This window comes from Trachypithecus francoisi, unplaced genomic scaffold (genome assembly GCF_009764315.1).
Source record: "Trachypithecus francoisi isolate TF-2019V2 unplaced genomic scaffold, Tfra_2.0 Lachesis_group5, whole genome shotgun sequence".
Lineage (NCBI taxonomy): Eukaryota > Metazoa > Chordata > Mammalia > Primates > Cercopithecidae > Trachypithecus > Trachypithecus francoisi.
In genome coordinates this window covers 109,462,770-109,606,948 of record NW_022681470.1, presented here as the reverse complement: position 1 = coordinate 109,606,948, position 144,179 = coordinate 109,462,770, and the positions used below count along the sequence as shown (strand labels likewise).

General features: G+C 41.8%; 1 protein-coding gene, 1 long non-coding RNA gene, 1 other non-coding gene and 2 pseudogenes across 5 annotated transcripts; all 5 read left to right on the top strand.

Annotated features, from left to right (window-relative positions):
- The first annotated feature begins 5,804 nt into the window (after positions 1-5,804).
- On the top strand, positions 5,805-24,732 carry LOC117074883. 2 transcript variants are annotated; one of them, XR_004433750.1, is made up of 3 exons: positions 5,805-7,286; positions 7,434-8,075; positions 24,377-24,732. It is a non-coding gene; the product is annotated as an uncharacterized LOC117074883 (long non-coding RNA). The 2 variants fall into 2 exon arrangements; XR_004433749.1 differs by lacking the exon at positions 24,377-24,732 and adding an exon at positions 20,748-20,949.
- Positions 24,733-33,552: 8,820 nt separating this feature from the next.
- On the top strand, positions 33,553-33,872 carry LOC117076656 (annotated as a pseudogene).
- Positions 33,873-41,373: 7,501 nt separating this feature from the next.
- Positions 41,374-41,477, top strand: LOC117077083. The gene has a single exon (XR_004434669.1). It is a non-coding gene; the product is annotated as a small nucleolar RNA U13 (small nucleolar RNA).
- A 12,783-nt stretch (positions 41,478-54,260) lies between these two features.
- Positions 54,261-54,932, top strand: LOC117074648 (annotated as a pseudogene). Its single transcript, XR_004433652.1, has one exon. The product of XR_004433652.1 is annotated as a destrin-like (transcript).
- A 13,342-nt stretch (positions 54,933-68,274) lies between these two features.
- On the top strand, positions 68,275-134,221 carry CTTNBP2NL (CTTNBP2 N-terminal like). Its single transcript, XM_033196304.1, has 6 exons — positions 68,275-68,510; positions 84,293-84,418; positions 88,187-88,294; positions 122,514-122,744; positions 128,461-128,568; positions 129,930-134,221. The coding sequence occupies exons 3-6, from the start codon at positions 88,196-88,198 to the stop codon at positions 131,409-131,411; spliced, it is 1,920 nt and encodes a 639-aa protein (XP_033052195.1). The 5' UTR covers positions 68,275-68,510; positions 84,293-84,418; positions 88,187-88,195; the 3' UTR covers positions 131,412-134,221.
- Positions 134,222-144,179: the final 9,958 nt, after the last annotated feature.

Sequence of the window (144,179 nt, the reverse complement as noted above, 5' to 3'; positions counted from 1 at the left end):
CTCCTGGGCATCCACACCACCCCTTTCCCTCTAGAAATAGATTCCACTGCCCCACAATCTTCAGCTCTGGGCTCCCTCCCTCCCCTCCCCTCTCCCCATCTGTCAGCTGCCTGAGGCTTCTCCAGTCTCCCCAGGCCCAGGAAATACCAGCCCACCAGAGGAGGGGCAGAGCCCACCCACCCGCCTTCTGCCCCAACCCTGTGGCTGCGGTGGCTGAGGATAGGGGAGGAAGTGTTGTAGAACAGACAGGAACTGAGAATGGCAGGGGAAGGGATCTGATATCAACAGCTACTCAGGTGTGAAGCTGGTGAGCCCTGGAAAGTTAAATGGGGTGTGAAATTCATCCTTCCACGTCTTTCAGAAGTGGGAGTCTACACTTGCTGGGGGGCCCCAGCCCAGATGGCCAAGGAGGCAGAACAGGTGAGGCCGGCAAATCCTCACGTAGAGGGAGACTCCCCTTCCTCTACCACGCACCTCTTTGTTCTCCTCACCTTCGCCCCATTAAGCAAACTTCATCCCAGTCCCCGTCACTGCTGTTATGTCAGGTCTTGGAAAAGACTGATGCTGAGGCCACTGGAGGAGGTGGGGGAGCACACATGTGCCCCCCGACACACACACACACACACACACACACACACACGAGTAACCTGGAACTTGAAGGGCTTTTTCCTAAACCCCATCCCTTAAGGAAGGCGGTTTTTAGGATTTTCAGAATTTTCAGGGATGGGAGAGTGAAGGCAATGAACCTACACAAAAGTTGTCCTAAAATGATGAGACTATAAATAATTTAAAGTCTTCCTAACAAGGACTTGTTGTGTCATGGAAGACTTGAGGAAGACAGGAGATGAGTCCTGAAGTCAGCCATGTGACTTCATGATTCTCTGCCGCTCCTCACTCGGAGACATCTAATGGCATGTCTTGCCTTCCTGGACCTCTGGTTCATGACATAAATATTTATTGAGCATCTTCATTGTGACAGGAACTGTGCTAAGTATTGGAGATCAAACTAATAACAGCTACATGCTTTTTATGTATGGGCATAAAAGTTCCACGTGTTCTAAGCACTTTGCTTATGTTATCTCACTTAATCCTCACAATAACCCTAGGAGGTAGACACTTCACAGATGAGGACCCTGAGGCACAGAGAAATTAAGCAAGATGCCCATAGCCACCCAGCTAGAAAGTGGTGGAACAGGGTTTGGACCCAAGTTGCCTGATCTCAGACCCTGCTCTTTACCACTATTGTATACTCCCTCTCAGACAAAAACAGACACAATCCCTGTTTCATGGACCTCACAGTCTAGTGCAAAATATGCCCCGTGGTCCAAATTGAGTCCACTGCCTGTTTTTATAAAGAAAGTTTTATTGGAACACAGCCACGCTCGTTTGTTTACCTATTATCTATGTCTGCTTTCATACCACAATGGCAGAATTCAGTGGTTATTACAAAAACTGTATGGTCCACAAATCTTAAAATATTTGCAATATGGCCTTTTGTAGAAAAACTTTGCAACTCCTGATCTAGTGGAATAGAATCATCTTGCCCTTCCCTGGGACATCAGGGGGACATGTGAGGTGATGATAGAGACAACACCTTGAGCTCATTGGGCTAAGGAGTCCCAGTGAAGCACAGCCAGAGTATGCCCAGCCTATTCATCCTCCAGGATGGCCAGCCAGGATGTGCTGGGAGCAGCCTGCTCCTAACTGTTCCCACTATCACTCAGTGCCTAAGCCCAGGGGAGAAACACCGGGCACTGGCTGGTAAAAGTCATAGCTACAGTCAGAGGATCCACCTAAAAGAGGGAATCAATACATTCTCTGGGACCCAGACACTGCAGGCAGCTTGGGAGATGGTGAGCTCTGCCTCCACCCAGTGGGTTGCTCATTGATCTACCTAATCATTCAACATTCAATAAGTATTCACTATGGGCCAGGCCTAGAGTGAGTGCTGTGCTCATAGGAAGTCATGCTACGGATATGGTTCAGACAAAATCACACACTGGACAAGGATTAGACAAAAAACACCATACTGTTCCTCCTAATTCTCGATGCTATGCTTTGATGTTCTCCCAGGGTTTACGCCTTTGCAAGGAAGGCCTCCAAATTTAGGTCACAGGTGGTACGCAGGAGAGGACCAAATTTGAATAAAGCTGCCCCACTACTTTTCTCGCTTCCAAGGCAAGCTTCCAGCTCTTTCCAAACCTACCCCATTAGATTGCAGAGCAGCTCTCTCAGCAAATATTACAAATCGATATGGAAATATATATTTCCATATATATTTTTCCACATGTATATTCCAAATATGTAGTATACAATAAGCCCCAGATTATTTTATTCAACCATGATTAAATGGCAGCTAATGAAAAACACATTCAGAACAAACATGAAATAAAGAAGCTGTTGACATAAGTGCTTTGAAGATGTCAAACCTCAGGCTAGCATGGGACTTTGCTTAGATGAAAAAGGTGAGAACATATTTACATATCTGATACAAAATTTAGGTTAAATCCATACTTTTTCTGTATCCTGTCATTGTTGAGTTTCCATCTAGGTCTATTTCTTTAAAAATGCAAACAACTTTTCTACAGTATTGAATGGTTTAAGAGCTCTAAGAACTGTTGGCTTGTTAACTAGTAGACCACTGAAGTTTGCTATAGGAGACAACGTGTGCTAAAATATTTGCTGTAGAAAATTGTTCACTTAAGGTAGCTAAGTTGTGTTTATCAAAACAGGTTGAATTTTCTCACCAGCCTTGCCATGATTAATCCACTGAATATGACCTCCCTGGTCTTGTTATAATTCAACCAGTGAAAACAACTCGGCAGAGCCTCTTAAAATTAGGAGCATGACTAAAGGCATTCCTTCCCTAAAAACGGGTTATTTTGAAAGTAAAATAAACAAGTGTTTCTAACAGATTAACTTTAAAACACCATGTAGAATCTCGATTTTCCACGACAGGGGAATTCTCATGTAAGGAGGTTTAATGAGACTCTGCCTAAAGAATTTTCCCTTTCTAGCACCAACACATTGGCACATCTTTAGGTCACCAGGGTGTATTTCTAGAGGTCCAGCTGCTGCTCATTCCTCCTACTTCATTCCAATTCTGAGAAAAATACACAAAGTGCATCTTTTCCACAAGCCACGAGCCAGAATCCTCATTACCTTCCCTGAAGCTCATCGCCACAGAAGACTCTGGGAAAACTGGCAGGGAGGCTGGAGCATGGGGAAGCTCCCGGGAGGACTCCTGCTGTTCTCTGACCTAGCCCGGAGCCTCCCTGAGCCAGAGACCTGGGACTGGAGAAGTAATTTGCTTTTTAATATATTTCTCCCCTCTAACAGGATCAGAGAAGTGGTGATGGCTATTGCTGAAAGCTTTATGGCTTAGACACAAACATTAATGGAATGACAGCTGGAGAAAGACAAATATAACGTTATTATTCCAGGCGTCTCTCGGGGGAGCTGGCTAGATGGCCATAGCAGGTGTACCAGAAAACCATGTGGTGGCATCCATCAGTGGCCTCCCAGGCCAGGCATGTCCAAACTGGAGTAAATGACTTCTTCCGGATACATCCTGCACACATTCCAAGAAAAAGCAGGGGCATGCTGAAGGTGTGGCTTGCATGGCCCAAGAAAAGACTCAGAGCAGGGCTAGGTTTTGAATAATCAATTGCTCAGGTGAAAACAGATGAAACTGTTCTCAGTTTCTGGGTGAGGCTAAAGTGGGAAGCAGCTATGTACCAGAGAGACATCAAATCCTCATCTATTCTCAGGCGCTAAAAGACACCCAAGCATCCTAGGGGCAGCCCACCACCTCCCTTCCCACAGAGAAAACACCCAACTCAAGATAAAAACCTCAAGGGGGGAAGTGTCTTCCTCCCTCCCCTTGCTTTTCCCTTCCTTTCTGTGTTTTGCGCCATCTCAGCTGCTGCCTCTCTCCTTTTCTTCCTCTTCTCTTCACTCCTTCCACTTTCCTTCTCCTAAATACCCCCCGTGACCCCCTCTCTATTCCCATTGTCTGGTGACCTCTGCCTGTTCACCTGAGGCTTCAAATGCTCACAGACAGGAGTTTCTCCCAAACTCAGGAGAAAAAGGTGTTTCTCAGTAGACAGACTTACTAGCGAAAACAGCCAACACCATGAGGAAGCCCAGGACTGAATCAGGGGGTCGCTTTCTCAGGCTTGACCTCTTCTTTATACCTCTACCTTGGGAAGGCTGCAAGATACAGTGTCAGGACACGGGCTTTTAAGACAGAGATACTGAGGCTTGAATCCTGGCTCTAATATTTACAAACTATGTGGTCCTGGGCAAGTGACTCTACCTCCCTGACCTCAGTTTCTTTATCTGCAAGAGTGAAAATAATACCTATCTCAGAGTTGTTATAAGGATTAAAAGAGTTAATGTAGATAAAGTGTTATGGCCCATGACTGGTGATCAATAAGTGAGCCCAGCTCTTTCCCTTCCCTCTTCTTTCTGTGATTCAAAAGTGTGGTCCCCTAATGATTCGTGACTTCCTTGGAGGAATGTCCCAGAAGACTGGTGTTTGGATCCATCCATATCACACCCTACTCCTTGCCCACATCACAGGACAAGTCAATATCTCCAGGGTGTTCTGTGCCTTCTACCAGGCTTCTGTTAGGCCAGGCCAGAAGGTTATGGTTAAAAGTCAAGTGTGATCAAACACTGGGAGCAGCCGCTTATGATGAGAACAGAGCTCTGGGTGGCTTACAGGATCAACAAGGCTTCCCAGGTTCCGTTAACAATTGATCCAATTTCACCTCCCTTTTTGAGTCCCGGTGTAGCTCAGCCCTCAAGCAGTCACTTTTAAGACAACCAGCCCCGGGCTCTTCTGATGGACCCAGGTGCTGGATATTGCCACCCAGTGTCTATTTTGAGATAGGCCTACTCCTTCACAAATGGGCTCTTCTTCCTGGAAGGAGTCTTACCCCGACACCCACTCATGCACACCTCTGTGCAGTCAGACCACTGCATATTTTCCAGTGGCCTCTCCTCTCCATCCTTGAGAAAATGCAGGGAGTATATGGAGCCCTCCCAAAAAAACTCCCTAGCTGTGCACACAAAAAGTTTTCTAGAATGAAAGCCATAAATGGTGCAGTGGCCATTTATGGCTGTAATCCCAACACTTTGGGAGGCCATGGTGGGAGGATCATTTGTGCCTAGGAGTCTGAGAACAACCTGAGCAAGATAGTGAGACTCCATTTCTATTAAAAAAAAAAAAAATTAGGCTAGGGTTGGTGCTTCACACCTGCAATCCCAGCTCTTTGGGAGGCCAAGGCCAGTGGATTACTTCAGCCCAGGAGTTCGAGACCAGCCTGGGCAACATGGTAAAACCCCATCACTATAAAAAATAGGGAAATTGGGCCAGGCATGGTGGTACACACCTGTAGACCCAGCTACTTGAGAGGCTGAGGCAGGAGGAACCCTTGAGCCTGAGAGGAAGAGGTTGCAATGAGCCATGATCATGCCACAGTACTCCAGCCTGGGTGACAGAGTGAGACCCTGTCTCAAAATTTAAAAATAAATAAAAATAAAATAAAATAAAAATTAGCTGGCCATGGTAGTACATGCCTGTAGTCCCAGCTACTCAGGAAGCTGAGGCAAGAGGATCACTTGAGCTTAGGTGTTTGAGGCTGCAATGAGCTATAATTACACCACTGTATTTCAACCTGGGCAACAGAGAAAGACTCCATCTCAAAAAAAAAAAACCAAAAACAAAAAACAGCCATAATAACAACCAGTATCATTTTGAATAACCAGTAGCATTTTGAAATTTGAAACATTTTATCCATTTAAACTCTGTCAGTGTAGGCCAACTGCCACAAAGAATGACCTCCAGATTTCGGTGGCTTAACATAGTGAAAGTGTTTCTGGTTCTCATCACAATTCAATATAGGTAGGTAGAAAGGAGAGGAAACTCTGTCCCTCATAGACTCATAGACAGCAGGGACCCAGGCTCCTTCATCTGCGGCATTGCCATCCCACTAAGTCTTCCTTAAAGCCAGAGCCTCTAAGTCTTTTTCTCACAGTGCACAGACCAGGAAAGAGAGAGCAGAAGATCCCGGGGGAAGTTTCCATGAGCCAGGCCTGGAAATGGGGAACATCAATTCCACCCACATTCATTTGCCAGAACTTAGTCACACGCTTACCTAATCGTAAGGGAGACTGGGTGCTTGGAACAAAGGAGACCACATTTGGTAAACAGATAGTACTGCACTGTCTCTGCTATGAAACCATTAGACAAGTATTTTTCCACAGAGAAGGAAACTATGGCTTGACACACCCAAGAAGCCACTGTTAGTAAATGGGCTTGAACCCAAGTCTTGAACCCAAATCTTCTAGCTCTAGTCCATTCTTTAATTCATGCAGAATTTCTTCCTTCTGTGGGTACATGTTGCTGAGCAAGTTACGGAGTCTTAAGAATGACCAGGCCCTGCCCATGTCATCTCCTTTTCTCTTTACCTCCAGGCATTTGAATAGCCAAAGAGAAACATCACTAAATACCTCCCTTCCACTCACTCCCAAGCAACCCTTCCTTCTCCTGCATTATAGGAGTAGGATCCAGCCCTCTCCTACTGGCATAGCCATGAAAATAAAAATGCTTGAGCACATCTACATCTTTGATCCTGCATTCATCCTTGGCTTAGAAGAGCTCACAGTCTAATGAGATAGACAGAAATGTTAGAAAAGCTGTAACTAGTCTTGATTAGACAATAACAGAGGCCTCTACAATGTTGTACAGGAACATGATGAGCAAGAAATTGATTTTCTTAGAGAGTCAGAGGAAGTTACAGAGAACAGGTAATGTTCGTCCTGGGCCATGAGTCAGGAATAGCCTAACCGACAAGACAGGTGAGGCACCACAGCCCAGGGAAGAGCATTTGCACAGAAACAAACAAGGGAAAGGAGATGTTCAGGTAAGTCCTTGACAAGGAGAATCCCAGAAGGCTCCAGAAGGCCCCCTTCTTACCTCCTGGTTCTTCTGGAAGCCTGGGAAGATGGGAGACCTTGAAGAAGGTCATAGTCTGGACAGAGTCCCAAGGTATTATGATACAAAACCAAAGGATGGTATCTCCACGTGGGGCCCAACACCTGCAGTAAAGTTAGCCTGTCACTTACACAACACTAATATTTAGAGGCACTTTTATACATTATCTCATTTCATTCCTCTTTTTGCAGATAAGGAAAGCAAATCTTAGAGAAGTTAAGTTACTTGGCTAGCAGGACACAGGACTAGAGCTCAACCCCAGATCCTGGACTCTAAAACCCAGGTATTTTCCACTGGGACTTTTGTCCGTAGAACAGGAAGGGGTAGTATAAGGAGAGGAACCACAGGGGACTTTTCAGGGTCCCCGTCAGGGTCCTTCCTAAAATGGATAGCTTATTTCAATTCTTTTTCCTTCCCTCCTCACACATAGAGTTGAGAGCTGATCCTGAGAATCTGCTCCTAGAGAGATTTCCTCGTCTATGTCCCCAGCCTAAGGAATGAACAGATCTCCTCCGATCCTGGAGAGCCCTAGCTTTCCCATTCCCAGGACATCTACAGTTCCTCTGCCTTATCCTGATCATCCTTCCAGAAAGCCACCAGAAGACAGAAGACGAAGAACAGAAGCAGAACCCAGCACAGAAGACAGCGTCATCTTCCCCATGCTCTGTGAACCTCACAGGCCCCCTTGTAACCTTCACAGAAGAGCACCGGAGCAGAAACAACTTTCTCTGCAGTGTCAACCTCACCTTCTGCCACCGCAGTGCCGAGGACCCCTCCATTTCTGTTTCTCCTAATCCTGCTGTTCTTTATTTTCTTTCAAATCAGAATTGGATCAAGAGAGTAAAGACTGATGATGCTGTTTTTGATGAGGTTCTCCAACCTCTCTGGAAGGTGACCCGAAGGGAAATATCCCATCTGAAATTGATCAGGGCTCCTGTCTTCCTCTGCCAAAGAACAGCCGCTTGAGGGAAACATTGGTGGCCACGAGAACCTGGTACTCCTCCCAAGGAATCTGAGGACTGAGCACGGTGGGGACTGCTGGATACAGCTAGAGGCACAGATTCTCCCAGGAGTAAGTAAATGTTCCATGGTAGAGGCTACTTTCTTTTTTTCTTTCTTTTTTGTTTTTTTTTGAGACAGAATCTCGCTCTGTCGCCCAGGCTGGAGAGCAGTGGTGCAATTTCGGCTCACTGCAACTTCCACCTCCCAAGTTCAAGCGATTCTCCTGCCTCAGCTTCCCAAGTAGCTGGGATTACAGGCATGCACCACCACGCCCGGCTAATTTTTGTATTTTTAGTAGAGACAGGGTTTCACCATGTTGGCCAGGCTGGTCTCGAACTCCTGACCTCAGGTGATCCACCTGCCTCAGACTCCCAAAGTGCTGGGATTACAGGTGTGAGCCACCACGCCCAGCTGAGGCTACTTTCTGTCTTTGCTCACTTATAGGAGCAACCAGATGTTCCAAATCAAAAAAGGGGGATAGAGTCTACTCAAGGGAATTTTTTTCTCACTTATTGTATTGGTTTATATGCAAATCCCTATAAAGCTGTACAAATTAGAACACATGAAGTTATCTGTTAATTGAATCACATTTACTCAAAAGAATAATGCTATACATAGATGTAGGACTCCCCCCCAAATCCAGTGTTTAGTGCTGCCAGGGGTACTAAAGAACATAATCCTTTCTGTAATCTTTTCCTCCCTGCAATGGTTCACAAAGAAAAAAACAGGAAAAATGTGGTGTTCAAAACTGAATAAGGAGATTTTGGAGCAGGGCTCCTCAGATAGCACCTAGGAGAGGAAGGAATCTAGAACCTTCTTAACTGTATTGAAAAAAATCCCACCATTACATGCCTCCCTGATTGTATTTATCACACTATATCGTAAAACTTTTCCTACTTGTTTTTTGTATACACTAGGAGTGCTCTGAGGCCAAAGTCTTCACTGTGTTCATCTTTGAATCCCCTGTGCCTAGTGCAGTGCCTCACAAGGAACCCAGTAAACACTTGTTAAGCGATTCATGTATGAACTGGTAGACTGTAAGCTATGCCAACCAGGAGCTAATGCTCTCTAAACTCTTTCAGATCTCAACTTTTCAATTTGTTTTGTTTCCTTGATTTCAAAGTAAAATTTCTTTTTTAAAAAACCCAGGCCAGGCACAGCAGAGTGGCTGACATCTGTAATCCCAGCACTTTGGGGCTTGGTTGCATCACAGAGGGATTTTGTCCATGCCTACGTACAGTGCCTATGTGTAATGAAAGTGAGATCAAGGTTCCTTTTAAGGATGGATGAAGACTCCACAAGAAAAAAACTGTTAAGTCTCATGCAAAAATTCTTAATAGAAACAGAATAAGGAGTGTGCAACTAAGCCCCAGGCTATAGAAAATTTAAGGGTCATTCAACACTGAGGAGCCAGAAAACCAGTCTGAGAGTGGAGATACGTCAAAAAAAAAAAAAAAAAGAACAGAGAGCGTGAAACAGTTGGGCCAGGAATATCTGCCATCAACCTGCTAAGATGAATTTCCATCAAAAGAGCCCCTAGAAATTCATCACAGGAATCTTTTACCAATTGTGCTGTAGCATCTATCTCCAGGGTGTCTTAGGGGCAACACAGATCAAGTGGAAGACCATCATGGCTGCCTTTTGCTGACCATAGGGATCTCTCACAGAGTCTTCTTTGCTTGTGCCTTGAAAGTTCAACCCCTGATAAATCCAGAAGAGGGACTCACACACAGTGAGTTTGATGACCTTAGGGAGTTAAGGAGGACATGAGTGCTATCTGGGCAAATAAGGGAAAGCAGCTGGTTCCCTTTAGTTATTTAATACAATTCTGTTCCATTTGCAGGAATAGACAGATCTTCCTCACCAGGGAACTCAACAAAGCATTTATAGAGCACTTTCTATATACTAGACACAGTGAATACAACCATGTATTAATTAGTGCAGGCTTAACTTTGGTAACAAACACCAAAAGTTTGGTGACCGAAAACACAAGAAGTTGGTTTATTTTTCATGTGACAGCCTGGGGAGAATGCTTAAATCCTCCACAATCCTCCACAGCAACCTCCAAGGTCACTGTGGCTATCACCAGCCCTTTGGGCCTTGTCATCATCTGCAGCAAGCCACAGAAGGGGAAAGGGAATGCGGAGGGGCTCATTCATTGGAGTCACTGCACTGCAGCCTGGGCGACAGCAAGATCCTGTCTTGAAAAGAAAAAAAAGTCATTAAACAAATAATTTCTAAGAGCAATAAGATTTTTTTTAACCCTTCCGAGTTCAAGTGATTCTCATGTCTCAGCCTACCAAGTAGCTGGAATTACAGGCGTGTGCCACCACACCCAGCTAATTTTAGTATTTTTGGCAGAGATGGGGTTTCACTGTGTCGGCCAAGCTAGTCTCAAACTCTTGACTTCAAGTGATCCGCCCACCTTGGCCTCCCAAAGTGCGGGGATTACAGGCATGACCCACTGCACCAGGTCAGCAATAAGGTATTTAAGGGAAATAAAACTGTCATGTGAATGAAAGGTCCAGGGTCAGAGGACTCATGTCAGCAGAGAGGCTGGAAAAGCCCTCTCTGAGACCCAGAAGAAAAGGAGCAGCCATTCAAACACAGGGGGAGGTTTGTGCCAGGCAGCAAGTCCCGAGTCCTAGAAGCAGGAATGGGCTTGGCACGTCTGAGAGTCAGCTGGATGGCCAGCATAGCTCATGCCCTATGGGAAGGGGAGTGGCCTGAGATGAGATCAGAGAGATCAAGGGATCCACATTACAAAAGGAGAGCCGGGATAAGGTCATTCAGTCACTCTTCAAACATTTATTGAGTACCAACAATTCCGGAGACTGAAGATACTACAGTGAAGATAAATCCCTAGAGTTCACAATTGCCAAGGTGACAACAAATAAATGAATAAATAAACCATATTACATCAGGTAGTGGTAAGAACTCTAAAGGAGAAAAAGCAGGATAAGAGAGGCGATTGCTATTGTAGATGGGATGGAATGCAAGTCCTCTGGTGAGGTGAGCAGAGACTTGGAGGGGGAGAGGGAACAAGCCACATGCATACCCAAAGGAGCAGCATTCCAGAGAGCCCTCAAGGTCACCAGACAAAGCACAAGTTACATACAAAATTCAGGTGAACAAATATTGCATGGAGCATACTTATACTAAGAATTCTTCATTGTTTCTCTGAAATTCTATTTTGACTGGGCATTCTGTGTTTTTATTTGCTAAATCTGGCAACCACTGGAGAGAGGGAACAGAAAGTGTGAAGACTCTGAGGCAGGAACATGCGTGGCACATTCAAAGCACAGCATGGAGGCTACTGTGGGGCATGTGGTAGGAGGGGAGGCTGGAGAGAGAGGCAGAGGCCAGAGCACACAGGGTCACATGGGCCATGGTGAGCACTTTGGATTTCATTCTCAGTGGGATGGGGAGCCTGGAAGAGTTTGAGCAGCTCTGTGAAGGACAGCAACAGAAGACACAGGGTTGCTACTTTAATCATCCCCCTCCAGAAGGGCCATATGGAGGAGCTGGAAGTGCAAGCTTATTCCACGTCCAAGCATCCCACTGCACTACACCTGCCATCATGTAGCATAGAGATGGGAACTGAGGATTTCCAACTCGAATAGGTACATCATTCCATGAGCAGTGATCAGTGGCACTCTCTCTCAACTTGCCCTTCTCTCATTCTGCTTGAGGTATCCTTGAATCAGTGGGGGTCAGAGAGTTAATCAGAGTATCCAAAGCTCCAGGCACCACTATTTCATCATCCTCTAGGGAAAATGCCATTAATGCTGCTTCCCACCGGCCTCTGGCCACAGCCGTGGAGTCCACTGGCACCAGCCTCCATGGAAATCTATGCCACTGCTTCTTTCCATTCAAAATGGGGCAGAGAAAGTTTCCATCCTAGGAGAAAGTTGCCTTAGATGACAGTCCTCCTCTTCCCTTGACCTGACTCCTCTTCTATCAAGTCTAGGGTTGTAATCATGGGAAAGAAGGGACTGGGTTTCCTTTGGTCTAGCCAGTGCCATTGACTCTTTCCCCTCTCATCAGCAGTCGTGTGCCTACAGCCTCGGCTCCTGGTGCTCCAGCTGTCAGCTTTAATCAACAACAAGAGTAAATACAGGCAGATGCTGCCTGTTCCCAGGATACTCTGTAAAGCTTCTCACACACAGCTTGAAAAGGAACATTTTCTGGGATTGATTTAGGAGATGTGACTCTATAAGCATCCAGATACCTGCTGAGAGGGGACAAGGAAAGAGCTGGGGCAAGGAGGTGCTTCTCTTAAAGAAATGAAGGAAGCAGATTTCTCTGTAACTTCTTAACACACTCTAGACCTCAATTTCCAATAGCAGCAACTGATTCCAATTCCAGTGGTTGAATGATCCCCTACAAAAATATTGATTTAGGGACAGACATAAGAGCCATAGATCTACCTAGAAGGGGTTCTCCAGTGGTTTGTCTCTGTGCTTGGCTTTGTCCTGTGAAATACCTACTTCAGCAGCTTAAATTCAACCATGACAGTTAGATTTACGGAAAATCCAAAACCTGGAGGTAGTGTAACGTAGGGGGAAAGTGCTGAGCCATCTAAGCAACCTTGGGTGATTTGCCAAACCACTCTGAGCTGCAGTTTCTGCATATGTAAAATGGAAATAATAAATCTTGCTTCTTTAGCTTGCTCTGAGGATTAACCAAGAGGCCCTCAGCAAAATCTGGCACAAAAGACTCACTTGAGAGGTCATAGTTTCCTTCCCTCAGTTTTGTCATCTGCAGAACGGGGGCAATAAAATTACAAATGTTGTTAGAACCTGAAACCCAGCTGACTCTCAAAAGGAAGACTAAGTTGTTGGATAACTACCACAGGCTAGAATACTAGATCAGAATCAAAGCAATGAACATTAATAAGCCATGCAGTTAAAAACTAGTAATAGCACCGAGAATGCGAGCTTGATAACAATTCCAATGAAAAAGACCCAAGAGTTTCAATTAGTCACAAGCTCAGTTTGAACAAGAATGGGACACATTTACCATGAGAAGCTATGCAACGTATATTACATCATCATAATAATTAACATATATTGAACACATACTATGTCCCAAATGATACTCTAAGTACTGTACTTGACTCATTTAATACCTCCAACAATCCTATGAGATGCTACCTTTATCACCAGTTTATAGATGCCAAACTGAAGCAAAGAGAAGTGAATTGCCTATATTCACAGAGTTCGTGAATAGCAGAGCTAGGACTGAATAACTTCACTCTGTGCATAGTTCACCTGGAGCTACTGGGTTAGTTCTGAGTACCATGCCAGGTACAGCCATACTTTCCCTACCCTGGTGTCACCCCTGCCTTCAATCGTTCTATGCCAACAGGCTGAGGAGGATGTTAGGGATGGCACTGCTTGTAATTCAGCCACCCACCCAGGCCCAGGTTCTAAAGGCCAAGCCAAGACTTCAAGATGCCCACATTGCTCTCCATATCATCTCCCTGCAAGGGACTCTGTGCCTCAAGGAAGGACTCTGGGTGCCCTTATTGTCTCTAAATTGTCACTTAACTCTTCCCACCTCCCCTTACACACCATCTATTCAAATGATCCCCATAAGCTAATGGCTACATGCCATAAAAAATGATGATACAAAAGAATGAGTCAAAGGATATTTCTTTGAAGTCTCATGTTGTCTCCTAAAAATTCATGTAAATTTTGTACTCTGCTCCATACCATAGCTGGGTTGGTTTAAATATTAAAATAATATTTTAAGCAACTTCGCACTGAATAAAATTGATGCTGTAGTGTGATGAACCACAATTTTCCTGCAGCTGATAGAAACCCTAGCACACTGCTACATGTCCCCATTTGAAAAGCTCAGAACTACAGATGCATATTTCATAACATGGAAAGATGTCCAAGGCATATCATTAAGCAATAAAAGCAGGTTACAAAACAGTACGGTTCTGTTTTTGTATATATTTTGGAAGGCTATATATATATATATCAAAATATTAACAGAGGATATCTCTGGGCTGTAGGAATCTGGAAGATTTTTATTTTTCTCTTTTTCCTTCTCATAGTATTTAATCTTTCTACAATGAGCATATGTATTTTTTGTGGAGGTAGAATATAGGGTTCTGTGATGATAGATTTCTTTGCAGAAGATGTGGTTAGTTTGGGTTTGTAAGATTTAACGGCTCATGGCTGCCTGAATTGTGCAGACACCTACTTCAGCAAACTACACCTTTCACATCCTGAGACCCTCTGAAGCAGGAAACCAAACCACAAGAAAACGTCACACAGAATAATGTAATCAGGCATCCTCCCTGGCTCCTCACCTTGTTGCTTTGTTAACTCTGCCAGCTGTGACCTCAGATTCCTGAGATATTCACACAAACCCCTCTCACTTCCAGAGTTTTCTGTGGCGCACCCCAGTGGCCAAGTCCCCAACACTGCTTAATCTTTCGGCAATAGGTTTCCTGTGTGCTGCCCACACTCTCCCAGCAGCCAGCTCCAGGATTTACCAGGTTTTGCCTTTCATCTCGTCTTAACACTGACAGTTTGCATGCTTTATGCAGACGAAGAAGCAGAAGATTCCCCAGATTGGACTGGTCTTCCTCACACTGGATGCTGCCTGAATCTTGTCGCAGCTCACTGCACATTTGGCACCTGTGGCTTGACTCTCAGCTTATTTCCCCAGAGGCTGTCCCACTGCAAGTTCAGTTCCCCATCCTTCTGTCACTACCTAGATCTGAGGTCTCAATCCAGATCACCCTTCCTATCTCACTCGTGATGTCATTAATCATAGTTAATAATTTATTGCCTAATTATTGTGTGGCAAGCACGTGCTAAGTACTTTTTACGCGTTGTCTTTTAATTTTCACAGTGATCCTCTAAGGTAGACTTCATAGTCCTCATTTCAGAGGTAAGGAAACTGAGGCTCAGGAGCTCCAGCAAAGCCTAAGATCACTGTTCTGATGATCTATTGCTACATAATAAATCACTCCTCAACTTAATGACTTAAAATGATTATTTTATTCTGGGACTGACTGGGCTTAGCTGGGTGATTCTCGCCTGAGGTCACTCACGATGTTGCAGTCAGATGGCAGCTAGGGCTGGAGCCATCTCAGTGACTTCCTCACAACACGTCCGGTGCTTGACACTAGCTATAGATGAGGAGTGCAGCTTGGCGATTAGCCAAAACACCCACATGTGGCTCTCCATTGGTTCCTCCCACCTGGGTCAGCTTAGGCTTCCTCGCAGCATAGTGACTGAGTGCCAAGGATACACAACCAAAGAGGACGAGGTGGAAGTGCATGGCACTTCTGTGACCTAGCCTCACAGCAGCACTTCTGCCATCACTTACTGGCCACGTAGTCACAAAGGTCAGCCCAGGTTCAAGTGGAAGGGACAGAGACTCCACCACTTGATGGGATGCGTGTTGCCACACTTTAAGAAGAATATGCAGGATAGGATGTCTTGTGATAGCCATCTTTGGAAAATGCAGTCTGCCACGATCACAACAGCTATTAAATTGGGCAGGGCCAGGATTTAAACCCAGGTCAGCCCAACCGCAAAACCTGTGCTCTTAAATCATGGCAGTACACCGCCAAAAGAGATTCACAACATCCCAAGCACTGAGCCTGAGATACAGAATGCAACACATCAGGAAGATATTAACCAACAGTTTGCCCGCAAAAGAGAGGCCTACATGTTGAGATGCCTGGAAACAATGTCATATGATTTAACAAACAGTTGAGGATATTTAGCTGGAAGATGACAAAACTAAAAAGGGACATGACAGCTTACTTCAAATATATTAAGGGCAAGTGTAGAAAAGGGAAGGCATTGTATATTGCAGCCTCCAGCAAACGAAAGAGGCAGGGAGGCAGACAGGGCTATCAGCTCTTCCCACTACATCGAGTCCTCTGTTACACAGGCATAAGGACTCAGGATCCACCAAGTGTTGGGTACCAGCTCAGAACTTTAGGATCCATTGATTTATTTAGCTGCGGGGGGGTGGGGGGGCTGTGGGGGGTTATGAGTCAAAAGTATTCTGGCCTGCCTTGGGCAGAATGGGCCCAAGGGAAGGATGGGTCAGTCAAATCTCAGGGTCACCACAGGGTCTCAGTGCCCTGCCAGGGACAGCGTCCCCAGGGCAGGACAGCAGTTTCCTCCCCCTAACCTGCCATTTCTCCCCTACAAATGCTGTCATGCCTGGAGTAGGTGTCACAGTGATAAATTTCAGTCTCTGATGGTAAAACTCCAGGGCCCCATCCCTGTCTGCCTGTTAAGCTGCAAGACCTTTCCCTGGGTGACCAGGGAAAACCTCGGAGAAAAGGGAAAAAGACTGGGTTTCCAGAACATTAAACTTCCATTGCCACTACTGCCTGCCAATCTCCCTGCTAATCACTTGGTGAAAAGAAAGCCAATGTACCTCTGAGGAAGTCAGGAATGGGGGCCTGCTCTCCACAGCAGTGCCTGCTGATAAATCCTTGTCTTTTCAGCAGGAAGAGACCTTGGAAGGTCAATTCATCTCTTCTTCTGCCCTGGACTAGACTCACTTCATGCAGCGAAAGAAGCCTGGCCGAGCCAAAGGGACAGTTTTCCCTCCATATTTGGTGACAAAAATATCAACCAGAGTTTACTCAACAGCCAGCAAATATTTAGTACTTGCCACGTGCCAGACACCAGGCTGATTAAATAGGCCTCCAACATTCTGTCTCCAAAGTGTATAATCAGGGGCTTAAGCAACAAAGGCCAAGGAAGGGAATGGTCCTCAGATTTGAGGATATAAATGTTGAAAACCTTTCTTCCCCAGGCCACTCTACCACCTCCAGCAACCCACAGTGTGCACATTCTTCTTGCCTTCTTTTCTGACATGGCTAGACTAGGAAAGATTTTTATGTGCAGCAGCAGACTGTGGCAACACACAGGTTCAATGGAGTTTGGCCAGCAGTGGGATATAGCAAAAAGACCATGCACTGAACATAGAGGCAAGAGCCTGGACCACAATGTGAGCCTGGACCACAGTGTGAGCCTGGATAAGTTACTCAACCTCAGTGATTTTCAGTTTCCTTATAGGTAAAGTGGGATTAATTATAACTCCTGTTTCATAAATTGTTCATCCCATTCCAGTCTCTTCAAACAAGCCTAGCTCACCATGCTGGCATACATGACTGGAGGACATTTTAGAAAACATGCACAGAAAGGGTGTAGGTAAATGGGCCTTGTTAGGCATTGTCAGTGGAAGTGGAAGTTGGTGCACGCTTTGGGAAGATAGGTGACAAAGTTTCAAAGTAAACTTACTATACTCACCCTTTTCCTCAAAATCTTTCTAGGAATTTACTTTGTGTGTGACATAATACAAGCTGCAACAATGGTCATCGCAACATTATTTGTAATTTGTCTGTTTTTATTATACCATAGAAAAAGTACATATAATCGATATTTACATTTTAAAGAATAGCCATAGGCCAAGCGTGGTGGCTCATGCCTGTAATCCCAACACTTTGGCAGAGGTGGGTGGATCACAAGGTCAGGAGTTCGAGACCAGCCTGACCAACATAGCGAAACCCCATCTCTACTAAAAATACAAAAAGTAGCTGGGCGTAGTGGTGTGCCTGTAATCCCAGCTACTTGGGAGGCTGAGACAGGAGAATCGCTTGAACCCGGGAGGCAGAGGTTGCAGTGTGCCGAGATCACGCCACTGCACTCCAGCCTGGGTGACAGAGCGAGAGTCCATCTCAAAAAAAAAAAAAAAAAAGAATAGCTGTAATGGGCTGGGCGCATTGGCTCACACCTGTAACCCCACCACTTTGGGAGGCGGAAGCGAGTAGATCACCTGAAGTCAGGAGTTCGAGACCAGCCTGGCCAACATGATGAAACCCATCTCTACTAAAAATACAAAAATTAGCTGGGCATGGTGGTGGATGCATGTAATCCCAGCTATTTGGGAGGCTAAGGCAGGAGAATCTCTTGAACCCAGGAGGAAGAGGTAGCAGTGAGCCAAGACCATGCCATTGCACTCCAGCCTGAGCAACAAGAGCAAAACTCCATCTCAAAAAAAAAAGAATACCCATAATGAAAAAAATAAGCAGCCAGTACCCAGCACCCACCTTAAGAAACAGAATGTTTAAGATACCTCAAAGCTAAGCCCTCTGCATGTCCCTATTCTATTCCCTCCTCCTCCCTCCCCAACTCTAGTCACCCACTACCCCAAATTTATTTATTTTATTTATTTATTTATTTTGAGACGGAGTCTTGCCCTGTCACCAGGCTGGAGTGCAGTGGCGCTATCTCAGCTCACTGCCACCTCCACCTCCTGGGTTCAAGAAACTCCTCTCCCTCAGCCTCCCAAGTAGCTGGGACTACAGGCACACACCACCACACCCGGCTAATTCTTTGTACTTTAGTAGAGGCAGGGTTTCACCATGTTGGCCAGAATGGTCTTGAACTCCTGACTTCGTGATCCACCTTCCTCGGCCTCCCAAAGTGCTGGGATTACAGACATGAGCCACCGCGTTTGGCCCACTACCCCAAATTTTATACTAATCATTCCCTTTCTTTCCTCTATAGTTTAATCACACATCTATGTATATCTAAAAAAGAAGTTTTATTTTTCCTGTTTTGATCTCTATTCAAATATGGTCAATTTGTGTACTTTTGTCCATGATTTTAGTTCTAACTTGATTTTTACCTTTATAATTTCAGTTTAATAATAATAAATTAGGTTTTATTATTTTATATAATCAATATTTATTTATACATATAAACATTTACTATTTTCTTCACCATTTCTTCTTGCATTTCAAACCTCCTTCTGGGAACACGTTTCTTCTACCTGGTGTGTATCCTTATACATTTCTTTAGTAAGTGTCTCTTAGTGTATATTGTACCAATTGTGTTTGTAAAAACATTTTTAAACTGTCCTTGTTTTGCCCTCATGTTTGAGAGATAATTTTGGTGGGAGTACAATTCCAACGTAATAGGTATTTTCACTTAACATTTCAAAGCTACCATTCCGTAGTCTTCTGGCTTCCATTGCTGCTGTTGAGAAATAAGCAGTGGATAGAATTTTTACAGCTTTGTAGATAATCTATCTTTTCTCTCTGACTCCTTTTAGGACCCCCTCTTTATCTTTAGTGTTTTCAGTTTGTCTTTTTCTTTAATTATACTTTAAGTTCTGGGATACATGTGCAGAATGTGCAAGTTTGTCACATAGGTATACACTTGTCATGGTGGTTTGCTGCACCCATCAACCCATCATCTACATTAGATACTTCTCCTAATGCTATCCCTCCCCTTGCCCCCCACCCCACAACAGGCCCCAGTGTGTGATGTTCCCCTCCCTGTGCCCATATGTTTTCATTGTTCAACTCCCACTTATGAGTGAGGACATGTGGTGTTTGGTTTTCTGTTTCTGTGTTAGTTTACTGAGAATGATGATTTCCAGCTTCATCCATGTCCCTGCAAAGGACAGGAACTCATCCTTTTTTATGGCTGCCTAGTATTCTATGGTGTATATGTGCCACATTTTCTTTATCCAGTCTATCATTGATGGGCATTTGTGTTGGTTCCAAGTCTTTGCTATTGTGAATAGTGCTGCAATAAACATACATGTGCATGTGTCTTTATAGTGGAATGATTTATAATGCATGTTTTCAGCTTTTCTATAAAATGTGGGTTTCTTTTCCTTTATCCCACTTAGGATTCACTGAGCTTGTTAGAGCTGAGAACTGTTCTTTCATTGGGACTGGACATTTTTCAGTCATTATCTTTTCAAACACTTCTCTCCCACTCTCATCGTCATTCTTTGAAATTCCAATTATATGTATATTGTATCTCCCCACTCTGTCTTTTATATCTCCTAAATCTTTCATATCTCTGTCTTTCTGTTGTATTCTAGGTCATTCTTCAGAAAAGCTTCCAGATCGCCAATTCTCTTTTCAGCCGTGCCTAAGTGATTATCATATTTATTTAGTTGCTAATTTCAATGATTTTTTTTCTAAAAGCTCTATTTATTTCTTTATTATATCTAACTAGGTTATTCTCAGTCTTTTGTTTCCTCATTATACTTCCAGTACTCTCTTTTATTTCCTAAACCAATTAAATATATTTCTTTTTTATTTGATATTAAATAAGTAAATCAAGGTCATTACAATTTTCCAGAAACATGCTGTTCTCACTCAGGGTAATTTATTTTCTTATGTGTTTGCTGAATTTTGATTGTGAAGTCCATGTCCTCTGGAACTTCATCTGTGAGAATTCTCTGAGACCAGTGCTTAAAGAATGTTCTATCCAGAAAAATGTGTTGCTGCTGTTATTTGAGCCCTAGGGATAGCGCCAATCTAGAAAACTTCAAATTTTTGAGAGATGTCTAAGTTTAAGATTAGAAATTCTCCAAGAAAGATTTTTCTTTGTTTTTTTCTTCTATTCCACCAAGAGTCAAGGATGACAACCAAATATCTTCACCAACTCTCTTTCTCCCTCTGGGTGTGTTTTTTCTAGTTCATCTACTGAGAATTTCACCCCTCAGGGATCCCAGTTTTGTATATAGATTCAATCTGCTTGATCCTTGGACTATATCTCTCATCTCTCATGTATATGACCCACATTACCTACTGAAACCCAGTTAGACCCCAAGACAAAGACTAGCTCAACAACTCACTTATTCTTTTCATTTAATGTTTTTTTGTTGTTTCTTATTCCCTTTGCCTGGGTGCGGTGACTCACACCTGTAATCCCAACACCAGAAAGAAGGAACGCTTGAGCCCAGGAGTTCAAGATCAGCCCAGGAAACATTGCAAGAGCTCAACTCTACAAAAATAATAACATTAGCCAGACATGAGAGTATGCTGCTCTTTGTTATGCACCTGTAGTCCTAGCTACTCAGGAGGCTGAGGTGGGAGGCTCACTTGAATCCAGGAGTTTGAGGCTGCAGTGAGCTATGATCGCACTCCAGCCTGGGTGACAGAGCTAGACCCTGTCTCTAAAAAAAAAAATAAGCCTGGGTGACAGAGCAAGATCCTGTCTCTAAAATAAATAAAAAAATAAAATATTGTGCCAACTCAATCATGCATTCATGTATTTTTAAAGGTGGGGCAGGAATATATATATGTGTGTGTGTGTATGTGCATGTATTAGTCTCTCTATATAGACATACATGTATGTGTACATAAACATACCATCATTTGGAGGCACACTGTCCCTGGAGGAGTTTCATAGAACATCTAGTCTACTATATTTCATGGAAAGATATATTTAATTATATTTATTGACAAGGGAAGATGTCAATATAAGGAGCGAATGTAAAAAAATCAAATATAACAGTGTTTTCTTTGCATTATGGGTTAGGTGATGCTTGCTTTGTCTTTGTATTTTTCCATATTGTTTTACTTTTTTGTAATGGGAATTTATTATTTTAACAAATCCCATTGTCTCAATTCTATTCATGTTTTATGCAAATATACAAAACATTTATGGCCTGTTTCTCTGTAACGTGCTTACTTGTGCTTCTGGAGTCTCCATCCTAGTGGAAAGCACAGGACTGTGGAATAGGAGTCTACTGTACCAGACACAGTGTATGGGTCTCACCAGATTTGCTCCACTTGCCTCTCCCCGCAACCACATGGATAGTCCCAGCAACTACTACCACAGCCGCATCTACTGACATAGTATCTATCTCAGCCTTCTCTGTGGTGAGGGCTTCAGCAGGTACTCTCGTGTCTCCCATGGCAGAAGACAAGGCTCTATTGCTCAGGTCTGACTCAACAGGACTTATGAAGGTTCAAGTTCCTCTCATCACTCCCAGACTCAGAAAAAGGGTATATTATTACCTATTGTTTTTAACAAATTACGTCAAAACTTGTGGCTTAAGCAATAAACATTATCTCACAGATTGAGTGGGTCAAGAATCTGGGAGTGGCTTAACAGGATGGTTCTGGCTGAGGGTCTCTCATGAAATGACTGTCAGGATGTTGACAAGAACTGCAATCATCTGAAGGTTTGACAGAGCCTGAAAGATCCACTGCCAAAATGCCTCACTCTCATGGCTGTTGGCAGGAGGCTTTAGGTCCTCACCATGCAGGCCTCTCTACGGACTGCTTTAGTATCATCACAATGGAAGCTGGCTTGTCCCAAAGCAAGGACAGTTGACCCTTAAATAGCATGGGTTTGAACCAAGAGGATAAACTTACATATGGACTTTCTTCTATGTCTGCCACCCCTCAGACAGCAAGACCAACCCCTCTTCTTCCTCCTCCTCCTCAGTCCACTCAAGGTGAAGACTACAAGGATGAAGACCTTTATAATGATATACTTCCACTTAATTAATAGTAAATATATTTTCTCTTTCTTGCAATTTTCTTATATATAACATATAAAATATGTGTTAACTGTTTATATTAGCTATAAGGCTTCTGATTAATAATAGGCTATTAGTAGTCAAGTTTTGGAGGGATTCAAAATTATACATGCATTTTTGACTACGCAGGGGTTGGCACCCCTAACCCCCATGTTGTTCAAGGGTCAGCTGTTGTTTAAGAGTAAGGAAGAAGACACAGTGCCTTTTATGACCTAATCTCTGCAATCACACAATGTCACATTCATTTTATTCTATTTGTTAGAAGCAAGTCCCTAAGACCAGCCCACACTCAAGTAGAGGGGAATTAAGCTCCACCTTTTAAAGAGAGAATTATGAAAGCATTTGTGGACATATTTTAAAACTACCATAAAGGACTATGGCTTGAGCATTGAAACTCTAACTTCTTCAGCATCCTACCATAGGGAACAGGTAATATAACCTCATAGTGTGGTAGAGTTAATATACCATGGGGCAAATGGTGATCACTGAAAGACAAGAAAGAAGAGAATGCAACAGATATATTCAAATCAGCCCTCCCCACACAGACTATTTTGAGGTATGATGGTCCTCATAGCCCATCTGGAGGAAGTCCCATATGTCTGAAACCAAATGGGCTTTTTGTGAGACTATGGCTTACTTCTCTCCTTCCCTGCCTCGCTTTTGTTTTTTCCCTTATTTTTGCTGCCCTAGGCCTGCACCATTCAGTAAAACTTTAGCATATAATCTTTATCTCAAATTCTGTGTTCTTAAAACATGATTTAAGACAATAAGCTAAACTTGAAAATTACTAGCACTGACATAAACATATTTTCAGATGGTTCAGTTTCTCCAGGGTAAATGTTCAGACTTCTAAATTTCCTCCCTAGACACTCCACCACTACCCTGACTCTTCCTTATTGGTAGCAGGCACATCATGGATCCTACTTCACCTTGTGGTAATGGGAGAGAACTAACCTCTGGTCTAAGCTGACCTCTGCCTGGGTTATTTGTTTAATTTGTTTCCTAGACTCTTTCTTTTTTTTTTTTTTTTATTATACTTTAAGTTCTAGGGTACATGTGCATGACGTTTATATCATGTATAACTCCCCAATGCAATCCCTCCCTCCTCCCCCCTCCCCATGATAGGCCCCAGTGTGTGATGTTCCCCTTCCCGAGTCCAAGTGATCTCATTGTTCAGTTCCCACCTATGAGTGAGAACATGCGGTGTTTGGTTTTCTCTTCTTGTGATAGTTTGCTAAGAATGATGGTTTCCAGCTGCATCCATGTCCCTACAAAGGACGCAAACTCATCCTTTTTGATGGCTGCATAGTATTCCATGGTGTATATGTGCCACATTTTCTTAATCCAGTCTGTCACAGATGGACATTTGGGTTGATTCCAAGTCTTTGCTATTGTGAATAGTGCCGCAATAAACATACGTGTGCATGTGTCTTTGTAGTAGAGTAATTTATAATCCTTTGGGTATATACCCAGTAGTGGGATGGCTGGGTCATATGGTACATCTAGTTCTAGATCCTTGAGGAATCGCCATACTGTTTTCCATAATGGTTGAACTAGTTTACAATCCCACCAACAGTGTAAAAGTGTTCCTATTTCTCCACATCCTCTCCAACACCTGTTGTTTCCTGACTTCTTAATGATTGCCATTCTAACTGGCTAAAGAAACTACCATCAGAGTGAACAGGCAACCTACAGAATGGGAAAAAATTTTTGCAACCTACTCATCTGACAAAGGGCTAATATCCAGAATCTACAAAGAACTCAAACAAATATACAAGAAAAAAACAACCCCATCAAAAAGTGGGGAAAGGATATGAACAGACATTTCTCAAAAGAAGACATCCATACAGCCAACAGACACATGAAAAAATGCTCATCATCACTCGCCATCAGAGAAATGCAAATCAAAACCACAATGAGATACCATCTCCTAGACTCTTTCATAACTGATCATGACTTGTCAGAATGATGCATGAGCTCCCACCACTAAAAGTCACAGTTTTGGTTCTTTCTCTCCAGTTGCAAAGTCCCCTGTTCAGTGAACACTGTGTTGCATCCCCAAGCCTCTGCTGGACTACAAGATCTCTCAGCACCTCAACCAGAGCACATTAGGATTCCTAAGTTCCAGTGTACAACATTTCCAGGCCATGGAGAACAGGAGCACTGCCTCAGTCTCATCTAATTACGCACCTCCTTTCACTTTAGCTCCTGTGCCATGTTGAGGGGAATGTAAGGCTGGAGACAGCAACTCCATGTTCTTAGCTTCCTTCATATCTATCTGAGTGTTTCTTTTTTTTTTTTTTTTTTTTTGAGACGAAGTTTTACTCTTGTTGCCCACACTGGAGTGTGATGGCACGATCTCGGCTCACCGCAACCTCTGCCTTGCGGATTCAAGCGATTCTCCTGCCTCAGCCTCCCGAGTAGCTGGGATTACAGGCATGCACCACCACGCCTGGCTAATTTTGTATTTTTAGTAGACATGGAATTTCTCCATGTTGGTCAGGCTGGTCTCGAACTCTTGACCTCAGGTGATCTGCCCACCTCAGCCTCCCAAAGTTCTGGGATTACAGGTGTGAGCCACTGGGCCCGGCCTCTATCTGAAAGTTTCTGCTATGTTCAGTGATTTGACCTACAGGAATAAAAATGAGGACCCAGCACTCTGACTCCATCGTCCTTCCTCCACCTCTCCCTTCTTTCTCCACGCCCCTCAGGTGAGAAGGGGTGAGCTTCCCAAGTGACTTCCATCATACCATAATCTGAATTATCTCTACCCTATTGTTTACAGGGAAATTCTATGATCATATTATTGGGAGGTTGCTGAATTTAGAAATTTATTTGCTTTCTACACAAAATCTTACTTTCAAGATTGTTTTGTCTTGATGGACTGAAAAACAAGAACTTGGCTCTGAGATTTAAACTGAACAATAACCTCTGTGTTGAGGTGGTTCCTGCCCTTCCTAAAGCACTAAAACCTATTGCTTTCATAGGTGGAGAACCTCAGGAAAACAAAATGTACAGGATACGGATACACACCCAAAATACATTTTAAACATGCCATCTCTGTCTATTGCCTTAAGCAATTGGAGTATTTTCTCCAAAAGTACCATTATTGTCATCAATTCTTCATTGAGGTCACCTCCAACTTGCCTGTTAAGGATACCCTCCCTCTTTCTCCAGACCCTAGTCCCAGCTGCTAAATCTCTCTTTATACACAGCTCAGTTTGGACCCATTGTCCCGGCTTTGAACTTAGCCATTCTTCAAGCGTGTGAGTTCCAGTACTAACCCTTCTTGACCCAGGGTAAGAAAGAACTTACCCAGCCCTATTTCCTCACCTCACAGTCAGGAAAGAAAGATCAAACACAATGATGTTTTAAAACATGGAAAGAAAACATATATGTGAAGTCACTTTGCAAACTGTAACATACTGTACAAATACTAAGTATTATCTCATGAAAGAAGCCTTCTCAAGCAACTGAGAATGGTTCTTTTCATCTTTTGAACCATAACAGTTGTCTCCAGAGTCCAGGAAAGATAAAGTTAGTGTCAGAAGGGAGGCTTAAGTCATTGAAGAAAAAGGATGAAGGAAAAGGGGCCACCTGTGGAAAGTCAGTTTCAGATGCATCTTATCTGCCCAGACAACCACGGCTTCAGACTTCTGCTCATAGAGCAGTATTAGAAAACACAGCTTAGGGATGGCACCGACGGAGGTCCAAGTCACAATGTTGAGATGGTGGCAAACAAGAACATCAAAAACTTCAGGCTGGCATCTTCTGTGGCCATGGGCAGAGATCTACTCAGGCTGCTGTCCAAATTCACTCTGTTGGGCAGAAAGAAGCTGATTTATGTCTCCAGCAGGTATGCCAGAGAAAATTCATATTGATCAAAAATTAAATATTCATAGGACATTATTCATTAAGATTCATCTCACCGAGTGGATGAAATGAGGCAAGGGAAGAAATTAGCTTGCTTGAGAGTGTCAAAGTGATTATGTGATTAAATTGCAATTTATAATTTCTCCTTCAAAAAAAGCATCACTTCTTGATTTGTGTTTCTCCTCTTGCTGTACCCTCTTTGTTGCCTAGGCCTGAGCCAAGGACATTCGGGGTTAATAGGAGACAGGAAGGCTCTTAACACAGTGCCTGGTCTTCCTCCCCTGTCCTTCCCCATCCACCACTGACTCCAAGAGAGGGGCCTTTCCACCCAGCCTCAGGGCTCTGCTCTGGAGGCTGAGAACAGAGCTTCCAGAAGCAGAGGCCAGACAAATCCCCACAGTGCCACTCAGCTGGAGGATTTCCCAGCCTCAGGCCACTGCCCCTCCTTCCTCTGCAAGAAAAAATATACAAAGTACAATTTCCCGGTAGCTCGCCAGTCATCCCTGTAGAGCACAGCTGAATGGTCTATAGGGAAGTCCTCCCTGGCCACTTGCCACACTTAAAGAGAAGGGAGATGTTCTTCCTGTACTCTTGGCCTCCCCTCCTGAACTTGATGTGGAGCTATGACAAGCCTCCTCCAGGCAAAGTCTGGGTCAGGTGGTTGGCTCTTGAAGCTCACCAGCTGAGATGCCATCCTTACCTCAAGGTCAACAAATCAGTTCCTCAGTTCCTGCCAACAAAGATCTCCAGGGAAAGTGAATATCAAAGTTCAAGAACCAAACATGTTCAGAGCAAGAGAGTAGGCATTCCCTTGGGTAACCCACCTCTTTTACCAACTGGCGTATCCACTCTACCACACCCCCTTTCTGGGGGACTCTCAAACTGGGCTAAGCCTAAATCCAGAGAAGAACCAGGAACACTCCCAAAGGCTTGCCACCCAGAGGCCAAGCAGCTCTAATTTTCCAGCTGTGCTCTCCAGAGCCCTGAAGACCCAGAAGACACAGGGCCTGCCCTGTGGCGGAAGAGGGGAGGGGCTTGGAGGAGCAGCAAGCTCCAAATGGGGCAGGTGCACTTTCATCTGCTTTATACATGGCCCTTCTGTGTATGATTTCTTTCAGGAAAAGGTTTTGCTGCTAAAAATAATTCTTAAACCACTGAATTAGATGACCTCTCATAAGCCCCTTCCAGTCCAGGAGCCTCTGATTCTCTGACTTCAAAGATATGAAAGCAAAATGTATTCTGAACTTGACAAAGGCTCTATTTTCTCCTATCTCTCGCTCTTAGGAAACACGGTCTATCTGTCTCTCTGTCTGTCTGTCTAGGATTCAGAGTGTAGCTAAGGTGATACGGATGGGTAGGGAGGCAGATGGCTAGCTGCGTTTATCTTCCTCTGTCACTCTATCTCCTTCCATCTTGGCCTCTTACTGTCTCTATAACTCTTTGTATCTCTCTCTTGCTACTACCCAATAAAGATTTAGAGGCTGGTTCCAGCAGCTGAGAATGGCAATATGAATTCCAAGCTTGTTTCCAAACACCACGGAGGTCTATCCGGGTTAATTAGTTGTGCAGGCTTTTCTACAAGTGAGCGAGCCAGCAGGGTTTTTTACAGCTCTGTCACTGTGTTTATTTGTTCGTTTTCTGTTTTATTTAGAAATACATTTATCTGACAATAAATAACATCCGCCATGACTAGAGCCGATAAAGGCAATGAACAGCCCCTTCAGGGCCTTGGGGGCCATGGTGAGAAGGCTTCAAGATCGGGTCCCCCTATTCCAAGGGGTACTACCAGCCCTTGAGAAAGATGAAGAGGATGTGGGTCAAACCAGTGTGGGGAGGCTAGAAGAGACAGGATCAAGGGCCATGGACATGGCTAAAAGTGAAGGAAATGCCCACGGAGAAACAGAGCCCACAGAAAGGAGTCAGGAGCCTGAGGCTCTTGGCAAATGGCAGTAAGGACACCCATTTGACATGATAGGGTGGAGGCAGAAGATTTGGCTCTGGATCCCAGTTTCAGCACATACAAGCTATGTAACCTCAGACAAGTTACTAACCTCCATGTCTCCATTTCCTCACCCATGAAACAAGAGTGATATTAACACCTTCTGCTCAGAGTGGTTGCAAATATATCTAGGAGACGATGAAAGTAAATGCACTATGCAAACAATAGAGATTCTCATTTTTCAAATGAAAAGTATTTCTCAGGAGTATATAGTCAGGATTCTAGGCCTCCCTGGGAAAAAAATAAGCTAAGATATTAGAGCAGGATTTGTCCTTGTGTCCAAAGGCCCTGTGCTAACGACTTCAACATGACCACACAGTTTGGCCCATTTATTTGTTGACCACAATCTCACCAGGGCTAGTTTAGCTCTTGCACAAGCCCCAACTGGGAAGATTCCATTAGTCTAAACAAAAAAAATCTTATGGGGAGTACTTCACTGTGATCCACATATACTTATTTAAGGCTTTCGGGGTAAGGGATGAGGAGAGGCGAGGAGGCAGAGGGATCACAGTATGAAACCAAGTAGGCAGAACAGAATGTCGGTAGACAGTAGAAGCTCCGAGTTCAGCGTGCCTCTTTACATCACTTTCTGACTGTAAACCTAAGAGATGCTATTTAACATTTCTATCTCAGTTTTCTCATTTGTAAAATGGGGACAGTGACAGTACCTAGCTCATTGGATTGTGGTGTGAGGAGATGAGATGAAGTATGTGACATGCTTGGGACAGTAGATGGCACATGGAAGTGCTCAATAAACACTAGCTATCCTCAAAACACATGAAAACTACTCAAGAGACATTTCGTTTGTGGGCACATGAACTTACTACCAATTGAGAGTCAGAGTGCTGAGGTGAGCAGTGAAGGAGCATGTCAAACGGTAGGAATTAATCAAGAAATCCTTCCAGGAGGAATGACAACTTCAACACAGGTTAAAAGAGAAGAGACAGGATAGCACTGCCTGCAGCTGGGCATGTCCTAGCGTGTTTCCCCATTATGCTAGACCCGCAGCCAAGAGGAGCCAAGTAACCCCACAGAATTACCACCAAGCCACCAGCAGATGGAGCCAGCCACCTCCACACACCGCTGCTCAAGGCACCAGCAACCTCTAAATGGACGGGCACCCAGCCCATCTCCAGTCAAGAGCAGAACTGAGAGAGAAAAAGGGAGAGTCACCCTCCTCACCCCTGTAGAGATGATAGGGGTGCTTTCCTGCCCCAGTGTGAAGGGAGAGGGAATCCAGACTCTCCCTGATGCCTCAGAGGCACAGATCACTGTCAGAGTCTTTGTCATCCTGGGAGCCTAGAACTGCAGCCCGTGCCCTTGTTGTTCCTCTCCCCAGCTGTGGGAAGGAAAAGCGGGATGCCTGATGAACTTACTTTGAGGGCTGGGACTGCACTTGAATGTAGAGACTGGTACCCATCAGAGTCCGGGAGATTCTGAAAGCAAGAGGCCCACTACAGTAGCCCCTCTAGCAGGGCTCGAAGGATCCTGGGGCAGCATGACTGGGAAGAAGATGGGGGCAGCTCTTCCTTCCCAGGGCTGTGGGGTCCTTGAAGGATTATGGGAAAGGATCCCTACAGGCCCTGCAGCTCTACATGGAGATGCACGGAAGTCAGTAGAAGGGCAGGAGCTGAGGGTTTGCCCAGGTACCCATGGCCAAGTCAACAAAGGGTCATTGGGCGCCTGTATCATTGTTGAGGCTAAAGGGAGGTGCATCTGTGTAAGGGAAAGGGGGGAAAGGGTGGTTTTCAGTGATGGAGGAGGGTGGTGTGAGATCTTCAGCATCTAACAGAGCCACACAGAACAGGAAGGGGTAAAGGACACTCCTGTAAAGAGGTCTCTTACTCTCCATCCCTCCCCTCTGCTCAAATAAAGATGCTGAGGCCCAAGGAGGGAGGAGGTGAGGCACCTTCCAGCCAGGACCTACTTCCCCTCCACTGCTCCAAACAGCCAGGACCCAACTCTCACTTGTCGTGGAGGGAATGGGAGAGAAGAGCTCTGAATCGAGTTTGCGATGAAAGTTTTAAAAATATAAGAGGCTGAGTCTTAATTACTGGAATGAGACTGTTATAGTAACCGAAAGTGGCTGAAAAGTTATGGAACCAGACCAAGACATCGTTAAGGGAGCAGCTCCTCAGCAGGAAAGAGAGATCTGGCACAGCCCAGCCAGGGCAGTTACTGGAAGAAATAAAATCATTTCATGTTTATACCCCAACGAGGTGAGACTCCCCAGTGAATCAGGCACAGAGGAAGTACCCAGGCCTTGGACACCAGTGTCCCTGTGGTCAGAATACCCCAAGAAGGATGACATCACGCGGAGCACATCCTCCTCTTCCTATTCAGGTGCTATCTCACCTCCCAGGGCAAGTGAAGCAGGAGGAATTTGTCCTCCAGCTTTAATGAGGCACTTACAAAGAGGAACAGGATGGTTTCTTCTTACAGGAATCTTCGCTGGAATGCAGGCGCAGGCAGCTGAAAGAGATGGTGCAATTTGCATACTTCTGGTGGATTCCAGGAAGCATCAGCCCCATTTCACCCTAACAGCCAGTGGACTCTGCCTGGGAGGGCCAACAGTCAAAGAGAGCTTTCAGTCTCCCGGCTGAGAAAGTCAGGAAAGGAACAAGTCAGGGTACACCACCAGCCTTGGGACAGCATGGCAGCATATCCAGAAGATCAGGAAACTGCCACAGAGACTTGGTCTCCTCCTGGAAATTGAAAGAAAATGAAGTTTAGAAAGAGCAGGGTGGGAACTGGTTTGCAGAACAGAATGTTCCCTTGGCTTATTTTCATCTGGGGGAAAGGGAAGAACTAATACTTATCGAATGCCTGTGCTGAATCAGACACTATGTTCATTCTTGCCTTATTTAATCCTCCCACAACCCTGTAAGGAAAGCATTGTCTCCATTTTACAGATGGAAAAACTGAGGAAGAGTGGTTGCCTAAGGTCACATGTTGCATGTTTGTCTGTATGGCAGACATGGAGATTCCATGCTTACATTGCCCCTTCAATAAAGGACTCACTCCCCTGCTACCAAGAATGTTGGTTTATTTGCCCCCAGCAATTAGTTCCTTCAAGGACCACCTCAGTTTTTAAGCCACAGTCACTCTCTTCTTAAGGCAGCTCCCAGCCAATGGCTGAGCAAGGTGGTAGCACAATGGCCCATCCCTCTTCTACCAATGTGGAACTCCTCTAACAAGCGATTTTTGCTTAGAGTACCCCATTAGACTGGCAGAGGCTTTGTCAAGTCTACATCAGAGGCCAAGAGCTCTTCCTGGCCAAACTGCTTCCTCCCTTTTCCATTCACAGATGTCCTCCCCTTTGCACTTCTACCTCTGTTGCAGCACCTAGTTCCAGAAAACCCAATGGAGACTCCCAACAGCCTAACTGCAAAGTTCTCCCTTTTTCTGACACTTTATCTTCATTTTCACTTGTCCTTAGGTAACACTGCTGCAGTGCAGGGAGTGAGCTCCCTCTGGGTAGCAGGGGCTTCTCCCCTTCCAGAAGAAAGCTACTAAAGGTTTAATGATTAGGGCAGTTCCCAAAGAGTTAGTTATCCTTGATGATTATGTGCTCAATGCTCAAAGGCAGTTGGTAACATTCATACTTTGAGGTCTAAAGTCCAAGTAAAGAGTCTACCCCCATCTTCTCACTTTCCCTGATATCAATTCTACTCCCTTAAGTTGCTACAACATGGAATTAAGATATGTAGTTTTATTATTTGTTGTGCTTAATGGAAAAGCTTTAGGATTTCTGAGTTTAATTTAAAAAGCAGATGGTCATAAGCAACAAAAGAAAAAAATAAATAAATTGGACTTCATCAAAACTAAAAATTTTGTGCTTCAAAGTACACTATTAAGAAAGTACAAAAATAAGCCAGCACCCATAATCCCAGCTACTCAGGAGGCTGAGGGAGAAGGATCACTTGAGCTAAGGAGCTCAAGGCCAGCCTGGGCAACACAGAAAGACCCCATCTCTAAAATAATAATAATAACAAAGAAAGTAAAAAGACAGCCCAATTAAAAATGGGCAAAGAATTTGAATAAACATTTTTTCAAATAAAGTATACAATAGCCAACATGCACATGAAAAGATGTTCAACATCATTCGTCATTAGGGTAATGCAAATCAAAACCAGAATGACATATCACTTCATATCCACAAGCATGGCTATAATTTTTAAAATGGATAATAACAATTGTTGAAAAGAATGTGCAGAAATTGGAACTCTCATGCATTGTTGGTAAAACTGTAAAATAATATGGCTGCCTTGGGAAACAGTTTGGCAATTCCTCAAAAAGTTAAATAAAGAGTTACCATATGACCCAACAATTCAACTCCTAGCTATATATCCAAGAGAATTGAAAACATGTGTCCACATAAAAACTCATACTCAAATGTTCACAGAAGCATCATTTGTAATTTCCAAAAAGTAGAAAGAACCCAAATATCCATCAAGTGATGAATGGATAAGCCAAATGAAGTATATCCACACAATGGATTATTATTCAGCCACAAAGAATGAAGTACTGGTACATGCCACAACATGGATGAACCTTGAAAACATTATGCTATATAAAGAAGTCAGATATTAAAGCCCGCATATTGTATGATGCCACTTATGTTAAACATCCAGAATAGGCAAATTCATAGAGACAGAAAGTAGATTAATGGTTGCCTGGGGCTGGGAGGAGGGAAAAATGAAAAGTGACTGCTTAATGGGTATAAGATTTATTTTAGGGTAGAGTTAGATAGTGATGATGGTTCACAACTTTGTGAATATAATAAAAACCACTGAAATGTGCAACTTTAAAGGGTAAATTTTATGATATGTGAGTTATATCTCAATAAAAACATTTTTAAGCTGCTGAGTTGAATATTTTACATTTCCCTAAGGAGACCAAACCACTTCAATTAAGCTGGTTTATTAAGTGACCTTTGACTGATTTCCTCCCCCCAGGCTCATGGTCTTTGATAAAATTAAACTGCCTATCTTTGGTCTAAGAGGCTCATATTTCAGATACCTGAGGGCAGAGACTGACTAGATTAAGTAAAGTCATTAAAGTTTTCATTTAGGGGAGAAAAGAAGAGAGCTAGCTGGGACCCAGTGAAAACCCAGATGTGGCATTAAGGACAATCAGGAAAACCGATCAGTCAACCAGAAAACAGAAATACTAGTCTGTCCTTCCTGTTAGAAAATGAGTTCAACATCAGGGTTTAGAGGACAATTCAAAAGACAAAGGTCCTCTGGCCAAAGCTCGGTCCAGCACTTTGAATCCATTTCCATCGGTTCTTACAGTCAGTCATCAGACCCCAACAGTCAAAATGGTGAAGCAGAAGAGCAAGTTTGCTTTTCAGGAAGGCTCAGATGCTGCAGGGGATAAACTTGTAGTTGACTTCTCAGCCACGTGATGTGGGCCTTGCAAAATGATCAAGCCCTTCTTTCATTCCCTTGCTGAAAAGTATTCCAGCGTGGGGTTCCTCAAAGCAGATGTGGATAACTGTCAGGATGGGATGTTCGCTTCAGAGTATGAAGAAATGTATGCCATCTTCCAGTTTTTTTAAAAGGAATGAAAGATGTGTGGGCTCCAGTTTTTGGAGCTAATAAGGGAAAACTTGAAGCCACCATTAATAAATTAGTCTAATCATGTTTTCTGACAACATAATGAGCCATTAACTATTTAAAACTTGTAGTCTTTTATTTACCAAAAATAATGAAGTATGGAGACTATATACCCAACTGCCATCTGATTATAAATGACAAACAAATATTAATTCTACCCTTTAAAACAAACAAAAAAAAAGTTATCTGGCCTCATAGGAATAATTCTATCCTAATCTGAGGCCAGTGCCTAGAGCAAGTTGTGAAACTAGATTCAACCACAAACCTCAAGAAAGGATCCAAGGCTATGAAGCATCACGTCTTCATAATGAACAACTGATATGGCTCATTAAGTTTATGAAATGGTCACGTCTTCTTTTTAAAAAAAAAGAACTAATGACGCACACATATATGGACAACTGATTTTTGACAAAAGTGCAAAGGCAACTCAGTGGAGAAACGATAACTTCTCAACAAATGGTGCTGAAGTTATTGGATATCTTATCAAAAATAAAAAATAAGAAGTCTCTCTGAGCATGCCCTGGCTGGAAAGGCTGCCCAAAGATAAAAAGATTAAATTAAATTAAAAATAAATAAAAATAAACTTCAATCCACACATTTTACTACACACAAAAATTAATTCAAAATAGATCATGGATCTAAATGTAAAACCTAAAACTATAAGACTTCTTAAAAAATAGAAGAAAAATGTGTGTTAACTTGAGTCTCAGGTAAAAATTTCTCAGCTATGGCACCAAAAATACAATCCATAAAAGAAAAAAAAAGAAATTGGACTTCATCAAAACTAAAAATTTTACTCATTGAAAGACACTGCTAAGAAAATGAAAAGACAAGCCACACATTTGAAGAGACTCTTTGCAGAAGACGTTTCTGATAAAGGTCTTATGTCCAGAAAAATACAACAAACTCTAAAAATCCAACAAAAGAAAGCAACCAATTTTTCAAATGAGCTAAAGATTTGAACCGACACTTCAACAAAGAAGATAGATGGAAAGTAAGAACATGAAAAGATGCTCAATATAATTAGTCATTGAGAAAATGCAAATTCAAACCATAAGGAGGCACCCTACACACCTATTGGAATGGTTAAAATTTTTTAAATGGCCATACAAATATTGGCAAAAATGTGGAACAGGTGGAACTTTCATGGTACAACCACTTTGGAAGACAGTTTGGTAGTTTCTTTAAAAGTTAAATACATACCAAACATATTCCAGGATAGTTACCTGAAAGAAAAGATAGCATAATTTCAGAAAAGACTAGTACAAGATTCATCATAGCAACTTTGTTTGTAATAGCCAAAAAATAGAAACAACCCAGTTGCCCATTCATGGTAAAATGGAGAAACAAATTGTGGTATATCTATACAGTGGAGTATTATTCAGCAATTAAAAAAAAAATGAACTATTGCTACGCAGAACAATGTGAATGAGTCTCAAAGTAATTATGCTAAGTGAAAGACTCTTGAGAAAAGGAGTACATATTATATAATTCCATTTATGTACAATTTTTAGAAATGCAAACAAATGTATAGTGACTGAAAGCATATCAGTGGTTGCCCGAGGCTGGGGGAAAGGGGCCAAAGTGGGTGGGAAAGACAGACAGCAAAGGGATACAAAGAAACTCCAGAGGATGATGGGTATGTTCACTGTCTTGATTTTGGAGACAATTCTGTGGATGTATTTAAAACTCATGAAATTGTAAACTTTATATGTAGTTTATCGCATGTCAGTTGTACCTCAATAAAGCTAGAGAGACAAAAAAAGAGAGAGAGAAAAAAAAGAAAGAGACAGAGAGAGAGAATTCATGAGCAAATGTACAATGTATCATTAGGCCGGGCACAGTGGTTCACACCTGTAATCCCAGCACTTTGGGAAGCCGAGGTGGGCAGATCACCTGAGGTCAGGAGTTCAAGACCATCGTGGCCAACATGGTGAAACCCCATCTCTACTAACACACACACACAAAAATTAGCAGGGCATGATGGCAGCTGCCTGTAATTCCAGCTACTCGAGAGGCCGAGACAGGAGAATCGCTTGAACCCCAGGAGGTGGAGGCTGTAGTGAGCCGAGATTGAGACACTGCACTTCAGCTTGGGCTAAAGAGCGAAATGCCATCTCAAAAAAAAAAAAAGTATCATGATAATATCCTACAAAATGGAAAAAATGTGACAGAGACTGCAGCTCAGATCCTGTCCCACCCAAAGGACTTGGGGTTTCAGGATGGAATAATCCCAGAAAGCCCAGTTGGCTGACGCTTCCCCAGGTCTTTTACACAAACTTTTCCTTTATCAGAACACCTTTCTCTCACCTTATTGCTGTTGAATATCAATGTATCTTTCAAGCCCAGCTCAAATCTAAACTATTCCCTGAAGCTTTCATTGTCTTCTCCAGGCAGAGTTAGTTGTGGCTCAGTCTGTGCTCTCTCAGCAACTGGGAATCCAGTAATATATCCCCCTTGATATTCTAGGATGTAAGATTTGTGGTTTCAGCTGTTCCCAAAAGACCATAAACATCCCCCAACTTGTACTGATTTGTCATTTTACTGAGGCATAAATTTGATTCCAGCCAGCTATGAAGTCCCTACAGAGAAGGAGTAGATGAAATAGTGAGTAAGACAAGCCCCAATCCACCCCCAAGACTTCATAACCCAAACCAACTTGGTTGGCATCTACTTAACAAAAAACAAATTTTATTTTTTCTTTTATGAAGAATGGACTGCCCCCCCCCCCGCCTCTCCACCACCAACAACAAAAAACTATCATCTGGCGATGGAAATGATGAGTGAGTGAAACAGCCCAAAAATGGAATGGTCCTTAGCCAGAAAATAGCTTTATAAATTACTTTAATCTTTTATTAAGAATCTGGAAGGATCACTTAAAAATCTTAGTTGTACTTCACAGCATTTTATGGGGAGAAGTTATATATATACTACAGTGGAATTAACAGGATTGGAAATTTGAAAAGGCTTTGGGCCTTGCCCCTCAATAATGTTAAAATTTCCCAGTAGCTCTAGTGAGTACTCATCACATTGTGTTATAATCATGTGTTTAGCTATCCCTCCAGCCTAAGAAGCAGTCATCAACACCCGAGAGCCACATCATCTGGGCTCAGATCTCAGTTCACCTAATAACCAACTTGAACAGGTTGCTTCACCTCTGGGTGCCTTGATTTCCTCATCTTTAAAGTAGTAAAATAGGCCAAGCACAGTGGCTCACGCCTGTAATCTCAGCACTTTGGGAGGCCAAGGCAGCCGGATCACCAGGTCAGGAGATCAAGAACATCCTGGCTAACACAATGAAACCCGGTCTCTACTAAAAATACAAAACCTTAGCTGGGCGTGGTGGTGGGCACCTGTAGTCCCAGCTACTCGGGAGGCTGAGGTAGGAGAATGGTGTGAACCCGGGAGGCAGAGCTTGCAGTGAGCCGAGATTGCGCCACTGCACTCCAGCCTGGGCAACAGAGCAAGACTCTGTCTCAAAAAAAAAAAAAATACTAAAATAGTACCTAACTAATCACGTTAATTTTGAGGGTTAAATATGGCGATACATAAAAAGCACTTAAACCAGTGTCTGACCCGTCAAAAGTAATTGATAAATGCTAGTAACTAGTTTAAGAGTTTGCTCAAGGGCAGAGTTTATGTCTTAGGGAGCTTTTTTAAAATGTCTAGTTCTCCAGTGGCTTAATGCAGTGACTTGTGCACATGGTACCTGCTCAATGAGAGCTGAAAGAATGAGTGAAGGAGTCAGTGAGTAAATGAGTTATGGCTCTGCCACTTTGTCCGTAAAGCAGAAATTGCTTTATTCTAGTATAATGGCGGCATTTTGGCTTGGCTGGTCTGGTATTCAGGCATAACTAATTCTGGCCAACATTCTCACAATTATCAAATCCACTACTGCAACCAATTTGCAACTTTTGAGAAACATGGTGCTATGATTGAGAGTGAATGAAAGGAGCAGAGAGGACTGATGGAGGGACAATGCTTGACCTTTGACATGGTTTGGATGTGTGCCCCCTCCAAATCTCATGTAGAAATGTGGTCCCCGATGTTGGAGGTGGTGCACGGTGGAGATGTCTGGGTCATGGGGATGGATCCCTTGCCAGTGGCTTAATGCTGTCCTCATGGTAATAAGTGAGTTCTCACTTTATTAGTTCACATGAGAGCTGGTTGTTTAAAAGAGCATGGCGTCTCTCTCTTGCTCCCTCTCTCACCATGTGACATGCCTTCTGCCGCAAGTAAAAGCTTCCTGAGGCCTCACCAGAAGCCGAGCAGATGCCAGCACCATGCTTGCACAGCCTGCAGAATCATGAGCCACATAAACCTGTTTTCTTTATAAATTACCTGGTCTCAGGTATTCCTTTATAGCAATGCAAAATAGACTAATGTCTGTTGACCATGGTGGAGAGATGAGGAATAGAATCTGCCAAAACTGTTCAAGAGATGCAGAAGACAGAGCTGCCTTGTTATTCAGGTAGCACGCACTCTTGCTCCCTCAAGTCTATGTTCAACCCAGCACCTGGTGTCATCCTTTTAAAATGTAAATTGGATCATGTCACTTTCCTACAGAAAACCCTCCAGTGGCTCCTTGTCTCACTTGGAACAAAACCCAAAATCCTCCCAATGGCCTGGAAGGTCATGATACAACCAGTGGTGCCTCTCCCCTCCCACCTCCCACCTTGTTCCTCCTTGCACACTCCACTCTTGCCTTTCTGCTAGACCTTAGCCTTCTTGCTGTTCCTCAGACACGCTCAGGAGACTCCTACTTGGAGTCTTTACACTTGCTATTCCCTCTGCCAGGTATGCTTCTCCCCAGAAGTTCATGGTTTGCTTTGCCACTTCATTTGAATCTCTGCACGAATACCCACTCTACCTACCTAAAACTCCATGACTGTAGGGACTTTATTGTATGCATTGCTCCAGCACCAATACCTGGCCTAGTGTCTGGCGCAGAGTATTCAATAAATACTTGTTGATTGATCTAGGTGAAAAAACCCCCAGGAATCCTCTTGGTTTCTGCTCCCATCTCCCTTCCAGGGCTAAGTCCTCCCCAAGTAGAAGCTTCTCCCTAGTAGTGAACTATCTGTGTCCAAACATAACTCCTGCACCCCGAGCAAAATAAGGGAGATAAAAATGTGTTATTGAAACAAAAAGGAGTTGCTGATTGTATAATCCTCTGGTGGAGAAACTCAGGGATCCTTGGCTTGACAAAATGAGTTTGCATTTGCCATTGTTTTCAAGGAAAGGCGTAAGGTATAAGGCGTTCAAAAAACGGAAGTCCTGATTACTGTGACTGTTCAACAACTAAAGTAATGGAAGGGAATATGGCATGAAAAGAGAGAAAGAAAAGGAAAAATCTGAATCATTCATGAGGCTCCCCCAGGGTGGGATTCAAGAATATGCATTTTAACAAGTTTCTTGAGCGATTTTTAAGCAATCAGCTTAAGACAGGTCCTTGGAAATGGCCTAGAGATTTAATAAAGGATGAGTTCACACGTTATGGTGGGAAGGACATGAGCCATTACAGCCAAAAAGGCCTGGGTTCAAATCCTGCCATCACTGCTTATTATCTGTGTAACCCTCTGCTGTTCATACCTCTCAGATGCTGATGTTCAATTTCTAGTTACAATAGATAAATACATCTATCCTATTGTACTGTTATGATGGCTAAATTGAATAACATATGTAATGTGCCTGGTATATAGTAGTAATATAGATGGTAGTTTATTACTATTAGTTTTACGAATTCTGTTTTCTGAGTGCTTTCAACCTCCCTAGAATGTTCTGTGGCAAATTGGCATTCTTACCCCTCACCCCACTATGTGACCTTACAGAAGGGAAAACATATAGTCAAAAGGACCGATTCTTCTGCGAATAGGAAAATCTTCAGCCCATAGCTTCCTCAGAGTTCGTCTTCTCTAGAATAGATCAAGGAACATATTTTTGCTCTTAACTACCCATTAAGCATTAATAATAAATCCTTATATTTTTCGAGTCTTCACTCTACCAAGGCTTTCACATATATTTCCATTATCACTCACTTTCAGAGGTCCAACAAGTGGCCTGTGTGCCCACAGCTAAAATGTAAGTGCTCTGGGACTTAAAACTCATAAACCCTGTGAACGTTCCATTAGATGACATTCCCCATCATCAAGACCTCCTCCCCCGAGGCAATAGGGCTCTGTAGTAATGGTGGAGAATGAGAAGGTAGCAAAGTCAGTCTCCCAAGCTTGGCTCTCCATGAGAAGGTAGCAGTCTCCCCAGCTTGACTCCACATACCGCAAGGATGATTCCATCCAAATCAGACGGTGGCAGCAGCGCCGCGTTCCGCTCAAGGCGGCCAGCCTTCTGCGACTCCACAGCCCCACCTGCTGGAGGCTGCCTTGCACACAGCCTGACTGTCCACAGCCAGCCCTGGACTACCGCTCTCCCTGAGTCCCACACGCCGCCCCGCTGGGGCTGGTTTGGGGGCCACCGTACAGACTGGTAGCCTCAAACTTTGACTGAGGGAAGCATCTTTATTTCTTTCACAGTCTATGGTAAATCTTAATCTATGCTGTTGAACGAACTCTGCTTTTTCTGAACTTCAGCTTCTCCCAAGTTGTAAACAGAGAGAGATTTCACCTCAGGCTTTCCAGGCCCTCCTAGGGTGTTACACCATGGAATAATAAGGCATCGACTCTGCCAGATGGAAAGAATTGGGACTTTGGAGAGAAAACTGCTATAAATTTCAGAACTAGGGAGATAAAAGCAGCAGCATTCCCCAGGAAACATGGAAAAATGAAGTCTCAGAGAATCAAAGTAAGAAGCCACAAGAAATGGACTGTATTCAGCCCTCCACTTGGCTGTATTAAATGAGCACCTACTATGTGGCTGATACTGTGATACATGGATAAAACAGTCTCCACACTTTAAGTCTTTTCACGGGGACTTTCACTTTCCCTGGGACATCACCTTTCTCCTAGCCATCTTCCTGTCAGTTTTCCTTCTGTGTTCTTGGTAACCTCATTCCACTAAAAACAAATTCTGCTATATCCATAACAACCTGCAGGAACTTTCACTATACCTTTCTCCTCCTTACCGTAATGGAAGCCTGGCCTTGCCCCAAGAACACTGGTTCACTTGCAGCCCTCTTAAGGGAAAGCTGCTCTTCCTCCCACGAGTTCTATTTTCCAGCCAAGAAGGGGGCACTTGGGGTCAGCAGTCTCCCAGCTTCCCCTGCCAGTTCTACATGATTACTTTTCTACCTTCGTCAAAGTCCCCCTTATACCAAATGGTTCATTGCCCTCTACTTCTGGCTGTCACTGACCCTGGCTCACAGCAGCTGAGGGCTCCCCCATTTACCTTACACATTAACCTCCACCATCATCCTGAGACAAACTGCCGAACCCAATCCATCCCACACCCTAACCTTCCCCGAACTTCCCTAATCATTTCAAATAACCTTCTGCTCTACTTATACTTTTCAAGGCCACAATTAGACCATTACTACCATAGCTCCACTGCCTCTCAAAAAAAAACTTTGGATCCTTTGGTAGTTCATAAGCGTGATGACTGGGTTTTCACTTTCATGCGTAAGATGTGCCTCCCTCAAACCTTGTTACAACATTGGCACATTACCCTTGTGATGTGGAAAAGCATGAAACTTCAACATCCCACTTGAACCACAATCCTCCCAACTCTATTCTGTTCCTCCCACTTCACCACTCCTCGGCCTCACTGAGTCCAGCCCTTTAACCCCTTTGTGGCCTCACAGTTTATCTTTCCCTTCCCCTCAATCCCCAGGCTTCAGTCTTTTAAAACCCAAGCTAGAACTCTGGCCAACAACTTGAATTATTTCCCACCAGCTCCCTCAATACCCATGCTCCCCTTTCCCTCCACTCATAAGTCCTGGAAAACCCTACAGAACCCAGTTCTACAGCTGCCCACCCTGGTCCTAAACCTGGAGCTCCGAGTCCTGGTACAGAAAACTGTACACTCTGCCATAGATTTGTCTTTTGAGAAGTTTGTGAAGGACTATTAGAAATCCACCTCATTCTCCCCATCCCCTCATCAGATAGCCTGGCCTCCTGCTTCACTGGGAAAATTAAGTCCAAGAACTCTCAACTTATCCCCTTCTTTCAAAAATATACTTGCATTACCCACCACATGGTCTTCTTGAACCCAGTAAAGATATCTACAGGCTGGGCACAGTGGCTCATGCCTGTAATCCCTGCACTTCGGCAGGCTGCTTGAGCCTAGGAGTTCGAGACCAGCCTGGGCAACATAGTGAGACTCCGTCTCTATAAAAATAAATAAATAAATAAATCACATCTACAGTGCTTTGCCTGGGCAACATAATGACACCCCAGCCCTACAAAAAATAAAAAATTAGCTGGGCCTGGTGATGCACTCCTATAGGCCCAGCTACTCAGGAAGCTGAGACAAGAGGATCCCTTGAGCCCAGAAAGTTGAGGCTGCAGTGAGCCACGTTCACGCCACTGCACTCCAGCCTGGGTAACAGAGCAAGGCTCTGTCTCAGAAAAAGGTAAAAAAAAGCAACTTAGTGCTTACATCATACTTTATGGTGGAAGAATGAATGCTTTCCCTCCCAAGATCAAGAAGAAGGCAAGAAGATAGCTGCTCTTTCAGCTTCTATTCAACAATATATAGCATTTCCAGTACAGAAGAGAGAGTGAAGAGGATAATACAAGTTGTAAAAGAAGAAGCAAAATGTTCTGTAGTCACAGATAGCATGATTGTGCCCATGGACACTCCTAAGGAATCTACCACAAAAAATTGTGAAAATGCCAGGCATGGTGGCTCACACCTGTAATCCCAGCACGTTAGGAGGCTGAGGTGGGAGGATCACATTAGCCCAAAAGCTCAAGTCTCACCTGAGCAACATAGTGAGACCCTGTCTCTACAAAAAATAAAAAATTAGTCCGGGCACGGTGGCTCACGCCTGTAATCCCAGCACTTTGGGAGGCCGAGGCAGGTGGATCACGAGGTCAGGAGATTGAGACCATCCTGGCTAACACAGTGAAACCCCATCTCTACCAAAAATACAAAAAATTAGCCGGGCACGGTGGTGGGCACCTGTAGTCCCAGCTACGCGGGAGGCTGAGGCAGGGGAATGGCGTGAACCCGGGAGGCAGAGCTTGCAGTGAGCCGAGATCGCACCACTGCACTCCAGCCTGGGCGACAGAGCGAGACTCCGTCTCAAAAAAAGATAATAATAAAAATTAAAATTAAAAATTAAAAATTAGCTGGTCATGATAGTGCACATCTGTATTCCTAGCTACTTGAGAGGCTGAGGTAGGATGATTGTTTGAGCCCAGGAGGTTAAGGCTGCAGCGAGCCACGATCACGCCACTGCACTCCAGCCTGGGTGACAGAGCAAGGCTCCATCTCAAAAAATAATAATAATAATTAAATACAAATTTTAAAAATATATATTTTTGGTCAGGCACAGTGGCTCATGCCTGTAACTCCAGCACTTTGGGAAGTCAAGGCAGGCAGATTGCCTGAGCCCATGAATTCAAGACCAGCCTGGACAACATGGTGAAACCCCGTCTTTACAAAAAAACACAAAAAAATTAGCTGGGCATGGGGTCACGCACCTGTTGTCCCAGCTACTTGGGAGCCCAAGGTGGGAGGATCATCTGAGCCTGGAGGTCAGAGGCTGCAGTGAGCCAAAATTGTGCCACTGTACTCCAGCCTAGGCAACAGAGTGAGACCCTGTCCCAAAAAAAAAAAAATTTAAGTGAAAACTAATATGTGAATGTAACAATGTTACCAAATACAAGGTCAAATTTCAAAAATAAAATATTTCTCCAAAGACTATGAATAAATAATTGGAATTTTTAAAAAAACTGTAATACCATTTAAAATAGCATCAAGTAAGGAAAATGTTATACATACACACACACACGCACCATGGAATACTACTCAACCATAAAAAAAGAAGGAAATCATGTCTTTTGCAGCTACATGGATGGAATTGGAGGTCGTTATCCTAAGCGAAATAACTCAGAAACAAGAAGTCAAATACCACATGTTCTCACTTGTAAGTGGGACCTAAACAATGAGTACACATGGACATACAGAGTAGAAGAGCAGACATTGGAGACTACAAAAGGTGGGAGGGTGGGAGGTGGGTGTATTAGTTCATTTTCACACTTCTATAAAGAATTTCCTGAGACTGAGTAATTTATAAAGGAAAGAGATTTAACTGACTTACAGTTCCACATGACCGAGGAGGCCTCAGGATACTTACAATCATGACAGAAGGGGAAGTAGGCATGACTTACGTGGTGGCAGGTGAGAGGGAGAGCATGTGAGTGAAGGAGGAACCTGCCAAACACTTATAAAACTATCAGATCTCATGAGGACTCACTCACCACTATGAGAACAGCATGGGGGAAACTGCCCCCATGATCCAATCACCTCCCACCAGGTTCCTCCCTGAATACGTGGGGATAACAATTCAAGATGAGATTTGGGTGGGGACACAGAGCCAAACCAGATCAGAGGGTGAGGTCTGAAAAATTCCTTATTAGGTACAATGTGATAGGTACACTAAAAGCCCAGACTTTTTTACTACGTAATATATGTATGTAATAAAGCTGCACTTCTACCCCCTAAATATATAAAAATAAAAAATTAAATAAAATAGCATCAGGACTTCTAATTCTGATCGACATGGAGTCACAGGGACCAATTAAAACTCCAGGCACAATATATGAAACAACAGCTTTCAGACATTAGGCATCAGGCAGCACAGGCAGTGAATTCAGGAAACAAACAAGGTGTGTTCTAGGATTTTCTCAGTCTGTGATAGGAAAGGGTTTCCAGGCTTCACCACAGGAAGGAGGAATGCAGGCAGAGCCCAAAAGTCTCCCTCAGTTCAGGAGATCATGCTGGGAATCTGAGGAGGCCAAGCCAGCTAGAGTTCATCCGGGAGAGCAACAGAGCTGAGAAAGCAGCACAGAGAAAGAGCTCCAGGGATCTGCGGAAGGTCTGCAGCTGAAGGCTGATCTGCACATGCGTGTGAGGAAACTACCAAAGGCTAAGAAAAATTACACCTGAAAAAAGTACAGGGAAAAATCTTCAGCGTTCACCTACTAGCCACAGTAGAAAACCTCATCCTTAACAGGTCATCAGGTAGAATATTCAGAAAGGCGTTGCTGTAGTAGTGGGCAATATCAACCATACACCAAAGAATTCTGGTCATGCCGAACAAAGTAAGCCTCAGAAGGACCAAACAGTTTTCAAGTAACTTAACTACATCACAGAACAACACTCAAGAATATTAATAAGAATACAGAAGTATTCAGCACCCAACAAGGTAAAATACATAGTATTCGGAACTCAATAAAACATTATAAGACACACAAATAAGCAAGAAAATACAATTCATAATGAAGAGAAAAATCAATGAGAACTAATCTAGAAATGACATGGATTATAGAATTAGTAGACAAAAACATTTAAGTGGTTATTAAAGCTATATTCATATGTTCAAGAAGGTAAAGGAAAGATTGAGCATGTGAAGTAAAAACATCGAAGATATTTTTAAATTACCAAATGGACTGACTGTTGTGGCTCATGCTTCTAATCCCAGCACTTTGGGAGGCTGAGGTGGGTAGATCACTTGAGTCTAGGAGTTCAAGACCAGCCTGGGAAACATCGGAAGATCCCATCTGTACAAAAAACATTTTTTCAGAAAAAATCCCATAAGAAAAGATCCCATCTGTACAAAAAAATTTTTTTACAGAAAATGTGGCACATATACACCATGGAATACTATGCAGCCATTAAAAAGGATGAGTTTGTGTCCTTTGTAGGGACATGGATGCAGCTGGAAACCATCATTCTCAGCAAACTATCGCAAGAACAGAAAACCAAACACCACATGTTTTCACTCATAGATGGGAACTGAACAATGAGATCACTTGGACACAGGAAGGGGAACATCACACACCAGGGCCTGTTGGGGGTGGGAGAAGGGGGGAGGGATAGCATTAGGAGATATACCTAATGTAAATGACGAGTTAATGGGTGCAGCACACCAACATGGCACATGTATACGTATGTAACAAACCTGCACATTGTGCACATGTATGCTAGAACATAAAGCATAATAAAAAACTAAATAAATAAGAAATTAGTTGGGCATGGTGGTATGCACCTGTAGTCCCAGCTATTTGGGGTAAGGTGGGAGAATCGCTTGAGCCTGGGAAGTCAAGGCTGCAGTGAGCCAAGACTGAGCTACTGCACTCCAGCCTGGGTGACAAAGTTAGACCCTGTCTCAAAAATAAATATATAAAAATAAGAAGCCCAAATTGAACTTGTAAAGATAAAAATTGCAATATTTGAGATTAATAACAACACATTAGACATTGAAAAAATTTAGTGAAGTCTAAGACAGAGCAATAGAAACTATCCAAAATGAAACATGGAAAGAAAAAAGACTGAAAAAAAATGGCCAGAGCATTAGTGAGCTACGAGGCAATCAGACTCCGAAGGGGGAAAAAGAAAGAGACAGAGGGAGTGAGAAGAGAGGTCAGAAAAAAGATATTAAGAAATAATAACTGAAATTTTCCAATTGTTATGAAAATTAGATGTCCAGAAACCTAAGAAACTTAATAAACCCCAGGCACAAGAAACATGAAAAACGAAGCACATCATAAAATTGCATCAAAAACATAATATGCTTAGGAATAAATTTAACAAAATATGTGCAAAATCCATACGTGAAAAACTAGAAAACATTGCTGAGAGAAATTAAAGAATACCTAAATAAATTGACAGATATATTTTGTCCATGGATTGGAAGACACAATATTGTTGTCCACTCTTACCAAAATGATTGATAGATTCAATAATTCCAGTGAAAAACTCTACAGACTTTATTTCACATAAATTGACAAACTGATTTTAAAATTTATATGGAAGTTCAAATGACCTAGAATACCCAACACAGTTTTGAAATAAAGAGTAACAAAGTTGTAGGACTTGTATAACCTCACTTCAAGGCTAATGATAGAGCACCCTAAATAATACAATGTAATATTAGGGTAAGGAAAGACAAATACACAAATACAACTAACTAGACCAGAAATAGACCTGATGCATGGCCAATAAGCACATGCTAAGATGTTTAATCATTAGTCATCAGGTAAACAGAAATTAAAATCACAATGAAGTACTACCACACACACCTACCAAAATGACTACAAATTAAAAATTGCAATGATACCAAGTTTGGTGAGAAAATAGAGCATCTAGAAATCTCATATATTACTGAAGACAGTATAAAACAGTTGAATCCTTATCTTGATTATTATAAATAGTGCTGTAATAAACATGGCAATGCAGATATCCCTTTGCTATACTAATTTCCTTTCTTATACCCAGCAGTGGGATCACTGAGTCATATGGTAGTTGTATTTTTAGTTTTAGTTTTTTGAAGAATTTCCATACTGTTTATCATAATGGCTGTACTAATTTACATTCTCACCAATTGTGTGCAAACGTTCCCTTTTCTCCTCTTCACCAGCATGTTAGTTTTTATCTTTTTGATAATACCATTTTAATTGGGGTGAGATAATATCTCATTGTGGTTTGGACTTGTATTTCCCTGATGGTTAGTGATGTCAAGCATTTTTTCATATACCTGTTGGCCATTTGTATTTCTTCTTTTGGGAAGTGTCTATTCAGAACATTTGCTCAGTTTTTACCTGGATTCTAATTTCGTTCTTCTGCATATGGATCTTCAGTTTTCCCAGCACCATTTTTTTTTTTATAGTTTTCTGACAGAGAGGTCTCTCTTTGTCACCCAGGCTGGAATGCAGTGGTGCAACCACAGCTCACAGCAGCCTCGACCTCCCAGGCTCAAATGATCTTCCCATCTCAGCCTTCTGGGTAGCTAGGACCGTGGGAACGCACCACCACATGTGGATAATATTTTTTATTTTGTAGAGTCTTTCTTGCCAAGGCTGGTCTCAAACTCCTGGGCTCAGGCATTCCTCCTGCCTTGGCCTCCCAAAGTGCTGGGATTACAGGTTTGAGCCACTACACCTGGTCCCCAGGATTATTTATCGAAGAGATTGTCCTTTCCCCAGTGTGTGTTCCTGGTGTCTTTGTCAAAAATGAGTTGGCTGTAAATGTATGGATTTATTTCTGGGTTCTCTACTCTGTTGCACTGGTGTATGTATCTGTTTTTATGGCAGTACCATGCTGTTTTGGTTACTATTGCTTTACGATGTAATTTGAAGTCAGGTTATGTGATGCCTCCAGCTTTGTTATTTTTGTTCAGGATTGCTTTGGCTATTCAATGTCTTTTGTGAGTCCATCCAAATTTTAGGATTGTTTTTCTATTTCTGTAAAGAATGTCATTGGCATTTTGGTAGGAACTGCATATAATCTATAGGTTGCTTTGGGTGGTATGGGCATTTTAACAATACTAATTCTTCCAATCCATGAACATGGGATATCTTTCCATTGTGTGTGTTTCCTCTTCAATGTCTTTCATCAGTGTTTTATAGTTTTAATTGTAGAGATCTTTCTTTTTTTTTTTTTTTTGAGACGGAGTCTTGCTCTGCCACCCAGGCTGGAGTGCAGTGGCCGGATCTCAGCTCACTGCAAGCCCCGCCTCCGGGTTACGCCATTCTTCTGCCTCAGCCTCCCGAGTAGCTGGGACTACAGGCCCCGCCTCGTCGTCCGGCTAGTTTTTTGTATTTTTAAGTAGAGACAGGGTTTCACCATATTAGCCAGGATGGTCTCGATCTCCTGACCTCGTGATCCGCCCGTCTCGGCCTCCCAAAGTGCTGGGATTACAGGCTTGAGCCACCGCACCTGGCCTTGTAGAGATCTTTCACTTCTTTGGTTAAATTTATTCCTAGGTATTTTATTATTAATTTTTTAGCTATTGTAAATGAGATTGCTTTCTTGAAGTATCCTTTTTTAGATTGTTTGCTGTTGGCATATAGAAATGCTGCTGATTTTTGTGTGTTGATTTTGTATCCTGCAACTTTACTGAATTCATGTATTCTAACAGTTTTTTTGTGGAGTCTTTAGGCTTTTCTAAATATAAGATCATGTCATCTGTAAACAGGGACAATTTTACTTCTTCCTTTCCAGTTTGAGCTCCCCTTATTTCTTTTTTTTTTTTTTTTTTTTTTTTTTTTTTTTTTTTTTTTGAGGCGGAGTCTCGCTCTGTCGCCGGGACTGGAGTGCAGTGGCCGGATCTCAGCTCACTGCAAGCTCCGCCTGCCGGGTTCACACCATTCTCCTCCCTCAGCCTCCCGAGTAGCTGGGACTACAGGCGCCCGCCACCTCGCCCGGCTAGATTTTGTATTTTTAGTAGAGACGGGGTTTCACCGTGTTAGCCAGGATGGTCTCGATCTCCTGACCTCGTGATCCGCCCGTCTCGGCCTCCCAAAGTGCTGGGATTACAGGCTTGAGCCACCGCGCCCGGCCTAGCTCCCCTTATTTCTTTCTCCTGCCTAATTGTTCTGGCTAAGAATTCCAGTGCTGTGTTGAATAAAAGTGGTGAAAGTGGGCATCTTTGTCTTGTTTCAGATCTCAGAGGAGCAGCTTTTAATTCAGCATGATGTTAACTTTGGGTTTGTCATATATGGCCTTTATTGTTTTGAAGTATGTTTCTTCTATACCTAGTTTGTTGTAAGTTTTTATTATAAAGAGATGGTGAATTTTATCAAATGCTGTTTCCTGCATCTATTGAGATGATCATATAGTTTTGTTCTTTATTCTTTTGTACAATGCGGTACATCACATTTATTGATTTGTGTATGTTGAACCATCCTTGCATCCCTGGAATAAATCCCACTTGATTCTGGTGTGTTGTCTTTTTAATGCATTGTTGGATTATGTTTGCTAGTATTTTGTTGAGAATTTTTGCATCCATGTTCATCAGGAATATTGGCCTGTAGTTTTATTTTTGTTGTTGTTGTATCCTTATCTGGTTTTGGTATTAGAGTAATGCTTATCTTATGGAATGAGTTAGAAGTAATTCTCTCCTATTCGTCCTTTTGGAATAGTCTGAAAATAATTGGTGTTACTTTGGAGGGAGATTTTAATACAATGGAAATGTTCTACATCTTGAGTGGGGGCAACATGAGTGTATATACTTGTCAAAACTGCACCAGAACTGCCTGTCAGCTGCTCAGGCAGTAGCATCTGATGGTGGCATCTCTCTGGGAACTGTACATTCAAAATAGGTGCATTGGTTGTATGTAAATTACATCTCAATAAAGTTGATTTTTAAAAAGGAAATAGAGGCCGGGCGCGGTGGCTCAAGCCTGTAATCCCAGCACTTTGGGAGGCCGAGACGGGTGGATCACGAGGTCAGGAGATCGAGACCATCCTGGCTAACACAGTGAAACCCTGTCTCTACTAAAAAATACAAAAAACTAGCTGGGCGAGGTGGCGGGCGCCTGTAGTCCCAGCTACTCGGGAGGCTGAGGCAGAAGAATGGCGTAAACCCAGGAGGCGGAGCTTGCAGTGAGCTGAGATCCGGCCACTGCACTCCAGCCTGGGCGACAGAGCGAAACTCCATCTCAAAAAAAAATAAATAAATAAAATAAATAAAAATTAAAAAATAAAAAAAATAAAAAGGAAATAGAAAAAATCTAATTAAATTAATCCCTCTCTCCTGATTCTCCACCAACATCTCTGGAGAGTCCTCCTTAATCTTCTTTATAAATTCTTCATTTTTCCCTTTGAAACTCAGGGGTTACTTGATGTTCCATTCTTGATGCTCTTCTCCCTCATATAACCATAATTATTTCACTCAGTATTTGTGTTATAACTACCACCTATTTGAGGATCGTTTCAAATCTATATTTCTTGCACAGACTTTTCCCTTGCACAGACTAGCCCCAGAGAGCTATATCCAAATGCTTAATGGAAAATCTGTATCTCAAGCTCAACATATCCAAAACTAAGATAATCACCATACATAGGCCAGAAGCAGTGGCTTACGCCTGTCATCCCAACACTTTGGGAGGCCAAGGCAAGAGAAAAACCTGAGCCCAGGAGTTCAAGACCAGCCTGGGAAACATAGCAAGACCCCATCTCTACAAAAAAAAAAAAAAAAAAAAGTTAATTAGCCAGGTATGGTGGCATGTGCCTGTAGTCTTAGTTACTCAGGAGGCTGAGGTGGGAGGATTACTTGAGCCCAGGAGTTCGAGGCTGCAGTGCACTATGACTGTGCCACTCTACTCCAGCCTGGGTTACAGAGCAAGAGTCTATCTATCTCTAAAAAAAAAAATTACCACACACAACTTTAAGCCTACCTTTTATACAATATTCTTTATTTTTCTTTTCTTTTTTATTTTTCTTTTGAGACAGAGTCATGCTCTGTTGCATGCACCACCATGCCTGGCTAATTTTTGCATTTTTAGTAGAGACAGGGTTTTGCCATATTGGCCAGGCTGGTCTCAAACTCCTGGCCTCAAGTGATCTACCTGCCTCATCCTCCCGAAGTGCTGGGATTACAGGCATGAGCCATCACTCCTGGCCCTATACAATATTCTTCATATGCATTGATGTGCTATGGCTGACACATAGTAAACACTTTATATATTATTTGTTGAATGAATGAAATGTGAAATAACTAACAGTCAAATATGTCTTCAATTCTCTCTGGTGAGCACCTATATTATTAAGCTCATGACCAACACGCTTTGTGGAAATTATTTCCACAAATGTTAGTTCATTCTCTTGTTTCTTTCTCTCCCCACCACTACCTCCACTCCCACCCCAGATGGAGAGAGGGTGAGAATGGAGTTGGTACACATCTCTGAATAGCACCTCCTCAGATTGACAGGCTTCAGTATTTCAAGATAAGAAAAGCTGCTCTCCTCTTCCCCTTCTTTCCCCCTTCCAACATCGTGGTCACCGCCAGAACTGCCTGTAATTGGTATTCTGGGCAGATGTAGCCAGCTGCAAGGTGTGTTATCTGATAGTGCATCTGTCTGGAAAACCAGAAAAGGGAAAACTGTGTTTAGAAGGTATATTTTTCTCCTCCCCAGGTAAGCAGGAGAAATAATAGAATTCAAATAGGAATGACTGTGCAGCAAAACTTCTGCGCACTAGGTGTTTATCCCAGTTCATAAAAACAACTGTTTTGAAGTAATGAAAAGAACTCCCTGTTGGGGAAGCAAATGGAACGACATGTTTCTGAAACAGTTTGAAAGAAAACATCACACTCAATGACCAGACAGCAAAAACATGTCAAGCAGATTGGAACAGTTTGCTTCGCTCACAAATCTTCCCCAGATGAGGCTCCAGGAAAGGCTGGACCCCTTGAAATCATACTACCAACAGGAAACCATGTGGCCTTCTATTGTCAAACCCATACAGCCTACTCAGCTTCAGTGGGATGTAAAGGCTCCCCTTTTTTTCTATACTCAGAGCCTAAAAATTCAACTTCATATCTGTTTCTTTAATGGTACCCTACCAACTCTGAACCTTGGGACGCTGTCCCCCAAGTCCTTTTCTCTGTTGTCTCTAAAGACAAACACACAAGCTTTTATGGTTGGAAGAATTAGCTGCTATTCACTAGAGGAAAATAGACACGGAAAAACAAAAGCAATAAAGACGAAAACGTTTATTTACCTAAGAGCTCTTATATACAGGGTAACCAAATGTCCCTGTTAGCCCAAGACGGTCCCGATTAACATCTATTTTCCTGGCATAATTACTAATTGCATCTGTTTCACTCTCAAAAGTATCAAGTTTGGTCATAAAGTAGAATAAGTTATCCAATTTATATGGCACTTACTTTATGCCGGGCATATAAACGTTAACCTATTTGATCCTCAAAGCAATCTCATGAGATAAGAAACGTTTTCAAAGTAATCAAACCAAAGCATGGAAAGGTTGAGTAGCTTGCCCAAGAGTACACATATAGTCAGCATCTGAGCCAGGATTTGCCAACAGAGGCAACTGGCTTCAACGTCCTTGTCCTTAACCATTGTGGTAAGCTATGACAAAGCTTTAGGAAATCATGCGTTCTTTCATTTAATAAGTATAATTAATGCTTACTATGTGCCAGGCACCATGCTACAAACTAGGACTACAGTCATGAAACAGGCCAAGGATGTGCCCTGAGGAAACTTTCAGTCTGAGGGAAACACAGATACAACTAAAAGGACAAGGAGTACAGGCCCAGGCTCCATGGAGGACAATCGGGATAGAGGCGGGGGTGGCATCTAATCAGGCATTAAGAGATCGTGGAAAGCTTCCTGGAGGAAGTGACATCTGAGGAGAGTGCTGAAGAAAGAGCATTTTATCTAGACTGGAAGGACCAGGAAAATGTGGTTCAGGCAAAACAGTAAATCAGATGGTCCTAAAGCCAGAGAAATCACAATGAATTCACATAGTTCAGGAGGGTTAGTGTTGCCTGGGGTCAGGGAAGGAGCAAAAGTTGGAGCTAGAAATATATACAAAGGCCAGATCAAGAGGAGATGTGACTGACATGCTCACATTTGTACTTTGTCCTGAAATTAATGGGAAGCACATGGCTTACTAGGAACTTAAGCAGATAAGTGACCTGATCAAATTTTCACTTTACAAAAATCATTAGTGCTGCCATGCAGAAATGGTTTGAAGAGGCAAGAGCCAGAGCAAACACAGGAAACTCAGACAGAAGGCTGTTGCCAGGATCCATCAGAGGGAGGAAGCAGGCTTGAACTAAGGTGGTGACTAGAGATGCAGAAAGACTTGGTGGATCAAGGAGGTAGAACTGGCAGGATTTGGTGATGGGGAAGATGTGGTGAGTGAGGGGAAAGAAGGGTTACAGATGCCAGAGAGATGTCCTATCCGAGTCTGGAGCTCAGGAGAGAGACCTGGGCAAGAGACACACATTTGGGAATCACCCACATACAGATGGTAACTACACCAGCTGGTTAGGTGGCTTACACAGGAGAGTGTGTAGAGTGTGAAGTGAAAGAATTTGCAAGACCAGGCACGGTGGCTCATGCCTGTAATCCCAGCACGTTGGGTGGCCAAGGTGGGAAGATCTGAGTTCGAGACCAGCTTGGGCAATGTAGGGAGATCCCATCTGTAGAAAAAAATATTTTTAATTAGATGGCCTGGGCCGAATGCAGTGGCTCATGCCTGTAATGACAGAACTTTGGGAAACCAAGGCAGGCAGATCACCTGAGGTCGGGAGTTCAAGACCAGCCTGACCAACATAGAGAAACCCCATCTCTACTAAAAATACAAAATTAGCTGGGTGTGGTGGCGCATGCCTGTAATCCCAGCTACTCAGGAGGCTGAGGCAGGAGAATTGCTTGAACCCAGGAGGCAGATGTTGTGGTGAGCCGAGATCACGCCATTGCACTCTAGCCTGGGCAGCAAGAGCAAAATTCTGTCTCAAAAAAAAAAAAAAAAAAGAGCTCAGCCCTTGGTCCCGCAGCTGTGAGGAGGACGCTCTGCAGACTCGCTGCCCGCCGGCTCCCAACCCCGGGTCCCTGCGACCGCCGCGGCGAAGATGGCCTCAGGAGTGCAAGTAGCTGATGAAGTATGTCGCATTTTTTATGACATGAAAGTTCGTAAATGTTCCACACCAGAAGAAATCAAGAAAAGAAAGAAGGCTGTCATTTTTTGTCTCAGTGCAGACAAAAAGTGCATCATTGTAGAAGAAGGCAAAGAGATCTTGGTTGGAGATGTTGGTGTAACCATAACTGATCCTTTCAAGCATTTTGTGGGAATGCTTCCTGAAAAAGATTGTCGCTATGCTTTGTATGATGCAAGCTTTGAAACAAAAGAATCCAGAAAAGAAGAGTTGATGTTTTTTTTGTGGGCACCAGAACTGGCACCTCTGAAAAGTAAAATGATCTATGCAAGCTCCAAGGATGCAATTAAAAAGAATTTCAAGGCATAAAACATGAATGTCAAGCAAATGGACCAGAAGATCTCAATCGGGCTTGTATTGCTGAAAAATTAGGTGGATCCTTAATTGTAGCCTTTGAAGGATGCCCTGTGTAGGTCTTTCAGTGCCACAAATTGAAAGCTTCCATGTTTAATGTTATTCTCTTGCTATATAAATAAAGCAAATATATTTAGGCCAGGTCTCACTGAGGGGGAGCTGTCTCATCATCTTTTAAACGAAATATTCTATAAACATATGCAAACAGCCCCTAAATAAATCTAAAGTCTAAAGTTTAAAAAAAAAAAAAAATTACCTGGGCAAGGTTGCATGCATCTGTGGTCCCAACTACTAGGAGGCTGAAGTGGGAAGATCACTTGAGCCCAGAAGGTTAAGGCTGCAGTGAGCTATGATTCCACCATTACACTCCAGCCTGAGTGACAGAGCGAGACCGTGCCTCAAAGCAAAAAAATAGAAAAAAGAAAAGAAAAGAAAAGAAAAAAAGAACTGGCCACATCATCCAGTGTTAGTGTCTCTCCTAACAAGAAAATACAAAGAAAAAACTGGCCATGCGCCAGTTGGGGTGGCTCATGCCTGTAATCCCAGCACTTTGGGAGGCCGAGGAGGGTCCATCACCTGAGGCTGGGAGTTCAAGACCAGCCTGACCAACATGGGAAACCCCATCTCTACTAACAAAAAAAAAAAAAAAAAAAATATATATATATATATAAAATTAGCCAGGGGTAGTGGTGCATGCCTGTAATCCCAGCCTCTCAGGAGGCTGAGGCAGGAGAATTGCTTGAACCCAGGAGGAAGAGGTTGCAGTGAGCTGAGATCGTGTCATTGCACTCCAGCGTGGGCAGCAGCAAGACTCCGTTTCAAAACAAAAAAAGAGAGAAAAGAAAAAAGAAGAAAACTGGCCACAAAGAGTTGGAAGGAGGAGAGATGGGGGAGACCGAGCAAGAAAGCTTGGTGTCGTCATGGCCGCCAAGAGAAAAGGAAAAGGAAACCAGTGTCTAAGGCTTCAGGGGGCACAAGTTTGGGCCCAGGCATATCCACACAGTTTATCAACAAGATGGTGTTTGCAAATCTTAATGGTGCAGTTTCACTTGCAGGCAGGAGTGAGCTGCAAAGGGAAGAAGAGAAACTGCAAGGTGGGAACCGGCGAGCAGGCAGTGTCTCAGGGAGAACTGTGGGGGAGGTCGAAGTAGAAGTCATGTCCCAGAACAGAGGCATCCAGCACCCTGCTTTTGTGTATGTGTGGCAAGAACGTTTAAAATGAGATCTACCTTCTAAATAAATGTTTAAGTATACAATACATTACTGTTGACTATAGGTATGATATCATACAGCAGATCTCTAGAGCGTATTCATCTTGCTGGACCAAAACTGTATGCATGCACGTTGATTAGTAACTCCCCATCTCCGCCTCCCCTCTCAGCCCCTGGCATTCCACTCTTTGCTTCTATGAGTTTGACTATTTTATTTTATTTCATTCCAACAGGTTGGGAGAGTTTGACTATTTTAGGTACCTCATACAGGTGGAATCATGCAGTATTTATCTTTCCATAATTGGCTTATTTCACTTAGCAGCCTGTCTAAAGTTTGGTCAAGGAGAGAGTCCTTGTCACCAGTTGGCTGGGGCACAGAGAGAGTGGAGGCAGATCTGCTCTGGCTTATTCTGGAGAGACAAGCAGCAGTCAAGGCTTTGCAAATCTAGTTATCCTAAGAGCACTGAGAAGTTGTAACTGGGAGGGAAATTATATGACATCATCAGATTGTGTTTTCTCAAAATCTACTCAGATTGCTGTGTGGAGAATGGGCTGGAGGGGGCGAGAAGGAAATGCTGGAAGACGAGTTAGATTGCCAGTACTATGGTCATGGATAGAGACAAGAAAATGGGCAGAACAAGGTGATGGTGGTGGTAGAAACAGACATAGAGGGATTTGACAAATGTAAAAGGTGAAACTGACAGGACTCGGTGATAAAGTGGTGGTAGGGAGAAAAAGTTATCAGTAAATGGCTTGGTATCTCATTTAATCCTTACTACAACCCTGTGAAACATATTATTATTTCCTCCATGTTATGGATAAAGGATTTGAAACTCAAAGTACTTGAGCGACATGACCGGATCACACAGCTGGTAGGTCTGGCTGTAAAGTGATGCCCCCCTCCACTATGTTATACAGCAGTCAAGCAGTTCTTCCTTGAAGAATACTCTCTTTCCTCTTGCACCACTGAAGGCTATACCTAGTCAATACTGCTACTAATAGCATGGTACTTCACCTACAATATTCTCATTATCTGTTTGCCTATAAAACAGAAAAATAAATAAGAATATTATCACAGAAGCTGGCCACAGCTTAAGCCAGCTGACCTCTAAGGACAGTACAAATCAATTCCTTTGCTGAAGAAAGTGACTTCTTGGGCTTATCTGGCTATAAAAAGTGAGGGCCCCTGAAGACAGTTGCGATAAGAAAGGTTAGGGCAAAGAAGTTAACTTGCTCTGCATGACAAAGTTGCAGGAATTTTGAAGAAGGAACCATAGCCATTAATGTAGTTTGGATGTTTGTCCCCTCCAAATCTCAGGTTGGAATGTGATCTCCAATGTTGGAGATGGGGCCTAATGGGAGGTATTTGAGTCATAAGGATGGATGCCTCATGAATGACTTGGTGCCCTCCCCACAGTCATGACTGAAGTTTTATTCTATTAGTTACCATGAGATCTGATTGTTAAAAAGAGCCTGGACCTCCTGCACTTCTCTCTTGCTCCCTCTCTTGCGATGTGACATGTCTGCTCCCCCTTTGCCTTCCACCATTAGTAAAAGCTTCCTGAAGCCTCACCAGAAGCTGAGCAGATGCTGCTGCCATGCTTGTACAGCTTTCAGCACCGTGAGTCAAATAAACCTCTTTACGGTGCAAATTACCCAGTCACAGGTATTCCTTTATGGCAATGCAAAATGGACAACTACGACCATCATACTCGTCACTGTAACCCTAGTGCCTAGCACACAGGTACTCAACATATTTTGGTTGAATGAATTTGCTTTAAGAAGGGGATTATCTCTGAAAGAGAAGATGGGAGGCAGGGTCTGGAGAGAAGCAAGGACAGAAATTAATGAAGAAACAGGAGTGACCGGGCACGGTGGGTCATGCCTGTAATCCCAGCACTTTGGGAGGCCAAGGAGGGCAGATCATGAGGTCAAGAGATCGAGACCAGACTGGCCAACATGGTGAAGCTCCGTCTCTACTAAAAATACAAAAATTGGCTGGGCGTGGTGGTCCGCGCCTGTAGTCCCAGCTACCTGAGAGGCTGAGGCGGGAGAATTGCTTGAACCCAGGAGACGGAGGTTGCAGTGAGCCGAGATTGTGCCACTGCACTCCGGCCTGGGTGAGAGAGTGAGACTCCATCTCAAAAAAAAAGAAGAAGAAGAAAAGAAAAGAAAAAGAAAAAGAAAGAAACAGGACTGATGAAGTCAAATGGAATTCCTTGAAATGGGATGGTCCATGGCTCTCTAGAAACAGTATTAACTGATACTAAATTTAAAATTTTCTGTTTTAAAAGTTGTTATAAAACTGGACTGAAATAGAACTTTGCATTACATAAATCATGTAAATTTCTGGTCAAATGTTTATACAGTTGTCTGATACACATTAAAGGCAAATTCTTTCTTATGGGTGATATTGATGGCAGTGGTGGGCCATCCGGAGCAGCCACTGCCACTGCGCCAGCTGCAGCGGGGAGGTGAAAGTGGTGATGGCAGAAGTAACTGTGGGAGCAGCAATGGTGGTACGTCCCCTGTGCCCCATGTCTGGAGACAGCTGACTGCACCACCCCCACCCTTGCATGGCCAGGTGGGACCCACTCCCAGGCCCGGAGCTTCTACTACTCTGGACCATGGCACCGCATCACGGCTCTTGCATGGTGCCCCTGCAGGGAGGGTACGGGGAGGAGGGATAGCTGGGCCTGGGACACTGCTGTGCTCCAAGGGAGCCAGCAGGAGCCAAGGACAAGTGGGAACCCCCCAGAGCCTCACTGCCACAGTGAGGCCAGCCGAGCCACCCACTAGCAGGGGAGGAGGGTGGTTGGGCATGCAGGGGTGGGCAGAGAGGGGCCCAGTGAGGACCTGGAGCTCCCCACTCCAGACTGCAAGGAGATGCCACCGGAGCTGCGTGCATGATCCAGGGACTGGGTGACAGCCCCGCCCTCCCAGGCACAGGACCTGGGCATCTCTATACTCTGCATCCTCAGGGACCCAGGAAAGTCCCTGCTGCCTCCCTATGGAGGTGTCTCAAGGTGTGTCTGCTCCCACTGCCTGGCCTCTCCCCACTCCTGGTGCCCGCTCTGATCTCAGAGCAGGATTGGGGCAGATTGCAGGGGCAATGGGGTGGGGAGAGCTGAGGTGGGGCAGAGGGCAGGTTGGAGCTAGCCTGCAGGTACCCTTTGGTGGGAGCAGCCTGGGCACCATGGATGGCAATAGGAAGCAGACAGGCTCCTGGGTAGAAGGGGGCAGGTCCCTGATGAGGCCCCACCTTCAGGCCAAGGAGGGCCTGAAGGCTGGAGGCCAGGCTGCTAGTCCCTCTGACCCAAGTGGGAACTTGTGGTGCCTTTTCCGGGCTGCCCATGGACCAACTGACATGCACTTCCTCCCCCTGAGGCCCACAAAAGCCCCAGGCTTAGTCAGAGCTGGACAAATGATAGCTCGAGCTGACCTGTGAATGAGAGCAAATGTGAAACAAGCTCTCAAGTATGTAGTAGATACTATTTTCTTCCCAAACATTCATCCCCACTTTTTCTGGTAGTAGATAGAGATGGATGGATGGATGGATAGATAGATAGATAGATAGATAGATAGATAGATAGATAGATAGATATAACATTTGGCTATAACTTTTCCCTACTCTTCATCCATGTCTGCAGGCACATGACCTAGATCTAGCCAATAAAAGCAGTCTATCCCTGGCCACAATGACTGGTTCAGGGATGAACACATGGTCCAAGCAGAGCCAAGGAGACAGTGGGATATTTCTCCCACTTCTGGAAAAGAGCAGGTGCTCTTTCCTATTGAATATGATAAAATATGAAGCCTGAGCTACTGTGCTTTTGCCAATTGAGGAAGAACGCATGTCTAAAACAGAACAAACACAGAGGAAGCAAAGTTGAGAGACACAGGGATAGAAACCTGGTCCTGGCTGGGCACAGTGGCTTGCCCCTGTTATCCCAACACTTTGGGAAGTGGAGGTGGAAGAAGCACTTCAGACCAGGAGTTCAAGACCAACTGGGCAACATAGTAAAACCCCATCTCTATAAAAAATTCAAAAATCAGCCAGGCCTGGTGGCTCACTACCTGGGAGGCTGAGGCAGGAAGATTGCTTGAGCCCAGGAGTTGAAGGCTGCAGTGAGCTATGTTCACACCACTTGCTCTGTCACTCCAGTCTGAGTGACAGAGCAAGACCAGAAAGAGAGAAAGAGAGGAGGGAAGGAAGGAAGGAGGAAGGAAGGAAGGAAGGAGGAAGGAAGGAAGGGAGGGAAAAGGAAGGAAAAGGAAGGGAAACAAAGGGAAGAAGGAAAGAAGAAAGAGAGAAAGAAAGAAAGAGAGAGAGAGGAAGAAAGAAAGAAAGAAGAAAGAAAGAAAGAAAGAAAGAAAGAAAGAAAGAAAGAAAGAAGAAAGAAAGAAAGAAAGAAAGAAAGAGAAAGAGAAAGAAAAGAAACCTGGTGGTCCTGGTAACATTTTTGAGAAAACTGATCAAGCCTCATCTGAGGGCAGACTACTCCTGGACTTTCTTATTGTGTGCTCCAATAAAAATCCTTTTTCCATTTTGGATAACAATTTCTGTCCCTTACATCTGGAGTCTCAACGATGATGTAAGATAGGGATTTGAGTTATTTTATTTGGAAAGCATGGCTGCAGAATGGAGTTACGCAAGTCTACCTCCATTCAAGACTGAGTGCCCTGAGGTCCAAATCCTGTGTTAGTTATCACTGCAATGTTAACAGGCATTAATGGTTATTTTTAGGAATAAAAGGAGGACAAGAAAAAGGCAAGTGGCAGAAAGAAAAGGGGATGGGAAATGTATAAACTCCTCCCAAGAAAGCGGGTCACCTGGTCACTTTGTTCAGGGCAGACTGGCCCTGCAGGAGCCCAGCAGGAACCATGAAGCAGGAAATGAGGGCACAGAAGCTTCCAGCACCAGACTGTTTCAAAGAGCCATTTACCAGGAAATTGCCTAGAAATGACGGTGCAGCCATAACCGGGTCATTAGTTTCCCTGCAAATATTTCTCCCTTTTGTGTGCAACAAGGACCCATTCAGCCAACTGTGTGGTGCTTCAGCTGAAATAACAGACCAGAGGAAATGTGTAATTGGCTTTCATCAAATTGAAACTGTAAGGCAGACTAGCCAAGCTGAAGCTCTGTCTCTGGCCCTAGCACAGAAATTATTTTCTGCTTAATGTGAGGTTATGTGTGGGAAAGAAGGGGGAATAGAGGAGAAAAAGAAAGAGGACCAGCCTTTGGGTCAGCTTCAGCCCTTCTGGCAAGGCTGCTCAGAGCTTTGTCTTAACAGCCAACAAGGACAGAAGAGGAATCTGGCTCCACACTTTTGGAGAGAAGGGACCTGGGACAGAGGAAGAGAGGCAGTAAGGGGAGGGGTGGGAAGAGAGGAAAAGAGTTACTTCTTAATGAAATAAGGTAACTTACAAATTAGCTTTTAAAAAATAGTTCCCAACTGATATCTTTTCCCACCAGACTATTTATATGAAATTTACACCTCGAAATAACAACCATAACGTCAACCAGTTTGCGAACTTACCACCTGGCATATGTGATGGTGACAATTTAATAACTATTTAATAATTTAAAAGAGAAAAGTGAAAAAGAAAATTTGTGACTCACCCAAAGGGACATAAAGCATTATTCCAGGCACTTATGACTAATTTATATTTTGGGTGTGAGGGGAACTTTGCTGGATGATTTAGGAACTCTGTGGTATAGCTTATATATTTATAGTAAATTTTTCTTTTTTGAGAAGGAGTCTCACTATGGTACCCAGACTGGTCTTAGACCCCTGGACTCAAACAATCCTCCTGTCCCAGCTTCTCAGGTAGCTGGGACTACAAGCACACACCACTCTGCCCTGCTTATTTCTGGTAATTTTCTATCTGGAATTTTCTCTCTCATCTACTGCCAGGAATTTTCCATCTACCTTTCCTTTTAGGTCCCTTTGAGCTTTGCATTCCCCATCCTGGCCCACCAGCTTCAGGGAAACATTTGAGGGAAACAGAATTACTGAAAGGAGACAGGACTCAGCTCCTCTGACACCCTCCCCGGGACCCCTGACAGCAATATAGTTGTGCAGTTCCCATAGTGCTGCTCTGCTCACGTGCTTCACTGAGCAAATTTTCCCCAGGATCCTTTGGACTTCTGCCTTGGTGTTTTCATTGCCATCATCTCAGGTGGGGAACTCCAAAAGACCACATGACCCTAGGTTTCCTGGTTTCCTGGTCCTCAGGAAGAACTGCCAAGCAGCAGCAGTAATGGAAAGAACATTGAGTCACACAGGCCTGGGCTCAAGTCCCACCTCTACCACTCACCAGCTCCATGAGGCCATGGCAGAATGGAAACAGTGTGGGACTGGAAACAGGAGGACCTCACTGTGTGACCTCAGGCAGCTTCTCAATTATTCCTTTCTTACACTGTCCAAATCTCAGTTACCTCATCATTAAAATGAAGATTATGATCACCACTTTAACGTGTTGCTGTGGGGAGTAAAAGAAATCATATGCCTGGGGTGGAGTAGGCACTAAATAATTGGCTAATGTTGCTCTCATATTGTTATTGCTATTATGTGACCTTGGGGAAGACACTTAACCTCTCTGAACTTGTGATCTCTTCTGAAAACCTAGAATTAATAAAAACTACCTTTCAGGATTGTAGCAATAATTACATATGTAAAGGTTACAAGGATTATGTATGTCACATATGTACCTGGTAGGCACCCAAGGTTAGATTTCTATCCTCCTCACTTTTGGACTTCCCCTAATGAAACCTAGCATAAGAGTTTAAAGCTTCCAACTGGGCACAGTGGCTCACGCCGGCAATCCCAGCGCTTTGGGAGGACTAGGTGGGCAGATCACTTCTGATCAGGAGTTCGAGACCAGCCTGGCCAACATAGTGAAACCTTCTCTCTACTAAAAATACAAAATAATAATAATAATAATAATACACAATTGGCCGGGCTTGGTGGCAGGCGCCTGTAATCCCAGCTACTCGGGAGGCTGGGGCAGGAGAATCGCTTGAACCCGGGATGGGGAGGTTGCAGTGAGCCGAGACTGGCGCCACTGCACTCCAGCCTGGGCAACAGAGCGAAATTCCATCTCAAAAAAAAGAGAGAGAGAGAGTTTAAAGCTTCCATCATGGCCAAGCTGGCTCCTACATTTTGCCAAAAACCAAAGAATCTGTCTGTCCCTGAGGTGGATTTTTGAGCTACCAGTCCTTGGAGTCCCCACCTGCTGTGCTGTCAGCCCACACCCATAAAAGGAAAAACTGTGTTGGGCGGGAGGCATCAGAGGGACAGTCAGAAAGGAAGCCGACGGCTGCAGTATTCACTACTGGACACTAGAGGGCACAATAAGCTCAGGAACACTTTAGGGCCACACCCAGCAATCTCGTTTCCCGGTGCCCGAGTCTCCCCAGATAGGGCAGATCCAAGCAAGAAGAGAACGGGAGAAAATGATGGGAGAAAATGCAGAAACGCAGGGGGCAGTGGAGGGCACACCTTCCCTCCGGCTTCAGCCTGGTCCCGGGCTGGAGAGCCCTGTCGGGCTTTCAGATTTTTCAACCCCGGGGAGAAGGGGCGGGGCCGGGAAGCGTGAGGAAAAGGAGATAGTGAAGACAAGCCAGAAGAAAGCAAGCATTTCTTTTCATCACTTTTCCCACTCATTTCAACTTCTACGTCTAGCTCACTCAGCACTCAGCATCTTAGTAAGTCCCAGTCCAGTGGGCCACAGCTAGAAGGAGCCTTATGGAGCCCCAGATGTTTAGCTGGAGGCTGGAACTCAGAGAAGAGGATTGAGCAAGATCTCCCAGGTAGTTTATACTTTCATGTACATCAGTTCGCTTGGATACTGACAACCACTTGGTCATGTAGACAGAGGCTATTACCTCATTTAACAAATAAGGAAACAAGTTCAGGTAAGTGCCCATAGCTCTCCTCCAAGCTACTAAGCCTTTATTGTCACCCACTATCCCCGCTTCTCTTGCTTTCCCTTGTTTTAAAATCAGTCCAGGCCGGACGCGGTGGCTCATACCTGTAATCTCAACACTTTGGGAGGCCGAGGCAGGTGTGTCATTTGAGGTCAGGAGTTCGAGACCAGCCTGGCCAACATAGTGAAACCCTGTCTCTACTAAAAATACAAAAATTAGCCGGCGGTAAGGTGCACGCCTGTAATCCCAGCTACTTGGGAGGCTGAGGTCAGAGAATAGCTTGAGCCTGGGAGGCAGAGGTTGCGGTGAGCAGAGATTGGGCCACTGCGCTCCAGTCTGGGCAACAGAGTGAGACCCTGTCTCAATAAATAAATAAATAAAGTCCAAACTATACACATAACTTCAGGAAATTGCTACTCAGCTCCAAATATTCTATATCAAATTTGAAAATATTTGTTGCATTCCCCATCTTCCTAACCCACTTAGCATGATGGAGAGATGATAGAGCCTAGTAATTTTGAGGGTGCACTTTGGAATCAGATCTAAGTAAATATTCTGTGTTCATCACTTATGAATTCCATGACCTTGGACCTCTTTGTGCCTCAATTTCCTCACCTGCAAAAGGGGACCATCTATCTCGTGGAATTCTTTTAAGGATGAAATGAGATGTCACATAAAAAATTGCATAATGCTTAGCACATAATTGAATAGCTTGATTAATGCATCTAGCATATAGCATTATATTAAATCATAGGCTGAAATGATCTTTAGGAATTAGTCCACTACTTTCATGCCTTTTGTCAATGAACTTAAATGGAGTTAAGTGAGAAGGTTACTTTGCCAAGTAAGTTTGTGTATCAGGTCGAATGGTGTCCCCCCAAAATTCATGTGCACCCATCTCAGACTGTGAATTTATTTGGAAATAGGGTCTTCGCAGATGTCATGAGTTCAGATGAGATCATGGTGGATTAGAGTGTGCTCTAAGTACGACGTGAGTGGGGCCTTTATAAGAAGAGGAGAGGACATACAGAAACGCCGAGACATAGAGAGAAGAAGGCCATATGAAGACAGAGGCAGGGATTGGGATGATGTAGTTACATGCCAGTGATCACTGGGAACCACCAGAAGTCAGGGGAGAGAGGCATGGGATGGAGCATCTCTCAGAGCCCCCAGAAGGAACCAACCTTGTCAACATCCTGCTTTTTTTTTTTTTTTTTTGAGATGGAGCTTCGCTCTTTCTTGCCCAGGCTGGAGTGCAGTGGTACGATCTCGGCTCACTGCAACCTCCACCTCCTGGGTTCAAGCGATTTTCCTGCCTCAGGCTTCTAAGTAACTGGGATTACAGGCACCTGCCACCACGCCCAGCTAATTTTTGTATTTTTAGTAGAGACGGGGTTTCACCATGTTGGCCAGGCTGGTCTGGAACTCCTGACCTCAGGTGATCCGCCCACCGCAGCCTCCCAAAGTGCTGGCATTACAGGGCTGAGCCACTGCACCTGGCCAACACCCTGATTTTGTACTTCTAGCCTCAAGAACTGAGACAGAACACATTTCTGTTGTTTTAAGCCACCCAGTTGGAAACTACTATAGTTGATGACAGAATGAGAACTAGACTCCAGATTTTTTAACCTCTAGTCTAGGCCTCTTTTACTCCATCGCTGCCTCCCCAAGCCAGCAACAAATATTTATGGAACATCTTCTTAGAAAGTTTACTTATTTGGAAAAAATCGACACAATCTATAATTTTTAAGCACTTTAAGTTGTTGCCTGACACACAATAGATATTTCATAAATATTTTACTGTCCAGTTGATAAAATGATAGACATTAAAATGTTATATTTTGTTATACAAATCTAAGATATTGTTATGAACCATTTTTTACCTCTGCATACACCTATGCAACAGACTCTAAATTTATTTACCAGGTTTGTATATTGAAGAATCCCAAGGCTCCATAACTCTCTCACTGCTACCGTCTGAAAGATACACGAGGTTCACAAGTCCTGCCTGTTCCCTACTTCTAGGGGTGAAAAATTAAAAGGAAAGCAATCTGAACACCCTTAGGACTCTGAATCCTACAAGGGTTGTTTACATTTTTGCTGAGTCCATCTACACTCATTTAGGAACATGCAGAAGGGAAGCTAGGAAATCAGGGGAGCTGCCCATTGCTCTAAAGGAAGTAGGTCACAGGGCACTGCTCCCACCCACTCACCGAGGGAAAAGAATGGGTGGTGGTGCTTAACAGTTACAAAGGGAATGAGGGAAAGTAGGGAGGACCTGCCGGGCATGGTGGCTCATGCCTGTAATCCCAGCCATTTTGGGAGGCCAAAGCGGGTGGATCACCTGAGGTCAGGAGTTCGAGATCAGCCTGGCCAACATGGCAAAACCCCATCTCTACTAAAAATACAAAAATTAGCGGGGCACAGTGACAGGTGCCTGTAAGCCCAGCTTCTCGGGAGGCAGGAGGCAGAGGTTGTAGTGAGAGATTGCGCCATTGCACTCCAGTCTGGGAAAAAGCGAGACTCTGTCTGAAAAAAAAAAAACAAGGGAGGAGCTGATTCACTAGAACAACTCTCAGAGTGACTCAGAAGCCAGCAGAAAATAGCCTGTTCTCCCACATCTGCTTCATTGTCAGGCGATGAGGCACTTCCTCATTGCATACCCATAGGCAGAGCAAAGGGGAGGAGGAGGAAATGGGATTTTTCAAGTTCCTTTGCCTGTTCCAACACCTAAGACTCCGTATTTGTAATCATTTCAGACATTTTATTTCGAGTCAGTATTTATTGAGTACCTACTCTGTGCCTGGCCCTTCATCTTACCTTTCAGATTGTCAGTCTTCAGAACATAAGGCATGATGCCTTTTCTGAAGTTCGGTATACCCTACATCATTACTCCAGATTCACTTACGCTGCTATTGAGCACCTCCACACATAGTCTTGCTATCCTTCATGTATAGAGATGACCCTCCCAAGCCTAAAATCAACAGGGGGAGGCATGGAGCTGTCCTTCTGGCTCTAATGTTTGCTTTACAATCATCCACACCCATTCTTAGTCCACCATGTGAGAGCCAGTGTGAAGTGAGCAGAATATGGCATAAGTTTGGAGTCATACATCCTTACTGGAAATTATTTACTATTTGCTAGCTCTATGACTTTATTTGACTTCTCTGAATCTCTAGCTTCTCATCTGTAAATTGGACACATGATGTCTATTCTACACTGTAGGACAGATTTCTCATACAGTACTGAAGATGACATCAAATACCATTAAATGAAAGTACATGGCACAGTGATAACATGATAAATACTCGTTTACTTCTTTCAGACTATAATCGCACAGACTGATCACATCCCCTCGGTCAGACTGTAAACTGCATGAGGCAGGTGGCATCTGCCTTGAGGACTATTTGCCTAGGCAAGTACTAGGTCCCTAATGCTGTCTTGCGAATTATAATTGCTAAGTTTAGGGATAATGTATTAAGTGTACTACATTATTTGTGCATTCTAAATATTCGTCTCAAATATTTACTATATTGTATTTAAAATAATGTGGTTATCATAAATGTAACCAGCTGAATCTGTGAGCTGACAGCCATTCTGTGGAAATGGAATTCAGAAACTTTGACCTCAGGTAGGGATACAACTAGTTATACATCCACTCCCCTTTCTGAGTTACTTGGTCCTGCCTAAGACTTGCTGCCACCAAGATCTGCATTCCTGTGTTCACAAGGCAGACATTCCTTGCATCCTCTGTACTCTCCATTGCTTCAACTTCACGGCAAACACCATTCCCCGCAATATAATGAGGCCAAGGACAGAAAAAAGTCGCCTCAGCTGGCAAGCATAGTGTGGAAAAACCTGCCACACAAATTTGCAATTATTCGACTTCTGCCTGGAAAGCAGGTCGGCTGGATTTATGTCCCCCAAAGTTAGTATCCTCTTCTGTACAAACTGTGGTTGAGAGAAGAGTGATCTCCAGGTGTTTCATCTTTGCACCCTTGCTTGCAGCACCACGCCCACAGTCGCGTCCAGAAAAAAGAAAAAAAAAAGGGGAGCAAGGAAGCCAGGTTTTCAACAACTAATTCATTCTAATACAGACACCAAAGCCCACTTTATTTATCAACATTCTGGAAAAAATCCCAATCGATCAGGCCACCAGAGCCCTCCATTCCTAAACTCCCCGTACAGTCAGGGAAAAGCACGAAGCACTAGCCACGGTCCTGCCCAGAAACCACGCAGAGGTGGAAAGTTGCTGACCAAGGGCCGGGAGGGCCACGAGCCCACCCTGAAGCCCGGGACCGAGGACGGCGCTTCCTCCCGGAAGTGACGCGAGCTCAATCCCAGCCTTGCTCTTCCCAAACAAAAGGGATCTTGGGGCCCCGGGAGGAGCCTGAATGACATTGGAGAAGCTCCGCCTCCAGCCGGCGCGGATTGGGGACGATGCTGGAGAAGCAAGGAGGCGATTGGCGCTGGTGAATGCCAATGCCCCCGCCGGGCGGCGAGGGGGCGGAGCCTCAGTCGCTGTGGATGGGGAGTGGAGGCGGAGGGGAGCGGAGCCCGGAGCGTCGTGGAAAGGTAGGAACCACACTCCCTGGGGCTTGATGATGGCTGAGAGGCCGGGTTCTCAAGAGCAAAGCAAGTATAGGGGCACCGGTAGCCTCCCGCCGCTGTCCTAACGGCCTCTGGGCCCATCCCCTGAGGGGGCGGGGCCGTCTCTCCACCTCCCGGTATTCCCCGAGGAGGCGGCTCCTCATCCTTTGAGGGTCCTCACAGCTACTTTTTGTCCCTCGTCGATTCCCAGCTCCTCAGAAGGGGCTTCCCTCTGATACCCCTCATTCAAAGGCTCTTCCTACCCCGCACCTCAGCCTTGACGGAGAGGATTCACAGGTACCACACCGATTCTCTAGGCTGCCGCCCCCCAACCCCGTTTTGCACCCCCGTAAGGCCAGACATCCCTCCCTACACCTGTCTCTGCTCTCCAGGGTGGGACTGGAGCTGCTTTCTTCCGTAAGATAAAATTACTGTTTCCCAAAAAGGAGGGATGGGGCGAAGCAAAAATCAAAGACCGACCTAGACAGCCAGCTTTACCGAGGAAGCGGCTTCTCCCACTTAAGTTCTTCCCATCCCCCATTCTCTGATGTTCAGTCTTCCTCCCGCCGCCCCTCGCATCCTCTCGCCTCTTGTGAGGAGTCGAGAGCTCTCCTGTTTTGGTACTTCTTTGGACTCTGAAAGAGGGAAAACTAGGACCTCCTCTCCCTCGCCCTTTGTACCTTCCTTCTACTTTCTGTTCCTTCTGGGAGAACCCAGCCTCTAAGGGTTTGTTAGGTTTGAATTGCGTTTCATTTTTCCTTTTCCACCCTATTTCTTCTCTGAGAACTTGATGAAAAGCCATCTTATATTTCACAGTGAAGTGGGTGTGTTGGATATCTGCAGAGTTGGCTTTGTGTGGGCAGGAATGCAGTGTATGTTGCTTGACAGTCAATGAATAACACCATGTTTTCAAATGAAACAGTATACTTAAGTAAATAAATAGCAGTGGATTAGGAATGAGTATATCCCAGTCTAGGGTGGGCTGGTCCATTGCTCAGGGAGACTGCAGTTAACCTTGAAGGTATACTGCAGTTTGAAACAAAAGGCAGGAAGTGTTTGAAGAAAATTCAGGGTCAGTCGTCTAGGCTTATGATTAATCTAGTCCTGTGTCCTTTGGTTACTCTCTAACCCCTTTTTTATAGTGTCCCCCCCGCCCCCAGGAAACATTCGTGTATATTTTGATTGGTGTTACGATCATCCATCAAAATTTAGACGATGAAAAGTAAGAACAATTTTTTAATCTCAGAGATAAGAGTAAATAAAGGCAAGGTATTCTAGTTATTCATGTTTACCAAAAAGTGCCTCTAGTGTGCTCCTAAAGGTTTTGTCAAGGGGCCTTCATTTCAGCAGGTGCAAAGTGTTAATTTTGACCTCAAGTTAATGTCGTTGAATCCCCAGTAATCATCTATCGCTAGCACTTTTATATATTAAATTTTACCATATTTTTAGCATAGTTTTTTTTTTTGCTTTCAATCTCAAGTCCACCTCCCCGCTGTCAGCTATAGCCAAAGCTGATGGCAATGAAATTCAAGGAGTTGGAATCACAGAGGGTGATTGTAATGACTGCTGTCTTTTACCTTCTTGATTAGACTTCCTGAAGGTAGACTTCCTGAAGGTAATTATTTTTGAATAGTTAGAATTGAAGGTTTCAGAGTGCTTACAGATCTTCTTAGTGATTGTTTCCAAATCTCCAATAAGAAAGCACAAAGAAGAAACTGGAGGGTGTCTCTAGCAAACACAATGTGTGCTGCAATAGAAGGGTAAGACATGGGCTCCCTGCAATAACAGCAGAAAAAGCTAAAAGTAGAACAGAAAATCCCAAAAAGATAAGTTGTATTACATCAGCAGAGAACAGAAAATAAACTAAGGTAAGAGACTAAGCAAACCAAAGTTGTGGTGATTACTGAGCTTTAATAGGAAAAAGCAAATAATGTTCTTTTATTATTTAGCACAGTAAGCAAGATCTGTTTGTTACACTTTTGGGTCTTGAAAATCTTTCCTTTAACCTTTTCAACACCTGTTTGGTCATGCCAGATGAAGAAAAGCATGGTATGCAGAGGATATATGTCTGATCTCTCTCCTTGAATTATAAATTATTTGAGGGCAGATAGTAGTATTTTTTGTTTTTCGTCTTTGTCTCTTTCACGGTTCCTAGTATATAGTATGACTTTAATGAGTGTTTGTTTAACTTAGTTTGAAGCTGTCACCTTAGGGTAGACTGAAAGGCAATGCACTGATTAGATGTGGCACAACTTGTTAGTATAAACGGTCTACTTGTCTTCATTTAACTTGATTTTCCCCATCTGCTGTCTTATGAAATTCCAGTGTCTTAAGTGACTAAAATTTTGAATTTCTTATAAAGAAATATCTGTGAGGCAGGATGTGGTGGCTTATTCCTGTAATCCTAGCTACTTGGGAGGCTGAGGCAGGAGGATTGCTTGAGCCCGGGTGTTTGAGGTTACAGTGAGCTATGATCATGCCACTGCATTCTCCAGCCTGGGCAGCAGAAAGAGATCCTGTCTCTTAAAAAAAAAAATTATATATATATATATATAAAAATCTGTTCGTTAGAAAATAGTATTTTACTGTCATGAAATTTGCACCAGACTTAATAACATAATGAGTGCTAATGATTTTAGGATTTTATTGTTCTAAATATCTGACCTGATAGGAATGAAGTGAATTTAGAAGAGCTCACTAGGGACTGATTGTTTGCTGATTTTTGCTCAAGAATAGTTTCTGAGGCCAGGCTCCGTGGCTCACACCTGTAATCCCAGCACTTTGGGAAGCCAAGGCGGGTGGATCACGAGGTCAGGAGTTCGAGACCAGCCTGGCCAACATGATGAAACCACATCTCTACCAAAAATGTAAAAAATTAGCTGGGTGTGGTGGCACGTACCTATAATCCTAGCTACTCAGGAGGCAGGCAGGAGAATTGCTTGAACCTGGGAGACAGAGTTTGCAGTGAGCTGAGATTGCATCACTGCACTCCAGCCTGGGAAACAAAGTGAGACTCTGTCTCAAAAAAAAAAAGAATAGTTCCTGAGTGTTTGATTTTGACAAGTTACTGATCTACTTTGGGACTTTTAAAATGGATTTTTAGTTGATTTTGTGTTTTTAAAGTAACACTAAAAATAGGAACAGGGGCACAGAACAGCCTTGGGTCCCTAAGTGTAATTATACAGGCTGATTATTGATTATGGTGGGCATAATACAATCAGTCTTCTCTGGATTTGTATCTTGGCAAAATCACATTTGCAGTGCTACCAGTTAATTTGCAGAACAGAATTTGAATTCTTGGTTTTTCTGAGCGGAGCAGAATGACGTTTCTTGGGGGTTTCCATCTAACTGGTGTTTGGCGTCATGAAGCAGGAAGCAGAGATGTGCTTCTAGAGGAAATTTGTTCAGTCTGTGGTGGTTGGCCCCAGGAGTGGCTTGTTAGCCTGTTTTCTAAAGGCCATTTTAAAATTTTTGAATATTTGGCTGAGCATGGTGGTTCACACCTATAATCCCAGCACATAGGGATGTCCAGGCAGGCAGATCACCTGAGGTCAGGAGTTCGAGACCAGCCTGGCTAACATGGTGAAACCCTTTCTGTGCTAAAAATACAAAAATCAGCCAGGTGTGATGGTGGGCACCTGTAATCCCAGCTACTAGGGAGGCTGAGGCAGGAGAATGACTTAAATCTGGGAGGCGGAGGTTGCAGTGAGCCGAGATCACAACATTGCACTCCAGCCTGGGCAACAAGAGAGAAACTTCATCTCAAAAAATAAAAAATTAACAAAATTAAAATTTCTGAATATTTGCTGCTATTAACTAAAAATTAAATCTTCCAAAGTTCAATTTAAAGCATTTTAGTGAGAAAATGGCTTATTTATTATGAGCCTCAAGAATGTAGTTATTTACAACACAGACTTTAAAGGCAAACCTAGGTTCAAATCCCAACTCTGCTCCTGTTCACTGTGTGATCTAGGGCAAGAGAAAAATTTTCTGTCTTCACCTTAGCTCAGTCTCAGTTTCCTCAGCTGTGAGATAGAAATAACTTGGAGAGGTTTCTTTAAGGATTACACGAATAGGCCAGGTGCAGAGGATCACACCTGTAATCGCAGTAGTTTTGGAGGCCGAAGCAGGTGGATCACTTGAGGCCAGGAACTCGAGACCAGCCTGGCCAACATGGCAAAACCCCGTCTCTACTGAAAATACAAGAATTGCCAGGCGCGGTGACTCACGCCTGTAATCCCAGCACTTTGGGAGGCCAAGGTGGGCAGATCACCTGAGGTCAGGCGTTCGAGACCAGCCTGACCAACATGGAGAAACCCTGTCTCTACTAAAATACAAAATTAACCGGGCATAATGGCGCATGCCTGTAATCCCAGCTACTCTGGAGGCTGAGGCAGGAGAATGGCTTGAACCCCGAGACGGAGGTTGCAGTGAGCCAACATCGCGCCATTGCACTCCAGCCTGGGCAACAAGAGCGCAACTCCGTCTCAAAGAAAAAAAAAATACAAAAATTAACCAGGCATGGTGGCACATGCCTGCAGTCCCAGCTACTCAGGAAGCTGAGGCATGAGAATTGCTTGAACCCAGGAGGCGGAGGTTGTAGTGAGCTGAGATTGTGTCGCTGCACTACAGCCTAGGTGACAGCGATACTCTCTCCAAGAGAAAAAAAAAAAGGATTACATGAATATACACACACACGCACACATATCACAAAGCAGGGTACCCAGGATATAAGAAGCACTTAGTAATTGACAGGTATATTATTAGCACTTGGCGTGTGAGTTAAGGAATTTAATATTAAACATTATTTTACTCCTTCAGCATTGTAGTAAAGGTGAAGACTTAGTGTTGGATTTTAGTTAGATTGGTTTTGTTTTAAATTTTTCAACATATGACTACGTCCTAAATAGAGGGAAAGAAAGCTTGCTTGCATATGTCATGATCTCAAGCATCTGAGCCAAGGAGTTCTAGGAGAGTGTATATCTGTCTTGGAGTGTGTGTATTTAATAATTTTGTTATGCAAATTATCTTTCTTGAGTTTTTTTGGTCCAAGGAAGAAAGAAAAGCAAGGGATTCAGCTAGCTGATGTCTTCTTTCTGAATTGTCACTTGCTCCACTCCAAGCTCTACTCTCTTTAAGTAGCACCATCCTGAATGTCATATAAATGGTTTCGTGGATACTGTGATTACTGTGCAGAGTTATACCTTCTGTGAAATTTAAGGAACTTTTAATGGTAATTTTGATTAAAAGTGGTTTTTACCTTACTTTTGAAGACAACCTCCCCAACTGTCCCCAAGGTAAGGAGCGATGATGGGAACAACCAAAACTGGAGTGAGAAGAAAACATGGATAGGGGAGTTGAGAAGAAGTGGGGGAACATGAAGGGCGGGAGTTTGTGGGTTGGAGAAAACAAGACTACAAGGAGACATCGAACTAGATAATGCTATATGCTGTAATATGGCTCATCTTTGCCAATTATTTCCAAACTCTACATTTCAGGTACAGAGCCAGAACTTCCAATCTAAATGTGTCATTTGCTGTTTAGTGAATCCTTTCCGACTTCTGGAGCCACAAAGAATATAGTTCTCAATTGTTACTGAATTTAAAGAATGCAACCCTTAATTGTTACTAAGTTTAATAGAAACAAGAAAGGAAAATAGGAAAGCACAGGATAATGGTGTCTACAGACAAAGACTCCTGACCCTGAGCTTTGGGAGCATCTGCATAGATTCTATGTGCAAAACTGCTGGGAAAGGCTAGGCTGAAGCTGAAGTGTACTCTGGGTCTACCCACCATAGAAAGGTGAGAGCCAGGCCAGGCATGGTGGCTCACGCCTGTAATCCCAGCACTTTGGGAGGCCGAGACAGGTGGATCACTCAGGCTGGGAGTTCAATACTAGCCTGACCAACATGGAGAAACCCCATCTCTACTAAAAATACAAAATTAGCGAGGCATGGTAGCACATGCCTGTAATCCCAGCTACTCAGGAGGCTGAGACAGGAGAATCAGTTGAATCCAGAAGGTGGAGGTTGCGGTGAGCTGAGATTGTGCCATTGCACTCCAGCCTGGGCAACAAGAGTGAAACTCCGTCTCAAAAAAAAGAAAGGTGAGAGTCAGGGAAGAAGAACAGAAAAGAGAAGTGGGGATAAATTGTTTTAACATGAGATAAGAATTGTAAGTGATAATGGAGAGAAGGATGAAGGATAACTGACAGGTAGATTATAGGAAAAAGAAAGAAGCACAAACTGGTTTTTTTGTTGGAAAGTGGGGGCTTGGGGGGAGGCCCTCATTACTTAGTTTCTGCTAAATAGTCCTTTCTGTTATAGCAGGTACTACAGAAGTAACAACAGAACCAATCTAGTTCTTAACTGACTTAATGTTTGAGGGTATAACAATGATCTGGTCTAGCCCTATATATCAGTTTCATCTTGTTGCCTCTTGTCCTTAAATTGAGGCCACAGAATAAATTTCCTTAAAAGGCTCTATCCCCAGAGACTTCTTCACTTCTAAACCCTTAGCTGTCACCACACTAACAGACTCTTAACACGTTCCTTTTGGGGGTTGAATTACTTCTCATTCGGCCTGTCTCATATCACAGTCACCATTTCCCCAGTAAATGCAGTTCCGTTTCTGACATCCCTGTTTTTGCTAATGGTGTCATCGTTCTAGTCACCCAGTCTCAAAACCTCAACTGATCTGGGATTATTTCCCCTCTTACCTCCCTAAATGAAAATCAGTCATTTACGGTAAGTAAATTCTTAAATAACTAAGTAAATTCTTTTTAATGTCTCTTTTGTCAGTCTCTTCCATTCTTATTGCTACCATCCTAGTTCATACATTTTTGCCTTATACCTATGCTGTTAAATTTTTCTCCCGACTACTCTTTCTGTTTCCATTTTCTTTCAGTCAAGTCAGCTCTGTACTGTAAGCATTAACTTTCCTAAAACTATGCTTTTGTTATGATTTTCACCAGGTTAAAAATGTTGAGTGGCTTCCCATTTTCTAAAAGGTAAAGTCCAGTTGTGTTGGCTGAGATTGAAAGTGCTGTACATTTCTTTCCAACCAGCATTTTTTTAGTATCTCTTTGAACCAGAGACTCCTAGTGCTAAGTGTGATCAAGCTGAACAGACAGAGTAGTTGTTCAGATGAGTTCAGAGTCTTGTGAGACAGAAGACAGATATGTAAACAGATGAATTGATGTAATAGAATGTGGTGACTGCTCTTGAATTACGAATGTAGATACATGTCCATTATGCATTTAATTTAATGTAAAAAGGAGCTGTGATATTTTTAGGAAACCCATTTCTCAGTCATCACAAGTTACAGTTGTGACTTGATTAAAACCTGTTAAAATTCAGTAGAAGCAAAGGCATGTGTTTACCTGTATGCTAAAGGCACAAAAAACTAATCTAAGAATGGCCTTTTCTTTGCCCAAGTATTGTGCAGATAAAGTTGGCTTGAACATGTCCCTAAACTGACTTTCCCAGGAACTGGCCAGGCCATCTCTTTCTTTTTGGAGCAGATTAACCTGCCAGAAGTCAGAAGTAAACTTGTTTTGGTTTGTAAATTAGACATATGAATGATAGACAATGATGACCCATTGGAAAAAGGTCATTATCCTTGCAGATGAAACCAAAAGTATGCTCTTTAAGGATGAGAAATGAGAAACTGACCAGTCACTAACTCATTTAAACCATGCAGCCTCCTGTTACAGTATGTATTGTTATGTCCATTTTATAGATAAAGAACTGAAGTTCAAAGGTTAAGTGGATCAAAGAGCAAGTGGCAGAGCCAGGATGCAAACTCAGCTCTGTCAGATTCCAAAATCCATGTGCTTTCCACTATAACACACTGTCTCCCAGCAGAATTACTGTCCCTGAAAAACCATAGAACAAAAATTGACAGGCTTGTTGTTGGTAGTATTCAACTGATACTAAATTGTTAAAGTTTTTTTAAGTCAGTTATCTGACTTAGAAGACAAAACAACATCACCAGTTATATTTCTGTTAGAGGATTATTTGAAGTTTTTTTTTGCAGTTCAGATAAAGTCAGGTTCTGGGCATAGCTAAAACACAGATTCCTTAACTGTTTGATGGTTAATCCATCATACCATACTCTGTGGAGTTTCTTCTCAGTGTGGAATCTTAGTGGAATCAGTGACGTCATCATCCTACATTAGCATTTGAAGGGTTTGCAATCCAGGCTGCCTCTAGAATTGTGGCCCATGAATCATCTTACTGAAAATAATCAGTCTACATGTTATTGTTCCCTTGTTGTGGTATTTTACAAGTTATGGTGACATTATTTCAGAAAAGCAAAAATTTAGGGGACTGATGGACAGACAGTAGAGATGGTCAGATACATATTTGATTGAAATCATGTTACAATTTCATTTAAACGAAATAAAGCCATCTAACAAATTATGTAGAAATGATTCGGCTGGGCGCAGTAGCTCATGCCTGTAATCCCAGCACTTTGGGAGGCCAAGGCAGGCGTATCTCCTGAGGTCAGGAGTTCCAGACCAGCCTGACCAAAATGGAGAAACCCCATCTCTACTAAAAATATAAAATTAGCCAGGCATGGTGGCACATGCCTGTAATCCCAGCTACTTAGGAGGCTGAGGCAGGAGAATCTCTTGAACCTAGGAGGCAGAGGTTGAGGTGAGCCAAGATTGTGCCATTGCACTCCAGGCTGGGCAACAAGAGCAAAACTCCATCTCAAAAAAAACAAAAATGAAATGATTCAGTCTCCTGGTAATAATATTCTGATGTTAAAAGACATATCTTTTTTAAAATGTTCAATAGTAAAAAATTTATTAATATAAAAGTTGTTATTAATTTTCATTAACATCCATTCCAGTAGCTTAACTAATGTAGTTCTAGTTTGGCCTTGTCTCAGATGAGAATACTTAAGGTGGTGTGAATAGATAGCCAAGTAGACAGACCTTTTGTTTTTGTTTTTCTTTTAAGATGGAGTCTTGCTGTGTCTCCCAGGCTGGGGTGCAGTGGTGCAATCTCAGCTCACTGCAACCTCCACCTCCCGGGTTCAAGCAATTCTCTTTCCTCAGCCACCTGAGAATCTGGGATCACAGGTGTGTGCCACCACGCCCGGCTAATTTTTGTATTTTTAGTAGAGATGGGGTTTCACCATGTTGGCCGGGCTGGTCTTGAACTCTTGACCTCAGGTGATCTGCCTGCCTCGGCCTTCCAAAGTGCTGGGATTACACGCGTGAGCCACTGCACCCAGCCCAGACCTGTTTTTAATAACTTTGCGCTAATGTTCTCATTTGAGGGAAAAGATATTTGAATGTTTGTTTATGGGCATAAGGCTACTTCCTTCTTTTCTTCAGTATACATATAAATCTTGCTGACACCATATATGAGAGACAGAGAAAGAGACAGATGTGTACACACATGCACTTACACATTCACACTCACAGAGAGATACAGCACAGTTGCATGAGTCTTAGAACTAAGCAAAACAAAAACCTGGTACCTATTCTGTTGTCGCAGAAAGCAAATTAGACTGGATCTTAAAAAGACGTGTGCTAGACCTAGTTTTATTTAACTGTATTCACATTAACAACTCTGGCCTCTGAAAAATGAGAGTGCTGAATTAGATTATTGCTGAGGCTCCTTCCAGCTTTGTGGATCATTCTTTAGCTGAGGTTTTTCCACCATACAATTCCTAAGGCTGATAAAATGAGAGGACCAGATGTAAGCAGTGGTTACCAAAGGAGTCTCTGGAGTCAGTTTACCTGGGTTCACATCCCATTTCTACCACATACTAGCTGTGAGGCTTTGAGCAAGTTTTTTAGCCTCTATGCCTCAGGTTTCTAATCTGTTAAATGAGGAGGATGATAATAATGATGAATTTGTTGGGGATGGTTGTAGCGTATCACCTAAGGTTGAATTAGTTAATACCTGTACATGTCAAGTACTTAGAACACTGTCTGCCATACATTAATGTTTAGCTCAATAAATGTTTATCTTTTTTTCATTATTAATATTATTGTTTAAATTCTTCTTAGAAAACTATGCTATAGAACTCTGAAGTGGTGATGATTATTGCTGATCGTGTATCATAATTAATTTCTCTATTAAGCATAGATCCAGATAATCTGGTAACCTGGAATCTGCTTTAATATAAATAGAGCACTATGTATTTGAATAGAGTACTACAGTGTTATAAATGTTGACCCTTAAAATTACTAGCTTAATTATAGAGCTGATCTCTTGAGGCCTACTTCAAAGTCTGTGTTGGCAGTATTGAATAAACAAGCATCTTGATCCCTTGGCACCATTATAATTTCTTTGTAAGTTACTATTCATATTATATTTCAGGATAGCTCAAAACATCCTTCCTCGTGGGATACTGAAATTGATTTTCTCTGAAAATGTTCCCAAACCATTCTGTTTTATATAATGCTATCTATAGTGTGGCTGGGAAAAAACAGACTGATAAGGCAAAATAAGGCATTCTGAGAAATACTATGTTGTAGTGCTGTCATGGTAAGAGGAAGGCTTAGATCCCCCTTACTTACAGTTAGATTAGATCTAGTTGTTCTAATAGTCTGTCAAAGTAGTTAATGGTTAGCATGTTGCGTGAGTTTGCTAGGGCTGCCATAACAAAGTACCACAGATGGGGTGGCTTAAAAAATAGAAATTTATTTTTTCACAATTCTGGAGCCTAGAAGTCTGAGATCAATGTGTGAGCAAGATTGGTTTCTTCTGAGGCATCTCTTCTTGGCTTATAAAGATGTCTGTCTCCACATTGTCTTCACTCTGACCCATCTATATCTCTGTTTCCTCTTCTTATAAGACACCAGTCATATTGGATTAGAGCCCACCCTAATGACCTCATTTTAACTTAATTATCTCTTTAGAGATCCTGTTTCCAAATTCAGTCACATTTTGAGGTACTGGGGCTTAGAACTTCAACATATGAATTTTGGGAGGTACAACTCAGCCAGTGTTACGTATATTTAACACATGTATTATAGTAATCCAAATATTCCAGTAATATCTTTCACCTTCAACTGAGAGAAGCTTGATTTGAGATATAATAAATCTTATACTGTTTAATATTGGAATTGAATAAAATGAGATTAGTTATTATACCTTGATTTTAGAACTTTTGTAAATAGTAACAAAACGGCTTTCTTTTTTCTTTTTCTTTTTTTTTTTTTTTTGAGATAGGGTCTCGTTGTATTGCCCAGGCTGGAGTGCAGTGGTATAATCTTGTTTCACTGCAACCTCCACCACCTGGGCTCACGCAATTCTCCTGCCTCAGCCTACCAAGTAGCTGGGACTACAGGCACACGCCACCATGCCTGGCTAATTTTTGTATTTTTTGTAGGGACAGGATTTTGCCATGTTGTCCAGGCTGGTCTCAAACTTCTGAGCTCAGGTTATCAGCCAGCCTTAGCCTCCCAAAGTGCTGGGATTACAGGTGTGAGCCACGGCCTTCAAAAACAGCTTTCTTTAACAAATGTACAAAAGATCTGCTTTTCTTAATCAGAAAATTCTTTTTTTATTTTATTTTATTTTTTTATTTTTATTTTTTGTAGAGACAAGGCCTTGCTATTGCCCAGGCTGGCCTTGAACTCCTGGTCTCAATTGATCCTTCTGCTTTGGCCTCCCAAAATGCTGAGATTATAGGCATAAGCCACCACACCCAGCCAGAAAATTATTTTCTAGTAGCACGTTGACATGTTTTGCTTCCTAGCCTAACCCTTAAATGCCAGAGAGGAATGAAAGGGACCATTTAGAATGTTGTCACTCTTTTATTCCAAATGAATAAATAATCCTTCTGAAAAATTAGAATCTTAAATCTTTTGAGATAGTCAAGGTAGTGTGTCAACACCTTCTACCCCTAATATGAGGTTGTTTTGAATACATTTTAATTTTTTGTTAAAGAGCAACCCAGTTAACTGAAGCTTTGAATGCATTTTTTTAAATAGCAGTGCATTTCTATTCATATTCAGATTTAGTGTTTGTAAATGTGGCAAATTTCTTTTTTATTATTATTTGTATACTGGGTTTTAAGAAAGTACATGATCTAGTGGGAAACTATCAAAAACACCCATTTCACCTGTCCATCTTGGCTCTTTGAGTTTTAAGAATTTACTGGCCTCCTATATTTTGGCTTGGCTTATATATATTGGAAGAGTCTTTACGGGCTGGGCATGGTGGCTCACACCTATAATCCCAGCACTTTGGGAGGCTGAGGCGGGCGAATCACTTGAGGTCAGAAGTTCAAGACCAGCTTGGCCACATGTTGAGACACCGTCTTTACTGAAAATACAAAAGTTAGCCAGTCATGATAGCACGCACCTGTAGTCCCAGCTACTTAGGAGGCTGAGGCAGGAGAATCGCTTAAACTGCAGAGGCAGAGGTTGCAGTGAGCCAAGATTGCGCCATTGCACTCTAGCCTGGGCAACCGAGTGAGGCGCTATCTCAAAAAAAAAGAAAAAAGAAAAGAATCTTTACGTAATTGGAGTCAATCTCCTTTATATCTTTGCTCACTGATCACTAATCACTTTGTTCACCAATACTAAAAACTCACTGAATGACCTTAATCTGAGTTATTTGTAGTCTAAATATAAATTTCTTAAATATGATAGCTGAGTATAAATTTCTTAAGTTTGATATCTGAGTATGTAATTAAAAAGTGATTTTTATCCAGTGTGGCAAGAATGATCTCCTAGGTTAAATTACTGATTAAAAAAATTAGTCCAGTTATTTAAATAGATCTATATAGATTTTTTTGAGGCATTTCTATGTTAGGAACTATCTAAAGCCTCATCTAAAAATGTTGTTTTCCTACCTTATGTGGAAAAACCTACCACCTGGAAAGAAAGAAAGCCTCAGTTCTATGTAGATATGCTCACACCCAGATAATAGAGAGACAAACATCTTGCTTGTACTCCACCCTGCCCTGCCCTGCCCTGCCCTACTGTTTACATAGCTATAGAAGCTGTTTGGGGTGTTTCTTTTTCTGCCACTCAGTCTCTATATGGTAAAATGGCAGCAATGCTTGTTATCTTATGGAATTAAGTCAGAATTCCAGAGCAGAAACTAGGACTTCATCAAGAAAAAAAAAAAAAAAGCATAACCGAAACCAGAATGAGTGGAGCTTGGATAGTATCCAGAAGGGGGAAAATATCAGAATAAAATGAGCAGAGCCCAAGCCCCACCAACATACTTCTAGGCAAAATCAGTAGTACAGTTAAGGAGGCACAGTGGGGTAGTCGGGGGGATGCAGTTTTTAATACCCATAACTTCTGACTATTGGCACAAGAAAGTTCATCTAGAAAAGACTCATGCTCTCCTGGCTATTGGCCTGAGATTTCATGGTGGGATGAAACCTGTGAATAGACCAAATGGTATGCTGGGCAGGCTCATTTGAAATCACTTATTGATAACATAAAAATAAGTGTAGGCCGGGCACAGTGGCTCACACCTGTAATCCAAGCACTTTAGGAGGCCGAGGCAGGTGGATCACCTGAGGTCAGGAGTTCGAGACCAGCCTGACCAACATGGAGAAACCCCATCTCTACTAAAAATGCAAAATTAGCTGGGCGTGGTGGCGCATGCCTATAATCTCAGCAACTCAGAAGGCTAAGGTAGGAGAATCACTTGAACCTGGGAGGCAGAGGTTATGGTGATCGAGATCGTGCCATTACACTCCAGCCTGGGCAACGAGAGCGAAACTCCATCTCAAAAAAAAAAGAAGTGTTATACTTAGCCCTTAAATGGGTTTATTTTTCCAGGCTATTAAAATATCTTTTTTAAAGATAAATATCTTTATCTTTTTTATTGTATATATTTATATGTGTATTTTTTATTGAGAAAACTATAAAGCTTAATATAGCTATAGCTGGCTGTATCACAGTGTATGATAATGTATCCAGACAATTTGTCTACAGGTGGTTTTTATTTCAGATTTATAGACTGTAGCATTCCTTAGAAATATCTGTCTAAACTCTAAGAAAAGTTGGGTCTTGGAAGGAATGAGCTGAGCATTTAGTTGAAATGATCTTGTCCTTCAGAGTCACTGATGATGAAAATGACAAGTGACAGCTTACTTAGAAAATAAGTAGGGAATGAGTCCATAGACTCATAGAAATATCTGTGTCTAAACTCTAAGGTAATTTGGGTCTTGGAAGGAATGAGCTGAGCATCTAGTTGAACTGATCTTGTCCCTCAGTCACTGATGATGAAAATGACAAGTGACAGCTTACTTAGAACATAAGTAGGGAATGAGTCTATAGACACAATGTGGCATACCAAATATCCATCAATCATATTTCTGATAATGAATATGGGGCTAGAAATACCCTTTTTCTGAATATCCTTGGCCACATAATTCTGCCCATATATTGGGCAGAAATTGCTGGAATAGCTTATTCAGTGGTTTGTGTATATGTTGTTGGGTCTATATTCTTGACTGTTTAACAAACTCATACTTCCTGTCCTAACTTGAGAGATTTGTGATTAGTTTAATTACTGATTCTTGTTTTAATGAAACAACCAAGGACTTATTGCAGCATTATTTCTTCCTTTGACACTGTCCCCATTTCACTGTTAGGTTTCAGCAACTCAAATGGGCTTTCAGACTTAGTGCCTTAAAATACAAAACAAAGATTACATTTTTTCAAATAAAAGTGAAGGCCTATCATTTTTAATAAAATTTGTTGGGTCTAATACACTGTTAGGAAATCATAAACAAAAAAATTACATATAATTTAACATTTAACATCTGATCATAAATGTGAAAGAGTAGAAGCTAGGGATGTGTAATCAACCTTATAAACAAAGTCAAGATGCTAAGAGGCTGATTTGTTTGTTTATGGATTGTTGGGAGGTGAGATGAGAATTTTCCTTGTATGAATTCGGCAGTTTAAAAATTTCCATTGCAATTTTGATTTTTTTCTTTTTCTTTTTTTTTTTTTTTTGAGACGGAGTCTTGCTCTTTCGCCCGGGCTGGAGTGCAGTGGCCGGATCTCAGCTCACTGCAAGCTCCGCCTCCCGGGTTTTACGCCATTCTCCTGCCTCAGCCTCCCAAGTAGCTGGGACTACAGGCGCCCGCCACCTCGCCCGGCTAGTTTTTTGTATTTTTAGTAGAGACGGGGTTTCACCGTGTTAGCCAGGATGGTCTCGATCTCCTGACCTCGTGATCCGCCCGTCTCGGCCTCCCAAAGTGCTGGGATTACAGGCTTGAGCCACCGCGCCCGGCCTGATTTTTTTCTTTTTCTTCTTTTTTTTTTTTTTGAGACGGAGTCTCGCTCTGTCGCCCAGGCTGGAGTGCAGTGGCGTGATCTCAGCTCACTGTAAGCTCTGCCTCCCAGGTTCACGCCATTCTCCTGCCTTAGCCTCAGGAGTAGCTGGGACCACAGGCGCCCGCCATCACGCCCGGCTAAATCTAAGTGCATTGTGCTTAAGTCATGGTGATTCAAGCAAATAGGTTTTTGTCATTTCAGAAAGAGAAAAGTCAGAAGTTAAAATGGCAGTGGACATCTTAAAGTAGGAAAGATCTCAAAAGCCTCTACCTTTCCTTATTTTAGTTACCAAAGGGAAGTCAGATTCCTGGTATTTTTCATTTATTATTCAACTTCAGCTTGAAAAACTGGCTATTTTCTTCTTTCTTGTCATTATCAACCTATAGCTGTCAGACCTTATCAGCGATAACAGTTGACATTAATGGGATTTACCAAATTGTTTATAGTATAATCACATGAACAATAGATTTCTCCTTATTTTGCAGCATTGGACACATTTCCACCATGCTAATGGCATTTTAAATGTATTTGGCAATTTTCCCAATTTTTTACTGAAGAAAACTTGAAGAGTTTATACTTGAGGACTGAAGTGTGACTCTGCCGATTGTCAGGTCAGTATCACCCCCACCTCCAAGAATATCACTGCTCTCCTAAAATCTAGTGCAGTTTTACTATCATTCTTTTATATTTCAGGCAAAAATCTGTTGCATTGTCCTATATATTGAGATTACATTCAAATGCATAGAATAGAAGGAATTGTTAAATTTTAATACTTATAAATAGTGGTTATTGGAATATGCAAAAACAGATCTGTTGGTTCTTATGTTACATAGCAGTGGCCTTTCCTTCTGTGTAATATTTGTATTGTATTCATGTAGACACTAAGCTGAGTTGGTACTTTTTTTTTTTTTTTTTTTGAGACAGAGTCTCACTCTGTTGACCAGGCTAGAGTGCAGTGGCGTGATTTCGGCTCACTCCCATCTCCACCTACCAGGTTCAAGCTATTCTCCTGCCTCAGCCTCTCGAGTAGCTGGGACTACAGGTGTGCACCACCACATCCAGCTAATTTTTTGTATTTTAAATAGAGACAGGGTTTCACCATGTTGGCCAGGCTGATCTTAAACTCCTGACCTCAAGTGATCTGCCCGCCTCCACCTCCCAAAGTGCTGGGATGGGATTACAGGCATGAGTAACCATGCCCACTCGAGTTGGGACATATTAGTGAAATGTTCCAGTTATTAACATTTGTGTGCAGAAGTTATTTGTAAACACAGAGATAATAAAAGAATTCTTTGTCATTGACAAGGAATAGAACTTTTTCTTGCCTAGGCTGAACTGTTTTGTAATTAAAGTGACTCTGAAGATTGTTTTAATTTTACTCTTTTATAAGGATGTATATTTATCATAACAGATCAAAGACTTTTTTCATTTTACATATCAAAGACTTTAGATACAATGTAATTTAGTTCTTTGTATATGTACCTCTTATTTTTATTTAATTAGACTCTAACAAATAATACTTGATTTTTACTTAGAAGCTTAAAATGGAACCAAGAAGGACTTCCCAATTGCAAAAGGGCAGCTGAAGTTATTTCTGAGGTCATCGATCTTGGCTGTCTGCAATTTTTGATAGTGCCTTTCTTAAATTCTTTTGAAAAATGAGACAGGGTAATAGTTACTAATAATGAAACCATTAATAATGAAACCAGGTATCAGCAATGTGGTAAGATGTTCTACATTTATTAACTCAATCTTCATAGCAGCCTTATGAGTTAAATATCATCATCCCCCTTTCACAGATTAGAAAACAGAGTCAGATAACTTGCCCAGTCACACAACTAGGAAGATGCAGATGTGGCCTCTGACTACCAAGCTACGTGTTCTTTCCAGTATAACCTCTTATAAAGTGTAACTTTATTAGGTTTGTTAGATTTTTTTGTTTAGTTTTTAGTTTTTATTTTTAAAATAAATGTTATGAGATATATCCTGATACTAAAATGAACGTCATTTACTAGTTGCTAAAATTCACTTGTTAGAAAATAGAGGCCAGGTGCGGTGGCTCACACCTTTAATCTCAGTGCTTTGGGAGGCCAAAGTGGGCAGATCACCTGAGGTCAGGAGTTGGAGACCAGCTCGGCCAACATGGTGAAACCCCATCTCTACTAAAAGTACAAAAATTAGCTGGGCATGGTGGCACATGCCTGTAATCCCAGCTACTTGGGAGGCTGAGGCAGGAGAATCGCTTGAACCCAGGAGGCAGAGGTTGCAGTGAGCCGAAACCTCACCATTGCTCTCCAGCCTGGGCAACAAAAGCGAAACTCTGTCTCTAAATAAATAGGCCAGGTGTAGTGGCTCATGCCTGTAATCCTAGCACTTTGGGAGACTGAGGTGGATGGATCACCTGAGATCAGGAGTTCAAGACGAGCCTTGCCAACATGGTGAAACCCCATCTCTACTAAAATACAAAAATTAGCCATGCATGATGGCAGGTACCTGTAATCTCAGCTACTCAAGAGGCTGAGACTGGAGAATTACTTGAACCTGGGAGACGGTGGTTGCAGTGAGCCGAAATCACCCCACTGCATTCCAGCCTGGGCGACTGCGTGAGACTCCGTTTCAAAAAAAGAAAATTAGCAATTAGAGCTGAGGTTACATTGAAGATGTGTTACTGTGCTTTAAAAGGCTTGTGCAGCATGTCTTGGAACACAATCTAACAACAAAGTGAAGTATGCATTTTATACATGTTCACTTAAAAGCAGTAGCTCTGGAAGGAATCACTTCTTTTTTTGTGTGGCCCCTAGAATTTAATAAGAGTGATAAATTTCTGGAGGATGTGTGAACTGGTCATGTTGTGATTCATTTTCCTTAAGAGTGGCAATTTGGAAATAAAAAGTGGGGAGAGAAATATTTGTTCTACTTTGGAAATTATAAAACATATCTTAACCGTACACACTGGTCAGAAGGCCCTTCCAAGATTGTACAGCAGTCTAACTTCTATCTTTATGTGGTTTATGAGAATTAGTCTTGTAGAAAGGATTGAGTTTGTGCCATGCAATTTGCCATTTAACATACTTTGGAACATGCAGATTCTCAGAGAAATGTGAACTTATTAAGTCAGATAAATTCAGTTTGTAGTAGCCTAGCCAATTAAGATGTTTAACAGGCCTGGCACAGTGGCTTATGCCTGTAATCCCCGCACTTTGGGAGGATAAGGTGGGAGGACCGCTTGAGCCCAGGAGTTTGAGTCCAGTCTGGGCAACACAGGAAGACCCCATTTCTACAAACAACAAAAAATAAATTAACCAGGCATGGTGGCATGTATCAGTGATCCTAGCTGCTTGGGAGGCTGAGGCAGGAGATTCGCTTGAGCCCAGGAGGTTGAGGCTGCAGTGAGCCATGTTTGCACCACTACACTCCAGCCTGGGTGACAGAGCAAGACCCTGTCTTAAAAAAAAAAAAAGTGTTTAACATTATACTTTGAGAATTCATTTAAAAGTAAGTTTGCATATAGTTGAATTAAGTCTATTTTACCATACAGAATATAAATATTGTGATAGCTATTGTCTATGAAGGTAGACAATTTAAAAGAAAAATTTCTCCCATACTCCCAGCAACATTATCTCTTTGCCCAAATTTTGTTTTAACCAATTGAAGAGGGATATCAGAATGTTTTATATACAGTTTTGGAAATTGGTTATCTAAAATAAAACTGGGAAATCTTTTGATGGTCTAACAATTTTTCAGAGAAATGGTATTCATTATAACACAATTTTACCTGAAAAATTAGTGGCTAATTTTTTTTTTTTGAGACAGAGTCTCACCCAGGCTGGAGTACAGTGGCGTGGTCTTGGCTCACTCCAATCTTCACCTCCTGGATTCAAGTGATTCCCCTGCCTCAGCCTCCTGAGTAACTGGGGCTACAGGCGCTCACCACCATGCCCAGCTAATGTTTTATATTTCAGTAGAGACAGGGTTTCACCACGTTGGCCAGGATGGTCTCCATCTCCTGACTTGGTGATCCGCCCACCTCAGCCTCCCAAAGTGCTGGGATTACAGGTGTGCGCCACCACGACCAGCCCTAGCGGCTAATTCTTTCTGAGATTTTCTAGGATGTTTGTTTGTAAACATGTCTGGAGGAAATATGAAAAATTGATCTTTGTGAGTGGTAGTGAAATCAATAATTAAAGTGAATTTTATTTTCTGTTGCTGCTCAGTTTGTGATTAACATCAGAAAACTTATATTTCTATTTAATTGCAACTATTTCCTTTATTAAGGCATTTGATACTATAATTGCCCTTATCTCTCACTTTATTTTTTCTTTAATTGTATCAAATTAACGATGTCTTTGGAGATTGTCTGATTGTTACCTTTGTTTTAGGCTTTCAAGATGAATCTGGAAAAACTCAGCAAGCCTGAACTCCTGACACTATTTAGTATTCTTGAAGGAGAGCTTGAAGCAAGGGACCTTGTTATAGAAGCCTTAAAGGTATGTTAAAAAAAAAAAAAAAAAAAGAGAGAGAGGTCATCATACATTTGGAAAGTCATTCATTGGTTGTAATTTATTTAACTAAGGTATTTCTGTAGTTTCCGTTGAAGTTGAATGGAGGACATACTGATACTTGGGTGGGTAGCCACCTACATGGTGTGATATTAGGGACACTGGTGAAACCTTTGTGTTTTCAAAATAGTTGCCTTAGTTTCTCTATCTGATGTCTAGACCTTGAACTTCATTCTTTTTTTTTTTTTTTTTTTTTGAGACCAAATGTCACTCTGTCACCAGGCTGGGGTGCAATGGTGCTGTCTCAGCTTACTGCAACTTCTGCGTCCTGCGTTCAAGTGCCTGCCCCAGCCTCCCGAGTAGCTGGGACTACAGGCACACACCACCACACCCAGCTAATTTTTGTATTTTTAGTAGAGACAGGGTTTCACCATGTTGGCTAGGATGGTCTCGATCTCTTGACCTGGTGATCCACCCCCACCCTCGCCCTCCCAAAGTGCTGAGATTACAGGCGTGAGCCACTGCGCCCGGCAGAACTTCATTCTTTTAGTTTAGTGGCCCTTAGCTGTTTTTGAATGCTGACCCCTTTTAGATTTGGTAAGACCAACTTCCTAATAAATGTATATACATCCATATATCAGAATTTGAAATATAGTATCTGTGAGATCAAGGATCCCGTGAAAACATCCACGGATTCCTTGGACCCCAGATTAAGAATTCTTACTTTTGGTAGGTTTAGCCCATTTCTAATTCTCACCACTAATTGCCTATTGTTATTCTCACTTCTTTCCCCCATTTATTGTCTGTCTCAATCCCTTCATAATTAGGATATGAGTGGGGGTGACAGCTGCCTCTAATGGAAAAATCAGAGGATGACCTTGTTTTCTCTTTTATAGTTTTACCAAGATAACGTCTCTGCTTTTCAGCCTTAGAAACTGTACAAACCTGTAGTGGCTTATGTCTCTATTTACTAATCACTGTATCCTCTGTACCCAGCTTAGTGCCAGGCACATAGATGCTCAGTAAATGTTTGTTGAAAAAATGAGGCCGGGCGCGGTGGCTCAAGCCTGTAATCCCAGCACTTTGGGAGGCCGAGATGGGCGGATCACGAGGTCAGGAGATCGAGACCATCCTGGCTAACACGGTGAAACCCCGTCTCTACTAAAAAATACAAAAAAAATTAGCCGGGCGAGGTGGCGGGCGCCTGTAGTCCCAGCTACTTGGGAGGCTGAGGCAGGAGAATGGCGTGAACCCGGGAGGCGGAGCTTGCAGTGAGCTGAGATCCGGCCACTGCACTCCAGCCTGGGCGGCAGAGCCAGACTCCGTCTCAAAAAAAAAAAAAAAAAAAAAAAAAAGAAAAAATGAAATGATTATACCATTGTGGTGTGTTACTTTAAAAGACTACCATAATACTTCTAAGTGGATGTTGTGAATTACTAAATTTTAAAGCCTCTTCTTATGTGCTCTGCAGCATACGCTGCCTTCTGGTTTTAATGTTAACAGATGCTTAGATGCTTTTTGCACATGTTTTCCTAAAATATATTTTTTTCCTGCATGAATCCAATTTTGGTTACTATAGGCAGTTCTGATAAGTTGAAAGAGAAGCTTGAGAAGCAAGAGCTAAAATTAAGGGAGCATTTTGATATAAGATACCATTCAGAATCAGGCACAAGTGTTGTATTTAGTCTGCATATGGTCTGTAGGTGATAAAATTATTCTGAGGCTTAACTCTGTGCAGTTTAGGTGAAATGAATAGCTTCACCAGAAGTGACACATATTTAAACAATCTATTGTTAGATAAAATAGGGGGCAGCTGGGATTAAAATTGTTTCAATACTTTGAGAAAAGTAACTGCCATAGCATTCTTTAAACTGAATTACCATTTTATCTATGGAGTTTTGGGGATTTTTTTATTGTTATTTGTTTTGGTTCTCCAATATATCATGATTTTACTGCATTATTTGTATAGCTTTTGCTTAACAATAAACACTTGTTGGACTTTATGAACTAATATGGCAACTTACTAATTTTCTTCTTTTTAATATTGGTTCCTAATTGATGCTTAGTGGGTTGAAAAGGTTTTGGTCTTTGTTCTAAATAGCTATGATTTGTTTTTCTTTTCTGTTTTGCTTCCAGTAAAAAAAAAAAATCTTTTTATTTTCTCCCTAGCTTCAAAATAGATTTTTGTCTGTACATAAAATCTGTTCTTTAACCTTATATCTCTAAACAAAACCATATGGCTTACTGTCACTTCTCTGGCAAGGCTTGAGTTTCTTTCGGGATATGTTGTAAAGCTCCCATAGGCTATAAGTTGACCTTACCTGTAGAGTTAGAATTGTAAAAGAGCTACATTCCTATTCCAGAATTTCTGCAAAGTGCCAGATTGCAGCTATACTCTTCTAGAGCCCCCATAATTATGTTCTTTTTCTTCCCAGAAGCTTCCTCACTCACTCTCTGTTGCAGCCAAGACATGTTTGGCATAGAACCGGGGAAAGCCAATAGAAAATAATTTAACAAATTATTCAGTGTCTTGTGTATTTCAAATCTAATTGTTACAGAGGGGACCTGTACTGTATTTGGTCCTAATTAAATTTTATTTAAAGTGGTTTTCTGATTTAGAAGGAATCATGTCAGAAAAAAAAAAAAACCTTCTTTATGAACATCTTTCCCTTTTATTACTTTAATTTCATGAATAAGAACACTAAAGGAATACCCTCTACAAAGAAAGAAAATTACATTGCTCATGAACTGTCTGGGGGAAGCAGAGAGTGGAACCACACAGTTCAGCAGGAAAGCCTCAGTTCATTAATTCCAAGCAAATCTAGTAAATGGCTTCCTACCATAGTCTGTGATTGCTCCAGAGGAGAATAAAGGAAGATTAATCAATGGCCATTTTTAAAAACCTGAAAAATAGATTTGACTGCTAATAAAATTTAGATTAGTTTATTTCTGAATATTCCACATCAGGTATATTATATCTGCACATCTTAGATATTATGCAAAACCACACTAAATGGCTTCTGTGACTAGATAGAATCCACCTTGCATTTATTGGTATCACTTTATTTTAAAGCATTCTTTAAATCATCTATACAATGATAAATGGTGAAATATTACAGCTTTCATGTGGAATTAACTTAAGGAGTCTTGAATTCCTTTTCACTGATGCCTCAATCATAAAACAGGTATAACTCTTTTAAAACTGAGGATAGAACTTTGTTGTGTTTGGCCAAAGGCTGTTGCAAAATTCCCCAAGCAAGAAGATTTACAGGCAAAAATGTTGCAGACACGACAAAGTTAGAAGTATATTTAGAGTACGAGATTATGTAATATATCATTCTATAGGTTTAACTTTGTGAGTTTTTTCAGCCACAAAGGGTTAAAATGAAAAAATCTAAATTTATGTCTGTGTTGAAACAAATAATTTACTTTCACTGAAAATATTCTTGAAAAAATAATCATAAGGATCTAATGACAGTACCAGATACAGAAAACAAAATAAAAGTTACCATGGAAGGTGCTGTAGCTTAAGAACATCACAGCTACGATCATATAGTGGTTAGTACTCTGTGTTGTGCCTGCAGCAACCTCAGTTTGGATCCAAGTTGTGGCACCAAAAATTAAAAAAAGATAACATCACAAGTTCACTGTAAGTCCATAGTCTAACATCTGCTTTTGGTCATGGCCTTGTACTTATTATGGAAGCAGATTATTATAAAGACTGGTCTGAAATGGAAAAAGGTAAAATTGAACTTAGCAATCACCATACATTGTCATCTATACTAATAAGCCTATGAAGGGAGTTTGCATTTTTTAAAAAAATCAGATATTAGCTTGCTTGATAACAGATCTTTGAAAGTCTTAAATGGACTCAAGTTGAAACATTCTTTGGCACCCATAAGCCTGGACCTAACAATTCTTTGGCCAAAAATGATCCCATTTTAATAGATGGTTTTTAGGAAGAGCTTTTAAGATTGGGATGGGTGGTTTCAATCATTGAGAAAGATCACCTGAACACATGAACATAGGCTATAACTGACAGAAGTCCAATTTCTGTCTAGTTCCCAACTGGGATATAGGGTGAAAACAGAACTTTATTTAGGTTACTGAGTTATAAGGTTTTTATATTTACATTTCATAACCTTTATCATAAAACATGTTAATGAATTAATCAGTGACCATTTGTGGCCGTATTTTAATGTGTTTTTTAGAGTTGGAGTGGCTTCTTTTTTTTTTTTTTTTTTAAGATGAAGTCTCGCTCTGTTGCCCAGGCTGGAGTACAATGGCACGATTTCAGTTCACTGCAGTCTCCGCCTCCTGAGTTCAAGCAATTCTCCTATCTCAGCCTCTGAGTAGCTGGGATTACAGGCATGCGCCACCATGCCCAGCTAATTTTTAAATATTTTTGTAGAGATGGGGTTTCACCATGTTGGCCCGACTAGTCTTGAACTCCTGACTCCTGATCCACCCGCCTCAGCCTCCCAAAGTGCTGGGATTACATGCGTGAGCCACCACACCCGGCCTGGAGTGGCTATTTTTATTCCTATGCTCTCTCTCTTTCTTCTTCTGGAGACAGTCTTACTCTGTCGTCTAGGCTAGAGTGCAGTGGCTGGAGTGCGCAGCTCAGTGCAGCCTCAACCTGCTGGGCTTCAGTAATCCTCCCACTTCAGCCTCTTGAGTAACTGGGACTACAGGGGCATGCCACTGTACCTGGCTAAGTTTTGTATGTTATGTAGAGATAGGGTTTTGCCGTGTTACCCAGGCTGGTCTCGAACTCCTGCTCAAGCAATTCTGCTGTCCCAGCCTCCCAAAGTGCTGGGATTACAGGCACGAGCCACCGTGCCAGCCAGTTCCTGCTCTCTCTGAGTAAAGTTTATACATGGATTCCTGGCTTTTCAAAAAAGAAACATAAAGATAATTACTAGGCACTCTTCAAAACTATCAACCAGAACATTCAATTAAGTGTAGCTGTTAGGAACGTGAGCTTTCAGGTGAGATGGACTTAGGGTTTGAGCTCTGCCACTCAATTGTAGTGTGATCTTAGACAAATTATTTTACCTTGTAAGTTTTATCTGTAAAATGTTGTGGTTATTTTGAGGACCAGATGAGATAGCAAATGCTAATTGAAGTGCTCAGTGCTCATTTACTGTTAGTTATTATTATTAGAACATAGGTTCAAAGTCCAGCCATCCATTTAGGGACAAAGATACATTCCATAAAGCAAGAAATACTAATAAGACCAGGCACTGTTGCTTATGCCTATAATCCCAGCACTTTAGGAGGCCGAGGCAGGAGGCATTATGTTGCCAAGGCTAGACTCAGACTCCTAGCCTGAAGTGCTAGGAGTCTGAGTCTAGCCTTGGCAACATAATGAGACCCCCTTTTCTACAAAACAAACAAACGGGCAAAAAAAACAGAGAGAGAGAGAAGAAGAAGAAGAAAGAAATACTGATAATATGCTGTCCTTCGTAAGGAGAATGACAGTTCTTCTCAATTAAATCTTTGTTGTTATGAGTGGCGCTTGGCCATTATCTTGTTTTTCTTATTGTAATTGACAGTTTTGAGTTGACGCATTCCCATCCACACACCGAAAAGCATGTATTTTGAGACAGCAAAGGTTAAGGGCGTACTCTGGGGCATGGAGCAGATGTTATAGTTCCTTCTCTTTATGATGAAAACAGGAAATACAGGGATAATGCAGAAGGCTTTGTAGCAGATCTTTTTTTCATTGATTTGTTTATTCTTCCATTGTTTGATTCAGCTTATTTTGTTTTTTTGAAATACCTTTATTGAAGTATAATTGACATATGATAAACTGTATTATTTGATATGTGCAAATTGATGTTTTGATATGTATTTCCCCATGAAACCATTATCACAATCAAGATAACAAACATATCCCCAAAATTTTTATGCCCCTTTGTGACCTCTCCTGCCCAACTTTCCCCACTACTCCCTGCCCCTTACCCCAAACCACTGATCTGCTTTCTGTTATTAGAAATTAGTTTACTGTTTTGGAAATTTTATATAAGTGGAATCATATGGAATATACCCCATTTTTGCCTGGCTTCTTTCACTCAGCATAATTACTTTGAGATTTATTCATGTTGTTGTGTATACTGATAGCTCATTTCTTCTTTGTTACTTAATAGTGTTGGCATTATATGTATATACCACAGTTGCTTTTATCCACTTATCTGTCGATAAATATTTGTATTGTTTCTAATTTGGGACTGTAAAGTTGCTGTGAACATTCATGTACAAGACTTTGTGTGGATATATGCTTTCATTTCTTTTGAATAAATAGCTAGAAATTGAATGGCTGTATCATATGATAGACGTATATTTAATTTTTAAGAATCTGCCCAAGTGTTTTTCAAAGCGATTGTACCATTTTACATTCCACAGATATATCCAGTTGCTGCATATCCTCACCAAAACTTGGTATAGCCAGTCTTTTTTATTTTAGCCATGCTTATAGGTGTGTAATATCTCATTATAGTTACAATTTACATGTTGTTGGCTGTTGTTGAGTATTATTTCATGTACTTACTAATTTGTTCTCTGTATTGTGGGGGTTTTTTTGTTTTGTTGTTTGTTTGTTTGTTTGTTTGTTTGTTTGTTTTAGAGATGGGATGTCACTTTGTTGCCCAAGCTGGAGTGCAGTGGTACAGTCATGGCTCACTGCAGCCTCAACCTCCTGGACTCCAGCAATCCTCCACCCTCAGGCTACCCAGTAGCTGAAACTACAGGCATACACCACCATGCCTGGCTAAGTTTTAAAATTTTTAGTAGAAATGAGGAAATGAGGTCTCACTCCATCCTGGCTAACACGGTGAAACCCCGTCTCTACTAAAAATACAAAAACTAGCCGGGCGAGGTGGCGGGCGCCTGTAGTCCCAGCTACTCGGGAGGCTGAAGCAGGAGAATGGCGTAAACCCGGGAGGCGGAGCTTGCAGTGAGCTGAGATCCGGCCACTGCACTCCAGTCCGGTAGACAGAGCGAGACTCCGCCTCAAAAAAAAAAAAAAAAAAAAAAAAAAAAAAAAAAAAGAAATGAGGTCTCACTATGTTGCTCAGGCTGGTCTCAAACTCCTTACCCTAAGTGATCTTCCCACCTTGGCTTCCCAAAGTGTTGGGATTGTAGGCATAGTCACCAGCCCGGCCTGTGTTGTTTTCTTTGGCGCAGTGTCTGTTAAAATCTTTTGCCCATTTTTTTTAAGTTATTTGTTTTCTCGTTGTTTAGTTTTGAGAGTTTCTTATATATCTGGATGCAAGTCCTTTATCAAATATATGTCTTGCAAGTATTTTCTCCTAGTCTGTGACTTATTTCATTCTCTTAACTCTATTTTTTTTACAGTTAAGATACTTAACTGTTATAGTCAATAACAATGTATTGTATACTTGAAAAATCACTGAGAATAGATTTTAAATGTTCTCACTACACAAAAATGATAAGTATGTAAGATAATACATATGTTAATTAGCTCCATTTTGCTGTTCCACAGTGTATACATATTTCAAAACATCATGTGATGCACTATAAATATTTACAATTTTTTATTAATTAAAAAATAAATTTTAAATAAATAAAAACCCAGCCATAATCTAGACCAGGAAAAAAAAGTGCATCTTTTGTAGGCAGGAAAAAAGAAAAGATACTTAACTGTGTCTCATTTCATTCTCTTAACAGTATCTTAAGAAAAGATACTTAACCTTGTCTCATTTCATTCTCAACTATATCTTTTGAAGAGCAAAAGTTTTTCATTTCCATGAAGTCCAATTTATCAATTTTTTTTGTTCTGTTTTTTGAGATGGAGTCTCGCTGTATTGCCAAGGCTGGAGTGCAATGACGTGATCTCGCCTCACTGCAACCTTTGGCTCCTGGGTTCAAGTGATTCTCCTGCCTCAGCTTCCCAACTAACTGGGATAACAGGCACACGCCATCATACCTGGCTAATTTTTTGTGTCTAGTAGAGACAGGGTTTCACCATGTTGGTCAGGCTGGTCTTGGACTCTGACCTCAGGTCATCCACCCGCCTCAGCCTCCCAAAGTGCTGGGATTACAGGCGTGAGCCGCTGCACCCAGCCTATCAATTTTTCTTTTATGGATTTTGTTTTTAATGTTATATCTAGGAAATCTTTGCCTAAACCAAGGTCAGAAAGGTTTTCTCCTGTTTTTTTGGTTTTTGTTGTTTTTCTTACAAGTCTCATAGTTTTAAGTTTTACACTTAGGTCTATGATATATCTTCAGTTAATGTTGTTATGTAGTATAACATGTGGACCCATTTTTTTTTTTTTTTTTTTTTGCATATAGCTCTCCAGTTATTCTAGCACCAATTGCTGAGATTATCCTTCCTCTTTAGAATGGTCTTTGCATCTTCATCAGTCAGTTATCCCTATATTCATGTGTTTATTTCTAGACCCTCTGTTCTGTTCTTTTGATCTATTTGTCTGCCTTGATGCCAATACCACACTGTTTTGATTATCGTGGCCTTGTGGTAACTTAAAATCAGTTAGTGTTAGTCCTCCAACTTGTATTCCTTTTGAAACTTGTTTTTCTTATTTATGGTCCTTTGCATTTCCGTATGAATAGAATCAGCTCGCCAATTTCTTTAAAAATCTTGTTGGGATTTTGATTGGGATTGTATATAATCTAGAGATCAATTTGGGGAGAATTCATATCTTAACAACATTGTGTTTTTCGATCTATGAATATGCTATATCTCATCATTTATTTAGGTTGTCTTTAATTTCTCTCAGCAGTGCTTTGTAGCTTTTAGCGTATAACTTTTTCACATTTTTTTGTCGGATTTACCCCTAAGTGTTTCATGCTTTTGATGATACTGTAAATGGTATTGGGTTTTGTTGTTGTTGTTTTGGTTTAGTTTGTTTTCTTGAGACAGGGTCTCACTCTGTCACCCAGGCTGAGTGTAGGGGCATGATCATGGCTCACTGCAGCCTCAAGTCCCCAGGCTCAAGTGATCCTCCTGCCTTAGCCTCCCAAGTAGCTGGGACTACAGACACACACCACCATGCCCAGGTAGATTCTTTTTTTTTTTTAGAGAGATAGGATCCCACTATGTTGCCCAAGTTGGTCTTGAACTCCTGGACCCAAGTGATCTTCCCATCTCAGCCTCCCAAAGTGCTGGGATTACAAGCATGAGCCACTGCACCCAGCCAGTATTGTTTGTTAAATGTTAATTTCTGATGGTTTATTGCTGTTTTACAGAAATAAAATTGGCCAGTTGGGATGGCTTACACCTGTAATCCCAGCACTTTGGGAGGCTGAGGCAGGCAGATCACCTGAGGTCAGGAGTTCAAGACTAGCCTGGTTAACATGATGAAACCCCATCTCTACTAAAAGTACAAAAACTAGCCGGGCAAGGTGGCACACGCCTGTAGTCCCAGCCACTCAGGAGGCTGAGATAGGAGAATCATTTGAACCCAGGAGGCAAAGCTTGCAGTGAGCTGAGATCGTGCCACCACACTCCAGCCTGGGTGGGAGAGCAAGACTCTGTCCCCTCCAAAAAAGAAACAAAATTGATTTTTGTATACATTGATTTTATATCCTGCAACCATGCCAATAAACTCACTTATTAATTCTAGTAGCTTTTAAAATAAATTCCATGGGGGCCTGTCACAATGGCTCATGCCTATAATCCCAGTATTTTGGGGCCTAAGTGGGTGGATCATTCGAGTCCAGGAGTTCAAGACCAGAATGGGCAACATGGTGAAACCCCTTGTCAAAAAAAAAAAAAATCAGCTAGGGGTGGTAGCCTGCATCTGTAGCCCCAGCTACTAGGGAGGCTGAGGTAGGAGACTTGATTGAATCAGTGAGATTGAGACTGCAATGAGTTATATATAATTGCACCACTGCACTCCAGCTTGGAAGATAGCATAAGACCCTGGCTCAATCAATCAATCAGTCAGTCATTTTCATTGGATTTTCTACAGACAATTATGTCTGCAAATAAGGACAGTTTTACTTATTTCTTTCTAATCTGGATGCTGTGTGTGTGTGTGTGTGTGTGTGTGTGGTGTGTGTGTCTGTCTGTCTCTCTTACTACATTGACTAGAACCTCTAGTACAATGTCAAGTAGAAATGATGGGGATATCTGTGTCTTCTTCCCAGAAAGCATTCAGTCTGTCAAGTTGTTAGCTGTAGGTTTTTCGCAAATGCTCTTTATCAGATTGAGGAAATTTCTATTTTTAATTTGTAGGGAATTTTTATCAGGAATGAATGCTGGATTTTGTCCTGCTTTTTCTGTACCTATTAAAAGCATAAAAATTTTTATGCCCTTGTTGTGTGTCTGAAGTATTGTGTGAAATAGAGCTTCATCCCCTTTTTTATTGACCTTCTCTGAGATCAAGTAGAGTGATGTGGGGTAGCTTTTTCAGATTTATTCTGCTGCTTTTTAGAAACTAAATTCTGTAATTTTTAAAATTATTTAATTTTTAAAATGTTGCTGTGCTGGGCACAGTGGCTCACACCTGTAATCCCAGAACTTTAGGAGGTCAAGGCAGGAGGATCACTTGAAGCTAGGACTTGAAGACTAGCCTGGGCAATATAGCAAGACCCCATCTCTAAAAAAAGAGAAAAAAGAAAAGAAAGTAAAATTTTGCTGAGTAGAGTCCGGTAATTAAATCATTTTCCCTATCGCAAAACTTTTTTGTTTTATTTTGTTTTTGAGACAGAGTCTTGCCCTTCACTGAGGTTGGAGTGCAGTGGCATGATCTTGGCTCACTGCCGCCTCTGCCTCCTGGATTCAAACAATTCTCTTGCCTCAGCCTCCTGAGTAACTGGGATTACAGTTGCCCACCACCACACCCAGCTAATTTTGTATTTTTAGGAGAGACGAGGTTTCACCATATTGGCCAGACTGGTCTCAATCTCCTGACCTCAAGGGATCTGCCCACCTCAGCCTCCCAAAGTTCTGGGATTACAGGAGTGAGCCACCACACCTGGCCTCCCAATGGCAAAACTTAATAATTTAAAAATCATAAACATTTCAACAGAAGAAACAAAGAATAACTCTACTGCTTTTGTGAACTCCTCTCCTTTAAAGCAACTTTCGTCTTTTATTAGTTTTAATATTTTATTGGCTGCTTATGATCATTTTTCCAAAGACAAAAATACAAAGTGTGAATTTTTATACCTGATAGAATATTATTACCCCTTTCCCAAGAATAACAGAAATAATCTATTTGAAACTATTTTAAAGGCTCCTTTTATGGTAAACCATTTAAGTTGATTTTTAGTGGATCAGTCAGGAAATAGACATCAAAATTACCATTCCTTTAGTATTTTTCCGAAGGCATTTTTTGTCATCGTTAATCTGGGAGTACAAGAACATGCATTCTAAAGGGGATTGTGTTTATAGGTGACATCCCCTATATCTGAATGCTGCTCCAAAGTCAGTTGTTGCAGAATAAGTAAACATAGTATTGCTTCTCTGTTTTACTTTTGGGTAAAAAAATTCAGGATTGGTTTCTTTTACTGAATTTACTAATCTTAAGACACCTATTGAGGAGAGTTGCTGTAGTCGACATGATTTTACTTAAAAATCCATTTACGAAACAACATTTTATATAAGTTACTTCCAGTTATCCCTCAAACAACCCATGATAACATAGTTATATTGATCTGGCAATTAAGTCTTCAGAAAAAGTAAATCCTGCTGGGTGCAGTGGCTCACGCCTGTGATCTCAGCACTTTGGGAGGCCGAGGCAGATGGATCATGAGGTCAGGAGATCGAGACCATCCTGGCTGACACGGTGAAACCCCACTCTACTAAAACTACAAAAAAAATTAGCTGGACATGGTGGCACATGCCTGTAGTCCCAGCTAGTTGGGAGGCTAAGGCAGGAGAATCACTTGAACCCAGGAGGCGGAAGTTGCAGTGAGCCAAGATCGCTCCACTGCACCCCAACCTGGGCAACACAGCAAGACTCTGTCTCAAAAACAAAAAAAAGTAAATCCTTTATTAATAGCTACATGAATTGGGTGGTATATCCACATGATGGAACATTATGAAGCCATTTTATAATAAGATGCATATGAAGAATTTTTAATGACATAGTAGTGTTCCTAGGACAAAATTAAATATATCCTTTAATCTCAATTATAAGTATTTTATATATATATAATATATATACACACACACAAACACACATATACACACACATAAAAGACTCAAGCAAATACATTGAAATTTGTAGTTTGAGTGTTAACAGTGGTTGGCCCTAGGTAGTGGAATCATATGCATATTTTAATTTTTTCTTCAGAACTTCTGCTTTATATCTTAATTACTTTTATTTCAGAAATGTTGATTTTTTTAAGTAACGATAATCTTGTACAACACATTTTTTTCTCAACTCTCAGTTTATTAACATTCTTGCCCAAAGAAGATACTTTAGCCTTCTATTATTCACTTTGTAGGAAAATACATTAGAGCTAATCAGACCTACCGTTAAATTCTTCTTTTTTTGTTGTTCCTGATATTAAGTTAATGTTATTTCTTTCCAACCCACCTGAAATAACTCAACTGTCTCTGCCTAAAAAACCAACCTAAATTTCCAAACTATCCAGTAAAAAGATTGCAGAGTTTGGGGGAAGAAAAAAGAAGACTTGAATAAAGATACCTTTTATTGTACCACAGTCTAAAGAGTTATCTTTTAAACATTTTTGAAATACATTTCACATTTCACCATAATCCAGGACACATATACACACCTATATACTTATACTAACTAAAACCAAAATTTCACTAGAATTTACTTTGTGTTTTACTATACTATAATGTTTGCACTATACCATACTGTACTGTAATATTTTCTGTTATACTTCATTTTTCTTTAAATGCTGATTATGACCCCACTAGACTAGTTTTATGATCCACTAATGAGCTGTGATCCAAAGTTTGAAAAACATTAGTCTAACGCACTTCCTGTAATGTCTTAATTTGTTTTATAGTGGCAAAATTGTACTTTGTTTCATCTTGGCAGGTCCTGAGACTGGAAATAAGATTTATTTAGGTATGTTTCTTATAAAATTCTAAAAGAATTTTGCTGAGCTATGGAATCATAAGTTATTCCCAAAGTTAATTCCTTTAACAAGAACTAGCATTGTATATAGTCCTCTATAGTTTTCAGAGTGTTTCTATGTGTGATACGTTGCTGAAATCTCTGTACCCATGTGAAGTTGATATTCTACATGCAGATCCTGGAGCTCATCTCTTGTAATTTAACGTATTATTTTCAGATTAACTGTGCTCAGCTAAATGAACTATAGGATCTGACCATAAGAGATAAAATATGTTTCATTACAAACTGTACCTGTAAAGGTGAGGAGCAACTGGCACTCTCCTATATTGTTGTCCTCAACTGGTTGAGGAGAGTTTGGAAATATCTATCAAATTTAAAAATGCAGAGCCAGGCATGGTGGTACTCGCCTATAGTCCCAGCTACTTGGGAGGCTGAAGTGGGAGGATCATTTGAGGCCACAAGTTCCAGGCTATAGTGTAAAATGATTTTGCCTGTGAATAGCTCTTGTACTTCAGCCTGGACAACATAGCAAGACCCTACCTCTTTCTTAAAAAAATGCATGTATCTAGAAGAAATTTCATGTCTAGGTATTTCTGCTACAGATGTTCTTAAGCCTTTACAATACAGATGTTCTTAGATCTGATCTTTACACAATAAAGTATATGTGTAAAGATACTCATTACAGCATAATTTGTAGAAACAAAATGCTAGAAACAATTTAGTGTCTCTTATTAGGGTTCTAGTCAGTAAATTATGGTGTGATTGTAGAATAAAATACTGTGAAACTATTAAAATGAAAGATCTTTATAGATAGTAAAGAAAGTCACAGAGCTGTGTACTAAATTCTTAAAAAAAGACAGTATTAAGTTGCCACTGGTGAAGCCAGAAATACATCTCACAAAGCCTCTTCCTTCCTTCCTTCCTTCCTTTTAGCTTGGTTCTTTTGAGAATGGTAGGAACTCCTCTAATGATCTGTTCTAGGAAGAGCATGAAATTAGTAAGAGGGAAGTGCCAGATTCTTTTATTTTTATTTAGTTATTTATTTTTTTGAGACAGAGTCTTGCTCTGTGGCCCAGGCTGGATTGCAGTGGCCGGATCTCAGCTCACTGCAAGCTCCGCCTCCCGGGTTCATGCCATTCTCCTGCCTCAGCCTCCCGAGTAGCTGGGACTACAGGCGCCCGCCACCTCGCCCGGCTAGTTTTTTGTATTTTTTAGTAGAGACAGGGTTTCACCGTGTTAGCCAGGATGGTCTCGATCTCCTGACCTCGTGATCCGCCCGTCTCGGCCTCCCAAAGTGCTAGGATTACAGGCTTGAGCCACCGCGCCCGGCCGGAAGTGCCAGATTCAATGGTATAGTACTGTAGCAGAAAAGAGCCAAAAGGTACAGGACGGTCTATTCATATGTGTTGGTTGTTCATAAATTGGCTATTTATTTAAAAAAGGACTGCATTCTTAAGCGAGTAAATGTCTTTGCTCCATTCAGAAAAACATCAAACCCCATGTATAACAGCTAGCTCTTTTCTTTCTCTTTCTTTCTCTTTCTTTCTTTCTTTCTTCTTTCTTTCTTTCTTTCTTTCTTTCTTTCTTTCTTTCTTTCTCTCTTTCCTTCTTTCTTTCTTTCTTTTCTTTCTTTTTCTTTCTTTCTTTCTTTCTCTCTTTCTCTTCTCTTCTCTTCTCTTTCTCTTTTGAGACAGGGTCTCACTCTGTCACCCATGCTGGAGTGCAATGACGTGATTTCAGCTCAATACAACCTCCGCCTCCTGGGCTCAAGTGATCCTCTCGCCTCAGCCTCTTAAGTAGCTGGGACTATAGGCATGCACCACCACACCCACCTGGCTAATTTGTTGTTGTACTTTTTTGTAGAGATGGAGTTTCTCCATTTTGCCCAGGCTGATCTCGAACTCCTGACCTCAAGTGATCCACCCGCCTTGGCCTTCCAGAGTGCTGGGATTACAGGCGTGAGCCACCACACCAGGCCATAGCTAGCTCTTTTTTTTTTGAAACAGAGTCTCACTCTGTTGCCCAGGCTGGAGTGCAGTGGCATGATCTCGGCTTACTGCAACCTCTGCTTCCCAGGTTCAAGCAGTTCTCCTGCCTCAGCCTTCTAAATAGCAGGGACTACAGGTGCATGCCACCACGTCCAACTAATTTTTTTGTATTTTTAGTAGAGACCGAAATACATGTCAATAGAGACTAGAATACATGTTTGTAGAGACTAAAATACATGTTTCACCATGTTGGCCAGGATGGTCCCCATCTCTTGACCTCGTGATCTGTCTGCCTCTGCCTCCCAAAGTGCTGGGATTACAGGCATGAGCCAGTGTGCCCGGCCAGCTAGCTCTTAAAAATTATTGTCTGGCATCAGCTGTTCGCTGTATAACTTTTTATCATGTCATCATTCATATTACAAATTGTGGCATTTAGGGGTTCAAGAATGAAGATGCCAGAAGAATAAGCAAATTTTTCATTTGACTGATGTCTTCCTGTGGGTTCTGTGTTTCGTTTTGTTGTTATTGTTGCTGTTTTAATGTTTTTGAAGAAAGGGGAAATTCAGTTCATAAAACAGTACCTATTTAGAGAACATATAGTTTTCCAGCAGTTATGGAGGAGCTTCAGTAAAGATTACAGCAGTGAGGAATTTCATTGCATTTATTCAGCCTGTAACTAAAACAAATAAAAAAGGGAAATAGCTTATTCCTATTTTGACTTCCTCTTATTGTATCTTCCTTGCATGTGTTAGCCTTGTGATTTGAAATTAATCAGGGGTTATTTCTAGTTGTCCCCATAAAGAGAAGAGAAGCAAAGGAAGACAAAGAGGTTGCTTCTAAAACTAAAACTCATGGTATATCATTTAGTATTCCAGTTAGCCAGTTGTAAGAATAATTTGGAAGATAGGAGAAAACCATCTTGTATGTTTGCTGAAAATCTTTATGGAAAGGAGGCATTTATAGAATGAACTGGGAGTTTTATTGTGCAAAATTGTTTTGTTAGAAAAGCATAGTAATATAACTATTCTACAAAACAGTCCTCTCACATATGCACAAGTTTGCTTATTGCAGCATTGTTTAATACAGTATTGGAAACTGTAAACAACATAAATGTTCATCACTAAGTTCCATCAATGGCTGCATAAACTGGTGCATCCTTAGTATGGAATATTATATAATTTTTTTAATGAGAAAAAAAGCTATGTACTGACTTAAAAAGATCTCTCTCAGACAGTGAAAACAAATTGCAGAACGGTTTTACACAATAATAATATCTATGTAATTAGGTTTTATACACACAGACACCACACACATGTGAATGTATATATATTCTTGGAAATGGAGGCTGGGCACAGAGGATCACTTGAAGCCAGAAGTTTGAGACCAGCCTGGGAAACAAAGCAAGACCCTGTCTCTACAAAAAATTAAATTAAAAAACTTAAATTAGAAAAAGAAATTATCTGGGAGGATACCTAACATACTAAGAACTTTTAGGGAGGAAAGTGAAAGGGGGTTATGGTCAGGAAGAGCTTCAGCTTTATCTATATAGTTTGAATTTTTTTTTTTTTTTTTGAGACGGAGTCTCACTCTGTCACCCAGGCTGGAGTGCAGTGGTGTGATCTGAGCTCACTGCAACCTCCGCCTCCCGGGTTCACGCCATTCTCCTGCCTCTGCCTCCCCAGTGACGGGACTACAGGCGCCTGCCACCCTGCCTGGCTAATTTTTTGTATTTTTAGTAGAGACGGGCTTTCACTGTGATCTCGATCTCCTGACCTCGTGATTCACCCGCCTCGGCCTCCCAAAGTGCTGGGATTACAGGCATGAGCCACCGCACCCAGCCTATAGTTTGAATTTTTATGAGAAAATATTTACTGATGATGGAATTAAAATAAAAATTTTTAAGAAATACAATATGCACAATGGGATGTCAAGGAGACTGGATTCATTGGTAGAAATGAGTATATGATTGTATTATTTTTAAGTCTCTGTTCTTACTGATTGGAAATGTCTAGAGATTTTTTTCATCCATTTAATAACACATTCTTCTTTTCTTACACCACCCTAAGAGTAATGCCACCTGTACTCTTGATCTTATCTTGACCCTGTTTCTTCATGACCTTACTCCATCAGTTACACCTTGCCTTCTCGCTTAGTGACCTAGTTTCTTCTTTTAATACTACTACTTATCGTTGGCTAAAGCCTGTTTTGAAACTTTCCATTCTATATTTAAAAAAAAAAAAAGAGACCTTCTCAATCTTGCCGTCCTTCTGAGTTATCACCCTATTTCTCTTTCTCTCTTTACACTGAAATATTTAAATGTAATTTGTACTCCTGCTTCTAGTTTCTCATTCCTCATTACTCATTTGCCTTTTGTTTCTACTACTATAATGAATTTTACATTTTGAAGTTAAAAGTAACCTCTGATGGCCTCTTTTAATTAGATTACAATTACCTAACTCAGCGTTCAATGGCGTTGACCATCCTCCTTGTTAAACTTCTTTCCTTGGCTTCTGTGATATTCTTGTCTTGGTCCTTCTCAGACTCCTTTGTGTTTTTTTCTTCCATATTCCTCTTAAATTTGATATCTTCTGTGACTAGATAAAATGTCCTTTCCTGTAGTTCCCATCGCATACCGTTCAAAATCTACTATAGCACTTTTCATAACTATATTGAAATAGCATTGTCTCTTGCCCTATAGACTTTTAAGATCCTAAAGGGTAGAAGCCAAAATGTTACTCATTTTTGTATGGTTGTGTGTGTGTTTGTTTTGTTTTAAAATTCCCCACAGCTGGGCGCACTGGCTCACACCTGTAATCCCAGCACTTGGGGAGGCCACGGCGAGTGGATCACTTGAGGTCAGGAGTTCGAAACCAGCCTGGCCAAAATGGCAAAACCCTGTCTCTACTAAAATACAAAAATTAGCCAGGCACAATGGTGCATGCCTGTAATCCCACTACTCAGGAGGCTGAGGTGGGAGAATGGCTTAAACCCGGGAAGCAGAGGTTGCAGTGAGGCAAGATTTGTGCCCCTGCACTGCAGCCCGGGCAACAGAGCAAGACTCCATCTCAAAAAAAGAGAAAAACATAATAATAAAAAAATTCCCTGTATCCTCAGTTTCTACTCCCATGCCCTTCTGGGTCTCCATAAGCAACTATTCTTAAACATTTTTTATTTGTATATATTCTTGTGAAATGTATTGCCTTGTATGTATCAATTTGCATAAATGGTATTGTGTTATCTAGTTCGTTCTGTTTCTTACTTTTTATAATTACTGTGCCTTTGCAGTCCATCATGTTGCCATGTCTTCACATGATCTGTTGCTTCTATCTGCTGTGTCATACTCCATAGTATACACTTATTTTACTGAGTCTCCTATGTGGCTTTTTTTTTTTTTTTTTAAAGAGACGGGGTCTTGCCATGTTGCCCAGGTTAGTCCTGAACTGCTGGCCTCAGGCAATCCTTCCGTCTTGGCCTCCCAAAATGCTGGTGTTACAGGCGTGAGCCACCATACCTGGCCTCCTGTGTGACTTCAGGTCTACACCTAGCATAGCACAGTGGTATGTAGAATATGTTAGCTGAATGAATAATACATAAACAGATGTTTCCTGATACTTTGTTCTTAGCCCTGTCACATCGTAACCTATTTACTCTCTTCCTCAGTGGATGATTTCATCCTTTTTATTGGTTTCTATGGGTTGTTAACACCCAGATTTGTTATTTTCTTATACCTAGACCCATATATCCAAGTGCCTTTTTGACATATGTAGCTAAATATCCCATATCACAGTCTCTGCATCCTTCCCTAAAAGCCTGTGTGTTCTGCCTTGGTTCTCTGTTTTGGTTAAGGGTATCACCAACCATCCACTCACCCAACCTAAATACTGCAAAGTATCTGTGTGTCTTCCCTCTTCATGTCTAATCAGGTGCCAAAACCTGTAGTCTCTTCCTCCCGAATACCCCTTAAATGTGGTATCTCTCTCCCTCTTAATATTTTGACTTTAGATCCAAATGGTGTCTGGATCTAGCCTCCTATCTGACACTCTGCTACTCATCTTATATCCTAGATTTGTAGCCTAACCATCATTAGTATCAAGTGGATTTTGTTGTTTTTCTCTTTGAAAACTTCTTGTGACTCCTTGCTGCCTAGAAAATTAAGCTTTAAAGACATTACATTCAAGACATTTGCAGACTGGCTGGAACCTAGTCTCATTTCCTGCCAGTCTACTAGCTATAAATCTGACCTCTGTAGCCAAATTATGCATTTTCATTCTTCCATACCTTGCTTGAACTGTTCCCTTGCTTGGAATACCATTTTCCTTTCCTTCTTCTTCACACCTAGAACCCTTCACATAAAAAGTGTATCCAGCTGGGTGTGGTGGCTCATGCTGGTAATCCCAGCACTTTGGGAGGCCAAGGCAGGTGGATCATCTGAGGTCAGGAGTTCAAGACTAGCCTGGCCAACATGGTGAAACTCTATCTCTGCTAAAAATATAAAAATTAGCCGCGCGTGGTGGCACACACCTGTAATCCCAGCTACTTGGGAGGCTGAGGCACAAGAATCACTTGAACCCGGGAGGCAGAGGTTGCAGTGAACCGAGATGCATGTCATTGCACTCCAGCCTGGGCAACAGAGCAAGACTCTTGTCTCAAAAAAAAAAAAAAAAAGTGTGCCCAATAAATGTTCATAAAATTGAATCATACATAACATGGTTTCTCTTTTTCTGTTGTCTACACTGAATTAGTGATAATAGGAGAATTTATATATTTGTGCTGATAAGCATCACAGATTATAGGGATTTGTCTACTTTCTTTATGTTTACTATTTTTTTTTTTTTCCACTAAATGTAAGCTCCTTGGAGGGGGCAGGTCCTTAATCTTATTTGCCACTATATCCCAGGTATCTCGACCCAAGTAAGTACTTCATAAGCATTTGTCATGCAAGAGAATGAGTTCAGGCCCTGTAAGTCTACTTTGAATGTATTCAAGGCTCAAAACAGATTGCTAATTATTAATTCATATTTCTCAGAAAAGAAGCTTAACTTTAGTAATACAGTTTTATAACTTTTACTGTTGTTGATAATTTCCATTTAGTGACATTATTTACATCTTACCCTGTACTAAGAAGGAACAATTTGTTCTTCAGACAGGAAATCATTGCGTTGTGTTTGTTTCTTTATTGGTAGTGAAGCATACCACATAATTGGAGTATGTACTTTTGCTCACTATTTTGTATTCATCTAAAGAAAAAATGGTTTGGAAATTATTTCCTATTATTTGTTAATTTTCAACTGACATTTAATCTTGGTATCCTTTCCTATCAAACTGCGATGTGATCATCTGCATTCCCTGACTAGTTAGTAAGGGGAACTTTGAGTATCAGATAAAATAGTTCAGTATGAAAAAAAATAGTACGGTGTTGCTTGTCTTTCTTCATCTGGATACATACAAAAATATTATTTCCCAGACTTTTTAGCTAAGGACCTTTATGGTCATCTGTCTAAATTACACAGATTCTCTATCTTTCGGAATGTATCAACTGATCCTCCATTTCGCCTGTGATTTTTTTTTTTTTTTGAGATTTGCTTTTTTATTTATTTTTTGTCCCGTTTTACTGTTGTTGTTTGTTTGTTTCTTTGGCTTTCACAAAATCTTTATCGTCCCCCTTTGTCTGTTTGCTTTCCAAATTGATAACTTTGAGTTCTTTGACCTTTAAAATGTCTTTTTCAGGCTCTTGTCCATCCTTTTCTACGAATATCTGTCATAGGACAAATGACTGACATCTTCACAACAGACCTAGAAATCACTAAGGGAAGAAGGTGCCAAAACAGAGTCTTAGAGGCCTAGAATAGAGCCAATTTTCCTATTCTTATAGGATTAAAATGGAAAAGGGAGTCTTGGTTATTCTATTCTTATCTGGTGACATTTGAAGTTTCCATATGGTGTTGCCACACTTCAGAATGAAAAGAAGAGCTCATGCCACCAAAGATCACTCCTGTTCTTCTTATCCATCCGTATCCCAATCCTCTTTAGCACACTGCTTTTTTTTCTTAGAGATAGATCTCACTATGTTGCCCAGGCTGGTCTCACATGTCTGGCCTCAAGTGATCTTCTTCCTTCAACCTGCCAAGTAGCTGGAATTATAGGCATGAGCCACTGTGCCTGGCTCCCTTTAGTATACTTTTTTTTTTAACTTTTATTTTAAGTTCAGGGGTACATATGCAGGTTTATTATGTAGGTAAACTAATGTCATGGGGGGTTGTTGTACAGATTATTTTATCACCCCTAGTACCCAGTAGTTATTTTTTCTGGTCTTCTCCCTCATCTCATCCTCCACTGTCAAATAGGCCCCAGTGTCTGTTGTTCCTCTCTTTATGTCCATGTGTTCTCATCATTTAGCTCCCGCTTATAAGTGAGAACATGTGGTATTTGGTTCCTGCGTTTGGTAAGGATGATGGCTTCTAGCTCCATCCATGTTTCTGCAAAGGACGTGATCTCATTCTTTTTTATGGCTGTGTGGTATTCCGTGGTGTATATGTACCACATTTTCTTTATTCATTCTACCACTATAGGCACTTACACTGATTCTGTGTCTTTGCTATTGTGAATAGTCTGCAGTGAACATTCATGTGCATGTCTTTGTGATAGAATGACTTATATTCCTTTGGGTATATATTGAGTAATGGGAGTGCTGGTAGTTCTGTTTTTAGGTCTTTGAGGAATTGCCACACTACTTTCCACAATGGTTGAACCAATTTACATTCCCACTAATAGTATATAAGTGTTCCCTTTTCTCAGCAACCTCACCATTTGTTATTTTTTGACTTTTTAATAATAGCCATTCTGACTAGTATGAGATGGTATCTCATTGTGGTTTTGATTTGCATTTATCTAATGATCAGTGATACTGAGCATTTTAAAATATGCTTGTTGGCCACAACATGTATGTTTTCTTTTGAAAAGTGTCTATTCATGTCCTTTGCCCACTTTTTAATAGAATTGCTTGGTTTTTTTTCTTGTAAAGTTGTTCGAGTTCCTTCGGGGTTTTTTTGTTTGTTTTTGTTGTGAGATGGAGTCTCACTCTGTTGCCCAGGCTGGAGTGCAGTGGCGTGATCTTGGCTCACTGCAACCTCTGCCTCCTAGGTTCAAGCAGTTCTCCTGCCCCAGCCTCCCAAGTAGCTGGGACTACAGGCATGCGCCACCACACACAGCTAATTTTTTGTATTTTTAGTAGAGACGGGGTTTCACCGTGTTAGCCAGGATGGTTTCGATCTCCTGAGCTCGTGATCCACCCGCCTCGGCCTCCCAAAGTGCTGGGATTACAGGCGTGAGCCACCACACCTGGCCAAGTTCCTTCCTTATAGATGCTGGATATTAGACGTTTGTCAGATGCATAGTTTGCAAACATTTTCTCCCATTCTGTAGGTTGTTTGTTTACTCTGTTGATAGTTTCTTTTGCTGTGCAGAAGCACTTAAGTAATTAGATCCCATTTATCAATTTTTGCTTCTGTTGCAATTGCATTTGTTGTCTTTGTCGTGAAATCTTTGCCAGTTCCCATGTCCAGAATGGTATTGTCTAGGTTGTCTTCCGGGTTTTTGTAGTTTTGGGTTTACATTTAAGTCTGTAATCCATCTTGAGTTAATTTTTGTATATGGCGTAAGGAAAGGGTCCAGTTTTAATTTTCTGCATATGGTTAGCCAGTTATCCCAGCAACACTTACTGAATAAGGAGTCCTTACCCCCATTGGTTTTGTCAGCTTTGTTGAAGAGCAGTTGGTTGTAGGTGTGTTGCCTTATTTCTGGGCTCTCTATTCTGTTCCATTGGTCTATGTGTTTGTTTTTGTACCAGTACCATGCTGTTTTGGTTACTGTAGCCCTGTAGTATAGTTCAAAGTTGGGTAGCATGATACCTCCAGCTTTGTTCTTTTGCTTAGGATTGCCTTGGCTGTTCAGGCTCTTTTTTGGTTCTGTATGAATTTTTAAATAGTTTATTCTAGTTCTGTGAAGAATGTCCTTGGTGGTTTGATGGAAATACATTGAACCTGTAAGTTGCTTTGATCATTATGGCCATTTTAATGATATTGATTCTATAGTTCATGAGCATGGAGTGGTTTTCCATTTGTTTGTGTCATCTCTGATTTTTTTGAGCATTGTTTTGTAATTCTCATTGTAGAGCTCTTTCACCTCCCTGGTTAGTTGTATTCCTAGCTATTTTATTCTGAGTGTGGCAACTGTGAATGGGATTACGTTCCTGATTTGGTTCTCAGCCTGGCTGTTGTTGGTGTGTAGGAATGCTGGTGATTTTTGTATGTTGATTTTGTATCCTAGACTTTGCTAAAGTTGTTTATCAGCTGAAGGAGTTTTTGGACTGAGACTATGGGATTTTCTGTAGTCTATATTTCTGTGTCTATTCTAGATATAGAATCATGTCATCTGCAAACAGGAATAGTTTGACTTCCTCTCTTCTTATTTGGATGCCCTTTATTTATTTATCATGCCTGATTGCCCTGGCCAGGATTTCCAATAGGAGTGGTGAGAAAGGGCAACCTTATCTTTTGCCAGCTTTCAAGGGGAATGCTTCCAACTTTTGCATATTCAGTATGATGTTGGTTGTGGGTTTGTTGTATACTTCTGTTATGAACAGAAGATAAAGGCAGTCTTAGGTTGGGATTACTTGGACTTAATAGTTGCAGTGGTCAACTTTAGCATGCACGATTTCACCATATATTTGTGCCTTATTGCAGTGATGACCATTGCCAGGTTATATTCAAAATTATCACTAAACACCCTGCAATGCAATGATAGCCCACCTTTTACTTTTTAGTCTTGACCTTTTTACTCTTTCCCCGTTTTGTTCTCTAAAGAAGAATGATCCTTCCTTAATTTGAGTCCCAATCTATCTATTTGACTGTTGGTTGAAACCGAATAGGTAGCTAGCTACTTCTCTCTACGTAAGGCTACAGTGACAGCCGATATTGCTTCCTTTCCATCTGCTGACTTGTGACGTAGGGCTTGTTCTTTCTCTTAATATGTTACTTAGATACTCTATTCCATCTTCTGTCATTAGGATGTATGATTACACTGTCCTTGCTTCTGTTTGCCTGCCCTGGCATCCTGCTCTCACCATGCTGGGGATCTTAAAGTATTACTATCCCCTTTTTCATTCTGCCCTGTCTCTTTTCACACCTCCACCTCCACTTCCCCCACAAATTTCTTATTCCTGTTAGTTGATTACTTCTAAATATGAATAGTTTCTACTTCTTAACCACGATAAGGCCCTCTTCCCAGGACCTTACTTTTGAGCAGCTTGTTTCTTGGCATGTTTCTGTGTGATATCAGTCTGTTTATAATTTAAGAAACTTGCTTCAAATAAATTTTTACAGTTAAGACCCATCTCACAGTTATGCAGCTTCAGATCTCTCTCCCATAGAGTACCTTAACCAGAGGAAATGAAGATATCCTTTAACATCTTGTTTGCTGAGCTCTTTTAAAATACATTAACCTTGAAGTTTTCTGCACTCTCTGTTAATAGTGAATGAAAGAGCCCAGCACATCTCCAACAAAGGTTTTTCAAGTTCATAGGGTTAACTTAAAGTGTCACACACAGCTATAGTCTGTAGGCTGGGCTTCATTGTGTAATACTTCAGAGAGAGTTTTGGGTTGTGTGGGCCCCCTACCCGAACCCCGCCAACCTCATGGTGTTTCCTGTAATTCATTAAATTGCCGATTGCTCCATTTATCTGCCAGAACCCACCCACTTCCAGGGTTGGCCTTTTCCTTCCTATTCCTTGTGAATGTAAAGTCCAAGTCTTAGAAAATTCCGATCTCAAATAAATTGTACTTGGTGTTCCTCTAAACATTAATGATATCGTTTAGAAAACATTTAAACAGAGAGGCTATTTGTTCATTGCTGATGTTAGGCCTTATACTTGTCTAGCAAATTTTAAGCTCCTTGAGGGCAGTGGACTACATCTTACATAGTCACATCTCTATTCCCATGTCATTACTCACGTCACTTATAATACACAGTACCCAGCAAACATTAAGTATTCAATCAAACCATTCAAAGCCTAGGCTCTGCAAATCACACACAAGTCCGGAAAACTTTCCCAGATTTCTCCAATAATATTTTGGTTGTTTAACCCTGATAACACAGAAATGTGTTGTGTTGTTTGTTTTTTGTTACATTGTGTATATTTGATGTTAGACCAAACCTCTCCTGGTTTATAGACTTTATAACGTTTGTTAGTTTAAAATAAAACAATAATACTGATTACTTATCATTTCTGTTAGAATTTCCATGTTTATCATAGCTTAAATTGTTTAAAATGATAGATTCAGGATTCAGATTTCTTGCATTCTTCATTCCATTCTAGTGTTTCTCAAACTTTTTGGACAGTGACACATATTAAAAAGTAGACTTTGCAGGGTACTTCTAGCATAAGAATACAGAGTACACACCTGTATTCTTATGCTAGAAGAAAAGTTCCTCAAAATGCATCTTGTGACATTCAGTGCTCTGCAGTGTTTTTTATTCTGTTCTGTTTCATTTTTAAGTTACTGATCAAGACCTACTAAATTGAAAGTCATTCCTTCAAAGTCCTGGGGATGTGTTTCTGTATTAATCAGCTAACATAGTCAGCACTTAACTATATATACCACTTATTGTTCTTCACTACTTAATTAGTTTTGTGACCTTGGGAAAGTCACATGTTTAATGTTCAGTTTTTCTACAAAATGAAGATAATAGTAATGTTTACTTCATAAGGAATGTTGTTAGGAATAGATTAGATATGTAAAATACTCAGCACTCGCAATAAACACTGGAATGTTAACGTCTCTGTTGTTTTTGCTGTCATTATTGTTAAAATTACTTTGATTTGACCTTCCTATCTGTTTTGGAAATACTGTATGTAAAACATACACTACATATAACTTGTTTCCTTTTAACTTTTATTACATATATTTACATTTTACATTGTTTAGCTGTAGGTATAATTTGGATATAGTGAAATGCACAGATCTTAAACATTTCAATTCAGTGTGTTTTTACAGATGCACACATCCACATAACCCACACTCCTATCAAGACTCAGAACATTCTTATCACACCAGGAGCTTGTGCCCGTTCCCAGTCAATGATCCCCCTGTCCCCAGAGGAAACCAGTGTTCTGATTTTTTTTCACCATAGTTCAGTTTTGTTTATTCCACAACTTCATCTAAACAGAGTCACATGGAACATACTCTTTTATGCCTGGCCTCTTTTTTTTTGTTCAGTATGATGTTCAGGTTCATCAGTGTCACTGTATGTATCAGCACTTTGTTCCTTTTTTTTTTTTTTTTTTGAAACGGAGTCTGGCTCTGTCGCCCGGACTGGAGTGCAGTGGTCGGATCTCAGCTCACTGCAAGCTCCGCCTCCCAGGTTTACGCCATTCTCCTGCCTCAGCCTCCCAAGTAGCTGGGACTACAGGCGCCCGCCACCTCGCCCAGCTAGTTTTTTGTATTTTTTAGTAGAGACAGGGTTTTACCGTGTTAGCCAGGATGGTCTCAATCTCCTGACCTCGTGATCTGCCCGTCTCGGTCTCCCAAAGTGCTGGGATTACAGGCTTGAGCCACTGCGCCTGGCACTTTGTTCCTTTTTATTGCTGTCTAGTATTCCATTTTATGAATGCACTACATTCTGTTTATTCTCCTCTAGACTGATATCTGATTATTTCTAGTTTGGAGCTATTATGAATAAAGCTGCTATAGGTAATTGTATAAAACTCTTTTGTAGATATGTCTTTTTATATCTTTTGGATTAATATTTAATACTTAGAAGTAGAATTACAGGTAGGATTTGTCTAACTTTATGAGAAATTTCCAAATCAGTTTCCAAAGTAACTGTACTATTTTATACTCTCACTAGCAATGTGTGAGTGTTCTAGTTACTCTACATTCTTTCCAACATTTGATGTTGTCAGTCTGTAATATTAGCCATTCTAGTGGTTGTATAGTGGTATCTTCTTATTTTTTTAACTTACACCTCCCTGATCCCTAATGACTTGAGCACTTTTTCATATACTATTGCCTATTGCAATTTTCTCTTTAGGTCTGTGATGCATTTCTATTTTTGTATATGGTGTAAGGTATGCATCTTCTCATTGTATTTTCAGAAATGTACAGTCTCCTGAAAAAAGAGATTAGGATCTAATGTATCATTTGAAATAATACTTTTTTCAGTTGGAACAAATGTACCACTTTGGTGATGATACTGATAATGGGGCAGCTGTGCCTGTGTGGGGCAGGGGATATATGGGAGATCTCTGTATCTTCTGCTGCATTGTGCGGTGAACCCAAAAGTGCTCTAAAAAATAAAGTTGTTTTGTTTTTGTTTTGTTTTGTTTTGTTTTGAGATAGTGTCTCACTCTGTAGCCCAGGCTGGAGTATAGTGGCGTGATCTCAGCTCACTGCAGCCTCTGCCTCCCAGGTTCAAGCAGTTCTCCTGCCTCAGCCTCCTGAGTGGGGACTACAGGCATGTGCTGCCATACTAATTTTTATATTTTTAGTAGAGACAGAGTTTCACCATGTTGGCCAGACTGGTCTCAAACTCTTGACTTCCGGTGATCTGCCCGCCTCAGTGAAAAATAAATTATTTTTAAATTATACTTTAAAATTCTTAATTTATATTCAGAGCATTCTCCCTTTATTAGTTTATTAATCTGTTCGGTACTTGTTGAATTCCTAAACTTATTTTCTTCCCCACCTCAAAAGGTTATTATTATGGACTCAGTTCAGAATGTACATATAATTTGTTTCAACCACCTACCTACGCTGAACAAGTAAGAAAAAAAGAAAAAAAACTCTCAACACGTTTGATTTCAGTTTCATTAGAACATTTCACAGGACTCTGGAAATTGAATGTTGAAGCAGCTACATTATGCTGTTTACTCATATTCCTTTTTTTTTTTTTTTTTTTTTTTTTTAAGAGACAGAGTCTCACTCTGTCACCCAGGCCGGAGTGCAGTGGAGCAGTCTCAGCTCACTGCAACCTCCGCCTCCCAGGTTCAAGCAATTCTCCTGCCTCAGCCTCCTAAGTAGCTGGGATTACAGGCACCCACCACGACGCCCAGCTAATTTTTGTATTTTTAGTAGAGACGGGGTTTCGCCATGTTGGCCAGGCTGCTCTCGAACTTCTTACCTCAGGTGATCACCTGCCTCGGCCTCCCAAAGTGCTGGGATTACAGACAGGCGTGAGCCATCGTGCCCAGCCTGTTTACTCATATTCTCATGCTGTCAACAAGCAGCCTAGGGGCTAGAAGTGCCACACTTGTACTTATTTATACAAAACAATTTTTAGTCTTAAATTTAGTACACTTCAGTCAAATAATAATAAATGGTCATCAGTCCTTATGTAAATAATTGCTCTTATAAATATTTATGGTTGCAGGTTGACTCCAAAGGGAATATTTGAAGTTCATTCTATTTCACTGTTAGTTAAAATATTTTTGAGACAGAGTCTCACTCTGTTACCCAGGCTGGAGTGCAGTGGTGCGATCTTGGCTCACTGCAACCTTCCCTTCCCAGGTTCAAGCGATTCTCATGCCTCAGCCTCCTGAGTAGCTGGGATTACAGGCATGCGCCACCATGCCCAGCTAATTTTTGTATTTTTAGTAGAAACGGGGTTTCACCGTGTTGGCCAGACTGGTCTTGAACTTGTCACCTCAAGTGATCTGCCCACCTTGGCCTCCCAAAGTGCTGGGATTACAGGTGTGAGTCACCACACCTGGCTAATTTTTGTATTTTCAGTAGCAACGGGGTTTCCCCACACTGGCCAGGCTGTTCTTGAACTCCTAAACTCAAGTGATCTGCCTGCGTTGGCCTCCCAAAGTGCTGGTATTATAGGTGTGAGCCACTGAACCTGACCTGAAATATTTTTAAATCATGAAAATTTTTTCCCTTTACTGTCATGTTAAATTTTTATACTATTTTCCAAAAATTAAAGTTTAATTTAAATGAGGCTAAATCAGCTCTTTTATTGGTATCAAACATTAAAATCTAGTTCTTGTTCAGCAATTGTAAAGGAATTTCCAGAACAAGATTTTCTTATAATATTGTTGTCACTTTTATCCAGAATGTTTGCTTTATTTCCAGTTGCTCAGGTTGCTATAAACTATTTATAACTTATCTATAGTGTGAATTACTTGACAATAAATAGATTCAATGTGCATGTGAAAATGATTCCTTTTAACGTGCTTTTGGTAGCATTAACCAAATGCTTGGAATCATATTCTTGTTCTGGTCCCTGGCATGAGGTCTTCAGATTTCTTTGAAGACCTATGATGTTCATATTGCTGATTACTTTTTAAAATATCACTTCAGAATTGTCTCATTAGTGGCAAAAATGCATCCTAATCCAGTTATGGTACCAGCCTTAGTCTTGAAAATAAAACCTTCTAGTCGAATATAAACTTCCAATTAAATGGGCCTTAATTCTTCACCATTGGATTTTGAACCATTTTTCATGTTAGTGCCAAAGAATAAAAAGAAATTGATTTCCTACTTTTAAGATTGGAATGTACACACACACTATCCGGGGAAGTGGGGTGGAGATGACTACTTCATATTTCGTTTTGAAGTTAGGAATAACACAACTGAAACTTCTGGAGAGCAAGTATGGCCAACTCTAAGAATATTATGTGATTTGATTTTAAGCTTTCAGTAGTGGTGTGTTTCATTCAGCCTGTGACAGTAAAAATGAGTAATAGATGACTAGTGTGCTCTGGCTGCTGTGATAATACCCTCTATTATTTATTGAATCTGTCTAACCAGCCATTTATTTTTCTGTTGTCTGCAATTAAAGACCATCATGTTTTCTGACAGTGTAGGAATTTCTGTTCAGTTAAAGTGTATGTTGTTATTGGATTAAAAATCATAAAATTGAATTTATTTTTATTACTAAACCCCCCCAAAACATAAATCTAAGATCATTTAAAATTTCTTATAAAATTACTGAAATATCATTAATATATTAAAACCCAGCTTTGATAGTTTTGAATATAGGTGTTTGGTCTTCAGATTTTGACCTGAGATATAAATGACAGTGATAGCACATATAGTCATTGACCTTGTAGCCAGCCTCCAAGATGGCTCCCAGTGATCTCTACCTCCTGATATTCACACCCTTGGGTAGTCTGCCCCCAAATTTACCAGAGTTGGTCTGTGTGACTGATATAATACATCAGAAATGATGGTGTGTCACTTCCAAGATTAGGTTATAAAAGACATTGGGACTTGCATCTTGGTCTCTGTCTCTTTTAGGGATCTGGGGGTCACTTGCTCTGTGGGAAGCTGGCACTTGTAAGGAGCCAAGGCCTATGCCAACAGTCATGTGAGTAAGTAAGCATGGAAGTGGGTCCACCAGTCCCAGTCATGGTTTCAGATGACTACAGCCCTGACCAACAGTTTGACTGCAACCTCATGAGACCCTGAACCAGAACCACCCAGCTAAGCCCCTCCCAGGTTCCTGACCCTCCAAAACTGTGAGATTTTTTTTATGTTTATTATTTAGGCTGCCTACCTTGGGGGTGATTGGTATGCAGGAATAGGTCATCATTACACACCCCCATTAAATTTCTTCATTCTTCAAATCTTAATATCTGTTTTGGGGTTTTATTATTATTTATACTATTAAACCTGTAATCCATATAGTTCACCTGACTGAATCATTAAGTTGATTGAAATATACCATGTTCTGTCTTCCATGTTGCAGTTCAGTGTTTGGTATAATAAATATAGACTTTGAATTCACCTTTCCTATATTTGATCCCATATTAGAATGTACTTAAGAGAATCGCTCTCTGACAAGGAGTCTTTTTTAGGTTATTCCACAGATCCTTTTCCTTTACAGGCAAAGCTGTCTCTGTATTATACAACTTGTAATTACTATGTAAGTGATTATGGAATTACTATGAAGTACTGCAAGAGAAAGCAGACAGCCAAACAACTGTTCTCAGGCTGAGACCTCACCAAAGAAGCTCTTTGTCTATTACTCATAACTCTGTGGTGCTTATTAATTATACAGGGTAATCACAGTGTGGGTTTTAAAAGTCATATTTTGGGGATTAGTTAACTATATACTACTCAAACCAGAGAGACAGCTTCTCAGCAGATCTGATGTCAAGGTCATGAATTGTAGTCTACCTCCTACTCTTCCATCCCACTTTCTTCATGGTGCTCTGAAAAGGAAAAGGTTATTAAAAATATTTGGGTGTACTTTTTCTATTTCCTTTTTGCCCTACTAAACCAACAATGCCAGTAATTATTCCTTTACCATCACTAACTATACTGAAATGGCTATCATGAATAAAAAATGTGACAGTTAGAATTCTAAGTAGTATTTCAGCTGCGTAAAGAGATTATTTTTTCTTTTACTTCTTTTTCTAAACTTTTCTATTTTTCTAAACATGGCCTAAAAAAGTGGGGGAAAAAAAAAACATAGCTAGGTGAGGTGGTATGTGCCTTTAGTCCCAGCTACTCAAGAGGCTGAGTTGGGAGGATCACTTGAGCCCAGGAGGTCAAGGCTGCAGTGAGCTGTAATTGCACCACTACACTGCAGCCTGGTTGACAGAGCCAGACCCTGTCTAAAAAAAAAAAAAAAAAAAAAATGTTGCTTTCAGTGAGTTATAGGTAATCAATTTCAGGTTTTTTAGCTGAATTTAAAGAAATTTAAAGAAACATGGTAAAAGGGAAACATTGATGAGTCCCATGTTGTTTGGCACTGTTGCTTTTAAAATATAACTAGCTTTTTGGTTTTATTTTCATTATGTTTTATTGATTGATTGATTGAAACAGGTTCTCCTTTTGTTAACCAGGCTGGAATGCAGTGGTATAATCAGAGCTCATAGCAGCCTAGATCCTGGGCTCAACCAATCCTCCTGCCTCAGCCTCCCAAGTAGCTAGGGCTATAGGCACATACTGTCATGCCCAGCTAACTTTTTGTTTTTTGTAGAGACAAGGTCTCCCTATTTTGCCAAGTTTGGTCTTAAACTCCTGGGCTCAGGTGATTCTCCTGCCTCTGCCTCCCAAAGTGCTGGGATTACAGATGTGAGCCACTGCACCTGGCCATTCACCATGTTTTAAAATAAGAAAAGGAATGACTGGTTCAGGAGTTGATCTTTTATTTCTGCATCCTAAATGGACTAGAGGTTATTTTGAAATTTTACAGTGAATTTCCTTTTTAACTTGGAGCTGAAAAAAGTCAGGTTTCATCTTAGACTCTGTGTTTTATACCTCCCCCACTTTAATTCACACACACACACATATACACACAATAAGGCTAGAAAGATGGTTATTAGCAACTTAAAGAAATGGATTTCTCTCTTCATATTTCCAGTATACAAATACCATCCAAATACTCCATTAATGTCATAAAGTAAGATGGCTGTAGTTGAGCCAGAAGTAAAACCCCGAACTTCTAGCTGCTTTGAATATTTGCCAGCTAATAACAACATAAAATTTTACCGTAAGGCTAAGTGATTCCTGGGGCCTAAATTGGACAGTCAATGAAGAAGTCTTCAGATTTTCAGCACTGAAATACTTCTGTGTTAAAGAAACCCCATGTTTGCTTTATTTTCTTAAAGATTCCTTTAAATTAAAGCATAGCTGGCTCAAGCCTGTAATCCCAGCACTTTGGGAGGCCGAGACGGGTGGATCACGAGGTCAGGAGATCGAGACCATCCTGGTCTACACGGTGAAACCCCGTCTCTACTAAAAAATACAAAAAACTAGCCGGGCGAGATGGCGGGCGCCTGTAGTCCCAGCTACTTGGGAGGCTGAGGCAGGAGAATGGCGTAAACCCAGGAGGCGGAGCTTGCAGTGAGCCGAGATCGCGCCACTGCACTCCAGCCTGGGCGACAGAGCTAGACTCCGTCTCAAAAAAAAAAAAAAAAGCATAGCCATTGAATTGCAAATTTCTGTTTCTTTTTAAACAGGCTCCTATCTGTGGATGGCGGTGCTAAGAAAACATAACTACTGATTAAATAGTTTTTAAAAATGGATAAATAATAATAGTTTTCATAAATAGATTTAATTTGAAAGCTTAAATTACATAGTACTTTGCTGTAATTTTTTAGTTTCTTCAACCCTGTTAACACTTCATTTTTCATTGCAAAATATCTCAAGAAACTTTTAAATATCTGTGTAATAAGTAAAAAGTAATGTGCGTGTAATATGTGATGCTCAAATGGAGTTCTTCAAGGTCTTCCTACAGAGGTAAGGAAAGAGGGAAGCTTAGGAATATCTTTCCACCCACCTCCTGATCCTTATACTTCCAACTGGGCACCCAGGGCTAAAGCCCTTGACCAGACTCCAAGCACCAGCTTGCATCCCCTTCTTACATGCTCATCCCCAAGGCTCATCAAGCCTTGAAAGAGACAGAAAAGAGAATGGAAAGTAACAACCAAACAGAGACAAGAAGAGGGGGTGGAATTTGGCAGCAGGTGGAAGAGATTTTGTGTGCATTTCTGGTTGTGAGGTGCCTCCATCCTCCTTGACCCATCAACAACTGAGTAATGGTTCATATGTACAGATCACAAGTCATCCTAGATTGTAATGTGATCCTACTTACATTTTGCACACTTTATATATCTGCTGGCATTTTGTTAGGTCTCTAAATATATAAACTCATAAAATTGTCATGCTTAACATATTTTAGAAATGCTAGTGCCATAACATGGGAAAAAAATAAGATGTATCTGCTAATATAAGCATTCATAAGCAGATACAAGCAGAAGCAGTAAGCACAGAGGTTAAGGACACAGATTTTGGAGCTGGGCTGCCTGGGTTTAAATGCCAGTTCAGACAACTTGCTAGATGAGTAACCAGGAATAGTTTTCTCATCAGCAAAATCGAGGTGATAGCACTACCTTACAGGGTTGTAAATTTTAAACAAGTTAATATGACTATAAATATTTAGAACAATGTCTAATACATAGTGCTTTATGAGTATTTGTTCTTGTTAATATACCATGCCACCTTTCTAATGCTGTTTCGTTAGATGGCTCAATCTGACTTGTAATTAGCAGTTACATTTATACTAATACCACAACCTTTACTGTATAACCACTGGATAGCAAATACCCCCTTCTCAGTAGTTTTAAAAAGCAAGATGCTTATTTTTTTTTTCCTCTTTCCCAGGCCCAACACAGAGATACTTTCATTGAAGAACGCTATGGAAAATATAACATCAGTGATCCTTTAATGGCTCTACAGAGAGATTTTGAAACACTGAAGGAGAAAAATGATGGCGAAAAGCAGCCAGTCTGCACAAACCCACTCTCTATTCTTAAGGTGGTGATGAAGCAGTGCAAGAACATGCAGGAACGCATGCTGTCCCAGCTAGCTGCTGCTGAGAGCAGGCACCGAAAGGTAGGCTCACCTCAGTTGATGTGTAAATCTTTGTGAAATCTTTATAAATTATGCCTGATACTTAATTGTCATCTGCCAGTTTTTCACAGTAATTCAATTGGGCATCTTGCGGGTATCAAAAAGGCCCTTAGTTTATGTAAGAGTCAGGAGATAGAAAAGAAAACACAGCTTATTCCAAGTATTAAGTTTAGAGAATGTGCCAGACACATTATTTAAGACGGCATTCCTTCTTGATATATCACTCCAAAACACTTTGTATGTTTTTGCAGTTCTTGATCATTCAAACTTTGGGGTTTGGCCAAGCTTGTAGCTGAAGGGAGTGTTCTCTATTTGCTTACTTAAGAGATAAATAAAAAGATTAACAGGTATTTGAGGCATGCTATATCCAAGGGAGAGAAAGAATTTACCTGAGGATAAACACAGAAGCCAATAGATTATTTTCATTTATTCCTGTTATTCCTAGTTTTGAGTTTCATTGCATTTTATTGTTCATGAAACCATAAACAGTTGCTAGTGTTCTACTCTATTAGTGAATGTGTGTGTGTGTGTTTCCATATTTAACGAGCCCTACATTAGGAAGGCAAACCTTACAGTTATTTACCTTAAAGCTGTTCTACCCTATTAGTAGAGAGTGTGTGTGTGTGTGCGTGTGTGTTTCCATATTTAACAAGCCCTACATTAGGAAGACAAACCTTACGGTTATTTACATTACTTACCTTAAAGCTGTTCTACCCTATCAGTAAAGAGTGTGTGTGTGTGTGTGGTGTGTGTGTGTGTGTGTGTGTTTCCATTTCTAACAAGCCCCTAAGAAGGCAAACCAGTGCTTTTCTCTGCTTCATCTTACTGGAATTCTAGTGCTTGTGAATTTATTCACCAACTTGTCATCTTGTCATTTACTGCTCAAATTTGGCCTGTGAAAGATGCTTAGCTACAATCTTCATTTTTAAAACACTATCAGTTTAGATTCATGCCAACAAGGCAGTTGTCAGTGCATTTGGTAGGAAACATTTTCATCTGAAAAACTGGGTTAGCAGCTGCAAAATTTGGTGGACTTTACTTTTCTGGTTACCAGCATAAGAGCCATCTGCTTAAATTGCATCTGATAAATTTTCTAGGCTCTGGGTCTTGCACGTGATCTTTTCTTTCCCTTCACGGAAGCCAAATGAAAGGCCAGAGTGGAACTTCTTAACCATGTGGATAGGCCTCAGATGTTCCACAATCCCCCACCAAATAGAATGTTCAGAGTTTATGTATTTTTGTAGGAAATGTATTTTTTCCATAGCTTTAATTAGATTCTCCAAGTTACCAGTTACCCAGGACCCAAAAAAGTTTAACCTCTGGTTAGAATGAAGTAATCTGAAAACATTTACACTCCAATTTAAAAGGTTATCAATGGGTGGATGGGTGGGAGTTAGTTGCCTAAATTTGGTGGGGGGGGCAGCTTTTACATAATCCTCTAAAAAATCTTCACAACATTCTTGTTTAATAGGCCTTATTTCCACTTCATCCATGAGGTGACTGAGTCGTGTTGAAGTTAGTTGGGCTAGCTTTCGTGCCCATGGAAGGTGTACTATGGACAGTTTGTGGCTCTAGGTGATTGGAGAGAGGAAGAAGTTAAAAATAATTCAAAATTTCTTAATACTATATTGCAGTGCTAAATGTTTTAAGTACTAAATTTAAGTACTACATTTTTGAAACAAAGGACCTATCTATTTTTTTTTTCTTTTTTTTTTTTGAGATGAAGTCTCACTCTGTCACCTAGGCTGGAATGCAGTGGTGCAGTCTCGGCTCCCTGCAACCTCTGCCTCCCAGTTCAAGTTTAAGTGGTTTATCAAAGTAGAATGCTGACTTTGTTAGACATCAAAGAGTACCTAGAGGCTTATAATTAGAGTGTTCATAGTCTCACCTTATGCCTGTCACCTTGGCTTAGTTATTAACCATATTCCCTTTGACTGTCAGAAATATTCTGGTTTGAATAATAAATTACATGGTCATTGTGCTTACAATGAAAAACAGTTTCCTATTCCACCTCTTCTCATTCCCCATCCTCCCTTGTATTCACAGGCAACCACTTTTTTCTTTTAGCCATTCACTTTGGTAGCTAACCTCCATATTTCTAAATACTGCCCTGTTCTCTCTTGCTTTTTCAATTTTAGACTTTTATATTACTTTCTTTTGTATAGGTGCATATTTAGTTATCTTACACCCCACCTCCCTTTCCTTAACCCTTACCCAGAACAAATTTAATCCTCTTTACCCACCACCATTCTCTGTCACATCTAGTATTCCCAAATCCTGAGCCTGTCACACTATTTCTTGAGTGTGACAGGCTCAGGATTTGGGAATACTAGATACGACAGATGCCAGATGCTGATGGTCTGTGTGCAGGAATCAGGGTGAAGGGACAAATAATTCTGAAAATACAAGCTTTAAAGGCCAGACACGGTGACTCATGCCTGTAATCCCAGCACTTTGGGAGGCCAAGACAGGCAGATCACTTGAGGTCAGGAGTTCAAGGCCAGGCCAGCCAACGTGTGAAACCCCATCCTCTGCTAAAAATACAAAAATTAGCCAGGCATGGTGGCAGGCCTGTAATCCCAGCTACTCGGGAGGCTGAAGCAGGAGAATAGCTTGAGCCCAGGAGGTGGAGGTTGTTAGTGAGCTGAGATCACACCACTGTAATCCAGCTTGGGTGACAGAGCAAGACTGTCTCAAAAACAAAAACAAAGACAGGCTTTGAGCCAGTTCTCCTGTTTTCTGTTCTACATTTCACTTCTCCTCTGTAGTGCCTGCCACCTCCAGGTTCCATCTCTTTGGGGCTCTGCAAGGCAAAACAGCTTCCCTCCTTCAAATTAAAGTAGTTACCACTCCTCCAGCCTCTTTTCTTCTTCAAAGTATTATTAAAATTCCTTCTCTGCTAGGGGCTCTCTCCTTTGTCTTTGTGAGGTTTTAGTGTTTTTATTCCATTTCTGTAATTTTAGAGGACTCTCAAACGGAAGAAGATACGACTTACCACTTTTGGCCAAAAGCATGTCTTTCTATTAAATTGAAAAATTAGATTAAAAAAGAAAATGTGCCAAATTTTTTTTCTTTCTTTTATTTTGAGAGACAGGGTCTTGCTATGTTGCCTGGGCTGGAGTACAGTGGCTATTAACAGGTGCGATCATAGCACCCTATATCCTGGAACTCTTGGGCTCAAGTGATGTACCTCAGCCTCCCAAGTATCTGGGACTACAAGCAGACACCACAGCACCAGTCACTCTTTTTTTTTTTTTTTTTTTTTTTTTGAGATGGAGTTTCACTCTTGTTGTCTAGGCTGGAGTATAATGTGTAATGGCACAATCTTGGCTCACCGCAACCTCTGCCTACTGGGTTCAAACGATTCTCCTGCCTCAGCCTCCTGAGTAGCTGGGATTACAGGCATGTGCCACCACACCTGGCTAATTTTATATTTTTAGTAGAGATGGGGTTTCTCCATGTTAGTCAGGCTGGTCTCAAACTCCCAACCTCAGGTGATCCGCCCGCTTTGGCCTCCCAAAGTGCTGGGATTACAGGCATGAGCCACTGTGCTCAGCCCCCCCCCTTTTTTTTTTTTTTTTTCACTCTGTTGCCTTGTTGCCTGGGCTGGAGTGCAACGGCATAATCATGACTTACTGCAACGTCGACCTCCCTTGGCTGAGGTGATCCTCCCACCTTAGCCTCCTGAGTAGCTGGGACTACATGCACACCTCACCATGCCTGACTAATTTTTGTGTTTTTTTGTAGAAATAGGGTTTTGGGTTGGGCACAGTGGGTCACACTTGTAATCCCATCACTTTGGGAAGCTGAGGCAGAAGGAGCACTGGAGTCCAGGTGTTTGAGACCAGCCTAGGCAACATGGCGACACCCCATCTACAAAAAATCAGCAGGCCGTAGTGGTGCATGCCTGTAGTCCCAGCTGCTCAGGAGGCTGAGATAGGAGGATCACTTGAGCCTAGGAGGCAAAGATTGCAGTGAGCCGACATGATGCCAGTGCATTCCAGCTTGGGTGAGAGTAAGACCCTGTATCCCCCAAAATAAAAGAGAAGAGAAGAGAAGGAATGAGAGAGAAAGGGGAGAGGGGAGAAAGAAATGGCTGGTCTTCAACTCCTGGGCTTAAGCGATCCTCCTGCCTCTGCCTCCCAAAAGTACTGGGATTACCGGCATGAGCTCATTTGTATTTTTATAGGGCGGTTTCATGACCCAGAAAATTTTCTCTCTTCACTCATAAAACTTTTTAGTGAGAAGACTAAGAAATGGCCTTTGGGACAAGAGTGCTCTACCCTGGAGGCCTGGGCCAAGGCACTTCTGAAGCATGAGCAGAAGCTACTAAGCAATCAGAATATTTGCAGTTGTAGATGGGATTATGTGAAAAATGTCCCTTTAAATTTGTATTCTCGGCCATGTGTGATGGCTCACACCTGTAATCCCAGCATTTTGGGAGGCTGAGGCGGGTGGATCACTTGAGCCCGGGAGTTCAAGACCAGCCTGGGCAAGATGGCAAAACCCCATCTCTACAAAAAATACTAAAATTAGCTGGGCATGGTGGTGCACACCTGTAGTCCCAACTACTCGGGAGGCTGAGAGGTGAGAGAATTGCTTGAGCTCAGGAGGCCGAGGCAGCAGTGAGCCGTGATTGCACGACTGCAGTCCAGCCTGGGTGACAGAGCAAAGACCCTGTCTCAAAAAATAAATATATTTGTCTTCTTCTTAAAATTGGGCTTAATCCTTTGGCACCAGGATAAGTGGAATAGGGGTAGGCAGGTTAAATAAAAGGCCTTATGAAAAATCTCCATTTGGCCGGGCGCGGTGGCTCAAGCCTGTAATCCCAGCACTTTGGGAGGCCGAGACGGGCGGATCACGAGGTCAGGAGATCGAGACCATCCTGGCTAACACGGTGAAACCCCGTCTCTACTAAAAATACAAAAAAAAACTAGCCGGGCGAGGTGGCGGGCGCCTGTAGTCCCAGCTACTCGGGAGGCTGAGGCAGGAGAATGGCGTAAACCCGGGAGGCGGAGCTTGCAGTGAGCTGAGATCCGGCCACTGCTCTCCAGCCTGGGCGACAGAGCGAGACTCCGTCTCAAAAAAAAAAAAAAAAAAAGAAAAGAAAAATCTCCATTTAAGATCTGTATAATTGAGCCTTTTTTCATGCAGTAGGAAGTCAAGAGAGTCTTTTCACCTCTTACCTAACTATATAAAAAGGTATATTATTAGTTAAACAAGGCACACCTAGAATGTCACCTATTTGAAATGTTGAATTTCAGGCTTCTTCTTTGGTGCCTCTGGTGATTTGAGCATTGAGAGGAAAATCTCAGCTTTCAGGTTTCTGTGATCCTGTCTTGCTCCATCACCTGCACCTGGCCCCCAGTAACACCAAACTGCCTGCAGTTTCTTGGAATTGCCATTATTTCTCGAAACCTCCTCAACCCCTCTAGCTAATTAGTTGCTCTCTTCTCTCTGTTTGCATATCATTCTCTGCATACTTCAAGTAAAGTAAATATCTTACTGTTTAATGCAGAGCTTTCATGTCTTTCACTGTAAGTCAGTGTGCTCCTTGATAGCCCTTGCTGGGTTTCATTTATTCATTTGTTTGATCTCTGGAACTATCTTAGGTGCCTGATTTGGCACTTAGTATTGGTTGTATTAATAAATGTGACTCCTTGATATTTGGAAATGAAATTTTAAAAATTCTTTAAAGGTGATCCTAGACCTTGAGGAAGAAAGGCAGCGGCATGCACAGGATACAGCTGAAGGAGATGATGTCACCTACATGCTAGAGAAGGAAAGAGAGAGGCTGACTCAACAGGTAATTAAGGTAGAGGGATTAACAGTAGCATTTGCCTGGAATCTCATTTCCCAAAGATTATTTTGCAGGATGCCAATTGGTATTGTTCAAAAAAGGGGCTTTGTGGTCAAATAAGTTTAGGAACTACTGGATTAACCAAAGTTAAACAGGTTTCTAACTTTGTTAGGATCTTTAGTATGCAGAAGCACATTGTGAGTCTTGAAGAACAAGATAGGGTATTCTGTGTTTAGAAAATCCATGGTTTTATAAAATCTTTTATTGGCATAGATCCCTTACTGTGGGACTATTGTTCCATAGAACACTCTTTGGGGAATGATAACTTACGGCTTGTAGCTCTCAATCTTTTGACTTAGAACCCCCAGTAAGAAATATTTTATGTCACAACCCAGTATATGTGGCCACACACAGTCATGCCTGAAACAAAAATCTCATGAAATCATATATAACCCCTACTGCTACAGTACACATTGATGTTTTCCATTTATATATTTTTTTAAAATTCTAGTCATGGCTCAATTTGTTTCCCCATCTGTTAATGGATCTTAGTTTGAAAAACACTTGAGTTTCTTCAACCTTTCCTTCTCACAGAGAATCTCTGCCTCAAATAGGGTTGGGAAGACAATTAAAACAGACTATATTTGTGTAAAAAATATGATTCAGGCTGAGCACAGTGGTTCACACCTGTAATCCCAGCACTTTTGGAGGCCGAGGTGGGCGGATCACCTAAGGTCAGGAGTTTGAGACCAGCCTGACCAACATGGAAAAACCCCATCTCTACTAAAAATACAAAATTAGCCAGGTGTGGTGCGCGTGACTGATCCCAGCTACTTGGGAGGCTGAGGCAGGAGAATCGCTTGAACCCAGGAGGCGGAGGTTGCAGTGAGCTGATACTGCGCCATTGCACTCCAGCCTGGGAGACAAGAGCAAAACTCAGTCTCAAAAAAAAGTATGATTCAAATGCAACTGTTTGTGTTTGTTTGTTTCTAAGACCCAAGAAAATTATTGCTGAAACTTTAAAAGGTTTGTTTTCAGCAACATTCATCACAAAATGTGGTTGATACAGCTTTCTGTTATCTTGTTTTGATTGGTTCTGATGCTCTGCACATACATGAAATGCAAAGATACATCATATTCCCACTAATCACTCCAAGACAGTACAGGAACTAGAAGTGCCTCCCAAATCATCAAAGAAAGATTAAATCATAATGTGTGCATTTTTTGTTAGGTGTTCTGAAACTTCAGAAATACTTGATCTAAGCACTGTGATATGCATGTTAATCCTGTATACCAGAGAACAGCTAACGAAGACACTCTCCTTGATCACAGTTTTTCAGTATATCTCTCTTTTCTTTTTTTTCTAGTTGGAATTTGAAAAATCCCAAGTGAAAAAGTTTGAAAAAGAACAGAAGAAGCTCTCTAGTCAGCTGGAAGAGGAGCGCTCCCGCCACAAGCAGCTCTCATCCATGCTTGTGCTTGAGTGCAAGAAAGCCACCAACAAGGCAGCCGAGGAAGGACAGAAGGCAGGAGAGCTGAGCCTGAAATTGGAGAAGGAGAAGAGCCGGGTGAGTAAGCTGGAAGAAGAGTTGGCAGCTGAGAGAAAGAGAGGCTTGCAGACTGAGGCCCAGGTAGAGAAGCAGTTGTCAGAGTTTGACATCGAAAGGGAACAACTGAGAGCAAAACTGAACCGAGAAGAGAACCGGACCAAAACTCTGAAAGAAGAAATGGAAAGCTTAAAGAAGATAGTGAAGGACCTAGAGGCTTCCCACCAGCACAGTAGCCCTAATGAGCAATTGAAGAAACCAGTAACTGTGTCCAAAGGCACAGCAACTGAGCCTCTCATGCTGATGTCTGTGTTTTGCCAAACAGAGAGTTTTCCAGCAGAAAGAACCCATGGGAGCAACATAGCCAAGATGACAAACACTGGGCTGCCTGGTCCTGCCACTCCTGCTTACTCATATGCAAAAACCAATGGCCATTGTGACCCAGAGATACAAACTACCAGGGAGCTGACTACAGGCAACAATGTAGAAAACCAGGTGCCTCCACGGGAAAAATCTGTGGCATTGGCCCAAGAGAAACCAGTGGAGAATGGTGGGTGTCCTGTGGGGATTGAGACTCCAGTCCCAATATCCAGTCCACTCCCTTCCAGTGGGAGCTCACTGTCTCCCAGCAGCACTGCCTCCTCCTCTCTAACATCCTCTCCTTGCTCTTCACCGGTACTCACTAAGCGTTTATTGGGGTCATCAGCTAGCAGCCCTGGCTACCAATCATCCTACCAAGTAGGGATCAACCAACGGTTCCATGCAGCTCGGCACAAATTTCAGTCGCAAGCAGATCAGGAGCAACAAGCCAGTGGCCTACAAAGCCCTCCGTCCAGGGATTTATCCCCCACCCTCATAGACAACTCTGCCGCCAAGCAGCTGGCCCGAAACACAGTCACTCAGGTGCTCTCCAGATTCACTAGCCAACAAGGGCCAATCAAGCCAGTCTCTCCCAACAGCTCTCCCTTTGGCACAGACTATCGAAATCTGGCCAACACTGCCAATGCAAGAGGTGACACAAGCCATTCACCTACTCCAGGGAAAGTGTCCAGTCCCCTGAGCCCCCTGTCTCCAGGAATCAAGTCCCCAACCATCCCCAGAGCTGAGAGAGGAAACCCTCCACCCATCCCACCCAAAAAACCTGGCCTCACCCCTTCTCCATCTGCTACCACTCCATTGACCAAAACTCATTCCCAGGCAGCCTCTTTGACCACCACAGAAGACCTTGCCAGCAGCTGCTCTTCCAGTACTGTTGTAGCAAATGGTAAGGATGTTGAGTTACTTTTGCCTACCAGCAGCTAGTCCCTAGGAGGGAGTCTCCACGTTTGACATTCCATCAGATTTCGTCCAAAAGCTCAGTCCGACTTTTGAGTCAGATTATGTTATTTATTTTGATAATAGCTGAAACCATCTGTATAATACATTTAGTGTATTTCACCATTTTGTATTTTTTAAGTAGAAACTGAGTAGTTTGGATTTTTATGGCTCACATCTTTTTACTGAAGCCAGAAAGGCACCTCAAAGATGTCTCAAGCTCAGCAGTCACCGTCATGTTGTGATGAAGAAAGCAAATCACCAGGTGGTGATTTGGTATCTATTTGGGAACTAAAATCACTCAACACTTATTTTGAATTATGCAGAAGTGGTTCATGCAGATTTTTATTCCAGATGAACATGTTTTAAAAGTGCCTGAAATATGACTGCCATATGAATGTGATTCTGCAGCAAAAAACACAAAATGGATCATTTAATTGCAGAAAATGACATCCTCTGCGAATTCTGAATGTTAAAAACCAACACTGCTTTTGATTCTCTTTTAATGTTTTAATACAAGCTTTGTGTTCTGAAACAAGGCTGCATACGTAGAATGGGAATCCTCCTAAAGGTGGGTGTGAACTCACCACAAGCTGAGCTTTTTAGAGCCCTTGAGAAACCCTCCTGAGCACTAAGCAGTTGGGGTGCTGATTTTCTTGTACTTTTGAAAAATTAAGTCACTCCCAGTTTCCTGCTTAAGTTCTTGAACAGAATGAAATCACATCTCCATTCAAAAAATGTCTCAGATATCTACTGTTGTGTAAGGAACTTCTGATTCTGATTGCTGTTACTTGAATAGGAAATGGTTACTCATTCTGTATAAAAGTTTTGCAACAGAATGACATTTTTATTCTGTAGTCAAAAAGCAATAACTTGAAATTCACTCTTTGTAATATTATAAGTCAGAATTATACAAGTTTTACCAAATTGTTACACTTAATCTCCAAGCCGCCAGAACCTGATATCTATATCTATAAAACCAAATTAACTTTTGCTTAAATGGGAAGTATACATAGATCTGTACAGAAACATTACCCCTTTACATGTTTACCATACACACACTTAAACACATGAATATTAGTGTGATTATATCTTTGGAGTTTGCAATATAGCATAAAGGACAAGTAGAACTGCACATTAAGATTACCTACCAAAGCACCTGGATGTGGCTGGGACGCAGTCAAAGGAGGAGTTTTGTCCACAGGATGGTGGGGAAATTCCAAATGAAGCCCAGATCTTCAGTATCACAAAAAGGCAGAGCTGGCCAGGCACAGTGGCTCATGCCTGTAATCCTATCACTTTGGGAGGCTGAGATGGGGAGGATCGCCTGAGACCAGGTGTTCAAGACCAGCCTCATCAACATAGCGAGACCCCATCTCTGTTAAAAAAATAAATAGGCAGAACTAAACTAGCCCCAGTGTCACAAAACTCAGCTGGTCATATAAATGAGTGAAACAGGCCCTCAAGCAGTGTAAAACAGCTGGGAGTAGTGGGAGCTGTGGCAAACTGAAGTGCCCAAGCCCCATTTAAAAAGGGCATCTGTTCAGCTCCATCTACTTGCTGCCGTGCAAGAATGCTAAACCAAGATTACCAGTTCTTCACATTTTTTGAAATCCAGATTTCCATGAGAAACATTCTCATTTTTAAATATCAAGAACTGATTTTAAAATGTTTAAATAGTGCTGGTTAAACAAACACTTCTGCAGCTGGATTTAGGTTGCAAGCTGCCAAGTTGCAACCTCTTTCATTCTGAAAACTTCTGTCATTTTCATCATAGCAAGTCTATGTGGACAAAAGCCTCCAGACTTTCCAACTGTGTAGGCCAGTACAGCTGGCAACGTTCATAGAATATAATGACTATCCCTGTCTGCCAAATAAGACTATCCACAACCCAGCTCAGACACAGTGGTTATATGGATTTTGTGTCCATACTGGGGAGGCCTTGGTGTACTCACATACATTCTCCTAGCCAACATCTATCCAGCAGCCCTGACCTCCTGCTATAATTTAAGTCTATTTCCTTTTAATCTAGTAAGAGTTGATAGTAAAAAGGCAGGTGATGGAAATCAGTGTATAAATCACAATGGAGTATATTGGTGACTCCACAGCTTATAGTTTGATAAAGGCAAATATGTGAAAAATAAAAATGCTACTAATGCCCCAAGGTGTCTATCAAAATGATGTAGGGGGTATCTTAAACTGTCCAAAACAATCATGCATTGAACTTTATTCCTATGCAGAGCCAAAATGAATAGTGTTGATAAAATAGTTAAACTTTTTAAACTGGAGAGGAGGCTACAGTGCCAGAGAGTTATTGTCTCTTTTGCTTTAAATGGTAATCTTAAAAGTTGCATTGTGCTCTTCCTTTGTTTTGGGATAGATATATATAGAGAGAGATACTATAAGGAAGTTTATTTCTTAGGAAGTGCACTGAATAATGTATTTCTTTTACAGTGTAATATGGGGGTGGGGATATGCAAAAGAAATGTGTATTTTTGCTAGTTGCCTATCTTCTGAGATAAATAAGCACAATCTTGCAATGGATCCAATAACCCAGTTAGGTATTATAGATTAGTATTTAAGTTTGCTGTAGATTGTGTGTGTGTGCTAAGTAAAAGTTCCATGATTCACAATTTTAGTATTAACCCATGTTGCAAAAGCTATTACTGGCCAACAGATTGTAATGATGTGTACCATATAACACAAGCATTAACTAGGCATTAACGTTTGTAAAGCCAAATACACCGTGCAGAAGTCTTCATTTTTATAACAGACTACATTAAAACAAGTTAAATCATGCTGTTTGGGGGGAAATAGTCTTGTTTGTACAAAGTGAAAAATGGCACAATTTGGGCGATTTTGTTGGGAAGAGGGTGGTATAGAGGGAGCACTTGACTGTGGCTTTGACAAACCAAATGAAGTCAATGACCCATCCAGGTTAGACTCCCTAAGGAACTAAAATATTGATTTTCTTTAGAGTCTTAGAGCTGGAAAAAGCCTTTACAATAATCCAGTCTGTGATTTTTTAAACCATTTGGTGGTTCTGGACCTTTTTGAGAATCTTAGAAAAGCCATAAAGTTTATCCCTAGAAAAATGAATATGCCTATATGCAAAATTTGTTTGATGGCTTCATAGGATCCAGAGACCCTGAAGCCATCCATGGCTCATGTATTCCTGCTTAAGAAAGCATAATCTTGTTCTGCCCTCTCATTTTACAAATGATTAATGCAACCCTTTTCAACTACTCCAGTGCTGTTGCTGCTGCAGTGTTAGCAAATGCAAGCCAGACAGAAGCACTTGAAAATCCTTTGATGTACAAAAAATGTTCAAACAGTGTGGATGTTTACATATCTGATGTTGCCAGCATTTAAGCCAATTAATGATCATTTCAACAAATACTAGCTATATCCAGTTTCCCTTAATAGCCTGTCAGCAGTGCTGCCTTGTCAATTTGTGCGTGTGTGTGTGTGTGTGTGTGTGTGAATTCAGAAGGAGTGCTTCTGATGCTTAGTCCTTGAAATTGAGCTTCAGATGTCTTTCGAAACGCTGGCTTCAAAATAGGATGTGTTTTCCTAATGAATCAGAAGTAGGCAGTGAGCATTGTGCCACAGGAATAATTTTTAATTTCTATCAAGCTAGTTGAGAAATGAGAGCCTGTCCACCCACTATTTGTATATCAATGGCCAATTCATTAGTAAAAATAAAGGAGGAGAAAGGAGACTGGAGTAGTGGTTCTCAAACTTTACTGTGTGTAAGTATAACCTGGGAAGCCAGCTAAAATAAAGATTTCTGGAGATTGGATCCTCAGACTAACTGATGCAGCTAGTCTGTTTGGAGAAACAGTCCTTCGTAGCCCTTACCTGTTCTTTCACAACAACTTGCTATTTGCCGCTGCTGACCTAAGGAAATGTCTTAAGCTCCTGAAACTGGTTTGGCAGAATGTCAGTGATATTCAGAGTCAAGAGTGCCTACGTGAGTACCAAGCACCATGCTAATGATTTCACATACATATTGCCTTATTAATCCTCACACGGGTGCTGTGTGGTGTTATTATCCCCAGTGTAGTGATGAGGTAGTTGAGGGTAGAGATGTGTACAAGCACCCTCAGCATATGACAGCCAGGATTTAAATCCTAGTGCTTTGTTCTTTCACTACCGGTGTTTCCCAAATGAGAGTCTCCTGGAGCTCTTGTTAAACATACAGATTCCCAGGCTCCTCCCCTGGCGATTCTGATTTCCGCAGGCTGAGGTGGAGCTCTAGATAAATGCCTTGGTGATTCTTCAGATAGAGCAAGTTTAGAAAATCCTGCAGGACACCATACTGCTCCACAGCCACCCCAGAAATGGGTCATCAGACCTAACCAATGCCAGGAGACCTGCATCAGGTCAGATAAATGGAACAAAAACAAAACATCCTTAATTCCCCTCAAACAACATGTTTTTTAAGTATCTAAGATGAATCAGAAAGCAAGGTAGTTATTAAGAAAGACACAAGTTCAATCCTGTTCCCTGCCCTTAGGGTACTCACAATCCAGTTGGGGAAGCAAAACATTAACAAAATGATATATAATGAGTCCAGAGGCAACAGTTTGATAGAATAATGCAGGCGAGCTTTTAAAAACCGTAGGGAGGGCCGGGCGCGGTGGCTCATGCCTGTAATCCCAGCACTTTGGGAGGCCGGGGCAGGTGGATCACGAGGTCAGGAGAATGAGACTGTCTTTGCTAACACGGTGAAACCCCGTCTCTACTAAAAAATACAAAAAATTAGCCGGGCGTGGTGTTGGGCGCCTGTAGTCCCAGCTGCTTAGGAGGCTGAGGCAGGAGAATGGCATGAACCCAGGAGGCGGAGCTTGCAGTGAGCCAAGATCACGCCACTGCACTCCAGCCTGGGCGATGGTCGAGCAAGGCTCCATCTAAAAAAATAAAACCATACAGAGTTATTGAAGGTGGTTCTGGTAAAAGCACTCTGGTAGCTCAGAGGTAACACAGCTCTTTATGGGCAGGAAAATGTTAACTAGAAAGGGAATGAATGTCTTTTCTCCTCTCTCCAGGGCGTTATTTACCTGGAGTTCTGTAACATGTCCCTGTGTTTGCTTTTTGTTTTAGTTGACTTGTCTTGATTCTAGGATAAGGTCAGAGGCACAGGACGTCCCCAAGAGCTGAGTTGTGTTTCAGGGAGACTGACAGACACCAGTGAGTGCTTTCTGCAAGGGTTGGGACTGACCTAAGAAAGAGCTCCCAGGTCACAGCATTTTGCAATACATTGTCCGATAACGTGTAGGGAAGATCTAGGAACAGGCAAAAGGCAGTTTGAAAAAGGACCTGGTTGCCAAAATACCGTATTACCCATCAATGTCCTCTCCTACCCATTTCCCTTTTTCACACCCTCTAAATCTCTATAAGCAAATGAGGGGAATGCAAGCTAAGCTTTGAGCAGAATCAGATGAGTCCCTCTGGGACACTTGCAGAGGACTTACTTCCTCCGAAGGATGTGGCAGCAGCTTCTCCCGATAGTGGTAGTGTTTGTGTCACTGTTAGACCGGAGGAGCACAAGGAGCATGCAACATGTGGCTCTGTCCACACCACTGTGAGACTGTTGGTTCTGAGAAATGACTGGGGGAAGTGTTAAAACAAGATTGGCCTTATTTCTGGGGAGTCACCTGTTGAACCTGACAAGAATCCTACTCATTAACTCAATGTGTTAGACGCTAGGATGTGCCCCATGGGTTCCCCTTCAGGAGTGAAATTTAATTCCCTAGGTGCGGGGAATGCTGACAGTAAGTGGCCCTCAGATATAACCCCTTATAGGAATTGCCTTCACTGAAAGAAAATCAACTTGGACAGCTCATATATTAATACAAAGACTGGGCATGGCGGCTCATACCTGTAATCCCAGCACTTTGGGAGACTGAGGCAGGCGGATCGCTTGAGGTCAAGAGTTCGAGACCAGCCTGGTCAACATAGTGAAACCCCATCTGTATTTCTATTAAAAATACAAAAAAAAAAAATAGCCGGGTGTCGTGGCACACACTTATAATCCCAACTACTTGGGAGGCTGAAGCAGGGGAATCGCATGAACCCAGGAGGTAGAGGTTGCAGTGAGCCAAGATTGTGCCACTGCACTCCAGCCTGGGCAACAGAGCAAAACTCTCAAAAAACGAACCAAAAAACAAAATAATTCAAAGCCTAATTGATGTAAAGTTTATACTGACCCTCTTGTCCCAAATTAGAACTCCGAAGGTTCATCTCAGCTTCAAAACCACCTGTAGAGTTGCCTGAGACCTTTATTGAGACTATATTGCAGATCATCTCCCTATGCCAATCCTGCTTCCATTCCCTAGGTGTGGATCCCAAGGGCATTCCCAAGTAAGCTGCCTCCATCATAATCTCCATCTCAGTCTACTCTGTTCCTTTGGTCATGATGAAGTCCTCTAAAGAAGGGAGGACACATTTCCTGAATATTTATATAGTGCCAAGCTCTCAATCAGATATTTTACACGTTACTTCATTTAATCAACAACTACTAAAAGAGGCAGATAATCCGTATTTCACAGGTGTGATCATTAACCCCTACTGAGACACAGTAAATTGCCCGAGGTCCTACAGCAAAGCAGAGCTGAGATTCAGTGTTAGCTGGGATTCTAATTGTTGAAACCCTATTTGGCTTTCAAGTCCACTCTCTTTCTGCTGGCCACACTATAGTATCAAAACAGTAATGATACATTTGGGGAGTTTTGAATATTTGCTTTTTGTCAGTCAAATACCCAAGTATAAGCACACTGATCAGCTAGATTTCTTTGAGACCTTCAGCTAGAAACAAGATACTGAAGGAATTGGGTTTGGGTACAGAGAAAGGAAAAGGATGATTTCCCTACACACATGGAGTCATCAGATGTTAGAGCTAGAGGTAATCTTAGAGACCCTTAATTCTAGCTCCCTCATAATCTAGATGAGGAAAATGAGCCCTAGAAAGGCCAGGGGACAGGCCCAATTGTACATGTCTAGTTCACAGCAACGCCTGGCCTGTAGAGAAAGTCTGGCTCCCTCATCCTGCCTCAGCTAACTGCTCCTCCCTGAGCTGACCTGAAACCAGCAGTTCCTAGCCCAGCCCTGGCTGCTCCCTGGAGCACTCCTTCTCTCTCACCTGCTCTACCATGTCTGGCTTTGATCTTGTTCACCTGGGCTGCCCCATAGTCCAGGCCTAGCCCTCTGCCTAGGGCTGTCTGCCTGCCACACTTGTTGCCACAAAAATCCTGTCCCCATGTCTCTGAACAGGTTTGACGGCTGGGGCAAGGGTAGGAGCGGGGAGGGTGGTGGGGCTTCTCCTCCCAGGCTGTACCTCCATCTGTCTAGAACCAGCTCTGGGAAGCACTCATCAGGCATGTCTTGCTCCTCAGGTCAGGCATGGACAAGATGCCACCAAAGTCCTGAGCATCTAGCCCCTCCCTGCTCGGGAGTCTGACTTGCCACACCTGCCTGTGGAGAAGGGAACAACTGAATGCTTGAGGCGAGACGACTCCTCCTCCTCCTCCTCCTCCCCTGAGGCCTTCCGGACCTGAACTCAAACCTACAGCTCTGCTGGGAGGGAGCTTTTGTCTTTTGTGTCTTCAAAGGACTTATCCATTTCCCGTCTCTGTAGTGCCTATCCTCCTACTCCCCCTCTCCCTCAGCCCACCCAACCCAAATCAAAGCCTTCTAGGACGGTTTGTGCCTCTGAGCAGACAGGGTGTCCTCAGGAAGACCCTGATCCAAAGGGATTCAGGGTGGTGGGGCAGTTTAGGGGTGGCGACCAAAGCATACAGGCCCCTTCTTCATCCCTAGCGTGTTTTCCTTCTCCTGAGTCTTGGTGAGTCAGAGCCACAGGGCCACGCACAAGGCTCCTATTCAGGGCTCGTTTTCCTTTCCCTCTACTCGGATCTTGGCATCTCTCACTCCTTCATTCTCTATGTGGGCCTTATTCTCACTATGGGAAAGCTCTGCTCCCTGCCCTGTGCCGCCTCACTTTCCCCCAGCAACCCCCGCCCAACAACACACACACACACACACACACATACACACACACACACCCCTCATCCTTGCCTTTTGAGAGTTTGCAGGCCCAGCTGGATACAAACATATAGGAGGTAGAACAAAATAGAAATGTTACGCTAATAAATCCTTATTCACATATTCACCCGGTTTTATTGCTTCTGGCTCTGTGCGGACCTCACCCAGGCTGAGAAGGGAGCACACACCACACACTCGCTATGCTTGCCCTTCATCTATTCAGCATGTAGTTATTAAGCACTGACTCTGTGTCAAGCAAGCATCATGCTAAGGCCTGGCATTTACACTCTGGTGGAGGAACATGTCTCAAAGAGGTGACTCTCAGGGTTGTGCAGTGCAGGATATTACAAGTGCTCCAAATGAGGGATGGGGCCCCTAAGATTCAGGAGAACTGGAAATCCGTGGGTCTAGAGACTTAAGAAGCACCTGCTTTAAATAAAAGAGAGGAGATCGGTTTGCACTGATAGGGTTCTGGGTACACTACAGCAAGGAGTCCGAGCAAGAAAAGCAGTTCAGACCAGGAGCTTTGTCGCTCTGTGCGCAACTTTGGACAAGTGAGTGAACCTCTGCCAGCCTCCATCTCAGCATCAGTAAAATAAAGATGCGAACCTCCCTCTCAGGGTTTTGTGAGAATGCCGTGAGATAAAGCAGGCACGTGCCCAGCACACAGTAAGAATTGCGTGGGTTTGCTGCTCCCTTTGTGGAGCGGCACTATGGGTGAAGGCGCGGCGATAGAAGTTGCTTGTCTAGATTGGAAGCCATGTGGTTCTGACGCCAAGGCCCTGCTGCAACGTGCCCGACGGGCTACTCCGGGCTGGCAGCCCCGCCCTTCTTCGGAAAGCTGACTTACTCGCGCCCCCTGGTGTTTCGCATGCTGTGAATCTCTCGCGACCGAGGTCTGGGCGCGCGCTACCTCTCTGAGGAAAGGACAGGGTCAGCGGCCAGGAAGGGACCCACTTCAGACGCCGGGGCAAACAAGGATGCGCCTCCTCTCGTCCGCGTGCTCAGCCGCCTCTAGTTCGGAGCACAGCAGCTTACCCTGCCTGAAAAGCGGAACGAAGCCTAGACTGCTTAAAAAAAACAGAGGAGAACAGAAACCACCTCACAGGATTGTTGTGAGCCTTAAATGAGCAAACTTAAGACTTAAAACAGGTCATTGACATAAGAAAACCTTCAAAAAGTGATAGCTATTAGTATTATGTAGCTCCTAGAACAGTGGCTGACTTATAGTAGACGCGCATAACAGTTAAAAAGGGGCCAGGAGGACTCTATTTATGCATTCATCCACGTAATTATGCTTCGGAAATGTCTTGCTCTTTTCATACTGTCGATGCTGTAAACTACAAAAGCCATAATAGGCCGGGCGCGGTGGCTCAAGCCTGTAATCCCAGCACTTTGGGAGGCCTAGACGGGCGGATCACGAGGTCAGCAGATCGAGACCATCCTGGCTAACACGGTGAAACCCCGTCTCTACTAAAAAAATACAAAAAAAAAACTAGCCGGGCGCGGTGGCGGGCGCCTGTAGTCCCAGCTACTCCGGAGGCTGAGGCAGGAGAATGGCGTGAACCCGGGAGGCGGAGCTTGCAGTGAGCTGAGATCCGGCCACTGCACTCCAGCCTGGGCGACAGAGCGAGACTCCGTCTCAAAAAAAAAAAAAAAAGCCATAATAAGCCAAGTAAGTAAGCAAGAGCCAGCACTCTGAGAGGGAAAACAAAGAGATTTCCTTTATTGAAATATCCATGTCACAGTTCCTACTAGGTGCCAGGCACTGGGAGAGGCACTAGGATAGAGAAATAAGTTACAGGCCTTTAGAAATTTTAGGTGCTGGTGGGAGAGACAGAACATGAAACGCAATGTTATGTGGATCATAATAAATAGAGTCATAATAAATAGAGGACTGTGGCTGCACAGTTAACCCCCAGTGGAGTCAGGAAAGGTCTCACAGAGGAAGGAACAATTGTCTTGGTCTTGAAGGAGAAGTAGATGCTCCCAGGTGAAGAAGAGAACGAAGGACATTCCAAGGAATGAGGATAGCACATACAATGCACCAAGTTGCCAGCAGGCACCATGTTTCTGGTGAGAAGCCTGGGATGGAAGTCTAGATCAGGAGAAGTAAGCAGGAACTCGACAGGAAAGGACATGGTCTGCCCAGGCAAAGAATTTGGGCCCTTATTTGGTGGGCCGCTGGAAGCCCGAATTGAGGAGCATCGTGAGCACAGGCACATTTACTAAGAAGCTAATGAGGTTTAAGCTTCGAGGCCCATCACTGGCATGGCCCCTTCCAAACCCTGAAGAGCCCAAGCAATGTGGTTGTAAAATTTGCAAAATAAGGTAAATCTTGACTGCAATCAGTCAACACGGCTGTCTCTTTTCACTCTTTCTCCTGTATCACACTTTCCCCCATGTTGGATGGCCTTGGAGTGGTAGCCGTAAGCATTTTTGGAATTCAACTAAAAGTAAGTTGAGTGAAACACTACTTTGTTTAATACTTGTACTTAATTTTCCCCTTTTCTTCTTGATACATAATATTTTACATATTTATGGGGTATATATCGTATACATACTATGTGTAATGATCAAGTTTGTTATATACATGGTATGTATAATGGTCAAGTCTGTTATATATGTGGTATGTATAATGATCAAGTTTGTAATATACGTAGTATGTATAATGGTCAAGTCAGGATATTTGGGATATCCATCACCTTGAGTATTTATCATTTCTATGTGTTGGTATCCTTTCAAGTCCTCTCTTCTAGTTACTTTGAAACATACAAAGTATTGTTGCCAAGTATAGTCACCCTATTCTGTTATCAAACATTAGAACTTATTTCTTCTATCTAACTGTATATTTCTACCCATTAATCAACTTATCTTTGTTCCCCTCCCACCAACCACCCTTCCCAGACTCTGGTTTCTATCTTTCTCTTCTCTACGGCCGTGAGGTCAACTTTTTTAGCTCCCACATATGAGTAAGAACATGCAGCATTTGTCTTTCTGTGCCTGGCTAATTTCATTTAACATAATGACTTCCAGCAAAACTTATGACTGCAAATGAGTTGATTTCATTCTTTTTTATAACCGATAATATTCCATTGTGTATCTATACCAAGTTTTCTCTATTCATTTATCTGTTGATGGACACTTAGGTTTATATCTTTGCTACTGTGAATCATGCTGTAACACACATCTGAACGGAGGCATCCCTTTGATATACTATTTATTTTCCTTTAGCTAGATACCCAGTAGTAGGATTCTTGGATTATAGTAGTTCTATTTTTAGTTTTTAATAAATCTCTGTATTGTTTTCCATAGTGGTACTAATTTACATTCCCATCAATAGTGTATAAGAGTTCCCTTTTCTCTGCGCCCTCATCAGCCTCTGTTATTTTTTTCTTCTTTATAATAGCCATTCTAACTAGGGTAAGATGATATCTCATTTTGGTTTTGTTTTGCACGTCCCTAATGATTCATGACATCGAGCATTTTTTCATGTGTCCGTTGGCCATTTGTCAGTCTTCTTTTGAGAAATGTCTATTCATGCCCTTCTCCCAATTTTAATGGGGTTATTATTATTATTATTTACTGTTTAGTTGTTTGAGTTCCTTGTATATTCTGGAATTAGTCACCTGTTGCATGAGTAGTTAGCAAATATTTTCTCCCATTCAAGAGGTTGTCTCTTTACTCTGTTGATTGTTTCTTCTGCTACATGGAAGTTTTTCAGTTTAATACAGTCCTATTTGTCTATTTTTTTGTTTTGTTTTGTTGCCTGTGCTTTTGAGGTCTTGGCCATAAAATCTTTGCCTAGACCAATGCCTTGAAGAATTTTCCTTATGTTTTCTTCTACTAGTTTTATAGTTTTGCATCTTACATTGAAGTTCTTAATCCATCTTGAGTTGTCTTATGTACATAGTGAAAGATAGGAATCCAGTTGCATTCTTCTGCATACGGTTATTCAGTTTTCCCAGCACCATTTATTAAAGAGGGTGTTCTTTCCCCATTGTATGTCCTTGGTGATTTGTTGAAAATGAGTTGGCTGTAAATATGTGGATTTATTTCTGAGTTTTCAATTCTGTTCCATTGGTCTATGTGTCTGCTTTTATACCAATACCATCCTGTTTTTGTTACTAAAGCCATGTAATCCATTTTGAAGTGAGTGAAGAAGTGACTCTGAAGTCACATCTGAAGATAGTGTGATATCTCCAGCTTTATTGTTTTTGCTCAGGATTACATTGGCTATTCTGGCTCTTTTTTGGTTCCATACAAATTTTAGTATTTTTTTTCTATTCTGCGGAAAATGGCATTGGTATTTTGATGGGGATTGCATTGAATATGTAGATTGCTGCAAGCAGTATGGTCATTTTAATAATATTAATTATTCCAGTCCAAGAGCATGGAATGCCTTTCCATTTGTTTGTGTCATCCTGAATTTTGTTCATCAGTTTTTTGTAGTATATCTTGTAGAGTTCTTTCACCTACTTAGTTAAATTTATTCCTAGGTTTTTTGTTTGTTTGTTTGTTTGTTTTTTAGCTATTGTAAATCAGATTTCTTTCCTTTTTTTTTTTTTTTTTTTGAGAGGGAGCTCTGTCACCCAGGCTGGAGTGCAGTGGTGCCATCTTGGCTCACTGCAACCTCTGCCTCCCAGGTTCCAGCGATTCTCCTGCCTCAGCTTCCCGAGTAGCTGGGATTACAGGCACATGCCACCACGC

Excerpts from the sequence above, each read along its gene's own strand:
- CTTNBP2NL (XM_033196304.1), top strand. The coding sequence starts at position 88,196 with ATGAATCTGGAAAAACTCAGCAAGCCTGAACTCCTGACACTATTTAGT. Across the intron at positions 122,745-128,460 it reads CTGAGAGCAGGCACCGAAAG|GTGATCCTAGACCTTGAGGA; the intron begins GTAGGCTCACCT and ends AATTCTTTAAAG. Across the intron at positions 128,569-129,929 it reads GAGAGAGGCTGACTCAACAG|TTGGAATTTGAAAAATCCCA; the intron begins GTAATTAAGGTA and ends TTTTTTTTCTAG.